The sequence below is a fragment of the Mesoplodon bidens genome, assembly GCF_964165515.1.
Source record: "Mesoplodon bidens genome assembly, chromosome: 6".
NCBI classification, from domain to species: domain Eukaryota; kingdom Metazoa; phylum Chordata; class Mammalia; order Artiodactyla; family Ziphiidae; genus Mesoplodon; species Mesoplodon bidens.
In genome coordinates this window covers 1061356-1194677 of record NC_138162.1, presented here as the reverse complement: position 1 = coordinate 1194677, position 133322 = coordinate 1061356, and the positions used below count along the sequence as shown (strand labels likewise).

At 61.6% G+C, this 133322-nt stretch overlaps 11 protein-coding genes across 17 annotated transcripts; 8 read left to right on the top strand and 3 right to left on the bottom strand.

The window, feature by feature from the left end:
• Positions 1–1386: 1386 nt before the first annotated feature.
• On the bottom strand, positions 1387–8998 carry LOC308618803 (epididymal-specific lipocalin-6-like; the record flags this gene model as incomplete). Its single annotated transcript, XM_081237071.1, has 8 exons — positions 1387–1448; positions 2071–2200; positions 2705–2730; positions 3038–3139; positions 3469–3579; positions 4094–4164; positions 8590–8729; positions 8909–8998. The coding sequence occupies 8 exons, from the start codon at positions 8996–8998 to the stop codon at positions 1387–1389; spliced, it is 732 nt and encodes a 243-aa protein (XP_081093197.1).
• Positions 8999–19391: 10393 nt separating this feature from the next.
• TMEM141 (transmembrane protein 141) lies at positions 19392–23165 on the top strand. 2 transcript variants are annotated; one of them, XM_081237647.1, is made up of 5 exons: positions 19392–19501; positions 19781–19847; positions 20054–20137; positions 20405–20512; positions 23010–23165. In XM_081237647.1, the coding sequence occupies exons 1-5, from the start codon at positions 19448–19450 to the stop codon at positions 23015–23017; spliced, it is 321 nt and encodes a 106-aa protein (XP_081093773.1). In that variant the 5' UTR covers positions 19392–19447; the 3' UTR covers positions 23018–23165. The 2 variants fall into 2 exon arrangements, with proteins under 2 accessions (XP_081093773.1, XP_081093772.1); XM_081237646.1 differs by lacking the exon at positions 23010–23165 and adding an exon at positions 20891–21337.
• A 309-nt stretch (positions 23166–23474) lies between these two features.
• On the top strand, positions 23475–32524 carry CCDC183 (coiled-coil domain containing 183; the record flags this gene model as incomplete). The annotated part of the gene is made up of 15 exons (XM_081237070.1): positions 23475–23735; positions 23804–23867; positions 24406–24527; positions 24991–25068; positions 25273–25440; positions 25638–25742; positions 27822–27944; positions 29096–29221; positions 29299–29353; positions 29863–29963; positions 30524–30684; positions 30878–31046; positions 31132–31242; positions 31313–31409; positions 32066–32524. The coding sequence occupies 15 exons, from the start codon at positions 23475–23477 to the stop codon at positions 32179–32181; spliced, it is 1857 nt and encodes a 618-aa protein (XP_081093196.1). The 3' UTR covers positions 32182–32524.
• Positions 32525–32601: 77 nt separating this feature from the next.
• RABL6 (RAB, member RAS oncogene family like 6) lies at positions 32602–52433 on the top strand. The gene is made up of 15 exons (XM_081237645.1): positions 32602–32973; positions 38665–38799; positions 40092–40139; positions 42407–42459; positions 43419–43510; positions 43615–43755; positions 44291–44396; positions 45932–46035; positions 48169–48488; positions 48716–48866; positions 49733–49948; positions 50030–50252; positions 50584–50755; positions 51591–51646; positions 51753–52433. The coding sequence occupies exons 1-15, from the start codon at positions 32844–32846 to the stop codon at positions 51948–51950; spliced, it is 2145 nt and encodes a 714-aa protein (XP_081093771.1). The 5' UTR covers positions 32602–32843; the 3' UTR covers positions 51951–52433.
• A 1362-nt stretch (positions 52434–53795) lies between these two features.
• Positions 53796–60819, top strand: AJM1 (apical junction component 1 homolog). Of its 2 annotated transcripts, XM_081236114.1 has the most exons (3): positions 53796–53892; positions 55379–55536; positions 55612–60819. In XM_081236114.1, exon 3 carries the CDS (start codon positions 55664–55666, stop codon positions 58589–58591), a length of 2928 nt encoding a protein of 975 aa, XP_081092240.1. In that variant the 5' UTR covers positions 53796–53892; positions 55379–55536; positions 55612–55663; the 3' UTR covers positions 58592–60819. The 2 variants fall into 2 exon arrangements, with proteins under 2 accessions (XP_081092240.1, XP_081092239.1); XM_081236113.1 differs by having other exon boundaries at positions 55379–60819.
• Positions 60820–60889: 70 nt separating this feature from the next.
• On the top strand, positions 60890–62429 carry PHPT1 (phosphohistidine phosphatase 1). Its single transcript, XM_081236115.1, has 3 exons — positions 60890–61105; positions 61497–61621; positions 62162–62429. Exons 1-3 carry the CDS (start codon positions 60946–60948, stop codon positions 62252–62254), a joined length of 378 nt encoding a protein of 125 aa, XP_081092241.1. The 5' UTR covers positions 60890–60945; the 3' UTR covers positions 62255–62429.
• A 2261-nt stretch (positions 62430–64690) lies between these two features.
• MAMDC4 (MAM domain containing 4) lies at positions 64691–72674 on the top strand (the record flags this gene model as incomplete). The annotated part of the gene is given in 27 exon segments (XM_081237100.1): positions 64691–64847; positions 64921–65094; positions 65174–65328; positions 65330–65623; positions 65708–65792; positions 65943–66068; positions 66241–66378; positions 66469–66557; positions 66643–66816; positions 67093–67177; positions 67269–67676; positions 67836–67967; positions 68052–68176; positions 68266–68380; positions 68527–68643; positions 68810–68944; positions 69082–69218; positions 69289–69508; positions 69611–69748; positions 69857–69975; positions 70061–70151; positions 70305–70451; positions 70630–70764; positions 70866–70993; positions 71099–71207; positions 71730–71908; positions 72037–72674. Coding segments are annotated over 27 exon segments (3954 nt in total). The 3' UTR covers positions 72079–72674.
• A 704-nt stretch (positions 72675–73378) lies between these two features.
• Positions 73379–76829, bottom strand: EDF1 (endothelial differentiation related factor 1). Its single transcript, XM_081237080.1, is given in 7 exon segments — positions 73379–73614; positions 74176–74269; positions 74557–74717; positions 75071–75122; positions 76609–76713; positions 76715–76762; positions 76764–76829. Coding segments are annotated over 7 exon segments (573 nt in total). The 5' UTR covers positions 76815–76829; the 3' UTR covers positions 73379–73552.
• A 9446-nt stretch (positions 76830–86275) lies between these two features.
• TRAF2 (TNF receptor associated factor 2) lies at positions 86276–106682 on the top strand. 2 transcript variants are annotated; one of them, XM_081236111.1, is made up of 11 exons: positions 86276–86327; positions 93275–93491; positions 93940–94018; positions 94183–94281; positions 98401–98562; positions 99279–99353; positions 100896–100970; positions 102409–102735; positions 103215–103392; positions 103939–104087; positions 104734–106682. In XM_081236111.1, exons 2-11 carry the CDS (start codon positions 93304–93306, stop codon positions 104950–104952), a joined length of 1551 nt encoding a protein of 516 aa, XP_081092237.1. In that variant the 5' UTR covers positions 86276–86327; positions 93275–93303; the 3' UTR covers positions 104953–106682. The 2 variants fall into 2 exon arrangements, with proteins under 2 accessions (XP_081092237.1, XP_081092238.1); XM_081236112.1 differs by lacking the exon at positions 86276–86327 and adding an exon at positions 91292–91562.
• A 6688-nt stretch (positions 106683–113370) lies between these two features.
• On the bottom strand, positions 113371–117767 carry FBXW5 (F-box and WD repeat domain containing 5). 4 transcript variants are annotated; one of them, XM_081236571.1, is made up of 9 exons: positions 117586–117767; positions 116534–116749; positions 116192–116349; positions 115675–115849; positions 115338–115486; positions 114858–115263; positions 114507–114654; positions 114227–114421; positions 113371–114143 (listed from the first exon to the last, which is right to left on the bottom strand). In XM_081236571.1, exons 2-9 carry the CDS (start codon positions 116724–116726, stop codon positions 113900–113902), a joined length of 1668 nt encoding a protein of 555 aa, XP_081092697.1. In that variant the 5' UTR covers positions 116727–116749; positions 117586–117767; the 3' UTR covers positions 113371–113899. The 4 variants fall into 4 exon arrangements, with proteins under 4 accessions (XP_081092697.1, XP_081092695.1, XP_081092696.1 ...); XM_081236569.1 differs by having other exon boundaries at positions 114227–114439; positions 117586–117766; XM_081236570.1 differs by lacking the exon at positions 117586–117767 and adding an exon at positions 117256–117389 and having other exon boundaries at positions 114227–114439.
• Positions 117286–119910, top strand: C8G (complement C8 gamma chain; the record flags this gene model as incomplete). The annotated part of the gene is made up of 8 exons (XM_081236573.1): positions 117286–117446; positions 118329–118491; positions 118572–118708; positions 118876–118946; positions 119019–119126; positions 119380–119481; positions 119568–119606; positions 119692–119910. 8 exons carry the CDS (start codon positions 117286–117288, stop codon positions 119703–119705), a joined length of 795 nt encoding a protein of 264 aa, XP_081092699.1. The 3' UTR covers positions 119706–119910.
• Between the last annotated feature and the right edge of the window lie 13412 nt (positions 119911–133322).

Here is a 133322-nt window from a genome sequence, read left to right as displayed (position 1 = left end):
ACCTGGGGGGAGGTGGGCTGTGAGCTCGGGGCCAGGGAGCCCCTTCTGGGCTCTGCTGCCCTGGGACTTTCCAGCGTGGACCCGGGCCGGTCCCACAGCTCAGGGGAAATACTCCAAACACCCTCTGCCCGCTGAGCCCCTGGGGGACTGTGGCAGCCTCTCCCAAAAGCAGCCGTTTGAGTTTTAGGGGCAGAGTGATGGGTATTGGGGTTTCGGGGACAGTCCTTGTGGGATTTCCAGACCCACGGGCCTGGTCCCCGCCCCCACCCCCCGGCTCCCTTTCCCCTCCCTGGGCTCAGGGGTTTGCAAAGGATGTGCTGGGACCCGTGCGCTGGTCCACTCACCGGTTAAAGACGAGGACCAGCTTCAGCTGGTCCCTTTTGTGAACCTTCACTATGGACGCCCCCAGCTTCCTCTTGTCTCCGCCCGGCAGCAGCCCCGGGGTGTCAGAGGCAATGGCTAGGATGTACCAGAACCCTGAAAACTGAGGAGGGGGTGCTGGGAGCACGGGGTCTGGGCTGCCGCACGGGCTTGGCCCCCAGCCCAGGTCCCAGAGAACCCACAGGACAGGTGGCCCGAGCCTGAGGCCCAGGGCACGTCCAGCACCCACAGGCTGGCACGGCCCCTGCCTCGGGGCCCCCGCTGCCACCCCAGGCTGAGGATGCGGATGCCCGGCTGCTCTAGGGCCCGAGGCGGCACCAGGCAGGGCCCTGGGCACTGGGTGTCAGAGCTTCCTGCCCACGTGGGCCTCGTGGGGGCCCCTTCCCCCCCAGCTGGCCCCCGCACCCCGTCCCACTGCTCTCCCTGCAGCAAAGCCCCTCCCAGACGCCCCCCGTCTGCTCAGCCTGTGCCCATGGCCGCCCCCACAGGAACCTTCCACCCGGCCAGCGGCCTCACTATTCCAGGACGTGTCCTGCTCGTGCTGCCTCCCCTCTGCCCACCTGGCACCTCCGGGCCACCTCAGGCTGCGCCTGTCTGGGGGCCTCTGCTACGGCCCCTCCTCGGGGCTCCTGGCATGTGGCCCACGGCCATCAGCTGAGTTTTGAAGCCCCAGCCTGCCCCCAAAAGAGGCCGTCGGCTGCCCCACGGGGCCAAGAGAAGCCTGTGCCGGAGCCCCCTGAAAGCCCGTCCAGCGGATTCTGGCGGCTCTGCCAAGATGTCCAGGGACCCCTCTTCCTGCGGCCCCTGCCCACCCTGGCCCTGGCGCCCGGCCGGTGGGCTAGGGGCACGAGACTCACCTTGCCCCAGTTGAGGTTGTGGGACTCCCTGGGGAGCTGCTCCTGCGCCGGGGACCCCCCAGGCAGCCCTGGCACCAGGACCAGCACGGGCAACAGCCAGCCTGGCCCCATCCTGGCCCTCCTCCCAGCTGCCCGCTGGACGCCACGCTTAAATGTCCCAGCCCACCAGCCCTGAGTGGGTGTCCAGCCAGCCTGCAGCTGCGAGCCAGCCTGGTGGGCCAATGGGGGATAGGGAGCTTGGGGCCCTCCCTCCCCGCATGGAGGGCCAGCCCTACCCTTGGCCCTCGGAGCGCCACAGCTGCTGTCCCGGGATGCCCCAAAGATGGAGACCATGATGTTCCCCAGGTCAGCTTCTGGGCCTCCGGTCACCACATGTCCCCTAGAGCCATTGCACCTGGCAGGAAGGCTCCTGGGCCTCCTGTCCTAGCCCCCCAGGGAGAGAGGCAAAGGTCGGAACGTGTCATTGAGTCACTTCACAGGGACGAAAAGTGAAGGACGTGAAGACGGAGCTCAGATGGTGCCGGCGCTGACGCGGGGGCTGCCGTCTCGATGCCCTTAGAAGGTACCGACGTGTTTGCATATGTGCTCATGTGTGTGTTTGAAGAGCGTGGCAGCCTGTGTGCACCTGACCTCACCTCAAGTGAGAGGCAGTCCCCACCCTGCTCCCAGCCCACCTCCCCTGACGGCTTGTGCTCTGCCAGGACTTCAGGACACAGGAGGGCCGACAGGCTCGAGCCCTCTGGGGTCCCTGACCCACCCCCCATCCAAGAGCTCCAGCCAGGAAAAGCCAGTCTTTCACACCCTGGGCATCCCAGCCCAGCGCCCTGCCCACACTTCATCCAGATCACATGGTCTTCCTCCAAATTGAGCGGACCAGCCTCCTGCCTGCCCAGGGCCACCGTGAGCCCGGTGGGAGGAGCAGCTGCCTCCAGCCCAGCTCCCACCTCCAGGCCAGAGGGACGCTGGGGAGAGACAGGGCTGCAGGCCCGCACTCTCGTCCCCAGGCTGGCTCTGTGCTCAGCCCTTGACAAGCCCACCCCGCCCATCCTCCTCTCCCTGCAGCCACCCGGCCCGAGGAGGCAGCTCCCTGTCGGCTCTTCTGTCTGCTCTCAGCCCAGGGCCCTGCTTGGACACAGGCGAGAGGCATGGCACAGGTTTGTGGAACCGCTTTATTTGAATCTGCGTCGAGAGCCCCTGGGAGCAGCCGGCCCAAAGCCCAGCACCCGGGAGGCTGAGCAGGGAGGGTAGCGTCTGGCCAGCCTCCTCCGGTCCCCTGGGGGCTGCAGCATTCACTGAAAACCAAGAGGAACATTGGGGGACCCCGGGCTCGCCCAGAGAAGCATTGGCTCCCCCAAGCCCCCAGCCCTGCACGGCGGTGGTAGAGCCACTGGGATGGAGGGGCCCCCAGGGCCCCCAGACTCCTCCCACCACACAGGAGTTCAGGGACGCTGGGGAAGGCCGCTTACCTGGAAGACCTTGCGTGCACAGGTGACTGGGGGAGGAAAGCGAGACGGCGGTGAGGACGGGGCGGGTCTCCCTGCCCAGCCAGGCGCCTGAGACAGACTGTGGCCGCTAGCACCCGGGGCCCTGCCAGCCCCTGCACACAGCCCCCCACCCCCAAGACGGGGGCCATCCCCACAGGTCTGACTTTGGGCGGGGACTAGGTGACTCCTTGAAGACCCCGAGCCCTGCCTGACTCCCTGAGGCCTGGAGGGTCCCCAAGCGCAGTGGAAGCCAGCAAATGGCCCCACGGTCCGTGCCCCTCAGCACACGGTGGCGTCAGGTACGGTGACACTCACGGTCCTTCTGCAGCTTGGCCTGCTGTTGGGACAAGAAGCCCAGGCCCTCGCTCCACTTGGTGAAGAGGTCCATGGCCTCCTGGCTGGCCAGCTCCGTCCGGCCTGCAGGGGAGGTGCCCCCTGAGAGCCGGGCTGGGGGACGGGGGCGGGCAGGGGGTCCGCAGCAGGAACCAGACAGACGCCTGGGACCCTGCGCTCTTCTGAACCGAAGGCCCTTTACCACGTGCAGCTCCCACCTCGTCCCTCCCTCCAGGCAGGGTCACATCTCCCACAGAGGACAAGTGCAGGGAGGGGGCGACAGGGAAGGAAGGCTCGGGGCCCCGGTGGGATGAATTTCACGCAGGGATGAGTGATGGAGCAGAGCGGCCGCCAGCCCGCTGGGCTCTTTCAAGGCCTGGACCAGCACGGCAGGGACCCGCAGCCGCACTCACTGTACAGCTCCACGGTGCTGAAGGCCTCGTCCTGGAGCTCCAGCTGTGTGAGCACTATGGCATAGTCCCTGAAGTTGGTGCCCAGCACCCGGTACTCCAGCACACCCAGGGCTAGGAGACAGGTGCCGCCGGGGTGGGGTCAGACTTCGTAGAGGGCCCCCCAGCAGGCCGAGAGCTGCCCAGCTCCGTCCCTCTGGTCCCTGACCCCCACCCGGCTCCGGCACACAGAGGCTTGCAGTGGCTGATGGACAGCAGGTGAGTCCCAGCTCATCTTGGGGCGCCCTCCCGCGATCCTGTCCCCGCGGGGTAAGAATGCCAGCCGCCCCCCGCCCCCGCACACCACAGAGGGAGGCCTGGGGTCCCAGCCGAGCCTGCCCGACGCCGTCGGGTCCTCTGTCCTCAGGACTGGCGCCAAGCCTCTGACAAAGTGAGGACCTTTCACTTCCCGGGGGAGAACGCCACTGAAGCCTGGGGTGGAGTCGCCCCCTCCCCATCCCTTCCTGCGTGCTGACCCTGCCTGCAGGGGCAGGGGGCCCAGGGCTGCCAGGGGCAGACCCCGGCCCCGATGACGGTCAGGGAAATGGAGCCTGCCCGGAATCCGGACCACCGTGGCCGGCATCCTTACAGGGATTCCCGAAAACCCATCTGGAATTTTGTTTCACCAGTTCCACAGCATGCAGGTGGCATCTCTCCAGCCTGGAAAAGAAAAGGATCTGTCATCACCCAGGGTCCGTATGCAGGACAAGAGAAGACAGGTTTGGCCACCCAGACCCGGCCAGGGGCCAGCGTGGCTGCAGAGGGGATTCCGCCCCCCCACTCGGTGGCCCAAGTTACCCAGAAACCCTGCTCTTGACCGAAACGAACCCGTCAGGGAAACGGGCCGGCTCGGCACCTGCAGAATGCGAATCTGCCCCATCACCTCCCCAGAGACCCACTCTGCCAGAACCGCACGGAGAAAACTTAGAAGTTTTGTATCGCTGCTGAGGGCACAAAGGGAGCGTGAGACAAACAGGGGGTCTGCAGTTTTGTGTTGTTTTGTTTTTGTTGTTGTTAATTAATTAATGTATTTATTTTTTAAATTTCTGGCTGCGTTGGGTCTTCGTTGCTGCATGCAGGCTTTCTCTAGTTGCGTCAAGTGGGGGCTACTCTTTGTTGCGGCGCGCAGGCTTCTCACTGCGGTGGCTTCTCTTGTTGCCGAGCAGGGGCTCTAGGCGTGCGGGCTTCAGTAGTTGTGGCATACAGGCTCAGTAGTTGTGGCTTGTGGGCTCTAGAGCGCAGGCTCAGTAGTTGTGGCGCACGGGCTTAGTTGCTCTGTGGCATGTGGGCTCTTCCCGGACCAGGACTCGATCCGTGTCTCCTGCATTGGCAGGTGGATTCTTAACCACTGCACCACCAGGGAAGCCCCAGGTCTGCAGTTTTGGATAAAGAGACTCAACACCAAAAGGGGCCAAATTCCCTAAGCCGCCAGTCCGCAAAATGAGCAGACCCACTTCTGTAAATGCAGCAAGACCAGCTCACGGCCCAGTTCCGTGCAAGACACAGGAATAGCAAGGAAAAACCTAAAAGGAAGTGTAACCAGAAAAAACAAGCCAGTAAACTGACAAGGCGTATTGTGGGGCCCCAAGAGGGAAAACAATGGGACTTGGCACAGAAATAGACAAATCAAAGGAACAGAATAGAAAGCCCGAAAATAAAGCAAAAAGCAGAGGAGGTTAGCGTGAGACAAAGTGCATCTCAGTCAGTGGAGGAAGAGGGACCCCTGGGTGAGTGGAGCTGGGCAACTGGGCCCTTCAGCGACGGTCACAGCTCGCGCATCCCCAGGCTCAGCTCCGAGCAGGTCAGAGATCAGAGGCCCTCTTAGCTCCAGGGAGACAGAAAGGCTTCTGAACATGAAACCCAGAAGCCCTGAAAGAAGTCAGGTGTTTACACCTGCACAAAAACGAAAAGAGCCCTTCCTATCAACAGCTCCTCGGTGGTATAAGAAAAATGACAAAATGGGAAATATATTTGCATCTAACTCTATCGCAGACAGTGGCTAAAATCCCTAATACTTAAGGGTTCTTGCAGGTCAATAAAAACCCACCGGAGGGAAAAATATGCAAAAGATATGAACAGATGTTGGGCTGGGAAGGAAACACAGAAGGAACAGGTACCGAGACGTCTCACTCCCTCGTGATCAGAGAAAGAATCAAAAACTAACGTGGGGCAGTTTGTCGCCTATCAGAGTACAGAGGGAGCAAACGCCCAGCTGGCACCAGCTCGGGGGACCCGCCTCGTGTGACATGAAGCAACCTCGCCAGAAGGACAGACGTACTTCGGCTCCTAGGGATTTATCCCTCTGAGGCTAGTTCACCAGGGTCCACACCCCAAAGTGTGTTTCCAGTTGCAAAAGACTGGAGACCACTTTCTGCCCATCAGCAGAGCCCTGGAAGACAGCCCGGTAGAGTATTACCCAGCTATAAAAAATAGTTCTTCAAAAAATGTCACATAGAGTTACCATATGACCCAACAATCCCACACCTGGGTGTGTCCCCAAAAGAGTTGAAAGCAGGATCTCAAAGAGATATTTGCACACCCGTGTTCACAGCAGTGTTATTCACAGTAGCCAAAAGCTGGAAGCAACCCAAGTGTCCACTGACAGATGAATGGGAACAAGATGTGGTCCATCCATACGACGGAATATTACTCAGCCTTAAAAAAGAAGAAAATCCCGACACGGGCTGCAAACTGGATGAACCTGGAGTCCGTTATGTTTCATGAAATAAGTCAGATGCAGGACAAATGTAGGACTCCCCCCAGATGAGGCCCTAGAGAAGTCAAATCCACAGGAAGTAGGTGGTAGGGCCTGGGGCTGGGGGAGGGGAGGAGGAGTGAGTATTTAGTGGGGACAGAGCTTCAGTTTAGGAAGATGAGAAAGTCTTGGAGGGACTTCCCTGGTGGCCCAGTGGTTAAGAATCTACCTCCCAATGCAGGGTACACGGGTTCGATCCCTGGTCGGAGAACTAAGATCCCACATGCTACCGTGCAACTAAGCCCACAGGCCTCAATGAAAAGTCCCGCGTGCCGCAACAAAGACCTGACGCAGCCAAAAATAAATTAATTAATTAAAAAAAAAAAAGAAAGTCCTGGTGATGGTTGCACAACGATGTGAATGGACTTAATGCCCCTGAACTCTACACTTAAAATGGTAAATTTTATGTTATGTTTATTTTACCACAGTCTTTTAAAACTTTAATAAAGACAAAAGAGAATAAAATTTTAAATGTTTCAAAAGAGGGCAGATTCCCCGGTGGCGCAGTGGTTAAGAATCCACCTGCCAATGCAGGGGACACGGGTTTGAGCCCTGATCCGGGAAGATCCCACATGCCACGGAGCAACTAAGCCCGTGCGCCACAACTACTGAGCCTGCGCTCTAGAGCCCGAGAGCCACAACTACGGAGCCTGCGAACCACAAGTACTGAAGCCCGCGCACCTAGAGCCCATGCTCTGCCACAAGAGAAGCCACCACAATGAGAAGCCTGTGCACTGCAACGAAGACCCAACACAGCCAAAAATAAAATAAATGAAATAAATAAATTTATTTAAAAAAAAAAAGAGGGCAGAGACCCCGGGGACTGACGCGGAACGGTATTTGGCCCTCGTGTTTAAATGACACGTGTGTGCTTGCGTGTGCCTGAAGGCCCTTGAGGAGCTGCAGCAGATCAAAACCGTGGGCCACCTGTGGGGAGGGGGCCACTGGCTGAGGTGGGGGAGGAAAGACCCCTGTTTTCCACCCCTGGGGATTCTGATTTTTCTTTTGGCTGTGCCACGTGGCTTACAAAATCTTAGTTCCCCAACCAGGGATCGAACCCATGCCCTCGGCAGTGAAAGCGCCGAGTGCCAACCACTGGACCGCCAGGGAATTCCCAGGGCACTCTGATTTTTTGAAACACGCAAATGTGTTTCCTGTTCAAAATCCGGCAAATGAAGTTCACATTAAATAACAAAATGAAATGGCTGCTTGCCTGTCCTGTAAGCCCTGGTCTGAGTGTGAGTCCTGCAGACGGGCTGGCCGAGGTCCTCAGACAGAGGCACCTTGACAGGGCTCAGAGCAAGGCCACTCACCAACCACAACCGCAAGCAGGTGCCAGAAAGAGCGTCAGAGACCCCCCTCCCCTGCGATTGCCGTGGTCCTCTCCCCGTCCACGGCTGTTCCACAGGGCCCAGCTCTCTCCAGAGGCCAGGTTTCCATATTCAGATGTTTTCCCACCAGCCTCATCAGGACTCACGGAGCCATGTGGCTCTGGGGCTGCCACCCACGCCACGTGTGACCCCGTGTTCACCCAACACAGAGGGGCCCCCACCCCAGCACAGACCTCCTCTGTCCTTGCTCGTCCTCGGCCAGGCTGGCCCAGGTGGACGGCAGCCCTGCCATCTCCTGAAGGGAGTGAGGGTGCCTCGGGGAGCAGGGGAGAAAGTTTTCCTCTAAGGCCGGGGTCTGCGTGGCTGTTCAGGCCGTGTGACAGTCCAGATTCAGGGTGGGAATGCCCGTGGTGCACCACCAGCTGGTGACTGCCTGGCCTTCCCCACGTGAAAGGTGGGGACGCTAGAACGACACCTCCCCCAGCACGCCATGCCCCCCGCCCCCAGGCGTCCAGGCAGCAAGGTCCCCCAGCAGCACAACCCCTCCTTCCAGCATCCCTTGCCCCAAGGTGTGCGTGGGTCTGCTCCACTGGCCAAAATCAGCCAAGGCTCAGCCTGACACCACAAGTCCTGTCTGATAAATGACCTCAGTGACCACATCTTCTGGAGGATTCATTTTCCGAGAGAACCAGGGGCTCGAAGCCACAGATGCACGGACCCACCTTAAGTAGCAGCTCAGGAGGACCTTAAGCAAAGAAGGGGCCTCTCCCGCTGACCAGAGACCCTGCCAAGCTAACCAAGGTCCTGGAACAGCAGGCGGGGAGGTCAGAAGCTGTGCCCGGCCCCGGTGGAGAAGGCGTGAGTCCCACCCAGGGGCGCCCCAGCCAGGAGTCCAGGGATGCAGACCCCAGACGCCAGGAGAGGGTGGCGCTCAGAGCAGAGCCCAGCACGGAGGGAGGTGAGGGCGGGGCCCGCCGTCCAGACCCCAGCCCCACGCACCGGTGCCGGGAGGACAGCATCTTCAGGGTGTTCTCTGGCGTGAGGGTCACCACGACCCCCTCGATGTTCTTTGTGTCCTTCTCCACCACAAAGTCCTTCTCCCCCGAGGCCACAGCGAGAATGTACCAGGACCCCAGGAGCTGATGGAGGAGGACTGGGTGAGGGGGCCTGTCCCTCCAGCCCTGGCCCATCCTCTTGATCTGGGGGCCCTGACGCAGGCTAGCCCATCCACCCACAGCCCCCGTGGTCTGGGCTGGCACTGGGGGAGCCCAGAGGCCGTGCGGCCCCAAGGCATGTGCTGGCACAAGAGGGCTGTCACCTGCCGAGGATCCAGCCTCCCCAGCCACGTGGCCCGGGCCCCAGGCACCAAGACCAAAGCCAGAAGGGCGGCCAGCAGCACACCCCTCATCCTCGCAGAGGTCTGCACACCAGCACACCTGCGCGGGGACCCAGGGGTGAGCGAGCCCTCCAGCCCCCGGAAGCCTGTTTATATGGCTCTGAATGTACTGCTGTGGGCGGCCGCTAACCGCCGGGGCACCATCCTGGCCTCCCTTCTCACAAGGTGGCAAAAGTACCGGGGCGGGGGTTGGGGTGGGGGAATTAATCCTCCAGACATGCCGGAGAGTGGGCCGTGGGCCCTGGGGAGCGTGTGCGAAGCCCCTCCTACGTAGACACATTCGTGCCATCCCCGCTTCTCTCACTTGGAAGGTTCCAGAACGAGCATCCAGCCCTCAGCTGCACCATCCCCTCCCCTCCCCTCCCCTCCTCTCCGGGGAGCCAACAGTCTCCGGCTCAGTCTGGGCAGGCCAGGGACCCTGCCCTTGAACCCAGGCCAAGGTCATGTCTGAGGAGAGGGGCAAGAACAAGCAGCCCCTCCAGAAGCTGCAGCTGTGCCTATCTTTTGTTTTCATCCTTACAAGTACAGGAAGTCCCCGCGCAGCTTTTTGGAAAGCTCCCACCTCCTCCCGGCCCAGCAGCCCTCCGGCCCCATCGCGGCAACACCCAGCGGAACACCCTGTTCCTTCCGCCCGCCGCTCCCCTGTCTGGACCTGCCCACTCTCTGGCAGCCTCACCCTGCTGCCTCCTACGCCTGCTCACCGTGACCCTGGCCAGGCCCCCAAGGCCTCATGGGAGCTCTCCCTGGGCCTGGGCTGCTGCCCTGGGTCATCGGAGACCCTGCCTGGGAGTGCAGGGCAGGGGGCTCGGCAGGATCTGTCTGAGGCCCCGAAACCCGGGCGGAAGTAACTGGGAAGATGCCTCGCCGGGGTGGGGGACCCCACACGCCACAGCTCCCAGACCCCTCTGCTGGTTGGCTCCCAGGGGTGCTGTGGACACAGAACAGGCAGGGTTTGGAAGGTGAGGACAGATGAAGCCATCTGTCCTGCTGGGCCTTCCCAGGAGGGACCTCGGCCAAGCCAGCACCCCAGCCCTGCTTGGGAGATGAGCCCTGCAGGAAAGGGAATGAAAGTAAGCCCGCCCCACACAGACTTGCAGCTAAGCCTTGCCCTGCTTCGGGGCCCAGAGAGCCTCAAGCCTGAGCTTGGATGGGGGTGGTCCCTGACCACCGGCCTCCCAGATGCCTGACGGAAGAAAATGACAATAAAAGACAAAAACATCATCCTGACCTTCACATTAACCCTGTTCGTTATCTTTTCAAGTTCAATTTCCTAAAAAAAACACTTGGGAGGCGAAGACAATGTGAGTGAGAAACAGCAGGAAAAACAGACGCCAGAAGCAGACCCATGGGTGACGCTTCCTATGCTGGAATTAAAGGCAGACTGTTTAGTCCGCTGGGGCTGAAATAACAGAAAACTATAGGCCAGTGGCTTGTAAAAAACAGACATTTATTTCTCATAGTTCTAGAGGCTGGACATCCAAGATGAGGGTGCCAGCCTGGTCGTGTGCGGATCTTCTAGGTGGGGACTTGCTGCTGTGTCCTCACATGGGGAGGGGCGAGGGGGCTCGTGGGGCACTGGTCCCACTGTGAGGCCCCGCCCTCACAACCTAATCATCTCCCAATCCCACCACGTCAGGGTTAGGATGTCAGCTATGACTTTGTATTTCATTTTTTCATTCTAATTTTTTATTGAAGTATAGTTGATTTACAATGTTGTGTTAATTACTGCTGTACAGTTATACAGAAATATACATATATATTCTTTTTTAATATTCTTTTCCATTATGCTTTTTTAAAAAAATAAATTTATTTATGGCTGCATTGGGTCCTTGTTGCTGCATGCAGGCTTTCTCTAGTTGCAGTGAGTGGGGCTACTCTTTGTTGTAGTGCGCAGGCTTCTCACTGCAGTGGCTTCTCTTGTTGCAGAACACGGGCTCTAGAGCTCAGGCTCAGTAGTTGTGGCGCACGGGCTTAGTTGCTCCACGGCATGTGGGATCTTTCCGGACCAGGGCTCGAACCTGTGTCCCCTGAATTGGCAGGCAGATTCTTAACCACTGTGCCGCCAGGGAAGCCCCTCCATTATGGTTTATCATAGGATATTGAATATAGTTCTCTGTGCTCTGCAGTAGGACCTTGTTGTTTATCCTCAACCTGTGACTTTAATTGGGGGGAACTCAAACATTCAGACCACAGCATAGGCTGTAAAAAAGCTATGGTTACTCTGCTTAGCAAGGTGAGAACTATATTTGAAATTGTACTGTTTTTCTATAATACATTATAAATTATAAACATGAAACTATAAAAAGTGTTATAGGTAAAGTACATCTGTGTAACCCACGATTATGACCATTATCAAAACTGAATCTCGGGCTTCCCTGGTGGCGCAGTGGTTGAGAGTCCGCCTGCCGATGCAGGGGACACGGGTTCGTGCCCCAGTCCGGGAAGATCCCACATGCCACGGAGCGGCTGGGCCCGTGAGCCATGGCTGCTGAGCCTGCGCGTCCGGAGCCTGTGCTTCGCAACGGGAGAGACCACAACAATGAGAGGCCCACATACCGCAAAAAAAAAAAAAAAAAAAAAAAAAAAAAACTGAATCTCTGCACAATTCTCCAAAAAAAAAAACAACAAAATGCAACCACACAAATCATGAAAAATAGAAACTTCACATTTTCCAAAGTCCACCAGAGGTCGCTATTGAGCCGCTGTCTCGAGACTTCATGGAGAACTAGGAAGGGCTACGGAGGAAAGAGGAGGTGGACAAGGGCCCGAAGATTGAGCTAAAATAGCCCCCAGGAGAGGAAAGCCACTCTGACTGCAAAACTCCGATGGACACGGAGCAGCCTCCAGGACGGGACCATAGGGCAGCACTGGGCTCAGGAGGAAGCTTCAGGAAAGCTTCACTTCTGGGAGGGAGGAGTGTTAGAAAGGGCAAGGGTGCCTTTCCTCACTGGTATCAAGAGTTTAAAAAAAACTCCTGTAAACATAAGACCCTTCAAGGACTTCCCTGGTGGCACAGTGGTTAAGAATCCGCCTGCCAATGCGGGGGACATGGGCTTGAGCCCTGGTCCGGGAAGATCTCACATGCCGTGGAGCAACTAAGCCCGTGCGCCACAACTACTGAGCCCTCGTGCCACAACTACTGAAACCCACACACCTAGAACCCGTGCTCCGCAACAAGAGAAGCCACTGCAATGAGAAGCCTGTGCACCACGACGAAGAGTAGCACCCTGCTCGCCACAACTAGAGAAAGCCTGCGTGCAGCAACAAAGACCCAATGCAGCCATAAATAAATAAATAAATAAATAAAATTAAAAAAAAAAAAACATAAGACCCTTCAAGACAAAAGAGAACCAAACTTCACACACACACACACACACACACACACACACAACCCGGTACCCAAAATGCCATCCATTAAAGATAATTTTCTGCACTCACATTAGCAGATGCATTTGAATTAGGAATCTTGTTAGTCACCCAAACTGCCAACCCCACGCAGGAAATGAATAGACTTCAGTAGTCTTTATACTTTGCTCCTAGAAGAAGAAATCGAAATAAGAATGAAAACATTTCATCTAATGGAAATCCCACCGAGGGGAAAGGGGGGTGTGTGGAAAGCAGAATAAAACTGTAACATAACATTCCAAACTGAGTTAAATATGCTGAAGCTTTGAAGGGCATTAAAAGAACATCTTGAATGAAGAATTTTTTTAATTAACTAAGCAGAAATGAGCGAAAACAGGAAAGAATTAAATAAGAGCTGATTGTGCTCAGGAAACAAATTGACTCTTGGACTTTACTGATAAAGAAAAATTCTTCAGGGTCTCCAGGCAAAATGATCAAATTACTTTCAAGGGTGAGAGACATAAGCTGGCATCAAACTTCCAAGAGCAAACTACCAGGCAAGGCAAACAGACTTACACTCATAGCAGGAGATGTGCACACATCACTTCAACAGGGGTAGGGCTAATGGACCCACTGCAGGTGAGGATAAAGAAGCCCTAAAAAATCTAAGACAGGCCTTGAGGGTTTAATATATAATTGTACTCTTGATAACACGCACAAAATTGATTGTTTGATCACAGAGAAAGCATCGATGAGTTCCACAAAGTAGAAATATTACAAACAACATTCTCTGACCAAAATACAATAAAACTGGGACTTCCCTGGCAGTCCCGGGGTTAAGACTTTGTGCTTCCAATGCAGGGCATGTGGGTTTGATCCCTGGTCGGGGAACTAAGATCCCACATGCCGTGCAGCACGGCCAAAAAAAAAACAAAAAACAAAACAAAATACAATAAAACTAGATTTTTTTAACTTTCTATTTTAAAAAATACTATTGGATGAAAGGAAAAATACAAACAGAAATTACAGAATTTATTTAAAATAAATATCATAAAAATACCATGTAATTCAGGGTCAGAGGAAACATCATAACCTTAAACACACCATTAAAAATAAAAGAATGAAACTAAATGCATTAAATTCCCAACTCTAAGAGCTAGACAAAGAACAAGATAAACCATAGGATGTCACGAGGAAGGAAATAATAACGATAAAAGCAGGAAATAATAGAGTATAGAGAACAGCAGATGTAATTAATGAACCAAAGTCCTCATCCTTGGAAAAATGAACAGAATTTTTCTGTTAATTTGCAGAATTATTAACAAAATCATTAGTATTCTTTTAAAAAATAACAGAATTAACTAACATGAATAAGAAAAAATGGAGGGACCATAAATACATGAAGTAAGAAGTGACAAAAGGGTGGGAAATGACCTCTGGGACAGAAGAAAAAAAGGTTTCATCAACAGAAAGTACTTTGCTGACCTCTGAGCAAATCACTTTGAAGTCCTCAATGAGATGGATAATTTTACAGGAAAATTCAGTTCGCCAAAATTTACCCTATTAGACAAAGAGATAGATCTATAGATAGATAGTAGATAGATGATAGATAGATAGATATAGATAAAAGAGAAGCTGTGAGCAAGGGCTAGACTAATGGACGGCAAAATGGTACCCAAGCATGAATAGACGGGAGAGTGGAGCACAATAAAAGTTCAGAATGTAAAGGCTGCTTCAGACCTTCACCTTCCAAGTCCAACTCTGGCTCTTCTCAGGATCACTTTTTGTGTGTGTGTGTGTGGTACGCGGGTCTCTCACTGTTGTGGCCTCTCCCGTTGCGGAGCACAGGCTCCGGACGTGCAGGCTCAGCGCCCATGGCTCACGGGCCCAGTCGCTCCGCGGCATGTGGGATCTTCCCGGACCAGGGCACGAACCCGTGTCCCCTGCATCGGCAGGCGGACTCCCAACCACTGCGCCACCAGGGAAGCCCAGAATTTCTTTTTTAATAACAAAAAAGATGAAAAACATAAAAGACCGATTACAACAGTGGAAATAAATGAAGACCACCCAAATGAGAACAAGCAAGCATCCCCTGTGGTTGTTTAGGGGGCATATTTGTCTTTCTCCAGTTGGTCCTGAGTTGAAGATGGGGGCAGAACTTATTCTTCGTTATCGTTCAAGTCCTGGCCATTTGGGCCAATTGTCACAGGGCACGTGTCCAGCTGCCCGTGATTCTCGGAAGCACCTTGGGTGGGGTCGGGCGAGGTGCCTGCCCTCCTGTTGGAGAAGGGTCTCGGGGCCCAGATGAGTGAAGCCAGCCAAGGTCAGGGAAGTGGTGTGCTTGCACGTGACCTGGGTCCCATTTCTGTGGAGAAGAGCTGAGCTGTGAGGACTGGGAGGCCCAGCCAGGCAGGGGAGGGGTCATCCCTGCACCTCGTTAGTGAGCAGGGTCCCTTGGTGGGGGTGGGAGGTCCAGGTCTGGAGCCAGGAGCTGCAGCATTCTCGGAGGCATGGGGTGGTTTCCCTCTGGACCCTCAGGCCTCTCCTTTATGTGAAAAGTAATAAAGGGAACCCTCACTAAACTGCAGTCAGGAGGCCAGAAGGGGGGAGCTCTCACACCCTACCGTGCAGCCTCAATTGCAGACCCGACAGGAAGGTTACTACTTACTACCCAGCAGGAGGAAGGAAGATTTTCTCCCCGCCCAGCAACAGCCCAGCCAATGAGAGACCACGACAGTTCAGCCAATGAAAAGCCACCACACTGCAAACACCCAGTTTCCTCCAATGGACACTTTGTTTAGAACAGCCCCCCCAACGCCCCCTTCTCCTCTATAAAAGAGTTTCCTCTGCTCTGTTCTCTGCACTCGCTTGTGGTTTGCCCTAGATTGTTTGTCCTGAATTGCAGTTCTTTACTGTTCCCGAATAAACCAATGTTGCTGTTTTATTAAGGCCAAGGGAGATTATTTTGAAATGTTGAGCCAGTATCACTTTATTGGCTACATTGTTTTTTTTTTATTTTTTTTGACATGAACCATTTTTAAAGTCTTTATTGAATTTGTTACAATATTACTTCTGTTTTATGTTTTGGTTTTTTGGCCCTGAGACATGTGGGATCTTAGCTCCCTGACCAGGGATCGAACCCACACCCCCTGCATTAGAAGGTGAAGTCTTAACCACTGGACCGCCAGGGAAGTCCCAGGAAACATCATTTTTACAAAAGTTTGACAGGCAACAGAATGCAGAATTTAAAATATTCATACAAAACAGAATTAAGAGTAACATGACAACTCTAAAGTGTGTGATGGTTCCAAACATGGACCTTATGCCTGAAGGTGGCCAACTGAACAAATCAAAGGACCACAGAGAGGCGGGTGAGACTTGCAACTATGCCTGATTCTATACAGTTGAGTTTCCACTTTTTTTTTTTTCTGGCCGTGCCACGTGCCTTGTGGGATCTTATTTCCCTGACTAGGGATTGAACCTGGGCTCCCTGGCAGTGAAAGCACTGAATCCTAACCACTGGACCACCAGAGAATTCCCGAGTTTCCACTTTTCTGGTCATTTTTCATTGGTACTTACTCTGACTCAAGGGAACAAGGCTCTCCCCATGGAGGGAAATCTGGAGTCAAATATGCCTCGTAGAAGTACCCACTCAGGCAGCCATGAAGGTTTAGTAAAGTGGATCAATGGGAGGCTTCCGTTTTGTTATGAGGAGAAAATAGAACAGTAAATACAGAAGGAGCACACTCAAACTGAAAGAATTACCTGAGTACGTTGGGAAGAAACAGCACAGAAATAAACATGAAGCAATAGCTGATGAGCTCTGCAAAACTTCAAAGATCTATTAAAAATAGTATTGTTATCTCAAAAGAACTGTTTGGAACCAATTATATTATGAAAAATACAGCCTGTAAGTTTGTAAATTCAGAGAGTGTAGATAAGAACCCAGAGTCAGTTAATAGTTCAGATGAAATAAAGACTCTGAATCCTGAACCGTCTAACGCTTCCCAAAAGGCAAGTAAAAGATTAATTTGTCACGGAATCATGATAAGGCTGTTTCCAAAGGGCCATAATCAAAAGAATAGGTTTCCCCCTTTCACAAGGGTTTGGGAAATGTGGACAAGGGTGTTGTCTTCCCATGAAAGAGAGAGAGAAGCAGCAACAGTGAGAAAAGGGGGTACAAGCCTGGTCCAGACATCTTGGGAAAGCTGTCAGTCAGATGTCACCTGCTGTAATTCCTGGAAATCTTTACTTTCAGGTCACCAGATGGTATGCAGCTCCAGTCAGGGGTTGGTGCTTTTTCAGATGTGACGCATGAATCCAAGTGTCTGTTCCTTGGAGCTTGGTGGCACATGGATAGGTTAGCGATACCTGGGCGGGGCTTCTTCCTGAAGACGAAGCATCTGGCAGGAACGCTTCTGCAAGGTTCAGCCTGAAACGTATCGGTTGTGCCCTTTCCCTGAGAAGTGCAGAGGCCCAGGCCCCAGCCCGCTGACCTATTTGTAAGTCAAAAGAGCTGTTTGAAGAAAACAGTAAACTTCAACAATTCAGTCCACCTTCAGATTATGAAGCCAAGAAGAAATGAACGGTACAAAAAGGGAATTTGGGAAAGGCAATCGTTTTTTTGTGTGTTTTTTGGTTTTTGGTTTCTTTGGCTGCGTCAAGTCTTAGTTGCGGCACGCGGGATCTTTGTTGAGGCATGCAGGATCTTTTTTGTTGCAGCGCGTGGGCACTTCGTTGGGGCGCATGGGCTTCTCTCTAGCTGTGGTGTGCAGGTTTTCTCTCTCTAGTTGTGGCCCATGGGCTCTGCAGTTTGTGGCATGCGAGCTCTGTAGTTATGGCACGGGGGCTTAGTTGTCCTGCGGCATGTGGGATCTTAGTTCCCTGACCAGGGCTCGAACCCACTTCCCCTGCATTGGCAGGCGGATTCCTTACCACTGCCCATCAGGGAAGTCCCAAGGCAATAGATTTTGAAGCAAAAGAATATTTCATATGTCAGTAGAATTTCCACACTGTCTCTTCAACACAAGAGAAGATGAAACGGCTTTCTGAGTTCATGTATTCTAAGACTTCCAAAGCTGATCTATAGGAGTCTGTAGGTGGCTTGCCTGAGAAACTAAACACTAAGATTATCAAAGCATCAGCCAAGGCTGGGAAATAGCTGCCAGTCAGTCCTAATGACTGTACTAAAATAGCATTGCACCCTCTGCTTAGGCTTGAAAGCCAATTTCCTCAAGTGACTTCAAAAGTAAGTTGTTGACCCACTTCGTGGTGATACTTCCAAAGACACCCACTAACAAGTAGCAACTTTGGGTTTAACTGGAGTAGAAGTGAACCAGCCACACCTTGTCACAGAGGCAGTGGTGACTTCGGATCACACTGCACCTGGTGAAATCGCCCTGTCCCCTCCAGCCCACCCTGAGGGCGCCCTGGGCACTTCTCTCCAGAGCCCTGGGAAGGAGCAGGCGCTGGGAACGGCTGCACTCTATGTCCCTTCATCACCCCACGCCCCCCCCTTCCCCCATTCCCCCATCCCCCACTTGCACAGGGAATGTCCCGGCCAGCGCCCACATTGGTGGTGGGGGACGTGCATTTTACTTTAGGAGCATCTGCACAGCTTTATTTTTTATATGGAATATACACTATTTTCATTAACAAGCAATAATAAATTTTTCTTTAGAGAAAGCTTTTTTTTTTTTTTCCGGTACACGGGTCTCTCACTGTTGTGGCCTCTCCCGTTGCGGAGCACAGGCTCCGGACGCGCAGGCTCATCGGCCATGGCTCACGGGCCCAGCCACTCCACGGCATGTGGGATCTTCCCGGACCGGGACACGAACCTGTGTCCCCTGCATTGGCAGGCAGACTCTCAACCACTGCGCCACCAGGGAAGCCCTAGAGGAAGCATTTTAAACTACAACCTTGACCTCCCCACTGGGTTCCAAATTCACACATCCCACTCTCCTGTCTCCAGACATCTCAGACCCGACAGAGCCCAAACCACCTCCCAGTGTGCCCCACACCATCAGCTCCCCTCAGCCCCCCACTGCTGTGCCCACCTGTGCTCAGGGCAAGCACTGGAGGCCAGCCTGGGTCCCCTTCCTTCCTCACTGGCACCTCCAACCCAATGCCAAGGCCTGTTAGTGCAGCCTCCAAACACACCCCAAGGGCACCCTGACAGCACTCTTGCACCCCACTAGCCCCCTATATCCTGACAGCATGCTGCACCATGACAGCACCCCTGCCTGCTCCATGGCTGAAACACTCTCTAAACCTTAGCAGATGCACTCCTGGAAGGCTGGCCCCCCACCGTGCAGGGACAGCAAGATGTCCACTGAGCTGACATCCCTGGCTGCGCCTGGCTGTGCGCAATCAGAGGAACTGAAGTTCCCACCAGGCTTCAAGGCACAGCCCAACCCTTGCCTCTCGCCCTCACATCCAGCCACGTGGGCCTCCTGAAGCTGATGCAAATAGGCCACGCTTAGTCCCACACAGCAGCTCAAGGTTGAAGGTCCTCTGCCTGACCCTCCCATGCAGGTCTCTCCTTGAGGGCGGGCGCGCACACACACGTCCACACAGGCCCTGGCCTCTCTCCATACCCTTACCCATTTTGTTTTCCTGACCTCCTCCCAGGTCTGTTTACCTGTCTGCTCTATGAGGGCTAGGAGCTCTGACTCCTCCGTGGGACCCCCAACTCCTAGCACAGAACTGGCACCAAGTTCGCGCTTACGGTATTTTTGGAATTAACTCGCTATATCATCTTTGGATACACTATTCCGTGGTCGTTTTCAGTAGATGTAATCCCGTTAGCAAAGCCCCACCCTCACAAATAATACTAACTAATCATTATGTCTATGAGAGCTTGGAAATGAGGCGGACGACCCAGGCCGGGCCCGCGGGGAGGAGCGCTAGCCGGCGCCCGCGTTCGCGCCGCCGCCTCGCCACCCAATGTCACGGAGCTGGGCCTGGGGAGCGCGCGGCCGGCTCCGCTCCCTGCCCTCCGCCCGGCCCTGCGCAGGCCCGCCCGCCAGGCCCCGCCCCGCCCCGCCCCATCCGGCCCCGCCCCTCCGCCCGGTCCGGCGCCGCTCTGCCCCGCCGGCTCCCCGCGCCCCGCCTTCCATGGTGAACCTAGGCCTGTCCAAGGTGGACGACGCCGTGGCCAAAAAGCACCCGGTGAGAAGGCTGGCCTGGGACGCGGGCCCCTGACCTCAGAAGCTGACCTGAGCGGGGCGGGGGCCTCGGTGGGAGTGTGCCCTTATCAGGGAAGAGAAGAGGGACAGAGGTGGGGGACCCTCTTGCTGTGGAGATCGAGGCATCCTGGGTGGGCATGGGGGCAGGTGGGATGGTCCAGGCCCCCAGGGCCTCACGATGAGTGGTCCCCTCCCCCAGGGGCCGGAGTGTGCCCAAAGGAGGGACGGGGAACTGAGCCTTAAACCCCCTTCCCCATCCCAGGGCCTTGGGGAGTATGCCGCGTGCCAGTCGAACGCCTTCATGAAGGGCATTTTCACCTTTGTCACAGGTAGGCTGGGTCCAGGTGTCTGTCCTGGGGTGTGAAGAGACTTCACCCTCCTGTCTCACCCTGACTCCCCAGCAGGTGGCGCCAGGTCGCCAGCCCGCAGTGCTCGGAGCCTGGCAGCTGTCGCGAGCACTTAGGCCGAGAGCCCCGGTGGTCCCCTGGCCAGCCCCGTGGACGGGCTGGCTGATGCGGACCATGGCTCTTGGCAGGCACCGGTGCGACCGTCGGCCTGCAGATGTTCGTTCAGAGGAAGTTTCCGTACCCCTTTCAGTGGAAGGTGCTGGTGGCCGTGGGTGGGTACTCCAGGGCTGGTGCCTGGCTCCCCTGAAATGCACCCCCGTTGCCGCTGGCTCCTCAGCAGAAGTGGATCCCACTAGGGGTGGGGGGCTGTGGTTCCGGGCTTCCCTGCCTCCGGGGATGGGGCTCCAGTTCTCAGTGGGAGCCCTGCTGGACCCCACCGCCCCCATCTGCTGGGAAGAAACCTGCACCCTGCTCCCTTCCCCTGACAAGTTCAGAGGCCCCGCCCCCCTGCCCACTGGCCCCTGCCCCCCTCTCCCCAGTCGCAGGCTCAGTGGCCAGCTACTGGGTGACCCGAGTGGAGTCGCAGAAATGCAGCAACCTCTGGCTCTTCCTGGAGACAGGGCAGCTCCCCAAAGACATGGCCACAGGTGAGGGTCCCGGGGGCAGCAGGATGCGGAACCAAAGCTCCATTCCCCGGGCGCAGGCTGGACAGGCCTGTCCCCCGGACACGCACATGGGGGTGGGGGCGGGACAGAACTTCCAGGCCCTTGTGCAGGAGGAAGACCCAGGAGGGGCTGGGTGGCCCTGGGAGGGGCGAGTGCAGAATGAGGAGGATGGGCACCCCAAGAAGAGCGGCCGGGTTGAGAGGCCCCGCATTGGACATCAAGCTGATTGATCTCAATCCTGGCCTCCACTGCCTGCATCCCTCCTGTTACAGGCCTCAGTTTTTGCCCCGGTAAAATGGGCACAGGGACCGGGTGCAGCTTTGGGGTGTGGTTCTAGCTGTCTCCCTTTGCCTCTTACAGATCGGCACAGCTAGGAGAGCTCCAGCCAGGGCACAGAGGACCTGGGGCCAGAGAGTTCTAGAACACAGCCCTCAGCACCTCTGCACCCCAGGCTGACCTCCCCACACCCATGTCCCCTGCACACATGCATAGCTAGCTCTGTCAGACCTGTGCAAACTGCTCCTGCCCAGCCTGGATGCCCAGAAGGTCAGACCAGGAGGTGCTCCCCCTGGGGTGGGTGGCCTCCTGCAGGGCAGTGAGAAACGTGGTGGACACAGAGCTGGAGAAGACCAGGCCTGTCTCATGCATATTTGGGGGCAGCAGCTCTGGGGTAGGGGGTTGGGCCTTCCGCACTTCCTGCTGCTGATACACCCTTTCTGACCCCTGCATCCCCCCGCCCACCCCAGTCAGAGCTGACAGCTGCTGCTGGGGGTTGTGGGACTAATAAATGCCTTTTCCTGTTTCCCATTTCCCGCCTGAGTTCTAAAGCAGTTGGGAAACAAGTCAGAGCAGTAAGAAGATGAGAGAGGGCTTCCCTGGTGGCGCAGTGGTTGAGAGTCCGCCTGCCGATGCAGGGGACACGGGTTCGTGCCCCGGTCCGGGAAGATCCCACATGCCGCGGAGCGGCTGGGCCCGTGAGCTATGGCCGCTGAGCCTGCGCGTCCGGAGACTGTGCTCCACGACGGGAGAGGCCACAACAGGGAGAGGCCACAACAGCGAGAGGCCTGCGTACAGCGCAAAAAAAAAAAAAAAAAAGATGAGAGAAATGTCACCTCGGTACCATACAGCTGATTGGAGGAGGTGCCAGGGCAGTTCCTAACACTGAACCCCAGAATTAGACACTCTGGGCAGCCCCATGGGCCCTCCGTGCGGGGGTGTGCTTCTGTACCACCTGGCACAGATAAACAGAGCAGACGGTGTGCAGCCAGGCAGCACCTGGCTTCCAGGAGACAAGGGACAGGAAGTGGCCGTGCCTACCTGCCTATCATTCCAAACCCACCTATCGATTAAGTCACGTCTCCCCTGGGGAGGAGGAAGTGAGTGGTTCAGGAGGCCAGAGTCAGCTTACTGGAGCTCTGTCCACATGGAGGAGTGTTCCTGGGTGGGCAAGACTGCCCACCGCACCCACCCCCAGCAGAGGGAGAGGCAGAGATTATATAAAACCTGGGCAAATCATCGTCCTTTATAGCAGGCTTCCCGGGAACACTGAAGGCACACAGGGCCGTGCTGCTCCAGCCCCAGCTCCGCCCCTGCGCCTGCTGACCTAGCCAGTCACGCAAAAGAACATCTACTGCACACTCACTATGCACCAGGGAATCTGTTCGTGGGAAGGCAAAATGACAGGAAGCCCAAGATAACCATGGCATAAGCAAGCTAGAGTTTTCATTTTCTTTCATGGAAAAGCTCAAGTGGGTGGTCTGGGGCTGTATGGAGTCAGGGATCCAGGCTTCTTTTAGCGTGTTGCGTGCTGTAACGGCCCTCATTCCAAATCCACCTCATGGTCCCAGACAGCTGTGCTGACTCCAGCCATCAGGTCTTCATCCCTGTCAACAGGAAAGAGAAAGGGGGAGGAGGAGGGCAGTTCACTCACTTCTCTGAACACTGCATTGGCTAGAAATAAGTCATGTGGGACGCCTAGTGCAAAGGCACCTAGGAGGGCAGCTTGCTCTGGGCAGCCTCGTGCCCACTAAAATTCAGGGGTTCTCCATCTGAGGAAAGGAGAACCAGTATTGGGGGACAGGCTGCCTCACACCCTGGGAGAACACGGGCATCAAGGAATAGACCCTGCCCACGGCAGGCCCTCCCAAGCCCCCGAGGGAAAGACCTGGGCTCAGGGGGAGGGCAGAGGGTGAACTCTGAGTTTCAGAGGGGACTGGACTCACTTTTTAAAAACTGAGAGTAACCAGAAAAGTAAAGGATCTGTTTGAGAGGTCACAGAGAAAGATGGGTGCTGTAACAGCACGTGGGTGAAGACGATTGTTATGGCTGAACTGTGTCTCCCACAAACTCACAGTTTGCAGCCCTAGCCCCCAGGACCTCAGAATATGACTGCATTTGGAGACAGGACCTTTGAAGGGGTGATTAAGTTAAAATGGGGATGGGTCCTCATCCAGTCTGACTGGTGTGCTTATACGAGAAGGCGATTAGGACACAGATGAGTACAGAGAAAGACCCCACGAGGACACGGCCGTCTACAAGCCTGGGAGAGACACCTCAGGAGAAACCAGCCCTGCCGACACCTTGATCTCAGACTTCAAGCCTCCAGGATGCGAGACAATAAATTTCTGTTGTTTAAGCTGCTCGCTCTGTGGTGCTTTGTTAGCAAAGTCATGCAGGTTGGAAGAAGTAACCCATCTGATGTGCACCCCTGGAATCCCAGGCTTGGGCCACATGGCTGTAAGGGAAGCTCGTGCTGGGGGCGCAGAGGGAGGGAACTGACTCCTCCTGGAGTAAGTGACAGCTAAAGCTGGACCCAGGACTTCCCCAGGGAAGTGGGGGTGGAGCAGGGAAGGTCAGGGAGAGATGGGGTAGTCAGGGCCGAGGCTGGGGGTCTCACGAGCCAGGTCACCAGGGTTGGAGTTTGAACTTGGGGTGGGGTAAGGGAATGGGGGTGTGGGGGGATGGGGAGGGTGCAGTGGGGCCACCGTGGGGTGCAGTGACACCGCCAGTCACCCCCCTGTGGAAGAAAGCTGCCTTGACGAAGGCATCACACCTGGGCGGAGAGCAACCCCGAGGCTGGCTGGGGGCAGAGGGTGGGGTCATCGGGGTGGGCCAGGAATTCCCGGGTTCCCTGGGCGTTGAGAACCTCAGCCCCCGTCACAATGGGCCGAGATTCCAGGGACAATCTGAACTGTGGTTCTGCGGGGTAGGCTCAGCACAGAGAGGGTGGGAGGTGCGGACGGGCCCTGGAGGACCCCGTGGGCCACCGTGAAGATTCGTAGTGAGGCAGAGATGGGGGAGCAGATCCAGGAGCTGAAGACCATCACTCGGCTCCAGGGTGCGGCCGCTGCTGGGGTGACCCAGGGGCTCCGCGGCTCCTGGGGAGAGGACTTACGATCTTAACACGGGGACGGTCCAGGGCATATGGACTGGGGGCCGCTCTCCTGCTCACCCCCAAACAGAGCTGGGGGGAAGGGATCGGAGGGGTCTGCCATGCAGGAGCCAGGGGGAGGAGGAGCTGGGGGCTTCAAGGAGATTTGTGGGCACAGTGGCCTCAAAGCCAGAGGGGACGGGAGGGGATCCACCCACTTCTGTGGCTAGAGGGTCTGGAAGAAATCACGGGCCTGCCCGTCCCTGGCTTGCACCCCGCCCTCCCCACCTCCCAGCACTGCCGTCCACTGAGAGCCGTCCAGATGAGCACTGCTGAGCAGCAAGGCTGCCCCCATGCAGGCTGGGAGGAAGGAGCGCGGCCTTGGAGACAGCAAACTCATGCCCCCACCTCTGTCCTCCCCGGCGTGGAGCCTACCCCACCCGGGAATCCCGGCCAGGCCCTTGGCCCTTGGCCTACATCCTGGCTGCCCTGCCCCTCCACACAGAGCAATGTCGGGCGCTGCAGATCCAGGCGGTGAAGGAGACCACGGTCAAGAACAAGGCCACGCTGGCTGTCCTGCGCAGCAACATTCGCCGCGGGTCCCACGAGTGGGCTTTGGCCAAGAAGGTGGACAGCGGGACCCTCCCTGCTACCTGCTGGCTGGGGGTGGGGGTGGGGCGGGGCACGTGCTGAAACAGCCCTTCCCCCAACACAGGTGCACAGCTGGCACCTCCTCTCCTTTCCCCACTCTAACCCCAACCATTCTGAAGCGGGGTGGGGGGTGCAGTTTCCCCACCACCCACCTCAGAGGGCAGGGCCAGGGGCCCGACAGAGGTCCCTTTCCTGGGCTACTCCCTGCAGCAGCCATATAGGGGAGCCAGGGCCCCGCCTCTCTGGACCCCCATCACATTGGAGCAGGGATGGCCCGGATGCAGTCCTTCAGCGCTCTGCCCCCTGTGGCCCCAGGAGCTGGGGTCTTGCTGCTGGGCTAGAACAGGGCAGAGGAAACCCGGGGAGAATCCCTGCAGGGGCCGGCGGCGGGGGGGACGCAGAGGGGCCGAGCCCCCAGCTCAGCCGCCGCGCCCCACAGTACGACCAGCGGACCATCTCCAAGGCCTGCGGGAAGGACGTGCCCATGAGGCTGGCGCACAGCCGCTGCACCGTGGAGGTAAGGCAGCAGGGGGGACCCGTCAGCCCCGCCCAGCCAGTGCACCCCAACTAAACTACGATGTGGAGCCGGTGGGGAGCAGAGCGAGTTCCCAGCCCCAGCGTCTGTGTGGCGTTGCCACGGGTCCCTCCCCGCCCGCCCAGCTGCAGGCGCGCTCCGTGGCCCCTGAGCACCCACGCGCGGGCCGTGCCCTCCCCGACCCAGGTGGCGCGGGAGAAGCTGCGCAAGTACGTCTTCGACCGCGTGAATATGCACAACATGCTGATCCACTTGGTGCGGCGGCGCGAGCAGAAGCTGGAGAGCATGCAGCTGGAGCTGGCCAGCCTTAAGAACCAGCCCGAGGCCACCAAGGAGGAGCTGCGCATGCTGCAGGTGGCGGCGGGGAGCGGGGGCGGGGCCTCCAGGGTGATGGAGGCGGGGCCACAGGAGAGGGGCGGGGCTCTGTGGAAGGGCGGGGCTAGATGAATGAGGCCCCCTTGGAAGAAAGCCCAGCCCCGGCCCCGCCGCCCTCTGCACTCCCAGGTGGCCTGTCCCCACGCACTCTCAATGTGCCCTTCCTCCCTGCCCAGGTCATCCGTCAGCTGGAGAACAGCATAGAAAAGACGATGGTCAAGATCACCATAAGCCAGAATATCCACCTGCTCTACGTGGACCTGCTGGACCACCTGAAAAAAGTGAGCCCCCTCACCCCGCACCCGGAGACCGAGACCGCATCCCGGTCCCAGGGAGCCCATTTTGGGGGTTTTGGTTTTTTATAAATTTAGTGATTTATTGACTTATTTTTGGCTGCTTGGGTCTTCGTCGCTGCGTGCAGGCTTTCTCTAGTTGTGGCGAGCAGGGCTACTCTTCGTTGCGGTGTGCAGGCTTCTCATTGCAGTGGCTTCTCTTGTTGTAGAGCACAGGCTCTAGGTGCGCGGGCCTCAGTAGTTGTGGCTTGTGAGCTTCAGTAGTCGTGGCTCATGGGCTCAGTAGTTGTGGCTCGCAGGCTCCAGAGTGCAGGCTCAGGAGCTGTGGTGCATGGGCTGAGTTGCTTCGCAGCATGTGGGATCTTCCTAGACCAGGGCTCAAACCCGTGTCCCCTGCATGGGCAGGTGGATTCTTAACCACTGCGCCACCAGGGAAGCCCTGGGTTCTTATTTGCTGGTTTAGTGTTGTTTTTACTTTGCCCCATCGTTTCTCATCCCCTGGCTTCTGAGGCCAAGAGATGGGTCCTGCACCCTCAGAAGTCCCCTAACATCATCCAGGGCAAGCTGCCTCTGAGCAGGTCAGTAACCTCCGCTTGCTGCCCACCTCTTCCAAGCCAGCCACCCTGCTCCCTGCCGAGAAGGCCAGGGGGAAGCCCCCAGGGGCCGTGAGCCCTGCTATGAGGCAACCCCCCTTCACTGGAGGCCCCCCTTGGCCCCCACACAGAAGAGCACAGGCACCTGCCACAGGCCAGGTGATGGAAGATGGGGAGGACAAGGACAGTTGGAGAGGAGGGCTGGAGGGTGGGTGCCAGGGTGCAAAGAGGAGCAGCTTGGCAGGTGGGGCCGGGAGAGAGAGGGAAGACCCCACCTTCATCCTGGGGCTGGGGGAGGGGAAGCCCTGGAGGGCAGTGTGGCCGGGAGGGTGACAGGTAGAAATGCGTTTGGAGGAGGGTGTGGGATGGGTGGGCATTGCAGCTCTTCGCAGCTGGGGTCATGCCCCCCAAATCCTGCCCACAGTGCCCAGAGCCCAGCAGCACTCAGCTTTGTCCTCCAGCCTGTCCCTCTTGCCTCAGGCCCCGGGTCCTGGAGGCTCACCTTGTGGCCCTGCCCACATCTCCTTCCTGGGCCCACTCCTCCTCCCCACACCCCTTCCCACTCCGACTGCACTCTGGGGTCCAGCCCCTCCTTCACCTGTATGCATTATGTTCTCCCAGTGGTACTTGCTTATCTTTTCAGAACATATGCCCTAAAAAAAATTAACTCCTGTGGTCATCTGCATTTTTTTTTTTTTGGCTGCATGGCACGGCATGCGAGTTCTTAGTTCCCTGACCAGGGATCGAACCCGTGCCCCCTGCAGTGGAAGCGCCGAGTCTTAACCACTGGAACACCAGGGAAGTCCCCCTTGCATTAAAAAAAAAAAAAAAAAAAGTGAAGATTCTACGTTGTAGTTATCAACAACAAAATACTAAGAGCTAAGATATATTGGACATTTATGAACCTGACCCTGTGCTAAATATATATCATTATACCTCCTCAGTCCATCCTGACAGCGACCTCCTGAAAGAGCCATTATTACCTTTACACATGGCAAAACCCAGGTTAAGTGGCTTTCCTAAGGTCCCACGCTAGCTGGTCAGGTCACAGCCTTGGCCTTGAGTCCTGAGTCTCTGACCTCACACCAGTGTTTTGAGGCCCTCTGCTTCACTTCAGACAGCAGCCAGCCTCCCGGGCTTTCACAGTCACCTCTCACGTGGTGAGACATCCCATCACAACTTCTTTGGAAGTGTCTCTGGACTCTGGCCCTGGGCAGTGAGAGAATCCACCAGGAAGATGCTGTTTTCCCTCCCAAAACATGTCCTTTCACCTGCTTTGGGCCCGGCTGGGGCCACATGCCAGGCTATACTTGTCCTCTGGGCTCGCACAGTCCGGGGTGAGGGGTGGGGAGTAGGCGTGGTCCACTTTGGGGGCCAGAAGAGAACGAGGGAGGAGCCAGGGGAGCCTGTGGTTGGCCCGCAGTCCCTGGACTGTCAGGCTCTGTGCCCACCTGCCCTTGCCCTTCTGCTGCAGAAGCTGGCAGGATACCCCACAGAGCTGGACAAGCTGCAGAATCTCGTGGGTGACTACTGCTCGGAACTGTCGGACATGACAGTCATGTCCCAAGATGCCATGATGGTTACGGAGAAGGTCAAGGTGAGAGCAGGTCCCAGGCTGGGGGCCCTGCAGGGCCATCTCTTGAACCTGTCTGGCCCAGGGTCCGTCGGGACACCCCCATGCCCACGCCCCCTGTCATCACTGGAGGAGTCCAGTGGCTGCCCTGCCGCCCTGCTTGCCTTACCACCTGTGAGGCTGGGCAGAGGGGGCCCCACCAGGCACCGAAGCCATGAGGCAGACGGAGAAGGCAGAGAAGTGACCTGGACGGGGCAGGTGCCACCCCTTCACCCACTCTGTGCCGAGGCCCCTGCCAGGCCAGCCTGCCCCCTCCTCATGAAGTGGGGCCACCCTGGGGTTCGGACCTTCTCAGGAAGGCAGTGAATGGCGGATTCTGGGGGTTGGAGGTTGGGCAACACAGTCTTGGGGTGTAACAGGGCCAAAAGGAGGCATGGGGGCTGGAGCCTGTGTGGGCAGCAGGTGGCAGGGCTGCAGTGGCGGCCCTCCTAACCTGGAGCCCTGGGAGGAGGTGGGGGGAGGTGGGATCAGATTCGTGTCTCCAAACGGGTGTGCTCTGGCTGCAGAGACTGGAGGGGACCAGGGACAAGACACTGGTCACTTGGGCCAGACCAGTGGTGGAGGTGGGTGGCCAAACTCGGACGGAGCCGAGAAGCCTTTAAGACGTCACCCCGATGAGGGGCGGGGCGAGTGAGACGTGCAGGCAAGGGCACAGCGTGACACGCAGTATGCGTGAGCAGGCACAGACAGACAGTGGATTCAGCCACCAAAGCAGGATGTGCTGGGAGACAGGAGGTCTGGGGGAAGATGATGAGTTTGTGTTTAGACATGTGGAGTCCACTCTAGTGAGTTCTAAGGGGAGTTGGTAGAGGCAGCGGAGGACCGGGGCTGGAGAAAGAAATCTGTGAGGCACGTCCCAGGCGGTCCCTGAGCCTATGGCTGCAGCCGGAGTGACCCCAGCTGGAGGAGTGTAACTCAAGGGAAGGCTCAGAGGCCAGGCGGCGGGGGGGTGGGGTGGGGGGTGGCATCCCAGAGGAAGGCAGAACACAAGGGGGAGGGTGATGGTCGCAGGCAGAGCGTCCCAAATCAGGAGGACGGGGACTGACACTGAACTGGATCGGCACCCTGGGTGGCCTTGGTGGGACAGACCCCCGTCCCCCTTCCTGTGTCCCCAGATGAACATGAGGCAAGGGGAGGCCACCTTCATCAAGGAACGCCAGGCACGGGAGAACCGGCTGAACCAGCAGAAGAAGCTCATTGACAAGATCCACACCAAGGAGACCAACGAGAAATACCTCTGGGTGAGTCCGGGCCACGTCAGGCACAGCAGCCCCTGCGCCACAGAGGACACCCCTCACCTCCTCCTCCCCCTCCTCAGGGCCTGCGGGACTTGCACTTCCCCTCCAACCTGATGGGCCCCGAAACTCTGAAAGGTAAGCGCTCAGCTCCCGCCACCCCAGCCAGGGTCCCGAGAGGGGGGTCACCGTGAGGTGGGGGTAACCTGCAGGGGCCGGGGTGAGGGAGACCGACGAGCCCCGGCCCCTCCCTGGCTAGACCTGCACCGGTGCACACCAACAGTCACAGCGCATGCTTCAAGGTGCTGCTGACGGCTCTGGGCTCTTGGCCAGGGGTGGCTGAGCCCCTGGCTTCTCAGCTGTAAAATGCACTCGGCGATGCTCCTGGCACCCCTGAGCCGCCTCTGAGAAGCCCCACTAAGCCCCACTGTGCCAGGCTGCTTTTGGTCCTCCTCTGGATGGAGCTGCCTTGGGGCATCCCTCGAGGGCTGGCCAAGGAGGGAGCCAGTTAAGGTGAAGGCGACTCTGACGGGTAACCAGCTCTTGGGTGGCCTCCCCTGACGACGTATGGGGGCATCCGACGGCCTCGTGCAGAGCTCCCACAGCATTCCTGCATGCCGGCTGACCTTCCCCTCTGCTGTGCCCAGTGAGGAGAAGGGAGACCTCCAAGGCTGATATCGAATACCAGACGGACGTGACGGCTTTGCTGGAGAAAGTCAAGACTGCTGTGCGGTGTTCTCACCTCTGGGTACTGCTCCCTGGCACTCCTGGGGTGTGGGCAGAAGGACGGGTGGGGACCCTGCCCCAGCCCAAGGGCCAGCTGAGCTGGGCCAGGCTTTGCAGACACTTTCGGCATGAATGGACACACAAAGCAGCGGCCCCACAGCTCAGAGTGGCGGGCAGTCCGGGGACGCAGCTGGCAAATCCAAGCCGTGTTCCAGGGGCTGCACAGAGCCTGCTGGAATTTGAGGATCAAACCCCGAGGAGGTGGCCTTCACCTCTTAACTCCTTCCCCTTCCCAAACCAACAGCATCATGACAACCAGCTGCCTCTCCGCCCCACCCCCTTTACTTTAATCCGCCCTGGATTTATTATTAGGAAGCCTTGAGCTCCTGTCCCTGGTCCTGACGTAAGCTTGTCACCCTTGGACGAGGGACTCAAAGCCGTGCAGTCTCTTGGCGGTGGTCTCTCTGGCTCTCCCTTGGGGTCATCTGGCCCCGCTGCCTGTCACGAGGGTGACACACACAGAGGGCCTCAGGTCCTCAACGCCCAGCCACGGTCAATGTTACTGACCACTGGCCCCGCCAGGACATCGGCGGCCGCTTCCTGGCTCAGAGGAGCACGGAGGAGAACCTGGCACTGCAGGTGGCGGATGGTGAGGGGAGGCGGGCGCAGCTGGAGGCCGTGATGAAGGAGCTGGCGACGGAGGAGGTGATGCTCAAGTTCCACCCGACGCCCAGCTCCAGCAGGTACCCGGGAGCCCCTGACTTCCTCCTCACTGACAGCCCCGCGGCTGGCACCAGGCTCGGAGCTGAGCGCACCCGCTGCCGAGGGGCCCCAAGTGCCCGCATGTGAGCTCCTGAGCCCGAATTAGCACAGCACCCGCTCGGGACTCTGCTACCTTGCCCTCGGTCCGCTACCCACCTCCCTCATCCTCAACAGCTTGAAGTCTGTTGAGAAGAAAATGAAGGACATGCTGAAGGAGGAGGAAGACCGGCTGCAGCGGGCCCACGCCAAGACGGCCAAGAGCCAGAAGCTGCTGTTGACCATCCAAACTGGCATCGACAACCTCCACATCCGCCTGATCGGCGTCCCCCTGCCCACGGCCCAGGTACCAGGGAAGCGTGGAGGAGCCCCCAGTACAGAGGGTCCCCTGGAGGGGCCAGAGGGGGACGACTTGTTCCTCCTGGCCACAGAAAGAAGCACTGCCCTCCGACACCCTGGATGTGTACAGCAAGCTGGCATCCTGCGAGGGGAAGCTGCTGTACCTGGCTGACCGAGTGCAGATGCTGCCCAGGACAGAGGAGGTAGCCCTGGCCCGGGGGGTGCCCACACGCCTCGTGTGCCCTCGGAGCTGACAGTCCCCATGCCCTGCAGGTCCACACGAAGGTGAGGGATGCCCTGGAGTCCTCGACCCTGAAGGGGAAGCAGAACACCAGGATCAGCTTTGAGGACATGGAGGAGGATGTCGCAGGCACAGGCCGCCCAGCAGCTGGTGGTGGGCCTGAGCTGTGCAGAGGCAGAGGTTGGGGACGGCGCTTGCTGCATCTGACTAGGGCAGCCTGGAGGGACAGTGGGGGCTAAAGGGATAGAAAGGGTGTGTCAGTTGCACCCACAGGATTTTTAATTTATGGAGGTGACTTGGCGAAGTTAATGCCATTGAAAGAACTTACCACCTTTTGTGACACAGGGAGGCACCAGTGCCAGTAGGCAGGCAGGGTGGAAGGCCTTGGCCAGGGCCCTTATTGGGGTTTCTGTGGGAAGGGCAAGGCAGGGCAGGGCACACAGCTTAAGATACGCCCGTTCGAATGATTCCAGCAGGTTTGGGGCACAGGAGCTGTCCCCAGTTGCCTGGCACCTGGCCCTGGGTGATTCAGGCTTGGGGTGTGCGTTAGACAGAGGTGGTTGGGTGTGGGCTCTGGAAGGGCTGGGTGAACCCTGGTCTGTCTCTCCCCCCGGCTGTGCGAGACCTCAAATGCCAGAGCATCAGGGACACAGAAAGTAAGAAATATACGTCGTTGGTACAATTGGCCCTGCGGTGAACGGACGCCAGGGGACAATCCAGCATCTGGGGACCCTCGCGGGGCAGACGGGCTGCGGGCGCAGCTGCCCTCCCCCCCTCCTTTGCAGATACCTTCCAGTTCGCCGACGTGGACCACAGTTACGTGCCCTCGCGGGCCGAGATCAAGAGACAGGGCCAGCGGCTGATAGAGGGGAAGCTCAAGGTGGCCAAGAAGAAGAAGTGACCGGAAGAGGAAGAACCCGCCTCGCCAGCACTCCCCGCCCCCATGCTGTCACTGGTTACACAAATAAACATTTTTCCAGGACTGCGGGGCACCTGAGGGGACGCAGATGTGGGGGACAGCGTTGGGAAGTCTGCGGGGAAGTGGGGTGTTCGGTGTGGATCTGGGTGCAGGGGTAAGAGTGAGTAGGGGGTCCGGGCGGGGATGCGGACGGGGGTCTGAGCTGAGCTGAAACCCTGGGGGCAGTTCGTAAGGCTGGACTGCGGAGTCCAAAGCCCCGCACCTGCACCGCCCGGCGCAGGAGCGCACCTCCGCGCGCCACCCGCCCGTGGCCCTAGCAGCGACCCGTAGCCGCACGCCCCGCGACCGCAGCGCTCTGCGCACGCGCACCTCTCCGCGCGCCGCACTCCAGTGGCCCTCGCGGAGCCCCGTACCCGCGCGCCCCACCGAGCCGGCGCCAAGATGGCGGCGCTGACGAGCGCAGAGCGGCCGCGCCGGGGTCCGCGGGGGCCGAAGCTGATCCTCCGCGGCTGAGCCCCTGAGCCGCCCTCGAGGCAGGCGCCCGGTCGCCGGGGCCCGGGACATGGTGCGATCCGCGCCGCGCCGCCGCCGCCGCTGCCGCTGAACTCGGGAGCCACGCCGGGCTCGGACGTGGGAGCGGGAAGATGTTTTCCGCGCTCAAGAAGCTGGTGGGGTCGGAGCAGGCTCCGGGCCGCGACAAGAACATCCCGGCTGGGCTGCAGTCCATGAACCAGGCGCTGCAGAGGCGCTTCGCCAAGGGGGTGCAGTACAACAGTGAGTGTGGCCCGACGTGGGGTTCCTGCGGGGGCACGTGGAAAGTGGGGGCACGGGTGCAGCGGGCGCCGTCCCGCGGGGTCCGCAGGCCCCGGCCGCGCCGTCCAGGACTTGTGGTAACCGAGGCGGGCCTCGCCCGGGAAGCGCTGGGGGGCCCGTCGCGCTCCGAGGGCCTCGCCGTCTGTGTGCAGGTGAGCTGAGCCCTTACCTGTGCCGGGCACGTTGCGGGTGCCCCAGGGGCGTTCCCTTGGAGTTGGGAGGTGATGCGGGCCGGAGAGGAGGTCCTAGAGGACCCCAGGGCCAGAAGGTGGGCTCCTCGGCCCGCGGCGCTCCCCTCTGACCTGTGGGTCATTCCCGAGGAATGCTGGCACGATGGGACATTCGAGTGAAATTGGTCTAGGCGGTTCCTGGTGCGTCTCCGGTACCCTCATTGGCCCAGGTGACCTCGTCTAAGAGGAATTCTTACATAACGTGGGGAGAGTCTGTGGTGTATGACGCTTTTTAAAGGGCGGGGTGGAGCTCTCCATCCATGAACCGTGGGGTCACCCGCAAGAGAAGAGAGCGGAGGACTCCGCTGGCTTTGGTAGTTGGAGCTATGGGATTTTTCTTTGTAGACTTCGAACCCCGTTTGAAGACGGAGTGTCAGCTACGCCGCACGTTCTTGCCTCCCCCCCCCACCTTTTTTTTTTAAGAAGCATTTGTAAGGGATATATTTAGAAAAGCTCCAGAAGGCACAGGCTCTTACTTGTTATTGTAGAGATTTCTTTTCTCCTACGGGAAAGAGGAGTTATTTACCAGATACCCTGAAAGCCCAGGTCGTTTCCAGTCCTCAGTTATAAATTATGTAAATTGTGTAGCTCCTAGAGGCTGACCGTCCTCTTGACCTCTTTAAAGTTTTTCCATCTTGCTCGCTTTTTGCTAGCAGTATTTAAAGATTTTTTAATGTTGTTCTCTGCTTTTAAATTGTTTCCCTCTTTAAGTATTTCCATATATTGCTACAAGATACTGGACATTCCTCCCTTTGCTACTTTCAGTCTCTGTGATGACCCATATTTCAGTAACAATGTACCATATTAAGAAACTGATTGGAAAGACTTTGGGTTTAAAAGAGGGATCGTTTTGCATGTATTTTACCCAATTTTGTGTGTGTTTCTCTCACATTCCAAGAAGAGAATAGTAAGTCAAAATACTCATTTACACAAGTCTTTACAATCCACCTTTGGTTCCCTTATTTAATTTTATTATTTATGGTATTATTTTTTAAAACTTAATCTTAGTCCTTTGGAAACTGGACCTGAAAAATGTTCACCTTTGGAAAAGCACTCCCTGGTGGGCACACCCCCTGGTCCTGGGTGGGCGGGAGTAAAAAGTAGAAAGGACATTGGAGTCCTTCCAGAGAAGAGACCCGCCTCAGGAACTGGTGGGGGGGGGATGCAGATTCTGATCCGGAACAAGATGCATGAAAGGCGGTGCAGTTGAGAGAAACGGGGTGCTGTGCCCACAGGACATTTCGGGGTGATGCTGCCCCTGTAGTTGGCTAATACTGCAATTTTGAAACTTTAAAATTTTTTTATTACTCAGTAGAATAGAACATTTCTAATATTTATTTCCCAAAACATCTTACTTAGGGGAGCAAACCAGCAATATGATAGTTCTAGACTCAGGACTTTTATGGGTAAGAATTGATGGCTGTCTCTTACAGAACCTCGTCCTCCTGGGGCAGATAAGTCATTTTCTTTTAAATTGCTGTGACGATGAGAAGTGACACCCATGCAGAGTCCCAACATACACATCCCGTTTAGAATCAAAACCCAAATGAGACATTGGACATTGTCCATGGTTTGGAAGTCATTCGCGTGTAAAGTGGAAGGATGCTACCTGTGTTGGGTCCAGTGAGGAAGCACCGGTCTTGTGCATTTCGTCCAGACTGCCCTTGCTCCAGGCTGCATTCCTTACTGAGAAAGCCTCCAGACGTTGGGACAGCCAGAGTCCTGGCCAGTCGGATTTCAGTGCTAGAACTTAAAATGGAGTTAAACACTTCCTTGCCAGGAAACCTTTGAAAGGTTGGTTTCTGGGTAAGAGAGCTTTTTCTTTCAGAAATAAACAGCTGTGTTTGGCAAACTATTTGTACCTGCCCCAGCAGGGCCGATTTGCAAATTCCCGAGCCTTTGGTGCCTGTGATCTGCCACGTTTTCATTTATAGGTTTTCCTTCCCTAGCGTTCATTTACTTAGCAAATATTTACTAAGCGTAGATCAGTGAAAACCCAGACGGCAGTCTCTGCCTTGTGGAGCTTCCATTCTAGTGGGGGTAGAAAGGCAGACTGTGGGCACTAAACACGACGAGGAGGTAACCATATAACCCATCTGAAGGGTGGAGGAATGGAGCAGGGTGGGGGCTGGGGTTGGGACTTTAAGTAGAAGGTCAGAGCGGGCTTCGTGGAGAAGGGCCAAGGGGGTCACAGCGGAGCGAGATCAGGAGAGAAGCACGGGGGGGCCAAGCCGCGGAAGTGCGGCCCTCACACCATCCTGGGCACTCTGTGAACGGGACACCTTAGAGGGCTCTGAGCAGAGGAGCCACTGCTGCGGTGGGGGTGAGGGGCTGCCCAGGAGGAGGTGGCCAGCTGGGCGTCTGTCTAGTGATCCCTGCTGGTGGTGCGGAGAAAGGGCATCGTTGGATTTCAGTTGTGCCTCCTGCAGAGTGATTGATTGCATCATTTGCATCCAAGATAAACCATACTTTTTTTTGTTGTATGAAAATACAAAAAAAAAGATTCCCTATCTTGCAGGAAATGTGTGGCAGTGAGTGAATCACTGTTGAACCAGGGAGTAGGAGAGATTCTTGGGTCCTGGAGTAGATCCCTGTGTCTTCTGCGTTGTATCTTTACTTAGAATAAAAGGAAGACGTAGAATAGAACAGAGAGTTATTCTGTTAAGTAAAACGTCTGGCATGCCACATGCTTCTTAAGTAAAGGGCTCCGCATCACTTCTTGGGTCAATCTTAATTAAAGGTTTTTCAGTGAATCACTTATTTAGCTTATCTGAGCCGGTGTCTAAGGTTCTGAGATTGATTTGACTTTTTAATTTAAAAGTAGAGGCCAATTCCTTTTTTTAATGGATGAAAGCAGATCATTTTATTTATTTCTGACGTTATACGGTTTCTTCTAATTAACTTTTTTGAAGAGTAAATTTCAAATTTTAAAAGGATTTCAGTTGAAGAGAGAGAAAATTAAGACTTTTCATTCTCAAAACAGAATAGAAAACAAATATCAATATATATGTTAAAATTGGTAAAGATGTAAAAGAAGGAAACAGTTCTAAGATTATATCAAGACTCTGGACAGACAAGCCGTGTTTGAAAAAAGAACCAAAGAGACCCTCCAGAAATGAAGGAGCAGGTCACGAAAACAAAGAGCCGGCAGGCAGGCGAAGCAGCACAATAGCTGAAGGTGGAGGTGGCACCTGGCAGGGAGGTGCGGGCCCAGAACTGAGCGATGCCCATACACATGTGATCTGAGTCTCAGAAGGAAAGAATAGCAGGGATGGAGAAGAGGCAGTTACTGCAGAAGTGCAGGCTAGGGCTTTCTGGAGTTCCCAGAGTACATGAAACTCCAAGAAACCCAGGGCCAGGGCTTTCAAACTCCCAGAGTTGGACACATCATGGGAATTTCAGGACAGCAAAATCAAAGAGGAAAATTGTAGAAGCGACCAGGGCAAGCAGAGGGACAGCCGAGAGCCTGACAACACGCTGACGGTGATGGTGGTGGAGATGTTCCTGTGGAGAAATCCTGGTTGGCCTAGAAATCTGCACCAAGTAAGTGAGTGCGATTAAACCCCTCTCCAGTGTAATTGGACAGTTTCTGTGCGAAGGTTCCTGCTGAAATAAATCCCGGAGGACGTCCTCCAGACAGATGGAGGGGGAGCTCGGGAGATGGAGGAGGTGTGCAAGGCACAGGTCAGCACGGAAATGGGTGAACGAGCATCGTGACTACCGTGGGTAGCGCAGAAGGGGAAGCCAGAACACTAGCAATCAGCGTGTAACCCACGATGGCGCTGACCAGAGCTGTGTTTACGTGGGAGCCGAGGACATGTATTAACTTCAGACTTTACTGCAGCAAAGGTGTGTGTTAAAAATTTAAGAATAGAAATAGATCTCAAATCTTCCAAATAAATACCAGGCAAAAGAGGAATAAAAAAAAAAACAAAAACCTCGCCCAACAGGAAAGAAGGCAGAAAAGAGGGGAGGGAACCCCGGCAGTGACTGGAAATGATCGCACGTGGCGGAGGGGGTTACCCGCCTCTGTTGGCAGGCAGACGCACCAGTGAAAGAAAGACTGTGACTTGATTTCTTTCTGGCTGTGTGATGTGTAAGAGACACGTCCAACACATGATGGCATAGAAAGGCTGAAAGCAGGTTTGTGGAACCAAGCAGTGGGTCAGTATCAGCCACAAGGAAGCTGCACCCGTGGGGTCCTCGTGCTGGAGCTGTGGGGACTCACACTGGGTGCAGGTCAGACACCCGGCCGGGCGAGAGGAAGACTCAGCAAAGAGCAGGCGTCTGCACGCAGCCCCGCTCAAACCAAGGAGCGTTCCTAAAACCGGCAGTCCGAACAGCCATCCAAGAATATGTACCATAAAAACCACATTCTGGGGCCGCAGTGAGTAAAACTGGATAGGAATAACAAAAAAGTACAACTTTGGGGGGGAAACTTAAAAATATTTCTAAGTAATTTATGGGTCAAAGAAGTATTTGTAATCCAGTGATAATGAACAGCCCACACACTTGTGGTGGTCATGGACCTGAGAATACAATGTGAAAACCCAGGAAAAGAACAGGATAAACCTCAAGAAAGTAAGAAGAAGTAAATGACAAAGAAAAAAGCAGAAGCAAGTGGGTTTTAAGAAGGATCACTGGAGGCGTCCAACAAAACACACACGGTGTGTGTACGTGACTGGTCAAGTAGACGAGCCCCTGGGAAGATTAATTAAAAAGACAAAACAAATATCCGGGAGGATGAAGAGTACACAGCAGCAACCATGAAGTCTAGAACATAAAATGTCATGGATGACTTTGTGCCGGTACATTGAAAACTTAGAAGACGGCGCCCTAGAGGATGACGGGGTGAGAAACACGGAGTCCACGCCGGCCCTGCCAGGTGCCCGGTGCCGGTGGGGGAGACGCTGCCCCCAGGCCTCCACATCCACACTCCTAAACACTGGCTGAGCAAGCAGAGTAGAATCCAGACTTCCTGTTGTCATCCCAAATGTGGTCTTGAGGAGCCCTGCGTCCTGCAGAATCCTGCACCGAAGATGCCAGGGCTCTGGGAAAGTAGGGTAAGAGCAGACGTGGGAATCGTGGGGCCTGCAGAGGTGAGCACAGCCTGCCCCAACCTGCCCCACGGGCACCCGGCTCTGGACCACTGCGTTCCCAAGTGCAGAGTCCCGAGGTCGACCACCTGCCCCGGAGGAAGTCCGTCGGGGGCCTGGGGGAGAGCAGGGCTGCCGGTGCCCCAAGTGAGCGAACGTGTGCCCATGGCCTCGTCCCTCCGGGGGCTCCCGGCCAGCCCACCTCACTCAGCTCTCCTGGCTCGCCAGCCACACGTGCACAAGAAGCCGTGCATGGACTCTCTCGGTGGAGTGAAAGTTTGCCTTTGCCTTGACCGTTTGCCTGATCTGTGCTTTCTCCCCCGCAGTGAAGATCGTGATCCGAGGGGACAGGAACACGGGCAAGACAGCCTTGTGGCACCGGCTGCAGGGCAAGAAGTTCGTGGAGGAGTACATCCCCACACAGGAGATCCAGGTCACCAGCATCCACTGGAGCTACAAAAGTGAGGGCAGCGGGGGTGGGGGTGGGGGGCTTCCAGGGGTCTGGGCGGGCACCGGCCTGCTGGGTAGGGGTTTTCCTCCCATCGCCCTCCCCCAGCCTGGGGTCGTCACAGGAACACCGCACACGCATGAACTTGGGGGCTCATCAAAGCCTCTTTGGGGTTGCCCTGAAGTCCCCTGTCCCGCAGGAGACTCGGTCCACTTGGGGAGCGGGGCCAGAGGCCTGGACCTTCGGACGTCCCAGGGGCAGAGCCTCTGGGCAGGGACCATCCCGGCCACAGCGCGTGCTGGGCCCCAGCAGACAGAGGCCCCTTGGGCCTTGGAGCTCAGCTCTTGGCGGCAGTTGTGAAGTGCCAGTCCCCACAGGGTCCTGGGAGGGGGTTTGTTGGCAAGACTGCCTGATGGGCAGGACACACCTGGCGGCCACCAGGCCGTAGCCAGAATGGCAGGCACCTCCACTCCGCTCCTGGGGGACAGCGACCACGGGGCGCCCTGCTGGGAGGGAGAGAATCCACTCTGCCTGCTCAGGAGCCAGAAAGCAAAAGACCTTTGAGCCATTTTAAACATTCCTTTTCGTTGAAAAGAACATCCAGCGGGCCAACAGCAGGACACACTGGCCTTTGTAGAAGTTCTGACTCCCTCCTAGGGACGGCCAGGCCATGACGTAGGACAGCTGTGTGGACTCAGTGTTGCCCTGCCCGCCAGCTGCACAGGAAAGCCTCACCCCCTAGGGCACCCCTTCCCGGTTTGGGGTGAAGTTGGCAGGGACAGCGCACTTCTTGTGCCCTGCAGCTTGGTGGCAGGTGCCCGGCAATTCCCCACCTCTCCCCTTTCCCCACGGAATCCCTGGGGTGGTGGGTGGACCCGCTGATGGCCCGGGCATGTGCACAGGCCCTGACGCCAGACTGGCCAATCCCAGAGCCTGCTCCCCTGGCCCCCCGCACGCAGCAGAGCAGAGACCTCTGCCAAGGAGCAGGGGCAGAATCCCTGGAACTGGCCCTTCCCGCAGAAGCCGGGGGGCCTGCGGGGCCCTGAGTTCTGGCTGGGCACGAACCCGCCCCAGGGACCCTTCGGGACACGGGGTCATGTCAGCTGAGGAGGTATCCAGATTGTTCCCTGCCTTCCAGGGAGGGGGTGTCCTGGGCACAGCACCCGCCAGCCTGGGCGGGAGCAGGGGCCCTTGGGCAGGCGCCGAGTGGGGACAGTGACATCTGCACGGCCCCTGAAAGCGGCCCATCTTTGAAACCGGAAGTTCACACTGGCTGCTGATCTTACTGTTTGCCCCCTATTTTAGCCACTGATGATATCGTGAAAGTTGAAGTCTGGGATGTAGTTGACAAAGGTAAGTCAGCTCCTTCTATGAGCGTGCTTTTCTCTTTCAAGCTCTGCTTGTGCTGTGGAGGAGAACAGCTGTCCTCTCTCCCTCGCTGGCGGCCCCTCCTCTGCTGCCTCCTGGCGCCTCGGTCCCTTGACTCTGGCTCCTGGGCACAGGGGCCATCGGAGGCCTGGCTCTGTGCTGACCGTGCCATCGGGCTCCGGGTGTGTGGTCCACGATGGAGCGCCCGGTGCTGACCAGTCGGGGCACCGTGGTCTTTGCTCTTGAAACACCTGTTCCACCCACTTGAACTGAGCACGTGGCCATGGAGGGCAGACACGGACCACACCCAGAGGCTCTGTGGGACTGTTCAGGGAGCCCTTCCTGCAGCACCGTGGGTGTGGCAGCCCACTTGTTCCTGCCCCTGTGCCCAGAGCCAAGGGTCCTTGGCTTCTGAAGTGGCTTGAGCTTTCAGGGACATCAGCACGCACACAGACCCCAAATGGCTGTGCCTGTGTGCACCAGGCGGGCCGGGGTGGGGGGCGTGGGCATGTTCGCCCCCAGTGTTTCATCTCATTCATTTCCTCCTTGCACCCAGGCCATAGGCCCCTCCTCTGTGATGCTCGTGTTCCTCCCTGGGGCCGGTGCCCTGTGCACACCATGGTCTGACCTCGCAGGTTTGACCTCCGACCCCCAGGCCTGGCCTCGGACCCCGCAGGCCTGCTATAGCTCCTCCCGTCCTTCAGGGACAAAGGGACGTTGTCTTCTACGAGCTTGTGATTTCTGGTGCAGGACACGCGCTCTCTCCTACACCACGTTCTTTGGAGGTGGGTTTGGGTTCCGAGGACCCATCGAGCCGGGTGAGGATGCTGCTGCCCTGAGCCCGAGCGCTACGCTGGGGCTACTGCCCCCAGGATGCTTTAAACCCCACGGGGCCTGGAGGGGCCTCGTGCTCCAAACCGTGCTTACACTGCGTCCTGTGTGCGTGTGGCCGGGTAGCACTACGAAGCAGCCCCTTGCAGCCCAGCCGCCATCCGGATGTGAGGGGGAGCCGTCGCTCGGGCCAGGCTGCCCTCCGTGCCCCAGCACATCCCGCACCCCTGCCCCCTCGTGCCTGGCTCCGACTCCCTGGGTCTGCACTCATTCGGGACGGGATGCCCATGTCCAGAATGGGCTCTGTCTTTGGCGACGGGACCCCTTCCATGCAGCAGCGTGTCGTGTCTTCAGTGGGGGGAACGGCCTCATGGTACAGAGGCAGGCACTGCCCTGTTCTGGGAACCTTCGAGGACCCCACTTCCCGCCCGTGGAAAGGCAGTGATGGGCTGGCCACAGTTCCCTGGGTGGCTGTTCACCACCGAGCTCCTTGCAGTGTGGAGAGGAGGCTTGCTCATGTGCTGGCAGCCAGGGGCAGGGGCAGCATTCCGTATGAGCGCTCCGTCATCTGGTCCCCCTCGGGTGGGAATCTTCAGAGTGGGAAGGGAAAGTGCCTTCTCTACCACCCTAACTGGTCCCCTGTTGGACACGGTCCGAGGCTCGTCCACAGCAGCAAAGGGCCTCGAGTTGGAGGGGGGTGGCAGCGGCTGAGAGATGGTGCCCCTCATGGTGGGAGCGGGCGCGGCGTAACTCTGGCTGCCCGGCCCTCCTCCCAGGATCACTGGCCCAGGTTCCGCTCTGCTCGCAGCTGGGCGGTGGTGGCACATCCTGGGCTTCGGCCACACCTGTCGGCAGTCGTGGCGCTCGGGCCTCGACCCTGTGGCCCCAGGCATCCACTGGGAGGGCGCGAGGTGGCCAGCGTCTTGAGCTGGGGGCACCTCCAGAGACGGGATCAGAGGGTGGTGAGAGGTTCTGGGAGCGGCTGTGGAAGAGGCAGGGGGCGGCCTTCTAATGAACAAACCCCGGTTGGTTGGCTTCGCCCAGCCCGCTGCTCTGAGACTGAGGGCCCCGGGACCCTAGGGTGACGAGTGGTCCTTCCTCCCCTGTCAGAAATGTCTGAGGTGGAGGGAAGGGAGGTTGGGCATGGGAGCTCTTACTGCTCAGGTGGTTCCACAGCTTCCTGGCCCCAAGCCCAGCTCGTCCACCCTCAGCACCAGCTCAGGGAGCCTCCGTGGCCTCCCTGGGGTCCTGGCCGTGTCCTACCCTAGGGTCCCGGGGGCTCCAACCCCAGCCCGTAAGGCACCTACTGGAGGTGGGGGCCGGGGCATGGGGGGCAGTGGGACGCAAGGAGGGGCTGCTACCCACTCAGGCCATCCTTGGGCCCAGCATTTCCACCCCGTGGCTTTGTGTCTTTTCTTAAGGAAAATGCAAGAAGCGAGGTGATGCCTTGAAGATGGAGAATGACCCCCAGGAGGTGAGCTGCGTCTGTTCCCACGTGGCCCACTGTTTCGGGTGGGGGGTTGTGAGCAGGCATCTGTTCTTCAGGCCCCTCTGCCTCCTGCCTGGCCTGGCCCTCCTGAGGACTCCATCTGTGCTGGTGGACTCAGGTGGACTCAGTGGCCACTCCCGTGCTGCCCTTGGTCACGTAGGGGTGGTTGGGGTCACCTGAGCTGCTGCTCTGTGTCAGGGATGCCCGCCAGACCCTACTCGGAGTTGGGGTGACCTGAGAGGAATTTAGGTGAAGTGGCCAAATTTTATATCCGTGTTACAAAGGCCTCGGCCATTAAAAGCATAGGCATACCTTCAGGTGTGGCCCCGGGCACACGTGGGCATGATTGTGGCTCCGAGAGGGCTCTCACCACGGCCGCCACCTCGACACAAAGAAGTCAGGGGCCAGCTAGCACTCCTTCCGGTCTGCAGAGCTTTCTGATGGCTTCCAAGAGCCCTTCTCTCCGGGTCCTCCTGTCCGTAGACGGCCTCCTGACAGCGGGCAGCCTTTAGGATTCCCTTTTAGGATAGGAAGATTCAGTGACCGCCTGGCCCAGGTCTGTGTGGTCTTTGTGGGCATGTTGCTACCGCCCCCAGCACTGCAGCCTCCCTGGTGTGTGTGCTCTGGAAGGTTCTCTGGCACATGCATCCTCAGGTCTGCGACGCATTTCTTCAGCTCAGTTGTCCCAGCGGTGGAGCGTCCGTGAGCCCCAAGGTCAGGACGCTGCCGACAGCCGATGCGGGAGACCCTCAGTTGAGGGCAGGCACGATGTGGCCTCCACTCCAGATAACCTTGCGTCTACGTTTTTTTTTCCCAAAATGAAAATAGCCATTGTCTTTTCAGTTGTAAAAGTCCTGTTCAGCCTTTCCCAGGAGATGGTGGGTGCTCATCTGTGGGACCTGGCCTGGGGCACCGTCTCTGAGGCCCGATTCCCCCATCCCTAGGCGGAGTCCGAGATGGCCCTGGATGCTGAGTTCCTGGACGTGTACAAGAACTGCAACGGGGTGGTCATGATGTTCGACATCACCAAGCAGTGGTAAGGGCACTGGCCCGTGAGCAGTGTGCACGCTGGCCATTCAGCCACGCTTTTCCCGGGGGGCGGAAGCTAAGGCGGATCTCTCCCCACATGCGCCTCCCAAGGACCTTCAACTACATTCTCCGGGAGCTTCCCAAAGTGCCGACGCACGTGCCTGTGTGCGTGCTGGGGAACTACCGCGACATGGGCGAGCACCGCGTCATCCTGCCCGACGACGTGCGAGACTTCATCGACAACCTGGACAGGTGGGTGCCAGCTCGCAGGCGCGGCTGCTGCGGGTCGGCCTGTCCGCCTGGGACGCTCCTGCTTGCGCCCTCCCCTGCCTCGAGCCCTGGCCGCCCACCCAGCTGCACGGCCCCGGGTCCCCAGGTGCTCCAGCTCCCCCGGCTTGCCTGGCCTGCACCCTGCCCCTCCAGGATGGGGACGCACACCTGGAGGGTGGGGTGTGGGTGGGCAGGACCGAGGGTGGGCACCTGGCTTCCTGGCACCGAGCAGTCCCAGGTGCCAGGTGGGGGCGGCCTCCCTCTATCGCTGAGGCCGGGGCCAGGCGCTGGGGATGGTGCATCGAGGTCCTGCCGGGGCAGGCAGGCAGCACCTTCCTGGTCCAGGCATCCCCTGGTGGGCGCCCGGCTAAGCAGAGCCCTCTGAACCTCAGGTCTCCGCCTGGGGACTATGAGCCCGTCACCCACAGGAGGCGACTCAGCCCTGCAAGGGGGTGCTGGCGCCAAGGGTGGCCCGCTGCCCCCGCCGTCTCCCACGTCTCCGTGCTTTTCCTGACAGGCCCCCGGGGTCATCTTACTTCCGCTACGCCGAGTCCTCCATGAAGAACAGCTTCGGTCTCAAGTACCTGCACAGGTTCTTCAATATCCCATTCCTGCAGCTTCAGGTGAGCCCTGCCGGCAGGGTGCAGGGGGCGGGGCTTGGATCTGCCAGGGCCGCTGTGGCGCAGGGATGGGGCCCGAGCGGGCGGGCAGCTTGATGGCTTGGTTGGAGCGAGGCCATCAGGATGCCGTGTGCGGGTGCTGGCGGCCCCGTGATGGCCCACCCTGTCCCCTCCCCTTGCCTGGTGGTCTGGGACCTCGGCCTTTCTGGAACCACGGACCCAGCTGCGGGAGAACATGGGTGTCCCTTACACGTTCTCCCCGGGAGCTGCGACCCTCTGCGCTGACCCCTGCTGGGGCCCTTGTGTGTCCGTCCTCCCCGTGGAGGTGCACTCGGCCCCGGCACCCAGATCAGGACGCCTCGGATCCTCCCTGTGGCCGTGCCACTGCGTCCCCGCTGTGGACCTGGGCCCTCTCTGGCGACAGGTGCCGGGATGGGCCCTAGAAGCCCCTGCCCTCCTCCCCCCACTGTGCCCTCCTCCCCCTCCTGTGCCCTCCTCCCCCCACTGTGCCCTCCTCGCCCTTTGCTGTTGGCGTTATCGACCCTCGTATTTGGGAACAGTTGTAGGTTTGCAGAGAGCGCAGAGCGTTCCCGTGCCCCGGTTCACCTTCCCGATTGCAGCCTCATGTTTCCACGGTGTTCCCATCAAGACCACAGAAACAGGCTTCGTCGGCACCTCCCGCCGGCCCCCTGTCCTGGGCCCCACCCAGCCCACCCCATACGTAGTGGTCACTCTTCCGCGGCTGCGCTGGGCTGTGACGGTTCTTCAGACGGGCCCGGCTCAGGGTCTGTCTGACTTCAGATGGGTGATGGGCTTTCGTGCGCGGGACCCCAGAGGTGACGGCCCTGCTCATCACAGAGCGGGGACGCGTGTCACCCACACGGCTTGTCACTGGGGCATTGACCCGTGGCCCTTGGAGCCACAGTGGCTTCTGTTCTTTCTCCAAAAGGATGTAGAACTTACTTGGGCGAGCGGCTGTCTTCCCTTTCCTCTCGCCTTCTTTTGAAGAGACGAGGCCTCTGCAGGCCAGGGCAGCGGGCATTTTCAGGGTGTCCAGACCTCGCAGACGTGCCGGTTGCCCTTTCCTGGGTGTTGATCCACGTCGCCTGTAGGAGTCCCTTTAACTTTCTGTCCAAGTAAAACGTGTACACAAATCGCAGAAAAACACCCCCAGTGTGGGTTGGGGGGTGGCATCGGGCAGGATGGAAGCTGGAAGCTGCTGCTGATGCTGAGCCTGGGGCTGGCAGGAAGCGTGTGTTTTTCAGCAAGTGTTGGGGCTTCTTATACTTAGGGGTACCTTGTGTGAACAGGGCGCTGTCTCTCTGGGCGGTTCACTTGCATCACGACCTCTGCCCCTGGAGCCCTGCAGAGCAGCCAGGCATCATGCCCCCCTGGGCGAGGCCGTGCGGGCTCCCGGCTCCAGACACTCAGCTTGAGGTGGTTTTGCCCATCAAGGGCCAGCCGAGAGGGGCGCCAGGCTGAAGGGGTGGCTCATCGCAGCGACGGTCCCGGCTCAGGTGTCTGCTTCCTTTCCGTAGAGAGAGACGCTGCTGCGGCAGCTGGAGACGAACCAGCTGGACATCGATGCCACGCTGGAGGAGCTGTCCGTGCAGCAGGAGACCGAGGACCAGAACTACGACATGTATGTCGGCCGCGGCTGCCCTCAGCGTTTAGACCCTGCAGGCAGGGCTCTGCGGGCAGGTGACACGTGTGCCCTGTGGGCCAGGCCTCCCTCTGAGCTCGGGTGTGCGCTTAGCGGGGCCGCAGCATGAGTGCCACCCAGGGTAGATCTGTCCACGTGGAGTTGTGTTCCTCAAAGAAATCGAGTCATTTCAGCTTTGACTGTGGTCCAGGCCCCACGGGAAGGGGGCGACGGTGGCTCTCTCCGCGCTGTCAGGCCTCGGCTCCTCCTTGGGAAGCAGATACCGGGCTCCTCCCGGCCCTGAGGATGTGAGGTTGGACACCCCAGGGCCCTGCCGCCCCCTGCCCACTGAGCACTTGGGGCCCGGCCTGCTTTCACCGGGTGTGACGGGCACACAGTGTGGCCGTCAGTTCACGGAGGTTCTTCTGCAGCTGCTGCCCCCAGACAGCTGCCTGCCTTGCGGGGGTGGAGGGAACACGGCGTGCAGGCCTGGTGCGGCTGTAGGCGCTCTAGCTGCCCGGCCCCCGCCTGCCTCTGTCCAGACCGGCCCACCTGTCGGCCACCTGGCATGCAAAAGGGGGAGCCGCTGACCCGGCCACGTGTCCACCCCAGGCCCCAGCAAGACCGGCCACCCTGACGTTTTCCAGCCGAGGCCCCGTCCCTGTTTTGATGTATGTTTCCGAGATTGATGCCAGTGGAGAGAGCTCCTTGACCTTGGGAAGGCGTGTGGGGTGGGAACCAAATCTCCTGGTCCTTGATAGTCGAGGAAGGGGCGTTGTCCTGGCACTTCCAGCAGGACGGCCGAGCGGGTGGGGAGCAGCCCCCGGGCAGGCCCTCCTCTGCCCTCACAGGGTCTTGGGGCACCCAGAGCAGGTAGCAGGCCCGTCTGCCTTCCACAGCTCGTGGGGAAGGCTAACCCTGAACCACCCCTAAAAACAGGTGCTTCCTTTGTTTTGTTGAATTATCCAAATGTCGGGGCTGGGGGGTGGGGAGCAGGCTGCTTCCCCACCCGTGCTCACGGCCTGGAGCACGGGCTCTGGCTGCGGCCCAGGCAGGACCCTCACACCTCCCAGCTTCCCCAGAGGGACTCGAGGAAGGGCCTTTGGGTCTCCCAGAGAGAGATCCAGCTGCTGGTCCTGGAACAGCAAGAGCGGGGGCAGCAGGAGTTATTCTGGGGGGCGGATTTCTCCTGCTCCGGCTGCCGGGCTGGCCTCGCCGTGGACGCCACCCTCTGGCTGACCAGCTCGTGCAAGGTGTCCCCTGACTGAGAGCTTGGGTGCCCGGCGTCACCGAGCATAGGGTCCCTGGGGAGGTAGCAGCTGGAGCCTCCCCCCAGCGCCCGTCCCCAGCCAGCCCCCGGGACCAGGGCACTGGAAGAAGGCGGCGCCATGGGGGGGCTCGGCTGTGGGACGTGGTGTCCCTGCGACCTCCCCTGAGCAGCTGGGGGGACCAGACGAGGTCTGGGATGGATCCCGCTCCCAGCCTGCGCCGGGACCCAGTGCCTTGCCCGTCCTTCTTCCCACCGCCCACCCCCTCACCCAAATACCAACCTAGAGGTGAGGGCGGCCGCCCCAGACGCCCCAGCCCCCCGGGACCCCGGCCCCCAGGCACAGGCCGGCTCTCCATTCCACACCTTCTGTTTGAAAGCCCACCCCACGGGAGGAGGGCCCTGCTACAGGCCTAGGTGACACCAGGGTCCTCAGCCAGTGTGGGACGGTCAGGCCCAGGCCGCCCGGGTCTAGGCCCCTCCCTGTCTGGGAGGGTTGCAGCCTGTCCCTGTAGGTGGGTCCGAGAAACAGGGTCAGGGGGCATAGGGCGGGGGCACAGCAAAGCCTGCCTGTCGGCACACACGCACCGGCACACGCGCACCCGCACTCGCGCACCCCTCTCCTCGCGGGAGGAGACTCCCAGCCAGTGTTTGTGTTCGCACCTGTCACCCCCCGCCTTGGGGGTGCTTTCAGTGTTTGCCACCAGCCTGCGCTGGGAAACCTCCTGGAAAGGCAGGTAAGGGCTCTGAGCCTGAGAGCGAGGACACCCCGTCACCACCAGCACAGCAGCAGCAGCCTCTGAGGGGCCTCAGAGGAAGAGACGCGGGGAGGCGGCTTTCTCACTCCTTGCCCTGTTTGCCTGCAGCTTCCTCGAGATGATGGAGGCCCGCAGCCGTGGCCACGCGTCCCCGCTGGCCACCAACGGGCAGAGTCCGTCCTCGGGCTCCCCGTCTCCTGTGGTGCCTCTGAGTGCAGTGTCCACAGGGAGCTCCAGCCCCAGCACACCCCAGCCGGCTCCGCAGCCGCCCCTCCAGGCCCCCTCGGCTTGCCCGGGGCCCCCCTGCCCCTCGGAGGCGCCGCCAGCCCCTGCACACCCCCTGGTCCCAGCCGCACCCCCGCGGCGCGGCATCATCTCAAGGCTGTTCGGGACTTCGCAGGCGGCTGAGGTGGCCCCTTCACCCCCAGGTAGGCCCCAAGAGCAGCCCTCGGGAGGTGGGCACAGGCATCCCAAGTGGGGCGCGGCCCTGGCTCCCTGGCCCCGGGAGCCCTTGCCGGCCAGGATGGGGTCCCCCTTCTTCCTGCTGGGCAGGCAGCCCCACAGCCTGGCCGCACAGCATCCTGCTCGTGGCCCAGCCTGGGGTGGACGCGGCTGGGCTGGGCGCTGGGCCAGAGTTGGTGCCTGTTGTCCACAGAGCCGGCCCCAGCTTCAGAGGCCCCGGCAAGAGTCCAGAATGTGGAGGACTTTGTTCCCGACGACAGTCTTGACCGCAGCTTCCTGGAGGACGTAGCCCCCCCAAAGGATGAAAAGAAAGTCGGAGCCAAGGTCCCACAGGACAGTGACAGGTAAGGGCAGGGCCTGGGAGGCAGGCGGTAGCTGCTGCCGTCCTCAGCCTCGGCCCTCGGCCCGTCAGGTGTGGACTCTGCGGCCTCCCCGGCACTGGGCGGGCGGAGGGGACAGGCACCCCATCTGGGCGCTGGAGACGAAAGCAGAGCTGGGCCTGAGGAGCTGAGGCGAGGGCAGCCTCACACCTGCCGGTGACCCGCCTGTCAGCAGCGGCATCTTCCTGTCAGTGATCTCCCTGGGCTGATGCCACCTGAGAGCACAGGCCGGTGGAAGGAGGAACCCCGGGGCCAAAGAGCCGCTGTCAGCCTCTCCCCCGGGGGGTGGCCGGTCAGGGCCGCACGGGAGAGGCTCGAGGCCCAGCGCACAGTCCCTTCCCGGTGCTGAGCCCGAGTGAGGCCTGCCGCTCCGCCTTCACCGTCACTGCGTGTCCCAAAGTGCAAAATACCAGACCGAAGCCAGCACTGTGCCCCTGCCAAGGGAGGGCCCCGGCATCACTGAGCCCCTCATCACCCTGGGCCCCACACCCCTCAGCCCACCACCCCACGGGAGGGCACCCGCTTCAGGTGTCCCCCTGCAGGCCCCACCGTGGCTTCCCGCCGCACGGGGGCATCCCTGTCCTCTCCTCAGCCCACCTCACGCCTGCTCTCCTGTCGACCTCTGCCCCAGCTCTGCTGCAATGTGGTGGGTCCCCTACACAGAACAGGCCCCAAGGCCACCCTCGAAGTGGGTCCCCCTTTGCTGCGTTCACGCAAGGGTGGACAACCCCGCCGTCAGGGCCCTTGCCCGGCACAGAGGGGCCTGGAGATCAGGGCGGGCGCTCCGTACCCCACTCGTGACCTCTGACTGCCCTGCCTGTCCTTTGCAGTGATGGGGAGGCCCCAGGAGGGAACCCAATGGTGGCGGGTTTCCAGGACGACGTGGACCTCGAAGATAAGCCGCCCAGTAGGCCCCTGCCACCCACGGGCCCCATCCCCAAGGAGCACAGCACTCTGTCCAGCGAGGAGGAAGACGAGGTGGCGGCGGGGCGCCTCGAGGCCACCGTCCCAGCCCCCCAGAAGTGCTCTGAGCCAGGGACCAAACGGTGTGTTGGGGGTGGGAGGGAAGGGGTGTCCTGCGGGGGAGGGCAGCCTCAGGCTCCCTGACCCTCCTGTGTGTCCTGCAGTTCCTCCACGAAGGCCTCGAGGCTAGACCAGGACGCAGCTCCCAGGGCCACAGAGCCCCACTGGCCAAGCGGCACCGAGGGCTCCTCTCCGGGGCTGGAGGAGGGGGAGGACAAGCAGGTGTCATCAGAGAGTGACCCCGAGGGGCCTATTGCCGCCCAGATGCTGTCCTTCGTCATGGACGACCCTGACTTTGAGAGTGACTCAGATGCTCAGCGGAGAGCGGTGAGGACCGACCTTGGCACCCACGCTGCCTCCGAGTCCAGGGCGAGTGGTGGGTGGGGAATGACGGAAAGGCACGGAAGGCACGAGAACGCGGCGGAGGTCTTGCGGGGCGTGAGTCAGGGCAGCCTGGGTGAGCTGGGAGGGCTTCCCCGCAGGGGGATGCGTGTGCCAGGCCCAGGCTGCCCCCGTTCTGGGGAGGATGTGGCGGGGGACCTCAGCGTCACTCTGGGTGAGCCCATGGGGCGGGGCCAGCGCAGGAGCCGCCTTACGGAGTCACGTGACAGGGAACTGGGGTGGGGCTCAGCGGCCCACCTGCCCGCTCTTTCTCCAGGGTGAGTTCCCGGTGCGAGAGGACCTCTCGGACGGGACGGATGAGGAAGCCGGCCCTGTCCAGCCGCCCCCGCCCCCCAAACCCCCTGCCCCCTCCTTCAGACTGAAGAACGACTCGGATCTCTTCGGGTTGGGGCTGGAGAACACAGGCCGCAAGGAGAGCAGCGAGGAAGGTAGCTGCGGGCGACGCGCCTGCCCTCCCTCCCCATCCAGCTGCATCGGCACTGGTGACCTGTACTGTGTCCCAGCCAGGGGCCATGTTTCTGACCCCCTTACCTGTGCCCTTGAACCTGGGGGCCCCAGAGCACAGGAGCAAGGTCAGGAGCTCAGGGGTGCAAGCAGCGAGGCCATCCCGCGGGGCCGGAAGCCCAGTCCCTTCTTTCTCTGTCCTGCTTGGGGTCCAGTTGTGTTCTGACGACATCCCAGGCTTTCAGGCCAGGACCAGGCTGGAAGGATGGGCAGCTGAGGCATCTGACCGAGTGGCCACACAGGAGGCATTTGGCGGTGTGGGGAGCACTGCTGCGAGCTCTTCTGGACCCTCAGTCCGTCCGGCCCTGCATTGGTGGCCCTCCGTGGAAAAAGCTGGCATGGTCTCCTGGCTGCTGAGCCCCCGTGCTCCATGACGACCCTGGCCAGCTCCACGGTTCCCTGCCCCATCCCCAGCCTCCACCCTGGGCAGCTCGAGCTCAGCAGCATCACCTGGGCCAGTCCTGGAACTACCTCGTCCCCAAAGTGGAGAGGAAAGGACCTTCCCGGGCCTGTCCTGGTGCTGAAGTGTCGGCCCGTCCACAGGAGTGGCTCCTGTTGCCTTTGTAGCCAGGACCCCACCCAGACCCAGGGCAGAGGCTTGAGGTGCTGGGTGTTCACTCTGGGCTGTGCTCACACTGGGACCCCGGCTCAGGGCCTCTGCTAGACCCGTCCACTCCCAGGCTCACACCAGTCCAGGAGGCCCGGGGAGGGCCTGGCCTCTGGTCCACGGGGAGCTGACGCTGCATCTTATCCGTGCAGATAAAGAGGGCAAGCCTCCCTCGAAGGAGAAGAAAAAGAAGAAGAAGGGCCGAGAGGTACACACACTCCCTGAGCCCTCCCGGGTGCCCCTGGGCAGCGTGGGCCCCAGGGCGGTCTCTGCTCTCCCAGACCCCGGGTGACGCTGCACCGCCCCCCCCGCAGGAGGAAGAGAAGGCCGCGAAGAAGAAGAGCAGGCGCAAGAAGAGCAGGGACCAGGCGGAGGACAAGGGCAGGGAGGAGCGGCGGCGGCGGCGGGGGCGGGGCACAGAGAGGACCGCGGTCGACGAGCTGGAGGCCTTCCTGGGGGGCGGGGCCCCGGGCGGCCACCTCCGCGGGGGCGGCGATTACGAGGAGCTCTAGGCCTGGCCGCCGCAGACCGCAGGGCGCTTCGCGTGTGCTGGGGGCGCTGGGCCTGCCCTGCGGGGAGGCGCAGCAGGCTCTGTGGGCAGCCGGCCCCCAGCGCTTCTCAGGGATGGGACTGAGGCCGAGGAAGCCCGTGAGGCTGTTTGCAGGGGTGGGGCGCTATTCCCGTCGCCTGCCCGGCCCCTGCTTGCCCTCGGCCCGCCGCACGCACTCACCCAGGCCCGCTGCATGCAGCGGCCTCCGCTTCGGCTGCGCCGGCGCTGCAGACCTCCGGTCCCCAGACCCTCGGGGCACCTATGCGCAGAGGGCAGGCGGCGCTCGTGCCTCTCTGGGGGCAGCTCTTTCCAGGCACAGCGACCGGCTTTGCATCTGCACCTGAGCTCGGGCGTGCGCAGGCCAAGCGGGGAGGCCCTCAACACTCATGTCCTTTTGTTGTCCTTCCACACCACTCGGACCATAAAACTCTCCTGTTTTACTGCGCATCTGTGTATGCTGCTCCTGCTGCGGAGCCCCTGCCCAACTGGGACGGGTGTCCACCCGCCCCCCCCAGCCCCCGGTCGGCGTGGGTGGGCAGGCAGGTCCTGAGCTCCCTTCTTTTAGGCCACAGAGCCCTTTTTCCCTGAGACATGACTACTCTTGGGGGTAGGAAGTCTCAAACAGGCCCAGCCCTACACGTGCCATGCCCTATCCAGGTGGGACCAGCACGGCCATCATCCAGTGTGCCTGGTCCAGCCCTCTTGAGGGCAGCTGTGTGTCCCTGCTCCCACCTGACACCCAACCCTAACCCCTCAGGCCGCTCCCCGCCAGCTGTCAGCAGGGCCCTGCCCTTCCCCAGCCCCACAGGTGCCCAGAGAACTGCTCCCTCCGAGGGCGTGGAGACTACGCCTGCAAAGGCGGAAGCGGGGCCTGGTGGGCGGGCCTCCCCCTCCCCAGTTCCTGTGCCTAGAGAGCTTCGCACCCAGGAGGCAGCGGGCCATCGGTCACTGGGCAGGTGTTGGGGGCTGGGCCCCAGATACCTTAGGGGCTCCCTTTAGCCCGGAGTTTGTGAGGTCGACTGTCCCTGTAGTACCCGCTAACGTGGGGGGCCACACTGACCTGAAGCTTGCCCAGGGCCCCTCATCTAACGGACCCACAGTGTGGCAGGTCCCGGCCTTCGGAGTCAAGGGCATCGGTGACCTGCTCCTCTGCCAAGCTAGAATATGTCCTGCTCAGCATCTTGTGTGGGAGGGGCCTGGAGGGAGAAGGTCACCATGCAGTTCATGGGTGTGCAGAGCTGCCCAGGGCAGCGGCAGCCTCTGGACATGGGAGGTAGGGAGCGCAAGAGCGTGCCCTTGCAGGGGGAAGCTGGACATCCTGGGGACAGGAGGCTGCAGGCACTCAGGTGGTGCCCATCTGGCCCCAGGTACCTGGGGAGGGCTTGGCACCTCCAGCACTGCAGCACAGAGGCCAGCAGGGCGGGGAGCCGCCCATCTGCTCCTGCCCGGGCTGAACCGAGGCGTGAATTCCGGGAGCTGTCTGCTGTGCGGGCCAGGGCTTAGGCTTCCTCCAGGCTTCCGCTCCAAGGCCTGCCAGGCCACCAGATGCCCTTGGGCAGGTGTCCTGGAGATGGGGGCTGGCAGGACCGGCCAGGTGCTCCCTGGACCCGGGTCCCCTCGTTAGACCCCAGGCCTGCCCTTGAGGCTGCAGAGAGCCCGTCACCCCACGCCCAGCCACAGCCCCACCCTGGAGCCAGCGGGGCATACGCGTCCGAGGCCCATGGCGCGGCCCCTTTAAGTGCAGTCCTGCCAGTCGCCATTGGGGGCAGCACTGAGCGGCCCGGCGGCCTCGCGCCGTGCCTGGAAGCTTCTGCTGGTGCCGGGGACGCGGCGGCAGCGCGGGGGACGGCAGAGCTCGCCGGGCCTGCGCAGCCCACCGGGCGAGGTGGGGGAGCACCGCCCAGGTAAGGGGTCAAGGCCGCTGCCCCGCGGGTCTTTCGCAGGTGCGGCACCTGCAAGGGTGGGGGTGCCGCCCCTGGAGGACGCCGGTCCCCCCCCGGGCGCCCGGGGCAGCGGCCGGGCTCATTAGGCCTGGGACCCCGGCGTGGGTGGGCCGTCCCACCGCCACCGGCAGGGGTGTCGCCCCTCATCACAGCGGCCGCAAGGCCGGGCTGTCACCTACCTGGGGCGGAGCCTCACGCCCCGTCATCCAGCCCCCAAGCCGGCCTAGCTTTGAGATGGAAGGCAGTGGGAGGCGGTGGTCCTGCAAAGCAGGGGCAGTTGGGGTGCGCCTGAGGCTGAGATGGGGGCAGGCCTGCCGGCAGGAAGCCCCTGGCACACCCGTGACACAGAGGGTCAACCAGACCAGAGGTCCTACCAGGAGAGGACCCAGCTCACCCTGGAGCACGCTCCCCCGGACTGTGTGAGGAAGTGGGGACCTGCACCACTGTCTGAGCTCCTCCCAGCCTGTCCAGGCTCTGGGTACCCAGTGAAGCCGGTGGCTCAGGTCTGAACGTGAGCCTGGTACAGAGGGCTGGACCCCAGCTCAGCCTGCATGCGGGGGCATGGAACCTCAGGTTTCCATGGAGCCTTCCCGAACTGCTGTGGGGAGGGCCTGCCTGAGAACCGGGGGCGGCGGGGGCTTTACCCACCCACTGCCCTGCTTCCCCGGCTGGCGGCCTCCTGGCCTGGTGCTTTGCTCAGGGACCCAGGGGCAGCCTTGAGCTCCTGGCTCACAAGCCCCCACGTGGTCCTGCAACCAGGGCCCGGTTTCCGGCTGCAGTGCACTCACTGCAAAGATGGGAGGTCGCTCTGCCGGGCTTTTCACGACAGCCCCAGAGATCTTAGTGGGTTTCGCCACCCCAAGATGAGGGCGAGTCAGAGGATGTTTCTGCAAAGGAAAGGGAGCTTTAGGGTCCACTGTGATCTTTGGAAGCATTACTCTGGCCTGGGCCACACGGAGAGTTGAGGGTGGGGCCGGCAAGTCCACGAGCCAAGACGCCATGCCTGGACCCGATGGGGCCACTTCAGGACCTGGGGCCTGACACAGCGCTGGGGGAGGACCGCGTGTCCAGCCTAGCCAGCAGGTGGGGCGGGAGGCTCAGGTGACTGTGAGTGGAGCTGCTGAAGGCCGGGGCCGGCACCTCACACTGCAGCAGTGGGGGGCTCGCTCTGCACTGGGTCTTAAGGAGGGCGCTTCAGCCACCTGCTCTGTGGAGCCAACGTCTATAAAGAAGTCTGTGAAGGCCCCAAAGGAGTACACAGTTGCTCCAGCAGTGGGCACCACGGTGGTGGTCCTGGGATCACACCCCCACTCTTCCTACCCCGCTGCTGGCCTGTCCCAGGAAAGGGGGTCTACCCAAGCCTGCCCAGTGGTCACTAGTGGGCGCAGAAGTTCGGGAACCACTGCAATGACATCCCTGTTCTGGCTGACCCGCCTCATCCCAACAGAAAGTGGCCCAGAAAGGATGGTGTGGCTGAGGGGGCAGGACCTGAGCGGCTGGACAGCCGGGGTCCTCCTGCAGGTGCTTCTGACGCCAGCATGGAGCGAGTGCCTGCGGCCTCGGCCGAGGCCCGCGGCCAGGGCCGCCCCGCCCACTGTGCCCCAGGTAAGCCGGGCCAGCGCTGGGGGTTAGCGGGGCCTGGGCTACAGAGGGGCTGCCCTGACCCGCGTCTCCCCTCAGGGCGAAAGCCCCGAAAGGCCGAGTGAGCTGCAGCCTGGAGACCTCTTTTAAGATGACCCGCACGGACCCGCCGGACCTGCTGGTGTCGACCGTGTACCAGGACATCAAGGTGGCGGCCCCGGGGCCCGTGTCGAGGCCCCCGCCATGTGAGCGCCCAATGGCCCGGCCTGCTGCGCCCGCGCCTTTCAACAAGCGCCACTGCCGCAGTTTCGATTTCCTGGAGGCACTGGACCGGGAGGCCATGGAGGCTCGTCCGGAGTCGCCGCCTCCGGAGCCCGCCGCGCCGCGCGCCCGATCCCGCGACGGCGAGACCCGGCGCCGCGCCCGCTCCAAGAGCGCACCCCGTGCGGCCCCGGGCCTGGCCCCCGCACCCGCCTCGCCGCCTGTGCCGCCGCGCCGAGGCCGGGAGGTCCAGCGGGCGGCGCCGGCCGACGCATCGCCCCGCCGGGAGCCCGCGTACCCCGCGCTGCGCGCGCTCGCCAACGAGCTGCACCCCATCAAGCTGCAGCCTCAGCGGGGCGGTCCGGGCCGCATGGCGCCCCTGTGCGCCGCCGCCAGCCGCTGTGCGCCGGCCGAGCCACCCGCGGGGCCGGCCCCCCACGTCCGCTGCCGCCTGGACGTCAAGCCCGACGACGCGGTGCTGCAGCATGCCGCCCGGAGCTCGAGGCCCTGCGGGTCCACCGAGACCGCGCTCTGGCCCCGCGCCACCCCGCAGCTCCACGGCCTCACGGTGCCCGGACCTCGTCACGTGGGGCTTTCGCTCACCCCCACCCCTAGTGACTCATACTGCGCCGACCCCCGGGCTCTATACTGCGATGGGCCCCTTCCCGGGTCCCGGGACTACGCGGAGCGCCGCAGTCTGCCCTTCACCACCCCGCCGGGCCCCACCCAATTCTTCTACACCGAGGAACCCGAGGGCCACCCCGGTGGCTTCATGGCCAGCCCTGGACCGCCCTTCGACAGCTACTACCCCAGGCCCTTTCTGTCCGAAGAGCCACCCGGGCCCAGTCCAAGACGCGGGGGCGTCTACTATGCGGGGGAAGTTCGCACCTTCCCCGTCCAAGAACCACCCTCCCGTTCCTACTACGGGGAGGCCCCCCGAGCCTACGGCCCGCCCTGCGGCCCCCGCTACGCCCCCGAGGAGCCCCGGGCTCACCCCGCCGCCCGCCCCTTTTACACTGAGGACTTCGGGCGGTACCGCAATCGAGACGCCCTGACGCGGACTTACCCACACCCGCGCGGCAGCCCGGCATGGGGCGACTGGGGCCCGAGGCCTTACCGCACCCTGCAGGTGGCGCCTCCCCCGGACCCCGGCCCGCTGCTCGCCTCGTGGCACGGCGGCACCGGCACCAGCCCACCCCGGCTAGCGACCGACAGCCGCCACTACTCGCGCTCCTGGGACAACATCCTGGCGCCCGCGCCGCGCCGCGAAGACCCACTGGGCCGCGGCCGTAGCTACGAGAACCTGCTGGGGCGCGAGGCACAGGAGCCGCGGGGCACATCCCCCGAAGGCCGGCGCCCGCCCGTCATCGTGAACCTGTCCACCTCGCCCAGACGCTACGCGGCGCTGTCGCTGTCCGAGACGTCGCTGTCGGAGAAGGGCCGTATGGGCGAAGGCCTGGCCCGAAACTGGTACGTCACGCCGGAGATCACCATCACCGACAACGACCTGCGCGCGGCTGAGCGCCCGAGCGCCAGGAGCTGGGAGCTGCTGCGGAGCCGCCCGCGGCCGCCTCCGCCCGCCGCCCCCGATGGCCCCGCCTCTGGCCGCCAGCGCAGCCTCGAACAGCTGGACGAGCTCATCACTGACCTGGTCATCGACTCGCGGCCTCCAGCCGGCCAAGCGCCCGAGCCCGCGTCCGAAGGCCTGGGCCGCCAGCTGCGGCGCCTGCTAGACTCGCGGCCCTCGGGCGCCAGGGTCCCGACGCGGGCGCCACGCTCGCCACCCTTGTCTGCCGGCAGCGCTGAGGAGCCCGCGGGCCCGGGGCAGGCGGCCGACGCGTCCCCGGAGCCCAGCGCCGACGAGGACGACCTGATGACGTGCTCCAACGCGCGCTGCGGGCGCACCGAGACCATGTTCAACGCCTGCCTCTACTTCAAGTCCTGCCACAGCTGCTACACCTACTACTGCTCGCGCCTCTGCCGCCGCGAGGACTGGGACGCGCACAAGGCGCGCTGCGTGTACGGCCGCGTGGGCAGCGTGTGCCGCCACGTGTTGCAATTCTGCCGCGACAGCGGCCCAGTGCACCGCGCCTTTTCGCGCATCGCGCGTGTCGGCTTCTTGTCGCGCGGCCGCGGCGTGCTCTTCCTGGGCTTCCCGAGTCCCGGCTCCGCAGACAACTTCCTGCGCTTCGGCCTCGAGGGGCTGCTGCTGTCGCCCACCTACCTGTCGCTGCGCGAGCTGGCCACGCACGCGGCGCCACTGGGCAGCTATGCTCGGGAGCTGGCAGCCGCCGGGCGCCTCTACGAGCCGGCGGAGTGCTTCCTGCTCAGCGTGTCCGTGGCCGTGGGCCCCGGCGCTGCGCCACCCGGCGCCCCTGCCCGGCCAGCTCCCGCGCCGCGCAGCGCCGGACCCACGGTGCGCAAGTTCGCCAAAGTGGCGCTGGCGGCCGGCAGCCCAGCACGGCCGCCCCCGGCGCGGGGCCGCGAACCCGACATGGAGACCTTGATCCTGACGCCGCCGCCCGGCACTGCGGGCCTGGACCAGGACGGCGAGGCGGGCCGGCGAGCACGCGAGGTGGCCTTCATCCACATCCAGCGAGAGCTGCGGCTCCGCGGCGTCTTCCTACGCCACGAGTTCCCGCGCGTCTACGAGCAGCTCTGCGAGTTCGTCGAAGCCAACCGACGCTTCACACCCACCACCATCTACCCCACGGACCGGCGCACAGGCCGCCCCTTCATGTGCATGATCATGGCCGCCTCCGAGCCACGCGCGCTAGACTGGGTGGCCAGTGCCAACCTGTTGGATGACATTATGTGAGCCGCGGGGGCGCGCCCGGGGCCCGCCCAGTCCACCCAGGGCCCACCCTGAACCCCATCCAGTCTACCCGAGCCCTGCCCAGTCCACTCAGGCCCCGCCCCGAGTTCACCAGTCCCCGCCCAGCTCGCCAAAAGCCCCGCCCCATTGCGTTCTCCACAGGCTCCGCCTTCCCCCCACCCCCAGACCGGTCCCGCCCGGCTCCCTCTCCTCCCCCAGCTCGCCCTCGGACCTCCCCAGGGACCGGTCCTCGGCCGCTTGGTGCTCCCCGCTGGGAGGCGGGGTGGGTCTGAGGACAAGCCCGCCCTGCCTTTACGCGGAGGGGTCACCGCTGCAGATCCCACCGCGCATATCCGGTTCGTCCGACCCCTGTCCGTCTGCGGGGCCTCCCTGGAACCTCTCCAACCCCGGCTCGCCCTCGTCCAGGAGCCCGAGTCGACCAAAACCTAGTCCCGTCTCTTTAAACACACTCCCCACCCGCCTCCTGTGGTCTGGGATGCGTCCTGCTCAGACGCCTTTCCCCTCTAGAGGACACCCTGATTGGCCTCGGTGTCTCCGCATCCCAAGCACGTCCTGGCCTCATGGGCAGGGCCAGCGGGGACCTGCGCGTGGCGGCTCCGCTGACCCCCACCCCTGTTGTGCCAGACCATGGCAAACTGACGGCGCTGCCCGCCCTGCTGCAGGGGTTGGGCAAGCAGCAGTGAAGGGGTACTCGGGGGTCCTCAGCCAAGACACCCAGCCACAGGGAAAGGAGTCCTGGGCAGGGGCAGCAGAGGGGACTATGGGTAGGGGCGCTGGCCAGACCTGAGACCTGGCTGGGCGTGAGTCAGGCTGCCTGCCGTCACCCGACAGGATGGCCCTAGGCGTGTGCCAGGGCAGACCCGGGGTGCAAACGGCAGCGCAGGCCCTAACCACACAGGGAGGCAGGAAGCAGGTATACAGGGAGGCAGAGAGGCAGGAAGCAGGTGCACAGGATGGATTTCAGGGAGGGGCCGAGGAGGCCGTCCAGCAGGGACCCTATCCCTTGGCGCAGGGAGGACCAAAGAAGAGGGGCGTTCCCAGTTTGGAGCAGGGCGGGGAAAGCGTGGATGGGAGCAGGTTCGCCGGGGCGGTGGTCCACCGAGGGGTGGGGGCGCGATTAAACAAACGCCCCCGAGCGCTCGCTCTAGCCGTGCCCTGTGGTGCGGCCAGGGGGCCCGGCTCCGGCCCTCGGGAGCGCACGCTCAAGTGTCCGTCGTTCCCCGCCCTCCCCCGGGGTGCCCGCTGGCCCTGGCCCGGGCTCCAAGGATGGCGAGTGACCTGGAGAAGGGGCGAGCCCGGGAGCCCGGGAGGGCCCTCCTATAGCCCCAGTCCCCCATTGGTGCTAGGTGGGGCATCGATTGAGTTAAATTGTGGACCTCCCCCCCCAACCCCCGCCTCTGTTCCCAGCCCTCGCCCCTGACCGTGCACCCGCGCCCATCTCCCCTCATTCCTCCCTCCCCTAAATGCCTGTGCGCCTGCCTCGGCTCCGCGCATTTGCACCGGCCACGCGCCCCGCTTGCCCCACCCGCCTTCGCAGCCTCCCAAACTGGCCGCCGCGCCCCCCGCCTGGGTGCCTCCGCCTTCTGCCCCACGCCTGAGGGCCGGCCCTCCAGGAAGGACCCTGGACCGGGATTATTTCCAGAGGGCGAGCGCTTTCGAACCAAGGAAAATAAAACTCGAATGTAGCCATTGCTGCCTCATTCTTTGTGCGGGGGAGTGGGTGGCACGCGGGACGGAGACTTTCGGAGGCGTGGGGGGGAGCTTCGGAAGCCGAGGAGGGACACCATGGAGCAACGCGGAGTGGGAAGCAGGAGAGAGAGGCCCTCGGACTCGGTGGGGGACGGGGGAGGGAGGCCCTCGGGCACGGGGTGGGGGGAACCCGGAGGGAAGCCAAGGGACAGCGGGAGCGGACAGCGGGAGCGGTGTGGGGGAAGGAGGCCTTCGGTCACTTGGGGGAGGGGGTCAGGGCCGGCGCGTGTCCCTTGGGCCTCGTGGGCCTCCTAACCCCCACCAAAGGGGCCTGTCATCCCCCCTCCCCCCAAGCTCCCTGGAAAGGAACTTTTCCGTGGGCTGGACTGAATCACCACCTGCTCCCGATTCCAAGTTCCTCTTTAAGTGGAGCCGGCGTGGTGTCCGGGCTGCAAGGAGCTGGATCGCGATTGGCCAGTCTGTGCCGCGGGTTGGCCGCATGGTTGGCTGAGGCACTGGGCTCGGGCAGCATGACCCCGCGGGATTGGTCATTGGCTCCCAGGCCCCGCCTCCCGCACTGTCTGCGCAGCCCCGGGTCGCGTGGGGGAAGGGCCGCGGGCCGCAGGGGGTGAGCGCGCTCCGGGAACATGACGGCGGCGGACCTCCCCCAGATCCCCGACGTGGACATCGACTCCGACGGCGTCTTCAAGTATGTGCTGATTCGAGTCCGCGCGGTGCCGCCCTCCGGGGCCCCGGCCGGGGAGAGCAAAGAGATCGTGCGTGGCTACAAGTGGGCCGAGTACCACGGTGAGGGCGGGGCGGAGGACCAGGGGGCGGGGTCTCCGGCGTCTGTGGGCGGAACTAGCCACGGCTGTGGACGGAGCCGAGGGGCGTAGTGGGAGGTGATCCTGTACCCGGTTTCATCCCCGGCTGGCCCAGAGGAGCGTGGAGTGCCCAGAGGAGCGTGGAGTACCCAGAGTCTGAAGTACCCAGATGGTCCTGGAGACAAGGGGCTGCCATGGCCCGACTCCTCCCTCCTAGTCCCAGCGCCCCTGCCCGGGTGCACCCCCTCCTCCCTTTCATCCCGTCCCAGAGGGTCTCCTCTCCTGGGGAGGGAGCTGCTCAGAGCGGGGCTTCAGACCCCTTCAGCCTCCAAAGGCAGCCAGGGCTCGTGCTGAGCCCCCCCTTCCTATCCCAGCGGACATCTACGACAAGGTATCAGGCGAGATGCAGAAGAAAGGCTATGACTGCGAGTGCCTGGGGGGCGGGCGCATCTCCCATCAGAGCCAGGACAAGAAGATCCACGTGTACGGCTACTCCATGGTGAGCCCACAGCCTCGGGCCTGGGTGGGCCGAGGGCCCCAGTCCTGGCTTGGGGAGACCTGGCCCTCCAAGCTGCCTGAACTGGGGTGCTCAGTTTTCCGGCCCTTCTCAGCGGCAGAACCCTCCATCCAGGGCCTGTAGGCTCCCCATTTCTCACGTGGCACGACACAGGAAACACACAGGGTGGGAGGGAGCCACCCCCTGCCCCTCTGCTTTGGCGGGCTGCGTGCTGTTCCTGGTCCAAAAGGCCTGACTGGCTGTCATCCTTTAGTGCTTTGAGCTGGGGTGAAACTAAGAGGCCCCTGTCCCTCCCTTCACCAAGCTACCAGCAGATACACGGGGGCACCTAGAGGGGTCTGGGCCTCCAGCTCAAGGAACCTCCCTCAAGATCTGCTCACCCTGGTGGCCACGCTTCCATAGGAGAGCGTCCTGGGGTGGTCGGAGGGGATGACAGCCCCCTCCCGAGCTGGCCCCTGGTGTCCCTGCTCACCGGGCGCCCAGAGCCAGGACCTGGCAGTGAGAACTGCCTTCTCCCTTCAGGGTTACGGTCGCGCCCAGCACTCCATCTCCACTGAGAAGATCAAAGCCAGGTACCCTGACTACGAGGTCACCTGGGCCGACGACGGCTACTGAGGCCCACCAGAGGCCAGCCACCTCCAGCAGCCCACTCGGAACTCTGCTCTCAAGGCCACCTCCCAAGAGTCTGGGCTGCACCCCCTGGTGCTTTGCCACCCTGGCCAGGCCTCGGTGCCCGGGGTTACCTCTCTGGGGAGAATTAAAAGCATCGTCACCTCCGCTGGTCCCTGAATGCTGTCTTGGCTTCTCTGGTCCTAGGTCACCTCTCTGTACCCCGGACCAGAGTGGGGGCAGTGGGTCACTCCTGGCTGCCCCTCACCCCGCTCCACCCCTGGGGGCCCAGGGAGTGGCAGTGCACACTCAGCCCTTTGGGGCCTGATAAGGGGGCCCCTGGGCTGCTGCCCCCGTTTATGGCCTGATCGCTTCTCCACGCACCTGCTATCCCCAAGGACATCTGGGAGGAGGCCTGACGAGTCCTTACGCAAGGAGCTAGGGCTGAGTCCCTCGGGCCTGCCAAGGCGGGGACCCATCCCAGTGTGCAGCGAGGGCAGGCGCCAGCAACCACCCTCCTGGCCGGCCGCCAACTGAGGTCACCGAGTCAGGCAGTCTACGACCCCTCGACTCCAAGGTCAGGTCCCATGGCCCTGCGCCGCAGCCACAGGCTCTGCTCCAAGTAAACAGGCAGGGCTTCAGACTTGGAGCTGGGAGCCCCTCTCCCAAGACCCTTCTCTTGGCGCAGGGCTGTGGGGAGCGGAGGTGCCCCTTGCTGAGGCTGTGATCCTGCCGTGCCAGCCTCCTGTGAGCCTCCAGGGCCCTCACGGGAGCCTCTCCAGGCAGGCGCCATTGTGACCGCGTTTGAAAACAAGGAAAGACTTCCCTGGTGGTCCAGTGGTTAAGAAACCGTCTTGCAATGCAGGGAAGGCGGGTTCGACCCCTGGTCGGGGAACTAAGATCCCACGTGCCACAGGGCAGCTAAGCCCACGCACCGCAACTACTGAGCCCGCGCACCACAACAAAAGATACCACGTGCTGCAACTAAGACCTGACGCTGCCAATAAATAAATTTTAAAATAAAGATGAGGAAACTGAGGCTCAGGTGAGACAAGCTCCCCAGGCCGCACGGTAGTAGACTGTGGGTAGAGCCTGGCTCCAAACCCTCTACGGGGGTCGGTGCCACAAGCCCCAGCGTCTCTAGGCTCCTCTGGACCCTGTGCCTGGCAGCGTCCAGCCCACAGTGTTCAGGACACTTGTTGACGAATAGTCTGGTCCTGGTTTGTAAGTGAGCAAGCCAAGAGGAACCCGCAGGCTGAGTTATGGAGGAGGCCAACATCCCGGGTTGCTAGGGCTGCCCCCTCCCCATGCAGGGAACTCAGGGGCTGGGTGTGGGGTTTGCACAAGCTGGTTTCCTACTGGCAACCTGGTCCAGGCTGAGTTGAATTCCCAGCAGGTGTGGGAACAGAGACCCCAGGAGAAGCGGCCGAGGCCGGTGTCACTCGGTGCTGTCTCCAGTGGGGCCTCCACCCGGCAGGGCTGGGCAGCAGTGGGCATGATGGTCAGAGCCTGACCTTTGGCCTGAAGGAACCAGGCAGGTGGGAGCCCACCTAGGCCAGGGGCCCCTCTCCTGGATGCTTTTACAGCCGGGTGCCCGTCCTTGTCAGCACAGGGCGGGGCCAGGCGAGGGGCCGCAGGTACAGGTGGGGCTGAGCCCCGCTCTCCAATTAGAGCAGAGTCAGCCTGTGGGGCCTCGGGCTGATAACCAGGCAAAGTCCCCACCAGGCTGGCCAGTGTACACACTGCCCCGTGGTCTCCCTCCCTCTGGCCTGACCATGTCTCTGCCCGGCCACCTCCTGCCCGCCTTGGTCCTGCTCCTGGGTGAGTCATCGGGCCTGGCTCCCGAAGCAGGAATGTCTGGGGGCTCGGGTGCTGGGCCTACAGAGAAGGAGGGGTGCAGGCCCTGGATGGCCTGTAGTGGGGGACGCAGGCGAGCCCTTGGGCTCCTGGGGACAGCCCCGCTGGGGAAGGCTGCTACTCTCCCTGGCCTCTATCTCCACCTGGGCTCCAAGGTGAGAGGGCCCTGAGAGCAGATTGTAGTCAGCCACTCTTGACCTGGACAGAGCTTTGGGGGGCGGGCCTGGGCCACCTGTTGATGCATCCCCTTGAGGGGGCTCCCTGCTGGCAGCCCCTCCGGTTTCTTGCTGGGTTCCTGTTCTCTTCCCCAGGGAGTGTCCCACATCAGGGGTCCTTGGTCCCTCGCTCGCCCACGCACCCCCCATCCTAACACGCAGCCAGCGTCTCCAGGTTCAGTCCTTCTCTGTTTGGTCCTGACAGGGACCCCCCAGGTGGCAGTTCTCTGGGTTCCAGGCCCCCAGACACAGACCCAGCCCCATCCCTGCATGACTTCCTGGCCTGGACCCCAAAGCAGGGTGACCTATGTCCTGGGATGCCCAAGTCTGAGCAGTTTCTGGGCCGTGGAACAGTCCCAGGCAAACTGGGATGTGGGGTCTCCCTATCCCAGGCCACCTGGCTGTCTCTCTGCTGGCAGTAAGGTCCCCAGGCCGGGCCCGGGTCCCCAGCCGCTGCAGACCCCCCCGCGAGGCCGTGTGCAACTTCGTGTGTGACTGCAGGGGCTGCCCTGACGAGGCCCAGTGCGGTGAGCCGGAGCCGGGCAGGGAGCGGGCAGGGCCGGCGCTTGCAGGCACCCCACCTGACCACCTGCCCTCCAGGTTACCACGGGGCCTCACCCACCCTGGGTGCCCCCTTCGCCTGCGACTTCGAGCAGGACTCCTGTGGCTGGCGGGACATCAGCACCTCGGGCTACAGCTGGCTCCGAGACCGGGCAGGGGCCGCGCCGGAGGGTCCAGGGCCGCACTCGGACCACACTCTGGGCACTGACCTCGGTGAGGCCTGGGCGGGTCTCCACACCAACCCTCCCCTCTGTGCTTCCCGCCCGGTCTCCTGACCTCTTGACCCGGCCAGGCTGGTATGCGGCTGCTGGCACACACCGTGGGAGAGAGGCGGCCACCGCAGCCCTGCGCTCCCCAACCCTGCGTGAGGCAGCCCCCTCCTGTGAGCTGAGCCTCTGGTACCACGTGGCCTTTGGAGGTGCGGGCCCAGGACCGTGCGCCCTGCGTGCGAGTCCCGAAGGGAGGGACCGGGAAAGGAAGGAGAGCTGCCGCAGAGACGGGAGGGTGCCCCCAGGACAGGATGGGCAGGGGTCCTGGGGCAGGGTGCAGCAGCCACCAGGCTTGGGGGGGGGGGTCCCGGGGCCTGAGATGCCTGGGACACCCCACTGCAGGTGTGGCTGAGCTACGGCTGGAGCTGACCCACCGTGTGGAGACACTGACCCTGTGGCGGAGCTCGGGGCCCTGGGTCCCAGGCTGGCAGGAGCTGGTGGTGTCCACCGGCCGCATCCAGGGTGACTTCAGGGTGAGACGGGGACAGTCCTGATGGTGGGGGCAGCGAGGAGGGTCTGAGCTCTGCCTGAGATCCCAGGGACCTCGCTCTCTTCAGGTGACCTTCTCTGCCACCCGAAACGCCACCCACAGGGGTGCTGTGGCCTTGGATGACGTGGCCTTCTGGAGCTGTGGGCTGCCCAGTAAGGTCCCCAGGCCGTGAACGCACACCTGGGTTGGGGAGGGGTTAGCAGGAGCCCGTGGTCCCCTCATTCCGGCCTTGAGCCTCTCCCCAAGCTGCCCTGCCCCAGAGCCTTGGGGTGGGGTGATGGGTTACCCCTCCCCCACCCTAGCCCCGCAGGCGCACTGCCCCCTGGGGCATCACCATTGCCAGAACAAGGCCTGCGTGGAGCCCCACCAGCTGTGCGACGGGGAGGACAACTGCGGGGACCGTTCAGATGAGGACACGCCCACCTGCAGTGAGCCAGGGCTGGCGGGGCCACAGGCGGGGGTTGTCCCTTGGCACGGTCCTTCTGGGGGTGAGGCAGCTCGTGTCCACCTGGACCTGGGGCCATCAGCGCAGGCCCGGGGAAGCGGGGGGCCCAGGGAGGAGGCCCCGCGTGGTAGCTGGAGCCCCACTTCCCGCCCTAGACCACCACACGGCCACCGATTTTGAGAGGGGCCTGGGCCTGTGGAACCACTCAGAGGGCTGGGCCCGGAACCACAGTGTGGGCGGCCCGCAGCACCCCGCCTGGCCGCACCGTGACCACAGCCGGAACAGCGCGCAGGGTGAGGCCCCCCCGGGACCCCGGCTGCCACCCGGGCCACGCTCAGCCAAAGCACCCCAGCCACCCCGGCTCACACCTGCTGTCTCCCCAGGCTCCTTCCTCATGTCCGTGGCTGAGCCCAGCGCCCCAGCCATCCTCTCCAGCCCCGAGTTCCAGGCCTCGGCCCCCCAGAAGTGCTCGGTGAGGCGGGTGGAGGACACAGGGTGGCCACTCTGATCACCTGGGCCCCGGAGAGCCTCCCCTGACAAGCTCGCTCCCCTTCCAGCTCACCTTCTACCACTACCTGCACGGGTCCGAGACCGGCTGCCTCCAGGTGTTCCTGCAGACGCGGAGCCCTGGCGCCCCCCAGGCCGCTGTCCTGCTGCGCAGGCGCCACGGGGAACTGGGGACCGCCTGGGTCCGAGACCGTGTTGACATCCAGAGCGAGCACCCCTTTCGGGTGAGGCTGGCGAGGGCAGCATCATGCAGGGACGTGGGGAGGTCCAGGGGCCCCTCAGGGAGTCCAGTCTGGGCCCCTCCACTGTCTCAGCAGGAAGGCAAGCCAGAGGGAAGGAGGGGCTGCCTGCCGAGGCCCCTCTTGCAGGGCTGGGGTGGTGATGGGAGGGGGCGTCCAGCGATAGACAAGTACGAGGTGTGGGTCGTGGGGAGAGGGCTCTCGTGGGGAGAGGGCTCGAGGGAGCAGACCCAGGGATGACAGAGCCGCCTCTGCCCTCAGATCCTCCTGGCCGGGCAGACGGGCCCGGGGGGCGTCGTGGGCCTGGATGACCTCATCCTGTCTGACCACTGCAAACCAGTCCCAGGTGAGCCTGCTGGGCGCCCCCCTGGCCCCCCGCCCTCCGTGAGGAGAAGCACAGCCCCCGCCCGCCTGCCTGATCCCTGCTCTGCCCACAGAGGTGGCTGGCCCACCTCCTGGGCTCTGGGCTCCAGGTCCCCGGTCCCAGCTGTCCAGCCTGCAGCCCTGGAATTTCTGCGAGCCCGGACACCTCTTTTGTGGGGACCTGTGTGTCCCCCCCGAGCAGCTGTGTGACTTCCAGCAGCAGTGCCCTGGGGGCGAGGACGAGCAGGAATGCGGTAAGCGGCGGAGCTGGGTTGGGGGAGCCCTCACGTCCCTTCCCCCAGACCCGCCCCGTTCGCAGTGGTGGGCGGGGCCGTTCACACCGGCTGCCATTGCAGGCACCACGGACTTCGAGTCCCCCTCGGCCGGGGGCTGGGAAGACGCCAGCGTGGGGCGGCTGCAGTGGGTGCGTCTCCCGGCCCAGGACAGCGGGAGCCCTGGCACGGACGCCAGTGGGGCCGCTGGTGAGGCCCGAGCGCCCCGCCCAGGGCAGCCTGCAGCCTGCCTTCCAACTGCACCCGCACAAGGGTCCCCCTCTGCCTCTTCTCACCAGCGAGGGTCTCTGAATTGGGGGGTGTCCCCGATGCTCAGGAATCAGCTCTGAGAGGCCTGTTCTTCCCCAGGGCACTTCCTGTCCGTGCAGAGGGCCTGGGGGCAGTTGGCAGAGCAGGCCCGCGTCCTCACACCTACCCTGGGCCCCTCTGGCCCCCGCTGTGAACTCCACATGGCTTACTATTTTCAGAGTCACCCCCAAGGTACCGCTGTCCCTCCAGGCCCTCTGCCCAGCCCTGGGGCGGGGGTGGGGCGGGGCGGGCCAGCCCACAGTGACCCCTTACCAGGCTTCCTGGAGCTGGTCGTGGTGGAGGGCAGCAGCCGTGAGCTGGTGTGGCAGGCCGCAGGCAGCAGCTCCGGGGGCTGGAAGGTGGACACGATCCTTCTCGGGGCTCGCTACCGGCCCTTCCAGGTGAGGAGGGCAGCCTGGGGCGGGGGGAGGGGGTGGGGCACACGGAGCCAGCCCTGACTTACGGGCCCGTCCCCCACGCCCCCGTGAAGCTGGAGTTCGTTGGGCTACTGGACCTGGACGGCCCTGGCCAGCAGGGCGCCGCGGTGGACGGCGTGACCCTGAAGGACTGCAGCCCCGCGGCGGTCACCGAGAAAGGTGACCACCGTGGCCCAGTCCTCACCCAGGGGCCTCCCACCCAGGCCTCCTCAAGGGATCCCCGGGAGTCCCCAGTCCAGGAGCAAGTTTCTCCCGCCCTCTCGGGGCTCAAGAGGGGTGCGGGGGCTGCTGACCCCCCAGTGCCTCACCCCCAGAGATCTCCTGTAACTTTGAGCGGGGCACCTGCGGCTGGCACACCGGCCACCTCACAGATGCCCACTGGCACCGAGTCTACAGCCGTGGCCCTGGGTACGACCACACCACGGGCCAAGGTGAGGCGGGGCACCCTGACCTGGGGGCAGCTCTCAGACTCGGAGCGGCCTCCCGTACCCACCCCGGGGGGCTCCCAGACCGGACTCCCAGGGGGCAGAGGGGAGCGCTGGGCTGAGTGTCCCCAGCCTGGCATCTCTGCGGCTCAGCCCCACGGCCTGCCTGCAGGCCACTTCATGCTCCTAGACCCCACGGAACCCCCAGCCCAAGGCCCCGGTGCCCACCTGCTCACCTGGCCCCAGACACCCGCGGCCGCTCAGGAGTGCCTCTCCTTCTGGTACCACCTCTACGGGCCCCAGACCGGTGAGACCCCGTGCTGGGCGGGGCCGCAGTGGAGGCCCACGGGGGGCCCGAGTTCTGTCTCTGGCCCCTTGGGGCTCTAGAGGGGGTGAGAGGCAGGAGTTGGGGTCTTGTCCCCTCCAAACCCCGCCTCCCCCTAGGGACTCTGCGCCTGGCGATGAGGCGAGAAGGGGAGAGAGAAAGACACCTGTGGTCGCGGTCTGGCACCCACGGCAACCGCTGGCATGAGGCCCGGGCCACCCTCCACCACCCGCAGGACTCCAGCGCCAAGTACCAAGTGAGGCCCGGTGCCCGGCAGCGGTGGGCAGGGCAAGGCCCCAGCCAGCTGACCCCCCGCTGCCCCCCAGCTGCTGTTCGAGGGCCTCCGGGACGGGTACCATGGCACCATGGCACTGGACGACGTGGCTGTGCGGCCTGGGCCCTGCTGGGCCCCCAAGCGCTGTTCCTTCGAGGACTCGGCCTGCGGCTTCTCCACGGGGGGCCGGGGCCTCTGGACACGCCAGGCCAACGCCACGGGCCAGGCGGCCTGGGGCCCCCCTGCAGACCACACCACAGAGACGGCTCAGGGTGCCGGCAGGGGGTGGGGCGGAGGCATGGGGTGGGGGTGGGGAGCTGGGGGGCAGGGGCGGGGCGAGGAGGGGCCAGCAGGCTGACGCTGGCACCCCCCAGGGCACTACATGGTGGTGGACATGAGCCCGCAGGCCCTGCCCCGTGGCCACGTGGCTTCCCTGATTTCAGAGGAGCACAGGCCCCTGGCCCAGGCCGCCTGCCTGACCTTCTGGTACCACCTGAGCCTCCGCAACCCAGGTGAGGGGCTGCCGGGAGCAGGGCCCGTGGGTCACCTCAGGCCCCTGCGTGGAGGCCATTTGGGAGCCGCCCCGCAGCTGCTGACCGGGCTGGCTGCTCGGGCGGCAGGCACCCTGAGGATCCACGTGCAGGAGGCTGAGAGGAGGCAGGTGCTCAGCATCAGCGCCCGTGGAGGGTTTGCCTGGCGCCTGGGCAGCGTGGACGTGCAGGCCGAGCAGGCCTGGAGGGTGAGAGGGGTGGAAGGCCTTCCTCACCCCCAAGGGCCGTCCAGTGCCGACCAGACACGAGCCCCCCCGCCCTGTGCCCACCCAGGTGGTGTTTGAGGCCGTGGCCGCCGGCGTGGAGCACTCCTACGTCGCGCTGGATGACCTGCTCCTCCAGGACGGGCCCTGCCCTCGGCCAGGTGGGAGCCCGTGGCCCGGCCCTGGGACCGGCTTGACTCCTGGTGGTACCGGCTCCGTGCCTCCCCCAGGATGCCTGGCCTGACCTCTACCCCCCTGCAGCGGTGGTCCCCGGGGATGGGGGCAGCACCGCTTATTGCCCAAGTCCCTTGCAGCTTCCTGTGACTTTGAGGCTGGTCTGTGTGGCTGGAACCACCTGCCCTGGCCTGGCCTGGGCGGGTACAGCTGGGACTGGAGCAGTGGAGCCACGCCCTCCCGCTACCCCCAGCCGCCTGTGGACCACACCCTGGGCACAGAGGCAGGTGGGTCTGAGTCGGGAAGGGACCCCGGCGCCATACACATCCCCGGGCACACACCTCACTCACCCCAGCCCAGGCCAACCGGCCCAGCCCAGCCAGGCTCCCGCCAGGGTCAGAGGCCAAAGGTCAGGGGGGGCCGGCTCCATACGGTCCACGGGGCACCGCGCCCTCTCGTTGCCAGGCCACTTTGCTCTCTTCGAAACGGGCGTGCTGGGCCTGGGGGGCCGAGCGGCCTGGCTGCGCAGCCAGCCACTGCCCGCCACCGAGGCCTCCTGCCTCCGCTTCTGGTACCACATGGGCTTTCCTGAGCATTTCTGTGAGTCGGGCCGGCAGCACGGGTGGTGTGGGAACCGGGCAGGGGGCAGCCCCGCCTCCCGCCGGGTCGGGGGCCTGACACCCCTGGCCCCCTGCTCTCAGACAAGGGCGAGCTGAGGGTACTCCTGAGCAGCGCCCGGGGTCAGCTGGCCGTGTGGGGCGCGGGCGGACGCCTGCGGCACCAGTGGCTGGAAGGCCAGGTGGAAGTGGCCAGCGCCGAGGAGTTCCAGGTGAGGCCAGGCCGCCCAGAGCCGGGAGACCTCAGGGGGCTCAGGAGCTCAGGAAGGGCCATCCTCCTCTTCAGGTCCACCCAGCCTCTTCTCCCTCCCGGTCAGATTGTGTTTGAAGCCACCCTGGGCGGCCAGCCGGCCCTGGGGCCCATTGCCCTGGATGATGTTGAGTATCTGGCCGGGCAACGTTGCCAGCTGCCTATACCCAGCCAGGGTAAGCCCTGCCCCGGGTCTGGGCCTCCACCAGCTTCGGTGGTTCACGGCCCACGTGGCTGCCAGCGGCCTGCTCCTGGCCCAAGAGACCAGGAGAGCCACCGGGCTGGGCCCTGCACCATCCCGTCCCTCACCCGCTGTGCCCCACCCCGGGCTGGGCCGCCCCTGGTCCCTGTTCCCTCGGGACTGGGGTGCCCCACCCCGGCCTCTGCACTCCGTGCAGCCGCTTCCAGTCAGGCCAGAGACCACAGCCAGCCTCTTGCTGGAGCACTTGCGGTTGCTGCTGCTTCGGGACCAAGGCGGGGTGGGGCCCTAGCCTGGGGCCACGACTCCCCCAGCTCTGTAGCCGGCAGCCGCCTGCCCGCCAAGGCCCGGCCTCAGCTGGGAGCCTTGTGTGGGCACGACCGGCGCCCCTCCTTTAGCAGGGGGCCCAGAAGTCCTCAGGGCTGTGGGGACGGCCGTGCCCAGGCGTGGGGCTGACAGGGAGGGCTCGGATCCCGGGTCACGTGCCCTGCGCCCACAGGAGACACAGCAGTGGCCACGTCGGTGCCAGCTGTGGTTGGCGGTACCCTCCTCCTCCTCATGCTGCTGGTGCTGCTTGGACTTGCGGGACGGCGCTGGTTGCAGAACAAGGGGGGCTGCCCCTCCTGGCACGAGACGGACGCCGTGGCCCCCAGCTTTGACAACATTCTCTTCAACGCGGTAGGAGCCCTGGCGGGGGCGGCGGGCAGAAGCCCCTGAGCCCTGCACTCGGCTGGACGGTGAACAAGACCCTCCCACACGCGGGGCCACCGCCGCCCAGCGGCCACAGAGCTCCTCCTTCCTCCTAGGGCCATGTCACCCTGCCAGCATCGGTCACCAATGACCAGTAGATGATGCAGAGAAGACCCCGGCTCCTCACCTGAGCTCCCCGCCTTGCCCAGCAACCTGGCCCAGGGACCAACACCTTCCCCACCCCGCCAGGACACGTCGAGTCCCTGCATCCCTCACCCTCACAGGGGCCGCACCTACATACCCCAGCAATGTGCCCCGGCCCACAAGGGACCACCCGCTGGCCAGCCAAGGTTGAGGTCAGCAGGAAGCGGGGGCTCCCAGGCTCCCCAGACCCAATCCGACCTGCCCAAGAGGATGTGCTTGGGGGCCCCTCCCACGTGCCTCAGTGGCTCAGGAGACCGGCAACAGGCAGGCCCTGGAGACGGCGCCAGGGGCTAGAGGCACCGGGAGGGAGGCGCAGCGGGACCTGAGAAGCCCCTGCCCCAGGCCGAGCGAGCCTCCGGCCAGCCTAGTGGGACTCCGACCCGGGCCCATCAGGGGCCCCACCTCACCGCGCGATTCTGCATCTGATTTAAGACAGAGAGAAACCCCCAGAGGTGCTGGTGACAGACTTAGCAGCAGACACTTAACTGGGTCCAAGGTGGCATGGAGCTGGACTTGTAGGTGGAATGCCCTGATGTGTCCCCTGTCCCAAATAAAGGTCACCGTGTCCACCCTCCCATAGTCAAGGTCCCCGCCCACATGCCACCCTCATCTAATAAAATGGAGCTGAGTCTTTCTGACCTAGGGACAGTCCCAGGCTCTGGTCTTCCACGAGGGAGATTCAGACACCACCCGCCAGGTCTGGAAGGCCCCCGGGCAGGGCTGTCCTGGGGGAGGGGGTGACGGCCACACCTGCATGGCCAGGTGCTCCCTGGACTCCAGCCCAGGTGGCTCCACCTTGCCACCCCGGCCCACTGGGCTCTGCACGGAATGATGTGACCAGGGACTCAGTGCCAGGGGAGGGCCAGGGTCTTGTGCCAAGAAGCTGATGGACACCCACTAACTGTCCCAGCAGAGGTGACAAGGAACAGCCTGCAGAGCGACCCTCCTGGCCCTCAGACCCCCCTCACAGTGCTTCATGCAGACAGCCCTTCGCCACACTGGGGGCCAGAGGGCGGGGGAGCTGCAGGCACGAGAGGCGAGACCGGGCAGCAGGATTCACCGCCAGCAGGAAGGGCGACACATGTTTATTAGCTTCTCTACGAGCCGGGCTGGACACACAGCTCGAGGCGGTCCCCCCTCCGAGCTCCCTGGAGCCACAGCCGTGACAGGGCAGACCCCGGGGGAGAGGAAGGCAGCGTTCTGCACCCCACGTGAGGGACGGGGACAGGGAGGAAAATGACCAGGAGAAGCAAACACTCTGCAAGGTTTTGTTAGTTTGACAGCAGGTACGGGGAGAGGGGGTTCCCAGGCAGGGTTACTGCCCTGTGTTCCGCACGGCCGCGTGAGGGGACCCACGCTGGCGCTGGTGGTCAGGGGGAACCAGCCAGACGAGATCAGCCGGGACGCACTGATTTCGAGGCTTTGTGTTCATTTTGCCCTCGGCCCCTTCTCGATCGGCTTCCCAATGTCTTTCCCCCGGAGCTTGAGGCCTGAAAGAGCCACCGGCCCATGACCACTGCAGCTCGCCCCCTGGATCTTCAAGGCACAGGGCAGCTCCACAGCATCCCTACCCACTGCCCCGGAGGGGGCAGCGGCACCCGCACCGACCCTTGCGCGCGGGCTCCCGGGCTGCGCTGGAGGTGGGGAGCCGTGGGCGCGTGTGGAGGGGCGGGGATCCGACGAACACCATGACCGCCACACCACTCGCTCTCACGCCTGACCCTGAAGAACACGTGCCCGCCCCCCTTCGCGGGGACAGAGGACACCCCTTCCCAGAACTAGGCCCCCTCGCTCTGGGGCCCACGCTGCCGCCAGTGCTGGGGGCAGGGCAGGGAGAGCGAGGCCCACAGCACGGGCTCGGGGAGAGGCCAGAGGGGGAGGCGCCCGGACACTACTCGCGCGTGGGAATTTTCTTCAGGCTCCGGAGAATTCCGGGGCCCCAGGGGCCTTCCTGCGCCCCTCCTCACCAACCCCACCCAGGAGGGGCGGCCGTACTGCGCCCGGTCAGGCAGCGGCAGCCGAGACCCGCTGGAGGACGGCAGGACACTCACCGATGGCTCTCTCGATCTTGCCCAGAACCTGGTTGTTAGGAATGGCCCGGCCACTCTCATAGTCCGCGATGACCTGTGGCTTTTCGTTGATTTTCTAAAGAGAACGTGTATTTGCACACATCAGTTCCAGAAGCAGATGCTGGGAGACTAGAACACAGCCGGGTGAGGTGCCTCAGGCGCCGACCCCCGGGGCTGTGTGCAGGCCGAGGGCCTGAGCGGATAGGAGCTCAGGAAGTTACAGCTGACTCGTGCGGCACCCCCAGAGGCCTCAGGGTTCCCGGGGCAAGAGCGAACCAAAGCCCTCAAGTCATCAGGCGAGCGGAGCCCACGCCTCCCGCCTGCCCGACCACGGCCTGGGAGGAGGGGACCCGCCGCGCTCACCGTCGCCAGGTCCTTCTGCGTCAGCCCTTTGCCCTGCCGGCCCTGCTGGATCACCTTGCCCACCTCCAGGGTCACCCGGTCGTGGTGCAGCTCCTCGGTCTCCCGGTCCAGCTTGGCTGTGTTCTTGGTGATCGAATGCTGTTTGTTCTGGCCGGCGGCCCCTGGACCGGCGCGAGGCAACAGCAGAGGAGGGGGTTTGCAACAAGGCCAAAGGGGACCCAGGCCCGAGAGGCGCCCTGTGCCCAGGGCGACGCACTCAGCCAGGCCACCCAAAGTGGGGACCAGAGCACGAAGAGGACAAAGTCCAGAATCTGGGGACTAAGGAGGGAGAACAGTCCCTCCTGACCTATGCCAACCACAGCTGCTCTGACAAGATCCCTGACACCTCCCAGCTCTGCAGCGGCTTCAGCTGCCAGCAGCCACCCTGACAGCCCAGGGGGCGGCACTCACGCATGTGCAGGTACGAACCCCAAGAGCACCCCCTGGTTTTGCGAGTGGACACATGAGTACCTACATTTCTTGGAAGTCTCCACATCTTCTCCTCGTCTCTGAGCTGCTAAGATGGCCTAGAAAATTAGCAAGTGTTTTTTGGTCAAAATTAGCTTTGCAGTATTTGGCAAACACCAGTTTAGGCTGCTGTCAGCCAGTCAGCGCACTGCTAACGCCTGGTGCTTTTTGAGCCCGTGAGCTCCAAGCTCATGCCCCTAAGCGCCGTGCTACGTGCCTAGTACCTGATGCTTTGTCAAGGACTGACAAGCAAATGCTGGGTTTAAACCAAAGCTTGTTATACAAATCCCTCTACAACCAAATATCCAGGCAACTCTCAATAAACTCCTGCTAAGGAAAACAGAAAGAGCTCGCATCTTTAATGCTGAAAAAAATGTGCTAACGGATTTCTTTCAGAAACCCACACTTGAAATAGATTTACCTCTCTACTACACTCTCCTGCAAAAGCAGGAAAGAACGTCAAGTGAGGACCTGGTCTGGCCTTCCTCAGCCAATCCGGCTCCTAATAAAAGACAGTACGTCGCACAAAGCCTGCAGCCCCCGTCCCAAACACCAGCAAAGACAGCGACACCTCTTGATCTACTGTCACCGAATATTAATGTATTTCTTGAAGCTTCTGACACCTCAGAAACGTGACTGTGCGACCTTCTCAGTGTGACACGTGCACAGATGCTGTCTAGAGCTGTTCACATGATTCCTAGCTTGTGGCTATTAAGTTTCCTTTGGGAAAAAAAAAGAGTGAGTTTAGTTTTGACTAACTGAGAAGTCCTGGGCAGGTCAATGAATGCTGGTCACCAGGGCCAAAGCTAGTCCTGGCCCAGACCTGGCACTGCGTGTCTAAGGCTGGCCCAAGGAGGCCTGAGAGTAGAAACAAGCAGGGGTGGGGGCTGAACTGCCCTTCCCCTCTTCCCTCACATCGACTCACAGATGAACCCCGGATGGACCAGCCAGGGAACCTTCTGCCCCAAGTACCCCTCAGGGCATGCCGGCTACCCTTGCAAGCTGGGGACGCAGGGTCCACCTGCACGCTGGGTCCTAGGCCACCTCAGCCTGGGGCCAGGGATCCCCTATGACCGGCAATGTGCTTCAGTGGGCTCCACAGGCGGCAGCGGACTGGCCAGGCACCCGGCAGCCTGCAGAAGCGGGAAGAAGACCCTGGGGCGGGGGTGCTAGGCAACCGTGCCCCTGTCCCATCCCTTTCCTGGGCCCACCACCTATCTGCGCTCCATCCCCCATCTCCGCCCCGAGGTCCACCCCGCTAACCTCGCCCCGCTCCCCTCCAGTCCCTATGTACCTGTCCCCACCAAGAGGTCCAGCGCCTCGCCCGTAGGCCTGTGTCACTGCCCTAAGACCATCCGGACCCTTCCACCCCCACCCCACCCCTTTCTCCCACTCCTGCCCCTGGCCCCCGCCCCGTCGCCGCCCCTTCTCCCCGCTCCGTTCCCACCCGGTCCCCGCTCCAGTCCCCACTCCCTGCCCCCAGCCCCGCGTCCGCCCCGCCCGCCCGGCCGCTCCTGGGCCCCGAGGCCCGCGCTGCGCCCGCACCTGCTTGGACTTGGCCTGGGCGGCCGTGGGGCCCTTTTTGCGCAGCACCGTCACCGTGTCCCAGTCACTCTCAGCCATGGCGGGGCAAACGGGGCTGGCGGTCCGTCCGGCGGCTCCGCGGCAGCTGCTGGAGACCCGGCGACGCGACGTCCCCTAGTCGCTCGGCCGCTTCCGGCGCCCGCCTCGGGCCCGCCCCCTCCTCCCATTGGCCGGCGGCTCGGAGGGCGGGCACTTCCCGCGGCTCGGGGCCAATCCGTGCCCGGCTCATCTGTGGAAACGCCGGAGGTGCGTGACGTGGGGCGGGAGAAGTCGCGACCGGGGCGCGTGGCCGCTGGGGGGCGTTGTGTGTGGGGGGTGGGGGGGCCAGGGGCAGCTGGAGGGGCGCTTGGGAGCGCTGGGGGGTGATGAGGGGCATGTGGGGCAATGAGAGGTACAGGGGCCGTGGGCGGGGAGGCGAGAGGATGAGGAGGTGGGAGGAAGGGGAACCCGGCTTGGGGAGGCGGCGCAGGACGTGAAGAGCAGTACTGGGAAGGGAAGGGGAAATGCAAGCAGCTGGTGCTGAGCGCCCGGGCGAGAAGAGGAGAAGAGGGGACTCGGGGGAGGAGCAGAGGGGGAGGGAGACTGGGGTCCACACCTGGCTTCCTGGTCCCACCTTTGGGGATGGGGATCGACCAGCCCCGTCCTGGCCTGGCCCCTCGCGGGCAAGGTGGGCGCGCAAACTGGATGCAAGGGAAAGGTAGCCTCATCGATTTTCCTGTAGCTGAGGTTAGTTTCTGTTTCATGCCTTTTTTGGTCACCTTGCACGCAAATGGAAGTTCTTCTATTTCTCTGGAGTTCTGCTCACGTGATGCAAAGATGATGGGGGCCAGGGTGCAGGTTAGGTGGGGCCTGAAGCAAATATATTTTGTGGGAGGACTCCAAGGAAATATATAAAATTATAAAAAACAAAATTAGTTACAAAAGAGAATGTTTTTGTATAACATGTATATTCTGAATAATATAATGTATACATAACTTTACAGTATGTAATATAATGTATACATAATATAACAAGTAAGTTATTTGACAATAACTTTGTAATATTTTATAGTTATTTTATGATAATCTTGTATAATGAGAAAATAAGTCAGTAGATTATAAATTTAAAAAAACTGACAAATGCCACACATCACAAAATTCAGAAAAATAACGTTTGTATGAATTAATGAATGCACCTCTAATGCTTTTGCTTACATTTTTGGCTGTATTCTCATTGAATGCCACATCATGACTTTGCAGAATTGTTTTATGGAAAGAGCAGGAAGACAATTCAGACATTTTTCTAACCTGTGTGATCAAATTTGTCTCTGATTGTTAGCGTTGACCTTGGTTTGGGTAATACTTGTGCTTCGCATAGATGTGCTCACTCTTTGTAGCATTCTTATAGGTTTATGCTCCACAACACAGGAATTCTGATAAATGTGTACACTTTAATAATATAATATCCAGTTATCTTACCAGCAAAAGCAAGTATATTTAGGAATTACAGTTCAGAATATTAAAACTGTGGCAGACCATAGGCAAATCGGGAGAACAGGAAGAACTTGCTTTTATAGGGAGAAGGGGAGTTGGGACGGGCTGTGATAACCAGAGTTTGGGGAGCTGGGGGTCCAATGGAGGCTTCCTGTTGGCTGGACTGCTGCAGTCTCTGATTGGCTGGGCTGTTGGGGTGTTGGGGGGTGGAGGGAAGTTTCCTTCCTCCTGCCTGACGGTAAGTAGAGGCACCTTCCTGCCCAAGATGTAGGCAGAGATCTCTTCCTGTTTGGGGTAATTGACATGCATGGCAGGCATGAGGGCGCTCCATACAGGCCAGTCCCGAGTCGACTCCAACTTTGGCTGAGTTTTCTGTAATTAAATCCACACATTCTATCCAGGAGTCAGGACAGCCGAGTCCTCTGCTAACAATTTTGCACAGACTCCCTTTTGGTTCATACGACAAACCTTGTTTCTCCTTTGCTCCGCATACTTCCAGTTCCGGGCGCTGTGCGGGTAGGTAGTTGGCAGCTGTAGAAGATATACCTGCCCCAGGACAGGCCAGCAAGACTGTGAACAGCATAAAAATATCCCATAGACACCAACTAAGTGCATCCCAACTCAAGCTCCTCTTAGTGGGGTCCCCAAAACGCCCGTGGTCACTACAGCGGGCCCAGGAAGAGTGTGAAGAGAGAGGAGGCTGCTTGGAAAGAGACAGCGGTCTTAACCTATTTCAGTCAAGATATCCTACTCCTGGAACTTAAGCAACACCCGGCCATGTGAACTCTCGAGTGAGGCCCTCTTGAGGGCTGTGATCCCCAAAGGAGAAGTTGCATCAGCTCCGTGCTGTTGCATCTGCCCTGGTTGGCTCAGCCCAGAGAGGGGGCATCCTAGACCTTGGTGTCTTCTGTCCATGCAGGGTCTGTCAGGATAGCCATCATCACATCTGGCACTTGGTCAGGAGTCCAGGTCTGATGCCACAGAGACCTCTGCAGTCCCTGTCCTTGTGGCATGAGCTACCACCTGGGCACAGGTGGTACAGGTGTCTGTGCCCCTCCCCCCGACCCATTCCCTGTCGGATCACCCATGCTCACCCCCTCCTGGCTCTGGGTGCTCCTGATTTACTCAGGGTCAACGGGGGAGTAGCTTTGGGGGCGAAGCTGCAGCAGGTGGCATGGAGAATCAGCTTCAAGAGGCCTGGTGAGCAGCTCACATCTCCCCTGAGGTGCCACACCACTGCTGTTTAATGAATCCCCTGCCTGCCTTCTTTAAAGTAACCAGTGTCACACATCTTCATTCATGGAGAAGAAAGAAGAGAATTCTGTAGCCTTCTGGAAAACAAAGATAAAACACGGCTATTTCTATATTTCCAAAATAAAGATATTAACTTGAATATTGTATCCCTGATGAAAATTAGATTTTTTTTTGATGTGGACCATTTTTAAAGTCTTTATTGAATTTGTTACAATATTGCTTCTGTTTTATGTTTTGGTTTTTGGACACGAGGCATGTGGGATCTTAGCTCCCTGAGCAGGGCTTGAACCCACACCCCCTGCATTGGAAGGCGAAGTCTTAACCACTGGACTGCCAGGGAAGTCCCTCCCTGAAGAAAATTAGCATTAAAAGTTATCAACTAAATACTACCCAGTAAAATCTAGTAAATGTGAAGGTCTGTACACCTCATGAAGGAGGCGTTACTCACACATTTAAAGGCAGTTCATGATTACCATGGCCAACGGCCCTTGAGGTGGCCCCATGATCCCACTTCCTGGCAGCCCAGCTTTTGTGTAATCCCTTTCCCCTCTGTAAAAAAACATTTTTTATTGTGATAAAATACACAACATAAAAATTACCATCTTAACCATTTTTAAAGTGTAGGGTTCAGTGGCATTAAATACATTTATGATACTGTGAAACCATCACCCATAATCCATCTCCAGAACGCTTTATTTTGTAAAACTGAAACTCTGTCCCCGTGAAACACTGTTCATGGGAATACTCCTCCTCTCCCCCAGCCCTCGGCACCCACCACTCTACTTTCGGACTTTCTGACTTTAACAATTCTAGGAACCTCGTATAAATGGAATCCTACAATATTTGTCCTTCTGTGACTGGCTTATTTCACTCAGCTAACGTCCTCAAGGTTCATCCATGTTGTAGCCTGTGTCAGAACTTCTTTCTTTTCAAGGCTGAATAGTAGTCCATCGCAGGTACATACCACATTTTGCTTATCCATTCAGCCATTGATGAGCACAGGTTGCTTCCATATTTAGCTATTGTGAGTAGTGCTACCGTGAACATGGATGTACACATATCTTTTCGAGACCCTGATTTCAGTTATTTGGATATGTACCCAGAAATGGAATTGCTGATCATATGGTGACTCTATTTTTAATTTTTTGAGGAATTGCCGTGTTTATTTTTGAAGGATATATTTTATAAATATTGTCCCATTGTGTTCTGACCTCCATTGTTTCCAATGATAAATCATCTGTCATTCATATCTATTTTGATCATTGTGCCCTGCATGTAATGTGACATGTTCTCTGGCTGCTTCAAGATTTTCTCTTTTTTGGGGGGGAGGGTGTTCCTATTATGCGCCCAATTATACAGTTCTTCCTATTTATCCTGCTTGGGTTTGCTGAGCTTCTTGGATCTATATATTAATGTTTTTCATCAAATTGGGAAAAATTTCACTAGTAGTCAGCAGCTAGCCTCACTCTGGGACCCAAAGGGTAGATGGTATATGATGCAATTAGCTAAAGGTTCATTTAGTAATCCTAAATAATGTCAGTGATAAAATACAAATACAAATACTCCTCCTCAAAATGTCTCCTGTCGGCTGTTGGCACCGGCAAACTCCAGCACACTTTGTATCCTACGTGGAAATCAGCTACACCCTGTGTTTCGGGGGGACGTCCTAACATTTGGGTGTCATGTGTACTTCCAGCCCTGGCAGAACTCTGCGCTCCTACATTTAAACAATAAAGCAGGTGACACTAGCACCGCCATTACGCCCGACTTACTTCAACCCTGTCATTCTATACAGCCACTCAGAGTTTTCATTGAAATTTACAATTTTTCAACTGCAGAGATGTCTGAAAGGCACCAGGATCGGCTTTGACCAAAGATACTGACAGAATCACAATTTGCAGAACGTACATACGGTTCTTCCTAACTTGGTACATCTGTGGTTTCAAGTGAAAGAAAATTACCACAAGTTTATTAAGGTCAATAAAAAGTATTCTTTGATCAACTACGAGTGAAAATAGATGGACAAATATGGCTGGACTGTATTGAACATGACAAGAAGCAAAAAGACTGATTGTGACAAGCACTGTGAAATTTGCAGATATTAAGACTCAAAAACAGAAACTGGTCTATAATGTTATTCATTAATGTGAAAAAAATGGATATGTTGGTGTAAGTATTCCCCTTTTTTTTTTTTTTTTTTTTTTTTGCGGCCTCTCACTGTTGTGGCCTCTCCCGTTGCGGAGCACAGGCTCCGGACGCGCAGGCTCAGCGGCCATGGCTCATGGGCCCAGCTGCTCCGCGGCACATGGGATCTTCCCAGACGATGGGGGCACGAACCCGTGTCCCCTGCATCGGCAGGCGGACTCCCAACCACTGCGCCACCAGGGAAGCCCTCCCCTTGTTTTTGAGAAAATACATAATGTAAAGAAAGCTTTGATCCATCACTTCCCCCTTTTTTGTACTGTTTATTGAATGTATTTACTTTTTATTCACATGATGGTGCACATGAAGTTCAGGAAGGAAACATTTTCACAACTTGCTTTTCTTTTCAGCCATTGTCGTTGTCACCGAATACACTCGGCCCCATGGAGAAGGGGACTTAAAAGATCCACTGGGCGTCCCCAGCGAGCACTGGAAAGGCCAGGTGTGCAGGAGCAGAGGATGGGCTGTGGTCCAGGGAGGTGAGTGGCTGGACTGGGCAGTGGAGGAGGCTGCCAGCTTCTCCTGCGCACTGGTGGCCACTTCCTTCAGCTGAAGAAGGCAGGACCACTTAGGCTGAGCCGGGTGCAGGGCCTCTACAGATGGCCAGGGGAGGGGAGGGGGCCAGCTGGAGAGTGTGGGCTGCCAAGGATGGGCCTGGGGTCTGGGGAAGCAAGGAGGTACGGTTGACAGCTGGCAGAACCAGGGTCAGAGGTCCCAGCTGGGCTGAAGAATGCTGGGTCCTGGACAGGTGGGAGCCCCATGGAAGAGGTGGCAGTGGTGGGGTGGGGAATGCCTGCTGCGGTGGGGTGCTGGGAGACCCCTGAAGGCCACCCCGAGCCTCTCCGACACAGAGCTGCGGACCTTGGCCGGGTGATCACTTACTTACTGGGTCCGAGTGTGAGCAGAGCCATCTTACGGTTTGCGGGTCCGAAGTGAGGCGGTGGAGCAAGGTCCCCACAGGGAGCAGGTGCGCGGTGCCTGGGCGGGAGGTCCGGCCGGAGTCAAGGGGCCAGAGCGGCAGTTCCGGATGCGGCCGGCAGAGGGCGCGCGCGGACCCGCCGCCGCTCCCCAATGAGGCCGAAGAGGCCGCTCCCCTCCGGGGACCCAGCTGGCGGAGGACACGGGCACACAAACCGAGTCTAGTCCCACGGGGTGTGGGGGAGGGGACCCACTTAACACAGGGCCACCAGGAGGGAGACCTTCTCTATCTGAGACCCTAGGACCTGCAGAGGGCCCAGGCTGAGCCCCTCGCCTGGGGAGGGAGGGAGCTCGTCCCAGCAAGGCACTGGCCGGTGTAAAGACCCTGGGGCCAGGTCGGCCTGGCATCGGAGGCCGGGGCTGGCCAGGGCAGCCCGGGCACCTGTGATTCTGCATGCGAGGTTGTCCCCCAGGCCTTCGGTTCTGGGTGTGGGGTGGCGTCCGTTTTCTGAGATCAGCTGAAGGGAGGTGGGTGTTGAGTGGGGAATCCGGGCAGGGTTGGGAATTTGGGGTGATCTTTGCCTCCTTCTTGGTACTTTTCTGTGTTTTCCAGAGCTTCCGAAATGACCTTCTGTTGCTTAAGACCAAATGCTTTTGAATCGGTGGTACCACCAGGTGGTTTAAAAACTGTGGGATGGTGTACAGTGACCACAGCCCGCTCCTTGGCCCCCATCGCGTTGATTACTTTCTCCTGCCCCCTTCCCGAGTCTACAGAGAGTACAAACAGACACGAAAGCCATTCTTTTCCACCTTTGCTTACAGAAGACGCAGCGCTATGTGCACGCTGTCACCACCGTGCTCTCTGCACCTCATTAGGACCTGGGCTTGGGCGGTCCTGGTCCCGAGCGCTGGCTGCTGCCATGAAGTCAGCTGCGGGGCCTCACCAGCCTCGTCTTTCTCCTTTTCTTGGGGAGGGACAGTGCTGGCTGTGCACTTCCAGGAGCGGGAGTGGGGAAGCCCCTTGTGGCTGACTCCCAGGCAGGGGAATTCTGGGCAGAGCTGGAGGCTGGCCTTTCTGGAAACCCGTCCATCAGGTGATTACACAGTGAGAGTGAAACCAGCTCCTTTCAGAAGCTGCAGCCCCCAGTTGACCTTCAAATGTCTGAAAAACGAGAAAAGAAGCGGGGCCGAGCTCTCAGGATGGGAAGTGGGCTGTACTGGGAGGCTGGCTCCGCTCAGTGCCGGCCTCTGCTCTGGGGACAGCACCGGGCACAGGAGGGGCAGCCCATGTCCAGGGCCCTAAATGGGGGCCCACGTCGGCCTTCCTGCCTCCTGGCCCTGAGTGCTGTCTCCCAGAGACCTGGGTGAGTAAAGGATGGGAGGTGAGATGTCCAAGGGGACTGGCCACGCCAGTGGGGAGCGGAGGTGCCACCAGCATTCAGAAATGTCCTGGGCGCAGACCAGGACCCGAGGGAGGAAAGCCAAGGGGGCGGGGCAGGCGCCAGGGGCCTGGGAGAGGGGGCCTTGGGGCAGAGTGGGTGGCTGCGGCAGCACCCTCCCCCGGGGTCTGCAGGCCCAGTGGGCAGCTGATGGGGCCTCTCCTGCCTGGCCGGCGAGCTGTGAAAAGCCAGCGTCCACCGCAGCATCGACACGGATCTTTAGCCAGGCCCACGCCTCTCTCTGGGGGGCACTGAGGCACAGGACAGAGGCCCTAGACCCCAGCCCTCAGGGAGCAGGTGGACGACACAGGCCCCCTCTAGGGTCTGCTGGGGGCTGTCCCAGCCACCTCCCCGCATGGCTGCCTCAGAGGCTGAGTTTTGCTTCCTTTTTGGCAGGAAGGAACCCGCGTGGGAATCCCCTGAGTTGCCAGACGACCAGAGTGAGTCATCCCTTTTCCAGCCCGCCTGGATCGAGGTGTCACCCTTCTGAGCTGGCAGGCGGGGGTGGGCTGGCCGCTTCTCAGTCAGCAGCCCCTCCCTGCTGAGGTTCCGTCTACCCAATCTGAATTCAGGGGCCTGTTGTCAGAATCTCTCTCTCTCTCTCTCTCTCTCACACACACACACACACACACAATGTATTCAGGAAAATCCTCTGAAACTGGCAGTCTGAGAGATATGAAATCATTTTCATGCTGGAAGCATCGCCAGGTCCTTCGAGACGGGCTCAGCCCTGTCAGTGCCTAGGGCTGCAGGCAGCCTCCTTCCTGGGAAACAAGACCTTCGTCCAGGAAATCTCTTCGGGATGCAGGGTGGGCTGAGGGGGCCCTGAGCCCAGCGCTTCTGTGCTGTCCCCGATGCTGGAAGGGTGAGTGAGGTCTGACCCTCCCCAGGGAGTCACTGCAGAAGGCAGGCGAACAACTTCCATTTTACCCTGAAGAAAGAGGGGTGCCGCTGAGGGGGGACCTCCTCTCTGCAGCAAGAGCCATTTCCTCTGTGCTGCCAGTGGGTTCACAGGACGGCCTCGGCCCCCCAGACCCTGGGAGGAGAAACCTCCTTACATCTGAGAGCTTGCTTAGTTATGGGCCTTGAGGGAAACCTCATGGAACGCGTAGGTGGGGACTGAGGAGGTTTCCACGGCTGCTGGTGGCAAACTCAGCCTTGAAGTTCACAGAACTTGTAATGCAGGCGTAGTGGCCTTGCTGCTGTATCCCGGGGATGTGGCGTTTGGGATCGGGGAATTCCGACTCCAAACCAAGTAATGATTTATGCAGTGCGATGCGAGTACTTCTGGACATAGCGTGGACCGTTTACATCATGTGGCTTCACAGCCTGCCTGTGTCGTTTACTCTGTCCTTGAACAGTCTGCGTGGCTTCAGATGCTCCCCCTGGAGCTGGGGTGCCCAGTGTGCTGTGTGACCTGGGTAAGGAATCTTGCCTCTCGTAATCTTTCCTTTTCTGCAAAATGGGGAGAGCCGTCCCCATTTCCGGGTGCTGGTATCAGATGAGACGCTGTTCTCAGGTATTTAGAAAGCTGTATTCCCCAGGAGAGAATCCAAATTGTCCCCACTCTCCTTTAGCAGATGAGAAACGGCTTGTCCTCAGGTCACACACTTAGCGGCAGTGTGCTGCCCCTTTTTTCTGGTGAAGACCACCGCTTCCTTTCTAAATATTTCCACTCGTGTGTGTCCATGTGCCATAGGCTGTGCATATTGTTTTGTTTGGTGGTGAAATTCACATAAGATAAAATTCACCGTTTAAACCTAACAATTCAGTGTAATTGTACTTTGTAATGTCGGGCAACCGTCGCCAGTACCTAGATCTAGAACATTTCACTACTCCGAAAGGAGACTTCGCAAGCCTTCCTACCCTTTAGGTGAGCGGCGTCTAAACGCAACCCACACTGGGGCCCAGCCCTGCGCCTGGAGCTAACCCTCTGCGGGAAGCGCGGAGCACGCCCTCCGAACAAAGAGCCGAGCCCGCGCAGGCGGACTCTGCCTAGAAAGAGTCCGCGGGCGACTTAAGTACCCTAGCCGCGTCAGCTCCGCCCAATCGGCGCCCGCTGCGGCTCCCTGCGCGCTTCTGGTAGGCTGTTGTGTCAGTCAGTTAGTAGTGAGGGCCCGAGGCGGGAGGGGCGGGGGAGAAAGCTGGCCAATCGGCGCCCGCTGTGGCTCTCTGCGGGAGCTTGGTAGGCTTTTGTGTCAGTCCGTCAGGAGGGAGGGCCCGAAGCAGGGGGCGGGGGAGAAAGCTGGTCAATCGGTGCCCTGTGTGGCTTCCTGCGCGCTCCTGGTAGGTCCCCACATCAATCCATCAGGCGGGCTCGTGGGCGGGGCGGCGGTGGCGGCGGCGGCGGCGGCGGCAGGCGGGCAGGCAATTCCGGGCGCGCGGCGGCGGTTGGTGAGTCGCGCTGCGGGGGTTGGGGTTGGGGGTCGGGGGTCGGGGTCGGGGTCGAGGTCGAGGGGCGGGGGCGGGGGGGCACGCGGTGCCCGGAGGCCCGGCGGGAGGCACGGCCGCCGCCGCGCGCGGGCGTGAGGGGATTTCTCGGAGCCGGAAACTGAAAGTCGGAGCGGGCCCCTCACAGGAAAGTTCGCGAACGGCGGGGCGTCCACGGCGGCCGGCCCGGGTCCGCGCGGGGTCCACGCCCCCCCGGGCCGCCCCCGAGCCTCGGCTGCGGCCCCGCGGCGCCCCACCCCTTCTTGCCCCCGAGGGGCTTCCTGCCCCGCTCGGGGTCCGGACGGGCTCCGCGGGTGGCCTGGACCTCGGGGTCGCCGCTTGTCGCTTGCTGCCCTGGGCCCTCTCCCCGTGCCTCCGACCCCCCTGAGCTTGGGCCTCGTCCGACGGTGACACCGAGCCCCGAGGTGGATGGGGAGGATGCAGGGGTCTAGGGAGCTGCCGGGGCGGACGGAGCCTGGCGTGGGGACTCAGAAAACTGCTGTGTGTGCGGGGCCAGACGCTCCCTGGAGACAGAGCGGGCTCCTCGTGGACCGGACGGTGGGGACGGGGGAGAGCTGGGGACAGCTGCGCCTGTGACAGCAGCCGCTCTGCCCGGCCTTGAATCGAGCAGAGCAGGGGGCGTGCCAGGCCTGACGCCGGGCCCTGCGTGACTCAGGGAGCACATGTCCCCGGCAGCGTTTAGCAACGCAGTTACTGGCTTTAGGTGGAGGTCCCAAGCAGCCCAGAACTGTTGTTTGAGTTTTTTTTAACAGCTTTATTGCAGTGTAATTCACACACCGCAAAACTCACCGTTGCTTGAATTTCAGACAGAATCCTAAGCAGTGCTTTTCTGAAAGCCTTTTCTTTCAGTGCTTTCAGCAGTAGCATCTTCACACATTCGAGCAGCCAGCCGCTCTCTCTGATTCCAGGCCCCAGCCTGGCCGGTCCCCCGCCTCGGCCCCACGCCTGGGCACACAGCCCAGCCCCCCTGAGGCTACAGCTCCCAAAGGCCGGAGCTGTGATTTGGGCCTCTGTGCTCTCTGGTCCTTCGGCCTGGGACAGCCCTGAGCGCGCCTCCTGACACACCCAGGCCGTGCCATGGGCCCTTCCGGGGTCCCCCCTGCGTCGCAGACCTCTGCCACCGGAGGCTGCATGGTGCCCTGTGGCCCTCGCCTGTTGGCTGCATCGGTCGTGGTGCTGCCCAGTCTCCCCAGCTCCACGCGTGATGCACAGCGGGAGCCTGGAAACATCCATGCGGAGCGACAGAGTGAAGGTCACGTATTACATCACTGGCTCGCTCATGGGGAGACAAACACGTATGTCCTTCCTCTGGGGACCTGAAGAAATGGGTTGTTTCAGCAGTGGTCATAAACTGCGGACTAGAGCACAGAATTTACAGCCATCACTTGGTGCTGGAGAAAATGTTTTCTCCGGGAAGAAAAGGCCTTCTGACTTAGTTCTGAGCCAGGTGTGGGCCCCCCTCTGGCAGTGAGAGATGCCAGCCTGCCTGCCCGCCCGCCCGGTCAGCACACCAGCGCGGACTGGGCACGGTCCAGCAGGCGGGTTTCCACCGCAGGGCAGCGCACACATGGGTCAGGGGAGGAAGGTCCAGAGAAGAAAACCCAGAAAAAAATGACCCACAGGTTCCACAGATCATGCCAAGAATGGGGTGCACCCCTTCCGTCTGTTCCTGAGTCCACACCTGGGCGTGTTGCCCCATGCTCCCTGTGTCCTGGGCCTGCTCCTTCACGGAGATGGATGAGGACCGCTCCCCAAAGGCCTGGGCTGTGTTATCAGAGGGAGGACATGTCCTTGTTCCACAGTGCGGCTGACCCTTGGGTGAGGGGGGCAGGCTCCACGGAAGCTGTCCCCTGGCCCTGAGCAGGAACAGAGTGGCCACCGTGTTCCCTGCAGGGCCAGCAGGCGGTGGAGATGGCGTTTGGGGCAGGTGTTCTTGGGGACTGGCTGTGATTTAGGGAGGCGAGTACACAGCAGCAGTGTGGGTAGGAGGTGAGTAGTGGAGGTGACTACAGTGTGGGCTCCAGGATTGGGGTGCCCTGCTCTGTGGCGGGGTGGCGCCCAGCTGGGCCAGTGGTGCAGCACGGAGGAAGGGTCAGACACAGGGGTATAGGAGCCAGTGACCGGCGGGAGCCTTGGGAGCACGGAGGGCACCCCCGCACCTCCCATGGGCCCGGGTCCCTCATCCCTGCGTCCAGGCCCGCGATGCTGCCCGGGCCGAGGAACGGTGCGGGGAGGCGATGGTTTTTCAGGAAGCCGAGCAGCAGAGGCCCTGGAAGCCTGGGGGTCTGAGGGAGGAGCCCAAATCCCCAGCTCGTATTTAAGGGCCTCGGGAGGCTCCTGCAGTGAGTCAGGTCACAGTAGATGGTGGCCGGGCCCAGTGGTAGCAGTGTGGTCAGGTCCTGGATGTTTGTAGCGGGTAGAGCCAGTGGATTTCCTGGCCCGTTTGAGGTGGGCGTGAGGCGGGGCTGGGGCCTCAAAGGGGCAGAATCGCTGCGTCGTCATTGATCAGCGTCTCCCTGTTGATGGCCCCAGTTTTTCATAAGAATCTGGGTGTGTTGATGGCACGAGTAGCTGCGAGTGGGTGCGGGCGGGAAGGGACGGCGCAGCGTTTGCTGTGTGCTTTAGTGTAAACGGTTGCTGGGCGCTAAGTTGGTACCAGACCACTTGGCATCACGTTGAGCTCGAACGAAGATGAAAGTAGTGCCAGCGATGACGTTCGCGTGGATCTGAGGCCCTGAGAGTTGCTTCAGGAGTCTTGCACCTGGGGGCCCAGCGTGGCACGCAGCTGTCAGTGGAGCGTGGATTTGGGGGAGTTTGGTCCTTGCGTTGGGGCATCCCAGAGGGAAGCTCCTGGGTTGAACCCGTGTGTCTGCTGGCAACAGGTGGCTCCCGGCAGCCAAGTGCTCCGACACCTGATGTGATGTTGGTTTGGGCAGCAACGTACCCTTCTTAGAATTAGTCCCTGACCCCCACACACCAGGCTGAGGACGGTGGAGCCCAGCTGCCCAGCGGCCTCCGGCTCAGTCGGGGTCTCGGTGATTTCTCACAGGGACGGCTCTTTCCCTGGGTCCTCCTGCTGTGTACCCAGGTGGGACCTGGGCCTGGGAAGGGGGCCTGCATCACAGGAAATGGCAGAACAGCGGTGGGGTGCCAGATGCCCCCCACTCTCCTGGGGGTGGGGAGGCAGGAGGGAGATGCAGCCCCACCTGGGGGGGCTTCTTTTGTGTTAAAACCGGTTTTTGAGGTTATTCTGCCATTGTTAATAGTATGAAGCAGGGTTACTCTGGATAAATGTGCGTGGTGTACCGTGACTAGGGATCTCGCCATCTTTCTTTCGACGCTCCGGGAATAGAAACTCCATCTCTTTCTTTTTAAAATGAGGTATACATGCAGCAAAAAGCACAAATCCTAAATGTACAGCCAGATGCACCTGTGTCCACATATACAGTCACTCCTCGCCTTCCAGAAGCCCTCGCGTCCCTCAGGCAACGCTGACCCTCCTGCATGGAAAGCTTCTCTGTTTCGCTTCTCACAGGATTTCTGACTCCAAATGTGTGGGTTTCCCCGCACCAAGCAGTTCTGCCTTTCTTGATAGATGCCGACTGGGCATCCTGCAGTTTAATTCAGTTCTGACACTGGCCGCCTGGAGTTAGCACAGACCCCTTGTGTTAAGAGTTTGGTCACACAAGGCTGCCCCCACCCCACTTCAGATGCCAGTGGGGAGGCGGGGCCTCCCATACTTCTGACTGACCGACTGTAAATTGAGGGTCCCCATGACCCCCTCCTTGGGGTCAGTAATTTGCTAGAAGGGCTCAGAGAAACGTGTGTAACAGCCCGCTGGGAGAGACACACAGGGCCAGCCAGGTACAGGGAGGGACGCGGAGCCTCCACGCCCTCTCCAGCCCCCACTTCCCAGCACCTCCACATGTTCAACCCAGAAGCTCTCCAAACCCGGTCGTTTAGGGTTTTCACCGGGGCTCCCTTCTGAAGGCAGGATTGATTGAATCACTGGTGATGCAGTCAATGGCCAGTGTCGCCGCCCCGCCCCCCGCCCCCCGCCGTGGAGGTGGGGGTGGTGGTGAAGGGGCTTCTGAATAAACAGAGGTGCCCCTCTGTCCCCATGGCTCAGGAAGCCCCAGGGGTTCTGGGTACTTTGTGCCAAGAACCGGACGAAGACCCAACGTCTGTTGTATCGCGGTTCCCAACCCCAAGGGTAACTGCTGCTCTAACTTCTATCGTCATAGGTTAGTTTCGCCTATCCTCAAGCTTCATGTAACTGGAATTATCCTGGAAATGATGTTGTGTACGTAGTAGAAATGCCGTTTCAACAAAATGCAAGTTTGTCGTATAAAGTTAGTGCATTCACGTCTGGAGCATATTTGGGGAGTGAATCAAGTGTGAGACCAGGGCCGGGCCGTGTGGGAATACTTGTTCACAGTCCCAGGCGAGTCGTGTGAATGGACGTAGTTCTTGTTTTTTACCACCTTGCCTGAGAGTCAAGATTTGGAAAATAAACTGGAAGCTTGGAAGGACCAGTAGGGGGTTTTGGTTCCATACTGGAGGCTTGTAACATCTGACCCCTAAGTACAAAGGCTGCCGGTCGCCCAGCCCCCAGCCCTGTGTGACTGCAGGTGGGTGGAGTGTGCGCGCCAGGAGGGTCCGAAAGGGCCCGAAACTCGGGGGGTTTCTTCTCATGCTTGGGCGGGTGGCACAGCAGCAGCGGGTGGCTTTCAGCGCTGAGTTTGGGCACGGCGCTTTAGAGTCTGTGTGATGTTTTCCATTACAGTTCTTGAGGGTTCAAGTGTATAACTGTGACTTGAATAAGACATTTAAGGCCTTAAGCACTGAGACATCCTAGGGCGTGGCGGGGGTGCCCTCTGACCACGTGGCCGCCCACCCTCCTGCCACGCCAAGTAGCCGTGACCACTGAGTGGGGAAGGCGAGGCCCACTGTGTGTTGGGGCCTTTTCCATCTTTATTGCTCAAAAAAGAGACCGTTTGTGGTTCTTTTATGTCCAACAGGAGTAAAGGTCCATGGATTAATAAAATGGGCTCGATCTGCCACAGAAGGTGTGGTCAGTCGGCCAAAAAGTGTTTCCCCCAGGCCGGCCACATTCGGGCGGAAAGTCATCGCAAAAGAAGGTCTCTCCTGACAGGTCCCCTGGAGACTGTGTTTGAGGTGGGCAACGAAAAAAGCGTCACCCTCATCCTCGCGCCTTGCACGAGCTTCATTTTTTATTTTGCTTTCTGGCCCTGCCTGTGTAAAACATGGCTGCAGTCACAGAGACCTTTGCGTTTCATCTTGTTTATTTTGTTTGTCTATTTATTTATTTATGCCTGCGCCGCGGCTCGTGGGATCTTAGTTTTCCCAACCAGGGATTGAACCCGCGCCCTCGGCAGTGAAGGTGTGGCGCCCTAACGACCGGACCGCCAGGGAATTCCCACATTTCGTTTATTTAACACCTTATAACGAATACAGAGTTTCGACCTAAAGAAGGTGGCTTTTTTTTTCTAGTTATATTCAAAAATAAAAACTCCTCTTTCTCACGTAGTCTGGAGCCATGATGTTTTAAACCATCGAGGTTACGAAATCAGTTTAGTAGCGTGACCAGAAAAAGAGGGAAGCTAGGAACGTGATGCTTCTCACGCGGGAGGGAGTGCACCTTCACGGGCCTGTGTTCCAGACGCACACACGCGTGTGGCCACCACAGCCTGACCTTGAGCTGCCCTGAACCACACGGGGGGCGCGTCCTTGAGCTCTCGGGACTTTTTTTCCACATCGTCCGCCTAAAGGTTTTACCAATAAAGGCACCTCTCATGCTTGTACATCTGTGTTGTGAGGGCTTGAAGGAATGAGATCCCCCAGCTGTCAAATGGACAGATGGACCCTCCAGGGGCCAGGCCTGCCAGTGTGAGGAGAGCACGAGAGAGGCAGAGGTGCCCTCCTGAGGTGCCTGGGCACAGCGTCCCTTCTGTCGGTGGCTGGAGGCAAGAATGTGGGTTGGGAAACGTCCTGGGGGCTGCGGGGGCCCCCGAGTAAGGCCGCCTGCGTTACAGACCCCATGGCTGGTTGAGAGTGGCTTTGCCCAGCAGCTAGGGGACGACGCCGTCTGTGCTGTACCCTCGGTGTCAGGCCAGCTTAGGACAGTGCACGTGGCCTCCTGTGCACAGTCGCTGCCCAAGCAGACCCCCCCAGCCGCCCCGGAAAGGGGCAGAGTTTCATAGCATCCTGACTTGACCATGCCCAGACCCCAGGGCAGACGTGGGTGTGTGTGCTGGGGGCGTGCGGGGGCAGGGAGAGCTCTTTGGGGATTTGCACAAAGGGCTGCGGTGGCCTGCCAGGGTAGTGGACGATGAGCAGGTCTCTGAGTGCTGTGGGGGACCCTCCCCCCGCTCGCCCATCCTGGTTACCTTACCTTGGCGGCCTTACCAAGGCCTGGTGGACGGCAGAGGGCAGCTCTGAAGTGAGAGGGACCCTGGCTGTGGGGACGGAAGCGGAGCAGCAGCTGCACGCAGGCCACACCCCTGTCTTGGGGCTGAGGGTTGGTATGGCCGTCTCCTGGGCCTGCCCGGGGACGTCGCCTGCCAAGCTGTCCAGTGTTCTAAGGACACATTCACACCTGGAGCCTTGGGGAGACGGCAGGGCGCGAGGATCGGGGTCCGCGGTCACGGTCACACGCGAGCCCGGCCAGCTGGCCCGGGAGCAGAGGCCCGGGCCGGGACAGCCCGCTGGGCCCAGGGCTGCAGCGGGCATGCGGGTACCCGCCGTCTCAGCCTTAGCCTGGCCTGCGCGGCGCTCCCCGGAGCGCTGACGTCCTGCCTCTCAGAGGCCCAATGGCCCAGGCCTTGCACGTCCCCGGACCCGCCGTGACACGCTGTGCTCTCCCTTAGGGCTTGGCCTTGGTGGGGCTGCGGTGCTCATGGCTGCGGCCAGTGCGACCCCTCCCGGCTCCCTGGACCTGCTGCAGCCTGGCTTCTCCAAGACCCTCCTGGGGACCAAGCTAGAGGACAAGTACCTGTGCTCAGCCTGCAGGAACGTCCTGCGCAGGCCCTTCCAGGCTCAGTGTGGCCACCGCTACTGTTCCTTCTGCCTGAGCAGCATCCTGAGGTAGGGGCGCTGGGAGCAGCCAGGAGCGGATGCTGATGCCGCGTGGCCCAGGGCTGCTTTGGTGTGGGGTGAAGTCAAGCATCTCCATAGGGTCTGTTTTCCTGCTTCTCCTTGTCTCTGGTGGGAACCGGACAGTTTAAAATTGCCTGGAGGCTCCCGCTCCCTTCGCGCTGGGCGCCCGAGTCCCTGCGGGGTCGGGAGGTGGGGCCTCCGGCCCGTCAGCAGGAGGACAGCAGCCCCTGGTCCTGGCATCCGTCTGCGCGGGTCGCGTTCAGACGGGCCGGGGTTTGGGGCTGGGCCCCGAGCGTCTCGCACGGTGCGCCGTGTCCGCGCGCGCCGACAGAAGCTCCAGAGCCCGAGCCATGGCGTGGGCCTGTGTTGGCGAGGCCGCGGGCCTCCCACCCTCCATGGCGGGTTTCACAGCGCGGGCTCCCCCTCTCCCCACCAGCTCCGGGCCCCAGAACTGTGCCGCCTGCGTGAACGAGGGCATTTACGAGGAAGGCGTCTCTATCCTGGAGAGCAGCTCGGTGAGTGAGCCGTCCACGCTGATGGTGTCGAGGGGAGAGGGAGCCTGGGAACGGCTGCGGGAGAGGCGCCCCGGTCCCGAGCCTCCCCCGAAGGCTCGTGGTGTGGGGCGCCAGGCGGGTGGGCGGCTGGGAGGGGGCTTACCCGAGGGACGCTCTCTCCCCAGGCTTTCCCGGACAATGCTGCCCGCAGGGAGGTAGAGAGCCTGCCGGCCGTCTGTCCCAGTGAGGGCTGCACCTGGAAGGGGACCCTGAAGGAGTACGAGGTAGGGGCTGCCCTGCGCTGGCTGAAGCCCCTCCCGCAGAGCAGCTTCAAGCCCGCCTGACTCCCGCGGAAGGGGGTGCAGCTGCTGCTCCGGACGTGCCCACCTGGACTCTGGAGCCGGGGGAGCCAGGCGTGTGGCCGGGGGTGCCGGGCGTGTGGCCGGGGGTGGGGTGCTCACCCTGTGTGGGCTGTTTGCTGGTGTGTCCGTGGACGCGGTCCTCCGGCCGCAGTGCGGTGGCGGGGAGCAGCGGTGTGTGCGGGGACCCTGGTCCGGCCCTGAGAGTGCCGCGCAGGCAGGAAATTAGCTTTCTCGCCGACGGGACTTTGTTGTCTTTCCTCACTTGGATAGTGCTGACACTGGAAGACTCAGGAGTAGCCTGCATGTCCATTCTGGGGTCACAGGAAGGCATCTGGCCAGTGACAAGGGCAGTGGCCGGGTGCATATCTTGCAGGCCTGTCTCTGCCGTGGGAGGCTGGCGTGTCGGGGTCCCTGTGTGCTGGGCCTCTGGCAGCTGAACCTGCGGCTGTGAGCCCAGCTGGATGCTCTTCCTGGTGATCAAACGCTCTTAAAAACTTACGTCTGCAAGGTGCCTGCGCATGAGTGTTCCCGGCAGCCAAGTGTCCCTGGCAGAGGGCAGGACACACAAGATGTGGGCTGGTCATGCCATGGAATAGTGTCCAGTCATGAGAGGAAGGGAACCCTGCCCCAGGCTACAGTGGGGACGGACCTTGGGGACATCATGCTGAGGCCACTCTCAATCAGCTTTGGGGTCTCAGTGAGATGAGCCCAGCAGAGAAGGACAGAACCTGCGGGAACCAGCCCTGTGAGACAGGAGGTGGAGTGGAGGCTGCCCGGGCCGGGAGGTCGTGTGCAGTGGTGCAGAGTAATGGGCTGGGTCCTCAAGGTGGGGAGGCCTTGGTGCTGTCCCATGCGGCCGAGGCTGGCGAGGCTGGAGGGGCTGTTTGCAAGGGACCCGGCTTGCCTACACGCATGGCTGCCCAGGCCACGGAGCAGCCTCCCTGCCATGGGGTAGGCGCCGGGCTGCGACTGAGTCACGACACAGGGGAGAGCCCGTCGGCTCTGAAACTGGGGTCCTGAGTTCCTGGGGCTCCTCCCTCCTGCTCCCGTCCGGAGTGCTGCGCAGCGACGTCCTCTGGTCCTCTTGACCAACTCGACTTCGTGGGCTTCAGGCTCTCGGTTGCGTTTTGCCAGAGGAACAGCTTGGCCGTGTCTGGGGCTGGAGCCGGTGGTCGGGTGGGCAGAAGCTGGGCTTTCCTCTGACGGGCGCCTGGGCCTGGAAGCGGAGGCCTCTCTGTGCCCTTCCGGGGAGCAGGACTGCAGGCCGTGGACAGAGGCCTCCGATGCCCAGGGGCCACTGTGGGGCAGGGGCGCAGGCAGGGGGTGCTGCCGCCGAGGCCCTGCTCAGCAGATGGGCCTGAGCTGTTGTTGCCCAGCACTGTCCAGAGAGCCGGCCTCGGGGCAGGGTCTCTCCTGGGGGGGTGGGGAGCCCCAGCAGGGAGTGCAGTGGGTACTCCGTGTCGCCTTTTGAGGGGACCAAAGACCCCTGGGGACAGGCGGAATAACCCCAGCTCCCGAGTCCTCTGGGGTTTCTGCCGCCTCCAGGCCGCTGGTATGGGTGGCGGCTTTGCAGGCCCCTGGCCAAGGGCTTGGGACCGTAGCCAGCCCGTGGGCCCTGCGCCGGTCCTGCAGGCATGCAGGCTGGAAAGTCCCTGGCTGCACCCGGGGAACTCAGGAAAGTCCCTGGGGGTTGGTCACGTGGGAGACGGGCACTGCTCTGGGTCTCTCAGTGCAGCCTTTGACGTAGGGTAAACCTATCTCTAGCTGGGGTGAGACCCCACCTCAGGGCGTGGGGCGGCCACCTTGCTGCAGCGGTGGCCCCGCTTCCAGCCTGGAGCCAACACGTTTGCCCTTTGGGTTGCTCAAAATTGGGGCGGTGCTGGGAAATGCTGAGGCTGCGGCTGAGCTCCTGAGAGTGTGGAGAGATGGGGTAAATCCTGGTCAGCCTTTGAATAAGTTTTTCCTTTGCAACGATGTCTAGTATTTTCTTAAAAACTCAGTGAATTAAGACTCCAGTTCAGTTAGAAGGTGTCAGGAGTGGCTGCCAAGTACACAGCAGCCCTGGGGACTGCTCTTCTGGAAGCGAGAAGCAGGGGCTGCGTGGAAGGAACGGCAGGGAGAAGGGGCCTCGGGCTTCAGAGGAGGGGTCCGGGCGGACCTGCGGGAGGACCAGGTTATGGGGACATTTTGCAGCTGAAAGGTGAGCAGAGTTGGATGTGCTCACGTGTCAGGGAATCCAAAGTTGAAATGCCTAAGCATTTAGCTTGAGTTCTGGTTGAATGCATATTGACTTCCCTGAGCGACCTGGTGGGAGTGGGAGCCCACGGAGCCCGTGCCAGCCTGTGAGGGTGCTGGTGCTCCTGCGCCAGGAATGGGCTTCGGGGGCGCTGAATCCCAGGGGCACCTGCTGAGTGGCGAGCGGTGTGGGGCCGGGTGGTCAGCGCTGGCTGCGGGCGTCCCTCTCCAGTTGTCCAGTGGCCCCAGGGCTCACCCTTGAGCATTTTCTTTTGCTTTGATCAGATCCAAGTGCCCTCTGGGTGCTGTCGTTTTTGTTTCACGAGCGTGGTTGTTTCCGAGGCTCCCCTGTGGCTCGGTGTGATGGTTTGGGCTGTGCTCAGTGTGGCCAGACCAGGGCCCTGTCTGGGGAAGCTGGGGGTGCCCTGGCGGTCGAGGGAAGCTCTTCCCGGGCATGGCCGCCGTGGAACATTTGAGGAGCTGTCGCCGGAGCAGGAGCCCTCAGGGAAGGTGTCGCCTCTGCTTTGCTCCCTATACCTCATGGCGTCCTGCCCACCCGCACGGCCGGTCTGTGTCCTGGGGCCGGGCCTCTGCGGCAGCATCCACGGAGCCCTGTCGGGTTGAGTGGGGTTACCGGGGAGGCTTGCTGAGAAGGCCGAGTTCCATCTGACGTGTGTCCCTGCGGGAGACGTGGAGCCCTGGGTCCTGTGAGGAGGCGGGAGTGCCACGGGCACCACACCTGAAGTCTCCGCATCCCGGCTGCTGGGAGAGCGCCACACGTGCCGTGTCTCTGGGGTTCACCTGGCACCACTTCTCACTCCCCGAATGGTGAGCTTTGGCCCCGGCAGCCGAGCCTGCTGCATGGGGTGGAGACTCGGCTGGCCTGTTCGCTCGGCCCCGGACTGTGGGCCACGTGGAGACAGAGCCCGCGGGAGGCTCCTCCTTCCTCAAGGTCACTGCGGCGGAGCTCTGTGAGCTCTGCGGGGGCCCTGAGCTGTCCCAGCTTGTCAGGCGCCCAGCCTGAATCTTGGTGGAGGTGCTGACCCCACGGCGTGGATGTGCTCGGTGCCCAGGCTGCGTACTTACCAGGGGTCGATTTTGTGTGATGTGTATTTGACCACAGTTTTTAAAAAACAACAGCAAACAAACCGTCATCTCCCGTTCTCTGCTTACTGGCCCGCCCTCTGTGCCCCTTCCCGGCCAGCGTTTCCTGAGAGCTGCGCACAGCTTCTGTCTGTCCCGTAGGCTCGCGGCCCCGTTTCCAGGTCCCACCCTTTCTCACCTCTTCAGCCGCTGCCGCAGCCCCCCCAGTGCTGTGCTGCTCAGGGCCACGCCTGTCCGGGTCGGGCCCTTCCCGCGCTGCTGGCTTTGCTGGGCCCCGCCTGGGCCCCACCTGACCCTTCGGAAGCCCATGCTGGGCCCCTGCCTCCCTGGCCACGTCACCCTGCACGTCCTCAGCTCCAGGAGGGCAGGGATGGGGGCTCTCAGCCTGGGCGTCGGGACGAGTGGGCGTCTGCGTTTCCGTCCGCTTCTCGCTCTGGTCCCCACGGCATCACTTCTCTGCCCTCCGTCCACTTAGAACCTGTTCCCGCAGCCCCTCTCACTGTCCCCTCTGTGTCCCGAGGGTGGGGCGCCGCCGGCTGGATCTGGGTCCTGATCTCTGCGCTGGAGCAGGGTTAGAGGAGTGAATGCAGCGGCCCCCGTGGCCCAGCGCCGAGAACGGATCCAGACTGGGCTGCGGCCGGCGGGGCAGTGGCCCAGAACCCCACGGGCGCTCCGCCGATGCCTCACTCCCTTCATTGCCAGAGCTGCCACGAAGGACGCTGCCCGTTCGTGCTGACCGAGTGCCCGGCGTGTAAAGGCCTGGTGCGCCTGGGCGAGAAGGAGCACCACCTGGAACACGAGTGCCCGGAGCGAAGCCTCAGCTGCCGGCACTGCAGGGCACCCTGCTGCCCGGCCGACATGAAGGTGAGCGCATGCCGGCGGGTCGAAGGCCCTGGCGGCCCCGGGTCGGGGGTGAGCTCACACAGGGGGACGGCAGCGTGCGGCCACGCCACCCTTGCTTGGCCAGCAGCCTCCCTGGGTTCACCCCGAACGCCGTGTGGCTTTATCTGAAAGTTGTCGCTTGTTTGTGAAGGGCGGGCCACCTTCTCGTGGGTTACATCATGTCTGGAGCTTCACAGGGTTCCTGAGGTCACGAGCGAGCTCGGTGCCCACGTGTCCGGGGTCTGTCCGTGTGGGTCACGTGGATCTGCTGGGTCAGGACCCAGACGCCCCCCTGCTGGGTCTGCAGGTCTCTTCACCTGCAGCCTTTCCCTGTGGGCGTCTTTTTCTCTCTGCCGTTTGTTGAAGAAGCCGCTGTTAGTCTGCATTTGGCTGGTCGGGTCCCTGAGGTGTTTTTCACACCCGGGAAGCTCAGCTCTAGAGGCAGCCCAGGGGTCAGGGGTCTCGGAGGTGCTCTGGCCGCTTGGGTCCCCCGCCAGCAGGAAGTCCGCCAGCCTGGCACCCGGTGGCAGTACTCTCGGGGCGCTGGGGCGCTCCTCCTCCTGGTGTTGCCCCAGCGGCTGCCGGTCGAAGGCAGGTCCTGAATCTGCAGACCCCCGTGTCGCCCGCCGTCTCAGCCTCGGGGCTCAGGAGCGTTGCTGGCCCGGCCCCAGCTCTGATGGCTGCCACGTCTCTTCCAGGCGCACCACCAGGTCTGCCCCAAGTTCCCCTTGACCTGCGAGGGCTGCGGCAAGAAGAAGATCGCACGCGAGAAGGTAAAGCTCCCCTGGGGCCCCGCGCCGACCCGCTGGGTGTTCAGAGGACAGGCCACGCCTCGGCTCTGGGGGCGGGCTTGGGGGGGGGGTGTCGCAGGCTCCTCCTCTTCCCGCCACCCCCTCCCACCCCCCTCCCACTGCACAGCCTTGCATCTGAGCCACTTGGCCCCAGGGAGCGGGGATCTGGGCAGGTGGACTGTTTACCTGGCTTCTCACTGTGGGAGGTCTCTGTCCCTGAGGATGGGGCAGTGGCTTGTCTGTGCTCCTGCTGTGGCGCTGGTTCCACAGGCAGGCCCCCAGGCCCACCCTGGCTGTGCTGGGAGCTGAGTCGGTGGTGGCCAGGTGGCCTCCATGCTCTGGGAGGGAGGGCATATGCTCACATGCCTGTGGGAAGCCCACGCCTGACCCCGGGGAGGCAGCTGCAGTTTGTTCCATGAGGGCCCTTCGTCTCCTTTCTTCTGAACTTCTGAGGTTGGTCTCTCGTGCATTTGTCCAGCGGTTATAGTGCTCCAGGGCAAGAGCTGGGAAGAGGGTGATTCCGGAAGCTGGTGGGGCTCGGATCCCTCCCAAGCTGTCCTCGGTCGCGCACGCCTCTCCCACATGATGGGTGAAGACAGCATCCAGGCTAGTTTAGGTGGCATTTCTCAAGTTGTGAGCGTGACCCAGAGCTTTCTGCCTGAATTTGACCTGCGTTTCTCTTCCTGGGGAGCATTTGTGACTCCTGCGCATTTCTTGACGGGCATTTGTCCTCTTTTTTCTGTTTTTGGAGCTCTTTGTAAATCAGGGCTGTAAGTTGCAGTTATTTGTCCTTTTAGTTAATGGTATTTTTGGTTTGTTTTTGGTTTGGGGGGCACTTTTCAAGGTTTTTCTCATTGTTTCTGGATTTTGATCCAGAGTTGGGATTGTTTTCCGCTCCTAGGTACAGAGGAAATTCTCTGTCTCCTGCAGGTGTAAGTCTGATTCCTCACATTTTGGGTCCCTGGCAGGTGGAGGCCAGTGGCTGCCCCTTCCCCTCCCCCCACTTCGGGCAATGTCGGTCTGGCTGTGTCTCCCTCGGCCCAGGCACTTCCCGGGTCAGCTGGCCACCCTCTGGGTCTTGGGTTCTGCTCTGCTCTGAGTGTGGCCATGGGCCAGCGCCCCGCCGGGTCAGCGTGGGGGTCTGATCCCCGGTCAGGCTGCTTCTCCTCACTCCTGGCTCCGTTTGGAAGCCAGGCTGTCGGCCCCCAGGCCCTAGGGCCTCAGACCGGCCTGTGAGGGAGGAGGTGGGCAGGGCTGCTCTCTGGGACGCAGAGGCCCACGCACGGGATGGGCTCTGCGGGTGATCCCAGACGGCCCATGTGCCTCAAACACACACGTGCACGTGTTTGCGTGTGTGCTCGAGTGTACACTGCAGCTTTGGGGGCAGGTTGTTGGGTTTCGTCCGGCCCGAGCGTGCAGAGGCCATTGGGGCGGGTGCGAGGGTCCTTTGGTGGGACGCTGGCCCAGTTGGTGCAGGAGCGGCTGGAGCGGAGGAGGACTGGGCTCTGATGTCAGGCCCGTCAGTTTCAGGACCACGTCAGGACATGTGGCAGATGCCGAGTCCCCTGCAGGTTCCACGCTGTCGGCTGCCCCGAGATGGTGAGTCCAGGTCTGCGGCGGGACCGCCGGGAGCTCCTGGTTCCCACGCAGAGGCCGGCGGACGTGACCGCGCCCTGCGGACACGGCCTCCACTCCACCTCCAATCCGGCCCTCAGGTGTCCCGGCTCTGTCCGCTCGTCCTCCAGGTGATCCCTGGTGCCCAGCCTTGACCGCCCAGCTGCTGGGAACCCCCAGCGTGTCGCAGCCCCCTGAGGTCTAGCGATGCCCCCTCTGCCCGTCCTCTCACCTCCCCCAGAAAGCACACCTTGCTCCACCCGGCTCTTCTGGCCAAAAGCCCAGTGGTCGTTCTGGACCCGCCTCCTGTCTCTCCCAACACATCCAGTCTCCCAGAAAGCCTCCATTCTGCCTGCAGACGGGTCCTGGAGCCTCTCTGCCTCCCCGCCTCCCCTCTGTGGCCTGTGTGGCCCTCCTGCTTGATCGCACCCCGGTCACTGGCTTGGCTTTCCTCCAGCACGCTGACATTCCCCAGGTCCTGACCCACCTCCTCTCTGCCCGCCTCACCTGCCAGCTTCTGTGCGGCTCCCTCGGGCCCGGGCAGCTCCCTGCTCATGTGGCCCTCGCCCTCCTTTCCTACCTGTTCTGTGCCCCCGAGGGCTGGGCGTGTGCAGGCTCTGCAAGCGGAGGCTGGCTCCACAGATGGGGCGCACCAGCCCTCTGCTCTCGGCGACGCCCCAGCAGCCGTGGCGGTGTTGTCACCTGGTGACGTCACGACACTTGGTCCCGGCGTCCGGCTTTGTTTTTTCTAACGAGAGCGAACAAGGGCAACGCCCCTTCTGTCCCCTTGGTTTGTGTCTGACGTCCTGCTTCTGGGCAACGCGGTGCTGGTCGTTTCCCGCTCAGGCCCGGGGATCCCTGGCGTGGGGGCCGTTAGAGGCCAGAGGAGGGGCCTAGGGCACACGCTGCCACGGCCTCTTCACGTCCCACTGAGGACAAGTGTCCTATTGACCCTGTGGATCCAGCCGGCCTTGGCCCAGCTTCTGGAAGCCTCAGGTCCCCGGCCATCCCAGGGCGCTCCCGGGCGCTGGGCCTCACGTGGAGGTTCGTCCCTTTCTATCCACTTTCGGCTTTTTGAGGCTGTCTGACCCTCCAAACTCGTTGTGGAGCTTTGGACGGGATGTGGCTGCAAAGCCAGATCCGTAGGGACTATTTAAGATGAGTTCTATTCCTCTCCCCGCCGCCCAGCCGCGGCCACTTCTTTCGCGGTGTCTCTCCCATCACCTGAAACACGAGTGAGTCACGTAGGGAGGTCTGTGTTTCGCAGATGTGGTTGAGTTCAGACAGTGACAGACGCAGCGCTGGCAGGTGAGCGAGAGGGCAGGTCACCCTCGTGTCGCCGCCGCGCGCCGGGCACCGGTGCTCTGTCGAGGTGTAAGGCCGCGGGCCCCCAGGGCTGAGTGCGGGTGTCATGCCTCGGCAGGTGGAGGGCGAGAGGCTGCAGGAGCACGAGGCGCAGCGGCTCCGGGAGCACCTGGCCCTGCTTCTGGGCGCCCTGCTGCAGGCTGGGCCCCCGCTCCTCGGCCAGGGCGAGCAGGGCTGGGGGGCCAGCACGCCGGGCCCGGGGGCAGCGCCCTCCCAGGTGGCGGAGCTGCTACAGAGGTGCGAGGCCCTGGAGCGGAAGACGGCCACCTTCGAGAACATCGTCTGCGTGCTGAACCGGGAGGTGGAGCGGGTGGCTGTGACTGCCGAGGCCTGTGGCCGGCAGCACCGGCTGGACCAAGACAGGATCGAAGCCCTGAGTAATAAGGTTTGTGCCCGCTCGCCCGCAGTGCCCAGGCCTCGTTGGGCGGGTGCCAGGGGCTCAGGGGGCTGCAGAGCCAGGAGTTTGAGGGCAGTGCCTGCATTTCCAGCGGGCACTCGGCTCTCCGCGCTGGGCCTGAACGGAGCTCCTCTCTGAGCCCCTTCCCCGCAGGGCCCGACGCGGGGCTCAGAGAGGCCGAGGGTGGAGCCTCTTCTCCGACTGGGGGGCAGAGGTGGCCGTGGGGACCATGCCTGGCGCTTCATGCGGGTCCCACGAGCGCGTTTCCTCCTGGGGTCGGGGGTCTCGTGGGCTTGGAGCCCATCCGAGAGCAGCTGACCCAGCAAAAGGCTGAGGCGCTGGGCACGGGGGTCACTTCATAGCGCGTTCCTGCCAGAGGGCAGCTGGTCTCTGTGGAGGCGGGTGAGCCCCAGGCCCCTCTGGCCCGGCGCCCCAGGGGCGCATCCTGACAGGCCCCGTGCCCCCAGGTGCAGCAGCTGGAGAGGAGCATCGGCCTGAAGGACCTTGCCATGGCCGACCTGGAGCAGAAGGTCCACGAGATGGAGGCGTCCACCTTCGACGGGGTGTTCATCTGGAAGATCGCGGACTTCGCCAGGAAGCGCCAGGAAGCCGTGGCTGGCCGCACGCCCGCCATCTTCTCCCCAGGTGTTCTTCCGGAACTTGCCCTCCCCCTGAGCTGCTGCTACCCTGGGCCCCCGCATGCCCGGGCTGGGGTCTGCCCCCTGCTGCGGCCGGGAGCAGCAGGGTGCCCCGGCAGAGCCAGCTCCCGAGCCCACACTCACCAGCCTCACGTCAGGGTCACGTCTCGTTCCTTAAACGGCAGGCGCACCACGTCCGTGGTCACCCCGCTGCTCCCCGTTGGACATGAGGCTCGTCCAGGTCGGGCTCAGTCCAACCGCAGCCCCTCTGCCCAGAGCCCCTGCCTGGTGCTCGAGTCTCAGTCCAGCCCCTGAGGTGCCTTCCCGGTTGGTAGCAGGGCCAGTGCGGGGTCGCATTTAGGGTTTCCTAAAAGTGCCGTGTCTGATTACTACTTCCGTTTTTAAGAGAAGTCTGTCTGCACGAGCAGCTGGCTGCGTGCCTGGAGGAGAACGTTCGCTCCTTGTGCCCTCCACCCTGAGTGGCGTGTGTGTGTTTCCTGGGGAGGTGGCCGCATGGGCTGAGCCCTGGGTGCTCACCAGCACCTCCCCACAGCCTTCTACACCAGCAGGTACGGCTACAAGATGTGTCTGCGCGCCTACCTGAACGGAGATGGCACCGGGCGCGGGACGCACCTGTCCCTCTTCTTCGTTCTGATGAAGGGCCCCCACGACGCCCTCCTGCGCTGGCCCTTCAACCAGAAGGTGCGCGAGACCCTGCCCCGGCTGTGCGGGCACGCGGGAGCCCCTGGGTGACAGGTGTCGGCGTCACCACACCTCAGTGCTCGGGCAGTGTCGTTGTCTCCTGGGCCGCGCCGCCAGTCAGCCACTCGGGACCAGCAGTTAGTGGTGGGGCTGCCTCGGAGAGTTTGTCCCAAGGAAGGGGGGCCGCCAGGGGGCCTTGATCTGAGGGCATGGCCCAACCCTTGGGAAGCCAGAGCCCACGCAGGGGAGGAATTGGAGACCCGGGCACTAGTCAGGACAGACGCCATGATGACACTGGGCAGCCCTGTGGCCCTCGTGGAGGAGGTGGCGTCAGTGAGCACGGGGCCAACTTGTGCTTCTCCCTGAGGGGTGCTGTTCCTGGGGGTGGGGACAGCCGCGTGGGCTCTTTGGTGAGAAAACGTCCCTTAGACAAGCGTTGTCAGAAACACAAATGGACGTGGCGCGGGGTGCTGGGCTTCAGCCTCGGATCCTGGTGTCAGTGGACAGAAAACGCCGGGATGGGCACAAATGGACAGACCGGGCCAACCCGTGGCGGCCGTGCTCCCGGCACTCGACTGCAGACCGGGCTCCTGGCGGCTGGGCAGGCTGTGACTCACGTGCTGTCCCCTGGGCGCTCTCCTCCCAGGTGACCCTGATGTTGCTGGACCAGAACAACCGGGAGCACGTGATTGACGCCTTCAGGCCCGACGTGACCTCGTCCTCTTTCCAGAGGCCGGTCAGCGACATGAACATCGCGAGCGGCTGCCCGCTTTTCTGCCCCGTCTCCAAGATGGAGGCCAAGAATTCCTACGTGCGTGACGACGCCATCTTCATCAAGGCCATAGTGGACCTGACAGGGCTCTAGCTGCTGCCCATGGGAGCGGGGCCACCGCGCTGGGCGGGCACCTGCGAGCTCACGTCCCACAGGCAGGGGCTGCCTCCCGGGAAGGGGTTCAGCCCAAGGCCATCGGGGTGGGCTGTAGGCCCGCGTGTCCCCAGCGAGTGGGCCGTGCAGGTGTGGAGCCCTCAGCCTGCAGCGGGGTGGCCGGGGCCACAGTGAGGAGCTGCTGGAGAGGAGGGACGGTCTCGGGCCCGGCTGCTGCTCCAGGGAGAGCCCTGCTGGGCCATTCTGACCAGGCCAGCAGGCGGGGAGGGCATCCCGTGTCCCCTGCCCCGTGGCGCGTGCAGGGCGCACGTCCGGCGCCCCCCTGCCCAGCCCCCGCAAGACACGTTGGCTTCCCTGTTGGGTGTGGAGGAGTTGCTGTTAAACCTCTGAATCTCTTCGGTGAGTGGTGTCCATCTGGCTCTCGTCCTGGCCATCAGTGACTCTGGCCGGGGCCTCCTGGCCTACTGGCCTCCATGCCCTGTGTGTCGCCAGCTCCTTGAGCGGTTCCGTGGGCTCCCTGACACTGCAGGCTGGCTCGTGCGGGCCTCGGTGAAGCCAGCCGTTCTCTCTTCTGGGATGTTACTAGCTGGGCAACTCCTCGTCCCTCAGGCCTCCCCAGGGGCTGCCCTGGAGAGCAGGGCCACGTGCGTGCCCCCGATTCTGGGCCTGCCCCGCCCCTCCGTGCAGGGCCCCCGGGCCTGGAAGAATGACCAATGGCTTCGTCTGCGTTTGGGACCTGACAGGTGGCGTCTCCCCAGGACCAGGACTTGCCCGGCCTCCAGGTGTTCCTTCGACAGTGGCAGAGCCCGGGCAGCCTGAGCACAGGCTTGCACCTCAGCTGGACCTGGTCAGGGCCTCAGCCCGGGGCTGCAGGATGGGCACGGCGTCCTGGCCGGGAGCTGGCCATACCCAGGTGCACTAGTGACCAGGACTGGGTGCTCAAGAGCCGGAGTCCTTACAGAGGACCTGTGACAACATTGTCACTTCTCTATTTTGAGAAGTTAAAGAATTGAAAGGCACAGAGAATAATAAGCTCTGTGTGTCCAAAATTAACAGATGTACACGTTTTGAATTATGTATTTTAATTAAAAAGAAACATTGCAGAAAAGTTGAAGTCCTGCTTCCTTTCCCTCTCACCACCTCCGTCACTGGCCAAGGCACCGCCCTTGTGGCACCGCCCTCGTGGATTTGGATCCTTTTGTTTTAATTCTTGTCTCTGTGTGTGGTCACCCACAAGTACGCCTCATGTACCGAGTCCTCTGCAGACCCCTCTTCCCCTCCCCCAGGGGAACGCCTGGCGTGCTGAGCACTGCACGGTGGGCCAGACGCAGACGCAGACGGTATCCCTCCTCCACGTTCCCACGGGCACGTGCCTCCCCGCTCTGCCCTTCTAACCTGGACAGAGCATCCCCGCTGCTGCCCGTCCCATCCCATCCAGCCCTTGCTGCTTGTGCATGCAGGCTTGTTGCTCCTCCAGGGTCCCTGCCTGCCGCCCGCCTGCCTACTGGGGTGTTGGTCCTGTTTTCCTCCTGGTCGGAGGGAGCTCCCAATATTCCCGGAAACTGGCCCTGGAGCACGTGCGGGCTGTGTGTGCAAGTGTGTACAGAAAAGGAGCGCTTGGACACACGCGGGTCATGGACAGTGCCGCTGGCCACTTAGTCAAGAAGTCCCAACCCCCCGCCCCCACCGGCCTGACAAATACTGTTTTCTTCTGATGGTTTTTTTTTTAACAAATAAAATTTATTTATTTATTTATTTATTTATGGCTGTGTTGGGTCTTCATTGCTGCATGCCAGCTTTCCCTAGTTGTGGCGAGCGGGGGCTACTCTTCGTTGCAGTGCGTGGGTTTCTCATTGTGGTGGCTTCTCTTGTTGCAGAGCACAGGCTCTAGGCGCCTGGGCTTTAGTAACTGTGGCACACGGGCTCAGTAGTTGTGGCTTGCAGGCTCTAGAGCGCAGGCTCAGTAGTTACGGTGCACAGGCTTAGTTGCTCAGTGGCACATGGGATCTTCCCGGACCAGGGCTTGGACCCGTGTCCCCTGCATTGGCAGGCGGGTTCTTAACCACTGCGCCAACAGGGAAGTCCTCTTCTGATAGTTTTAAAGTTTTGTTTTTAACATACTGGGTTTTTATATTTGAAGTTTTGTTTATATATGGTGTTTGTGTATGTGTTTCCATCAGGTCAGTTCAGGTTAAGCCAAGTAGATTAGTGAGTTTGTTTCCTTACCCTTAAAATGAAACAGAACAGTAAAATGAGAGGCATAGAAAGGTACTCTCCACCCACAAGGACAAAGAGCGGGAAGAAGGTGACAGCAGAAGGAAGACTTGAGCCCATTCGTTGGGAGGTGGGACGTGGGCACGGGGGCGGCTGCCCCAAGGTGCCCAGGGTCCGGAGAAGGCAGCGCTGGAAGGGCGTGGGCTCAGAGACTGCAGCGGCAGAGGTCTCCATCTGGGGGACTTGCCAGAGGAGCTCGGGACAGGTGCCCGCCCTGCGATGGAGCGAGGAGTGGACGTCTGCAGTCAGGACTGCAGGTGCCGGCCCTGCCCTCGAGGAGTGTGAGCTGCTGTGGGGTCACTTCTGCCAGGAAACCAGAGTTCCAGGGGGAAACTGAGCTCCAGAGGAGGAACCCGGGGGCGGGCCGCTGCCTTGTAACCTGGTTTAGGACGTTCCCGTCACCCACCCCCTGCCCCTGGCAACCACTGACCCACCAGTCTCCACCAATTTGCCTGTTCTGGACATTCGTATAAGCAGAGTCGCACAACCTGGCCTTTGACGTCTGCTTCTTGGAGCATAAGGTTTTCAAGGTTCCGCAGCCTCAAGCTGAGTGACCCTCCCGGTGTGGATGGACACACAGTAATGGACTTGTGGGTGGGTCCGCCTTTGGCTGCTGTGAGCATTGTGTACGAGTCTTAGCATGGACGTGTGTGTCCCTCTCTCCTGGAAGATGCCTCCGAGGGGAGCTGTGGGGCGAGTGTTTAACTATTGGTGGATCTGTCAAGTTACCTTCCAAAGTGGCTGCACCATCTGGCATTCCCACTGGGATATGAGTTTTAATTTATGCCTTTATTTTATGCCTTTAATTTATGCCTACTCCCTTGTCTTCCATGTTACCTAGAATTTTAGTTCCATCTCATTTTTTCAACGCACAAAATAATCATTTAGAAACATCGAGTAGGGACTTCCCTGGTGGTCCAATGGTTAAGACTCTGCACTTCCACTGAAGGGGGCATGACGAGTTCGATTCCTGGTTGGGGAACTAAGATCCCGCATGCCATGCAGTGCGGCCAAAAAAAAAAAAAGCTTCAAGTAGAGGGACAGCATCCTGTGTGTGTCTGCTTACAGCTGACTTGTGCCCCCTTGTCTTCCTGTGTCTGAAGCTCGTTTTGTGATGCAGGCTGTGGTCCACGTTGGTGGCTGTTTCATGTGCGCTTGAAAAGAACATGTCAGGGCTTCCCTGGTGGTGCGGTGGTTAAGAATCCGCCTGCCAGTGCAGGGGACATGGATTCGAGCCCTGGTCCGGGAAGATCTCACATGCTGCGGAGCAACTAAGCCCGTGAGCCACAACTACTGAACCCGCGTGCCGCAACTAATGAAGCCCACGCGCCTGGAGCCCGTGCTCCACAACAAGAGAAGCCACCGCAAGGAGAAGCCCGCGCACCGCAACGAAGAGTAGCCCCCGCTTGCAGCAACTAGAGAAAGCCCGCACGCAGCAACGAAGACCCAACGCAGCCAATAAATAATAAATAAATAAATAAAATAAAATAAAAAGAGAAAAGAACATGTCTTCTGCTGTCGGTGAGGGGACTGTTCCATACATATCGATTAGATTCAGTTGGCTGACAGTTGTCACATGTTGAATTGTGACTCCCCGAAAGACATGAAGTCCTAACCCTCAGTAACTCAGACCGTCACCTTATCTGGAAATACGGTCTTCACAGAGATACGTTAAAGTGAGGTCATTAGGGTGGGCTCGATCCAACATGACTGGTGTCCTTCTGAAAAGGCAAAATGTGGACACAGACATGCACAGAGGGAAGAGCACGTGAACAGGCCCAGGGAGGAGGATGCCACGTGAAGACAGAAGGTTGCAGTGATGCATCTACAGGTCAGGAGCACCTGATGTCTGGCAAACGCCAGAACCTAGGAAGAGGCCAGGCAGGGCTTCCCCCAGAGCGAGTGGCCCTGCCAGCACCTTGACCTTGGACTTTGGACCTCCAGAACAAATTTCTGTTGTTTTAAACTTCCCAGTTTGTGGTACTTTGTTACAGCCACCCAGGAAGCTAACACAGGGGAGGGCTTAGTTCTCCTGCATGTTGCTGCCTCTGTGACTAGTTTGACTTTCACTGAGGAGCACCGAGTCTCCAACTGTAACTTCAGATGCATCTGTTTCTCCTCTCATTCTGTCACTCCTTGTTTTGTGTATTCTGAGGCTCTGTTGTCAGGTGCACACACATGTAGGATGGTTATATCTTCTTGGTGAATTTACTCTTGTATCTGTGTAATGTCCCTCTTTTTTCTTGGTAACAGACTTTTTCTGAAATGTGCTTTACTTTGTCTGATATTAAACATCCTGGTTCTTTTCATTGGTATTTTTGTGGTATACATTTTTCCATCCTTTTACTTTTAACTAACCTATACTATATTTGAGTTTCTTAGAGATGGCATAATTGGGTTGTAGGTTTTTTTGTTTTTAAGTTTCACGTTGACAATAATGTAATTATTGATATGCTAGATATAAGTTGACCATTTTGTGTTTGTTTTCTGTTGGTTCTCTCTGTGTTTTTTGTTTGCTTGGTTTTTTTTTTTTTTGACCGTGCCATGCAGCATGCAGGATCTTAGTTCCCCAACCAGGGATCGAACCCGTGCCCCCTGCGTTGGGAATGCGGAGTCCTAACCACTGGACCGCCAGGGAAGTCCCAGTATTCAATTTTGGTTTATCTGTTGTGATACTCTCTCTCTTTATGGTTTTAGTGGTTGTTCCAGTCTACTTGGAATCAGTAGTTTGCTCTTTAACTGGGATGGAGAAACCTTACCACCCTGGAGGCCCCTTTGTGGTTCCCGTTACCTCTGTGTGTGCTGGACATGTCACCAGACGACATCATAACAAACTTCTTTTCAGCAGCCAAATGTGTTTGAAGAGCTCAAGAGGAGAGTGTTCACCGTTTCTGTCGCCGTCCCCTCCCTGCTGACCGTCCAGGTTTCCTGACACCATCTCCTTCCTGTCAGAAGAGCTCCCATCGGCATTTCTGTTAGAGCAGATCATTTTCACTGGATATAGAACTCCGGGCTGAGTCTTTCCTTTTCACCAGCACTTTAAAAATGTGCTACTTCTGGGAGTTCCCTGGTGACCTAGTGGGTAGGACGCCAGGCTTTCACTGCCGGGGCCCAGGTTCAATCCCTGGTCAGGGAACCAAGATCCCTCAGCGCACCCAAAGGAAAAAAAAAAAAAAAGTGCTACTTCCTGTGGCCTCTGTGGTTTCTAGTGAGGAATCTGTAGTCACCACAGGCTGTTCCCCTGGGGCCGAGGTGCATCTTCTAACTGCTTTCAGGTTTCTTTTGTCTTCAGTTTTCAGCACCGATTTAGATGTGTCCGGGTGTGGATGTCCTTGAGTTTGTCCTTTTGCTCAACCTCTTGGATCTGTAGGTTTATATCTGTAGGTTTACATCCAAATTTGGGGACGTTTTCAGCCATCATTTCTTCAAGTCGCTTCCTCTTCTCCTTTTGCGCTTAGACCTTTGCTTGCCGTCCCACAGGTCCTGAGGCTCTGATTTTCCTTTACCTGATCTTTTTCTCTCTGCTCACACTGGACAGTCTCTGTCGTCCTGTCTTCAGTCAAGTTCGCTGACTCTTTCCTCTGACTTCTCCATCCTGCTATTGAGTTTGTCTAGAGTCTTAAATTTTTGGTTATTTCCCTTTTTTGTTTCTTTGCTGAGCGTTTTTATCTTAATACCCACTGCAGAATGTGTTTGACTGCTCACTCAGGCATTTTATAACAGCCACTCTGTCTCTGTCAGGTAACTTCACCATCCTTGGCTTCCCTTGAGCTGAACGTTTCCCAGCTCTTCGTGTGCCGGGCAACTGTACATTAGATTCTGGATGTTGACCTTGTCAGGTGTGGGTCTGGTGAGGCTCAGGCTCACATCCCCACTGCCGCCCGTGGGCTGGACCCCACGTCAGCCCAGCCCCGAAAGCCATGCTCTTCCGGCCGGTCCTGCGTGCTGCTCTGCAAGCTCACCAAGCCTTGGGCCTGATCCTTAGGAGCACAGCAGCAGCTCACGGGTGGTCCTGGGCGTCACAACCACTTCACGGGCTGTTTCTCAAGCTGCTCCCTCTGGTCTGGTTGCTGGCACCCCGTCTGGCCTCCAGCCTGAAACCTGGCACTCCTGTTAACCCTGCTCTGTCGTGCCCCTCCTTAGTCTGGCTGTGCCTGGGGCCACACCTGGGGCCACACAGCCCCCGGGGATCACCCGGCCTCTCCGCACTCACTCAGCTTCACGAGTCCCCTTTCCCGACCCCATGGCAGGCTGGCGGCTGTGCCACGTGCAGGCCCAGGAACTGAGGGTGGGCACTGGTGACAGGTGCCGGTACTGGGGGCCCCAGTGCCACTGCCGCCCCTGCCCCGCCTGCCATGGCACCCTTTTCGGAGCCCTCGGCTGCCCCGTGCCTCTGCTCAGGTTTCTGGCCACACCTCCGGAGGGGCAGGGCCTCGAGCCAGCTCCCCACCTGCACCCCCCTCCCCACCCGCACCCACCTCCCATGGAGCTTGGAGGCTCGAGCGTACTTGCTGCCCTCGGTCAGACCTCAGCTTGCGTGCTCTGGGGATGGGTCTCCTCTTCCAACCCCCGTCTCCACCTGCTCTCCCCCCCGCCTCCCGGGCCTCCCCGTTCCTCTGGCACGTTTCTGTTTCTCTGCTTTTTGTCACCCGCTTCCCAGTTCTCACACCAGGTGGGCCTGGTCCAGCCTTCTATCCATGTGTTAAGCATTTAGTTCCGATCACCCTCTCTCTTCTCTGATGGCTCCCTTCTAATTTTTCAATTTCTGTTTTTTTTTTTTTTTTGTGGTACGTGGACCTCTCACTGTTGTAGCCTCTCCCGTTGCGAAGCACAGGCTCCGGACGTGCAGGCTCAGTGGCCATGGCTCACGGGCCCAGCCGCTCTGCGGCATGTGGGATCTTCCCGGACTGGGGCACGAACCCGTGTCCCCTGCATCGGCAGGCGGACTCTCAATCACTGCGCCACCAGGGAAGCCCTCTGCATGTTCTTGATTCCGATTCCGCTGCTTTTGTTTTATAGATTTTGTAGGTTTCCTTGATGGCTTTAAATTAAACGTATCTCCAGTCTTTTCCAGAAACCGCATCACCTTGCAGCTACCCCAGAGCAGTGGTGTCCGTGGGGTTTCCTGGCTCCTGTCTGAGGCCGAGCCTGGGCTCCGGCCTGCGGCTCCAGGCGGGTCCTGGGCAGAGCGCTCGGGCTCCGCTGCTGTTGGACTCCCTTCCCTGTTCTCACCCGCCCAGTGGTTCGGAGACAGACCCAGGGTCCCAGGCTTCCCCGCTGCAGCCGTGGGGCTGGGGCTCTGTCCTCGGGGCACAGCTGTGCCACTGGCTGGCTCCTCCGGGAACCTTGCCCTCCAGTCTGAACTCCTCCTGGGTCAGCTTCCCCAACCTCGTGTCTGTACCCAGCCCTGCCCAGCCCGTCTGCCTGCGGCCAGCTTGGCTCTGACCCCGCAGGCGACCGGGGCAGCCTCTGCTCACCGCTGCCTCTGGCCTGGAGGAACATGCTGTCCCCCAAGGCCCATCCACGTCTGTCTTCTCGACCGTCATGGCGCGTGCTGAGTGTGGAGCCGATGGCAGTTCAGCACCATTGCTCCACCCCGGGGTGTCCCGTGATGAACAAGCAGGCCAGGTGAGCCCCCAGGATGGGCCTGGGCCAGGACTGAGGGTACAGCTGGGGCCACCCCCGGCCCTCTGCTGCCACCTCTGCTCTGTGTCCACATTGTCACGTGCCAGGCCCCAGAGGTCTGCCCCTGGCCCAGCCAGGGCACCCCCTTGAAGACTCAAAGCCCTGAAACTGGCCCCCCCGCCGCCCACCCCGCCTGCCGTCCCTGGTGCCTGGCAGCACTTGCCAGGCCGTTTCCCTCTGTGCCCCCTGCTGGCGGGGAGCACACACGTGCCGGACGTGCTCCAGAGTCTCTGCGCTCAGGGACTTGTCCACAGAGGCAGCGGGGGCAGCGGCTGGGGACGCAGACTCGCGTCCCGCTGCCCAGTTCAAGACAGCTCCAGCGTGTGGCCTGGGGCACCCGCCCCGGCCAGCAGGCACGACGAGGGCCCGTATAGATGCCATGCCCTCCCTGCACACGCTGGATGCCACGCCCCTCCCCGCACAGACTGGTCGGCACTGTGCTGTTGCCAACTGTTTATTCAGACCCTGAACAGGTGACCAGTGACATGCAGGTCCCCTGGGCCCGGGCCCATGGCAGCCTGGCCCGTGGCAGCCTGACCCGCATCTCGACCCTGACGCTGGGAAGTTCCCAGAAGAGGGAGCCTGGGCTCCCTGGGCAAGGCTGGGCCCAGCAAACACCGCCAGGGCCCCACAGGGCTGGCTGAGGGGAACGTGTTGTGCAGACTGTCCCAGAGCCCAGGCCCAGGGGAAGGGGGTGGGTGAAGAGCGGGAGCCCAGTGTCCTGTGCAGCCCAAGCCAGCCAGAGACGGCCCCGGCTGCCCAGGGCTGAGCGGCACAGCTGTGGGAGGCGGTGTGCGTGCACGAGCGTGGTGGGGGCCAGGCCGTCCCCCGCCGTGGCCCTGCGGGGCCCACGTCCTAAGGCATTTCTACAGCAAGCTTCTCTGCCCCCGCGCGCTCTGGGCAGCAGCTCAACCCCCGGAAAAGGGCCATGGACCTCCGTGGCCTCCTCGGTGGGTCCCAGCGCCCCTCAGCGCCTCTGGCTGGCGAACCAGGAGAAAAAGGGGCGCGGGCGCGGGCGCGGGGCCTGGTGGACACGCACAGTGCGTGGTGAGCGCCAGGCTTTGATGGTGGCGTCGTCGCTGGCTGTCAGCAGGAGCTCCTGCTCCTGGGGGCTGAAGACCACTGAGTTGACCACGTCCTGGTGCCGCAGCTTGGCCAGGCAGATGTTGTAGTGGCGGTCCCAGACGTAGCCGTGCCGATCCTCGGCCCCACTGCGAGAGCGCCGGGGATGAGCCCCGGCCCGCCCGCCCACCTGCCCGCCGGGGCCCCTCCCCACCCGGCCCCGCCCCCAGACCTGGCCACGAAGTCCCTGCTGACATCCAGGAAGATGAAGAAGCACTCGTCGTTGGGCGTGTAGGCGCGGTGGGCGCGCAGGGCCCGCTTCACCTCCCGCATGGTCTTGAGGTCGAACACCAGCAGGTCAATCTCCTCCGCGATCGGTGGCGGCTGCATGGGGTCGGCCACCACCGAGCCGCTGGGCCAGGCGCGGCTGTTTACGTACAGGTACCTGCGTGGGCACGCTCCTCAGTAGGGGCCTGCGGACGCCCCCACCCAGGCTGCCAACAGAGGCCCACCTGTTGTCGGGGGACAGGCCCATGCCGATGATGTGTCCGTGCACGTCGATGACGTGGTCAAGCGCGTCGAAGAAGGCGTCGGAGCCCCGGCCCTCGCCCAGCACGGGCCCCGCCGTGGTCATCTGGTGCGGCAGGATCTGCTTGATGCCTGGGGGGGGGGGGCCGGGGGGGCGGCGCCTCGGTGCCTGGGAGCGCCCAGACGCCCGTGGCGCCACCGGCCCTGTGCCCCTGGATCTGAAGGTGCGCCCCGGGGGTCTGCACGAGCGCTCACCCCCAGGGCAAAGGGAGGAAGGGACTCTGCGCACAGACTGGCCCCGCCCCGCCCTGGGAAGCCTCGCCCGGGCCTCTCACCGATCTGGTGCGGCGAGTAGGTGAAGCAGCCCGTGGTGAAGATGAGGAGTTTGTTGCCGGCGGCGGCCGTGCTGCGCTCGGGGGGCTTGGTGTGGCCCTGGGCCAGCAGCTCGGCCGCCTTGGTCTCCAGCGCGCACTCTGACAGCTGGGGCTGGGCCCGGCCCTCCAGGAGGCGCCGCAAGCCCTTGGAGCGGGCCGGGCCCGGGTCGACCACCTGGTCCTCGCTGTCGCTGCTCAGGTCGAAGACACAGCCAGGGTCTGCGCCAGGGGCGCCGGCGTCCAGCAGGAGTTCCGGGCTGTCAAAGCGGCTGCAGTCGGCCACCATGACGGTGCGGATGGTGCTAGCGTTGAGGTTCTGGATCTTGAAAAGCCGCTTCACCACGTTCACATTCTCCGACTCCACGTCCTGGGGGCAGGAGCACGGGGGTGGGCACGGGCTGCTGGGGGCCGCCGCTGGCCGCAGGGCCCCCCCTCGCGCACCTGGAAGGCGTTGTTGAGCCAGAGCACAGAGCATGACGTGATGTCCCCGATGCGGTGCAGGTTTCCCGAGATCAGGCTGGTGTCCGTGAGCCAGCAACCGAACACGTCGTAGGGCTTGTTGCGCACGCGGGACAGCAGGGCGAAGGTGTCTGGGGGGAGCAGCAGGATGGGGCGAGGCGTGGGGGGGCGGGGCTGTAGGGATGGGGCGGGGCTGTCCAGGTGGGGGGCGGAGCCGGGCATTAGGGGCGGGGTTGTCGGGGCAGAGATGGAGATGGAGCAGGGGCCTGGGTGGGACGGCCCTGGTGGGAGGGGCCGCCCACCCTCGGCCCACTCTCACCTAGGCTGATGACGGCGATCTCGCCCGAGGAGGAGTTGTGGGGCCCCAGGAACACCCCGGACGCCAGCAGCAGAGAATCGTCCTGGTTGAACTGGGAGAACTGGGTGTAGCTCCAGTTGTAGGGCCGCATGTCTGCGCTGTGCAGCAGCGAGATGGTCAGGTCGTTGCTCCAGATCTGCATGGGGGGCCGAGCAGGCGCACCTCGTGATCCCGCCCTGCACGGGGCCCCTCTCCCGGTCGGCTCGGCTGAGCCGGTGCTTGGAAACCGCCATCCGGTGGGGGCCCCTTGTCTGTGGCTGTCAGACTGCCGGAGGGATGTGAGTGCGTGGGGCTTGGGGCCGGCTCTGGAGCAGCTGCGAGCGGGACCCTCTCTTCTCTGTAGGCAGTTAGGGCCGCCCAGCCCCAGCCTCCCAGCCCGGGTGATCCAGGTCCCAGGCCTCCCCATGCGGATGCAGCAAACGGGCCAGCTGTCACTCGTGGCCTGGCCCTCTCTCCCTACAGGGTTAGCCGCCCTCACCTTCACGGTGCAGTCCTTGGAGCAGGAAGCGAACTGGTAGCCTGAGTGGGAGAAGCTAAGGTGCAAGACCTGGTCGGTGTGTTCTCTGAGGGTCTGCACCTCCACGCAGGGCACGGTGTCATAGAGCCGCCGGAACTCCTCGTACCAGGATGTGGCCGCTGTGTGTGTGTATGGGCGTGTCACACTGGGGCCCCACGCCTCAGAGCCAGGGCCCTGACCGCCAGGGGCCAGCCCTGCCCACCCTTCAGCCTCCCTCCCAGGCCCTGCGCTTTGAGGCACAGCCTGGCTGTCCTCGACCAGCATGAGGCCCAGCGGGCTTCAGGGAGGAGCGCAGGCGCTGACCTGGGTGGCGGGGCACGTTGCGGGCCACCTGGTAGTAGCGGTAGAACTGCTCTCTCCACAGGAACTCATCCCGGGACACGGCCTGCCATTGGTGGCACACCAGCCCCGCGGCCAGCACGTCGGCCGGGCCCAAGTTCAGGAAGATCTGGTAAACGAGGCTGTCGGGGAGCAGGGGTATGCCCCCCTCGTCCATCGTGACATTCTGCCCAGGCGGCCCTGAAACCCATGCATGGTCCCCTTAGCCGCCAGGTGGACCAAGGAGGACACCAGCCCCCAGGCCCAAGGAGAGGCGCAGGGGCCTGCGGCTGAGCTGAGGCAGCCCACCAACTGCCCCGCTGGGAATTCCATTGGACTAAGCATGTGCGGAGAACCCCCCGGCCAAGGATCCAGGAGCTTCATCAAGCCTCCTGGACAGCCACGCTCCTCGGACCCCACACTCCTGAGGGTCCCCGGAAAGGCCAAGGGATCCCCGGAACAGGCAGCTTCCGGGCCTGGTCCAGCCTGAGGTGGAGCTGGCGGCGGGCCCTGAGACCCCAGACCCACCCTCACCCCAAAAGGCCCCCTCCTCAGGACAAGCCTTCTGTCCTGAGTGGGGCCCTGGGTGGGTCCCTCTGACCTCCCCCCACAGGATCCCAGGGAGTCATCTGGCTGGCAGGGCTGGTGACCGCTCTGAGGCCGAGAAACGAAGGGTCGGTGACCCCTGTGCACCCTGCCTCTCTGACCTTGCTGCCCCAGGCTTCGGAGCTGTCAACATGGGACAGAGATCCTCCTCAGGAGAGACTTGGGGCCGGCGGGACGAGGGCCAGCCCGCCTGCCCCAGACGCCGCCAGGGACACCAGCCGGCCCTGGCCTCTGCCCTCTGGTCTAGGGGAGCCCTGCCAGGTGGGCGACGGGCCAGTGCGGCCACTGCCGGGTGAGCTGGGGACGGGGGCCGGGGGGCCGGGCCGGGGATCGGGGCGGGGTGACGACGCTCCCCGGGGCCAGGGCGCTGGGGTCCGGGCCGGGGTTCGGACATGGCTGGTGTCGACGCTCCCGGGGCCGGGCGCACTCACCGCGGCCGCCTCCGCCCGGCTGCGCTGTCCCCGCCCCGGTGCCAGGCCTCTGCCCGCGGACCCGCTTCCGCCCTCCGTCGCCGCTCCGGCCGTCGCGTCTCTATGACCGAGCCCGCCAGGCCAACGCCACGAGCCCCGAGGCATCGATGGCCGTCAAGGGCCGAGCCCGGCAGCCCGCGTTGGCTGTTACTACGCCTGCGCGTCAGGCCCCGCGGCCCGGGCGGTGCTTCTTTGTGCGCCTGTGTTTGCTCGGTCTCTCCAGAAACAGCGCCCCTGGCGGCCTGGAGGGGCGGCGGCCGAGCGCCGTGGGTCGTGGGCGGGGCTGCGGGCAAGGCTCGAGATCTCCGGTTCGAGACTTGGCTCCGGCGCTTCCCAGTGTCGGGCACAAGTGTTCTTCGCTATGGGGATGAGACTAGTCCGTACCTCAAGGAGCTGCTGGCGGTTTAAGGGAGATGAATATGCAAAGGGATGAGCACCAGCCACACTGGAAGTCACGTGGGGGCTTGTGGGCAAGAAGCCAGAGGTCAACTCGGACTTTGTACACAGGACATGGTGACAGGGCCCTGCCGGGAAGTGCAGGGTCGAGGTCAGATGTCCAGGGCGAGGCTGAGTTCGTGAGGCCGGGCCAGGGTCCAGGGCCGGGGGGGAGGATGGACACAGACTTCCTGGGCCGGACGGCTGGGCAGCACTGGACAGTGGACTCCGACCCGGGACTTGACCATCCTGCCCTGCGCCGCCCCCAGGCCTGTCACTGTCGCTGCTGTCGCCATGCTGCCCCCCAGGACGGCATCCCTCTTGACTCTGCTCCTGGCCGTCGGCTGCTTGGGTCAGAGGGCTCAGAGACCCCCTCGGCCCCCGTCCCCCATCAGCACCATCCAGCCCAAGGCCAACTTCGATGCTCAGCAGGTAGGTTTGGAGGAGCTGGCGCGGCGTTCGCCCAGCTTTGCGGCCCCGTCCCCGCGCGCCCTCACGGGGCCTGTTCCCAGTTTTCAGGGACCTGGTTCCTTGTGGCCGTGGCCTCTTCGTGCCGCTCCCTGCAGGAGCAGGGCCACCGGGCTGAGGCCACCACACTGCATGTGACTCCTCAGGGTGCAGCCATGGCTGTCAGCACCTTCCGAAAGCTGTGAGTCCCGGCACGGAGCCCCGCCCCCACCCAGCCTCCCGACTCCCGCCCCAGCCCCCAACCCCACCCCTGCTGCGGCCTGAGGCCCTGCGACCAGTGTCCCGGGAGGCCCCACCCAGTTTGGGGTCCCCAAGCCTGCTGTGCCTCCTCCCGCCCCCAACCCCCAGGGATGGGATCTGCTGGCAGGTGCGGCAGCTCTACGGTGACACGGGGCTCCCAGGTCGCTTCCTGCTCCAAGGTGAGGCGCGGGCCACTGGGACAAGGGTGCAGGGCTGGGGGTGAGGCTGACCGCCGACCTGGCTCCGCCCAGCCCGAGGCGCCCGAGGGGCGGTGGACGTGGTTGTTGTGGAGACGGACTACCGGGGCTTCGCCGTCCTGTACCTGGAGCGGGCGCGGCAGCTGTCGGTGAAGCTGTACGGTACGTCCCCGCGGGACCGGGTCTGCACACCCGCAGGGCCGTCTGGGTGGGCCGGATGGGCACATGGACTCTCCCCTCCCTTTCCCCTGCCCTTGCCGTTAGGCCCAGTTGTGGGGACAGAAAGGAGACCGGGGGTGGGGGGCAGGGGTCAGATCGCAGCCCCCAGCACACAGCCCAGCTCCCAGAGCGCCCTGCCCACCCAGCCCGCACCCACCCAGCGGGCGCCCAGGAACCCCGTGTGTCCCGCACGCAGCCCGCTCGCTCCCCGTGAGCCAATCATTCCTGAGTGTGTTTGAGCAGCGGGTCCAGGGTGCCAACCTGACCGAGGACCACACCCTGTTCTTCCCCAAGTACGGTGAGTGTCCCCGCATCTCCCGCGGTCCACCTCGCCCTCCCTCGCGCCCCGGCCCTGCCACCCCTAACCCCGGCCCTGGCCCCCAGGTTTCTGTGAGGCCGCGGACCAGTTTCACGTCCTGGACGGTGAGCGGGCAGCGCCGGCTGGGTGGTGTGGCAGGGGGCTGGCAGCCCGCGGCTCCCTCCTGGTTGAGTCTCATCTGTGCTGCAGAAGTGAGGAGGTGAGGCCGGTGGCAGCCCTGCACCGAGAAGCAGCCAAGGCCCTGGAGGTGGCGGCACCCGCCGCCCCCCTTGCTGAGTGGGGCACTCTCTCCCGTCCTCCCCGAAGCTGCGCCTCAGCCCCAGGAGCTCCGGGCATGCCTTCATTAAACGCTGTCAGTCTCAGCCCCTGACTTCTTCCTTTCCAGGCTGGACCTGGCCGGGGTCTCTGCCCACCCGTCATCTCACGGACTCATGGGGCTGCTTCCCGGGTGGGCCAGGAGGGCATCGGCTTGTCTCCTGGTGAAGAGCCCTCCCCAGGGAGGTGGGGGTGGGGAGTGGCTCCTTCTCAAGGCCTAGAGTGCCCAGACCCCCCAACCCCAGCGTCCCCTCCTCTGGCCATCGCGCTGTGGTTGCCCTTGTCTTTCCTCCTCCCTGACTCTGCACGCCTGCCCTGCTGGCCTCGCTGGGCTGCCCCGGGTGGGCCCAGGACCTGAACTCGCCTTGTCCAGACACGTTGGCCTTTTCTAGAGGGATGCGGAACCCGCCCCTCAGGTCCTCTTTGTCGCCTGCTGACCACTGAGCGCCCTCCTGGGAGGCAGGGGCCCAGAGTCCCAGGGACCCTGTGGCCAAGGCAGGACAGGCCCTTGGGGAGGGTAGGCAGTTTCAAGGGGGCGGGCAGAGAGGCTCCATTCCAGTTCCTGGGTCGTGCCTGGGTCTGGGGTGAGCTGGCGTCTGTCTTAGGAGGATGGGAGGCTGAGCTGCCCCTCACAGCCACCCCAGGGGCTGGCAGGGTCAGACAGGGCACAAGACTGGCCCGCGATCGGGACTGACCACCCCGGCGCTGAGCCCACTCCTGGCATCGGGCATCGGGTGCCCCTGAGGGGAGATCATGTGGGTGAGCGGCCAGGAGACACAAAGAGAGGTGGGGGGTCTGTACCCCAATCTGGGGGATTGGGTTGAGCACGGGGGCCCTAGGTGCACAGGGAGGGACCCCTGGACAGACTGGGTTGCCCCCAGGAGCCCACACCCAGTGTCAGCCCAAGGTCACCAGCCGTGAGGGCCCACAAGATGACCTCTGACCTGTAGAGAAGACGTTTCTGGAACGTGGGAGCTCCGAGGCCCAGGGAGAGGCAGGCAGGGACTGGAAACGATGTCCTCGCCCCCACAACCGCCGCCTGGAGGGGCCCCTCCGAGTGACTGTGGACCGTTGGGAGGGGGTTGAGTGCTGGGACAGGGCCACACACGCCCCCACCCCCCACCCCGCAGACTGCGCGTCCCTTCCACACACCAATGTCCTGGCCAACCCGCCCATCCCTCGCCAAGGGTCCCCGACAGTGGAAGAAACGCCAAAGAGAAAATCCGTGGTTGCAAATATCTGATGCCCGAGAAACAGAGACCAAAGGGCACGAGTACAGAGCAAATCACTCTGGGATCCAGCTGTCCTTCCGTCCCTCCAGCCAGGGTCTGCCCGGGGCTCCCACCGGCAGGGACACCTGCCGGGGGGCGGTAGGGAGGGAAGTGCTCCCGCCCGCAGTGCCAGGGTCCACGTGGGCTCAGCTCCGGCCCCTGCCCACGAGAGCTCGCCTATCCAGACCCGTCCTGTTAAACAGCTGAGGACATCGGCCAATTCCCACAGCGCTGGGGACGTGGGAGGGTGCTGCCCCCCACGCATGCCCACCCGCCCAGTGCTCTGTTGGGTCCCAGGACGCCCACCCCACTCCCTCCCTCACCCTGCACCCGCCCCTGCTGGGCGAGAGCCACGGCCAGTCAGCGCTGTCCCCGGGACGTTGTGGACGCCTGTGCCTGGCACACACTGCCCGGCCAGACCATTGTGTGCATGCCTGTCCCCGCCCACTGTGCCCCTCCCCCAATCAGGAGGAGGGGCAGCCTCCCTCAAGAGAACCTGGGCAGCCCCCGGCTTGGGCAGGACCGGGGCTGGAGGGTCAGGGAGCTGGTCATCAGCTTGGCCAAAGCCGGGCCTGGGAAAAGGGCCCAAGTCACTCTGTTTGGGGAGCCTTAGGGTCTGTCTGATGAGCATTACAGAAATGCCCACTGCATGTCAGGCTCTGGGCACACAGGTGGCAGGTTCCTGCCCCTGGGAGCTTGAGGTCCAGTGCTCACCATTCCCTGACGATGGCGAGGCTGAGGGGGCACCTGGGAGCTGGACCCCCACCCCAGCCCTATTTCATGCCCCCCAGCAGCCTCTTTCCCTGGGCTGCGGGAGGACCAGGCCTCCGTGGGTGAGCTGTAGGCCACAGAACAGGAGGCACCACTGCCTGGTCCCTGGAGAGCAGGGTCAGAGGCCCCTGGTCCCACGTCTGCATGCCCACCTGCCCTCCTCACCCGCTGGCCCAGTCCAGACCAGGAGGCCTGGGGTGGCGGTTGCTGGCAGGAGCCTGCAGCCCTGGAGGGCTCGGTGTCCACAGCAGGCAGGGACTGTGCCCGACACCCCAGTCTGGGCCGTGCCCACCCAGTGTCCCTCGGCGCCGGCCTCCCAGAAGGGCAGACAGGGCTGGTGGGAAGAGGGGAAGACAAAGACCCCAGAGAGCAGAGCTGGAGGCCACACGGGCCCCTGTGTCACATGGGCCGCAGCTCAGAGCTGGCAGGGCCCCAGAGAGACCACTGCACGCCTGGCCCCGCGTCCCCCAGACAGAAAGGAGGGCCTCTGCTCTGGGGTGCGGGCAGGCCAGGCTCCTTGCCCCTCTCAGGGCTTCTGGGGAAGAAAGGGTCCTTCCAGAAGAGCTGAGCATCCCAGGGACCACACCAGGACCTCTCAAGGGATCAAAGGGCCGAGGCCACAGAGCAGGCCAGCCCCACCCGCGGCTGGCTCCTTACACGGGAGGGGGCGGTGGGGACCCGAGGGCTACCGGCCCGACGCGTTCTGCTTTTGCTAAAACGTTTAACAAGCTGTAATTAAATTTTCAAAAACTGGGTGAAACAATTGTAGCTCTAGATGAATTGTTTTTGTTTTAAATTTATTTATTTATTTGTTTTTATTTTTGGCTGCATTGGGTCTTCGTTGTCACGTGCGGGCTTCTCACTGCAGTGGCTTCTCTTGTTGCAGAGCAGGGACTCTAGGCTCACGGGCTTCAGTAGTTGTGGCACGTGGGCTCAGTAGTTGTGGCTCGTGGGCTCTAGAGCACAGGCTCAGTGGTTGTGGCGCACAGGCTTAGCTGCTCCGCGGCATGTGGGATCTTCCTGGACCAGGGGTCGAACCCGTGACCCCTGCATTGTCAGGCGGATTCTTAACCACTGCGCCACCAGAGAAGCCCCAGATGAATCGTTTTTATGTAAAGGCATTTATTAATTATAATTTGTTTGGGCCTTTTAATTATGAAAGGTGGTTTTTAATATCTTAGAAGAAAGAAAAACCTTGAAAAATCTATGGAAACTACCCTCTAACTGGTAGTCTTAGTCGGGGAACGTGGAGGGGCCACTCACGCCGAAGGAGCACTGACCTGGAGCGCACTGGCCTCGCCTGGACGTGAGGCTGCCATGTCTCAGGCCCCCGGCACCATGGTCCCACAGCAGGTACATCGCTGACCCTGTCACGGGACCACCAGGTGCTCTGTGCTTAGCCCTTCTCTCTCCCTCTCTTTTTTTTTCTTGCCACGTGGCTTGCGGGAGTTCCCAGTCCAGGAATTGAACCTGGGCCACGGCAGTGAAAGCACCGAATCCTAACCACTAGGCCACCAGGGAACTCCCTGTGCTTGGCCCTTTTTTTTTTTTTTTTTTTTGCGGTACGCGGGCCTCTCACTGCTGTGGCCTCTCCCATTGCGGAGCACAGGCTCCGGACCCGCAGGCTCAGGGGCCATGGCTCACGGGCCCAGCCGCTCTGCAGCATGTGGGATCTTCCCGGACCGGGGCATGAACCCGTGTCCCCTGCATCGGCAGGCGGACTCTCAACCACTGCGCCACCAGGGAAGCCCAGGAAAGGGGAAGAAAAAAGAAATTCTCTTCTAAACGGCTGATGAGCCGGAGAGGAAATCACAATGGAAATCAGAAAATATTTTGAACTAAACAAATTAAAAACACTTTACATCAAAGCTCGTGAAACATACCTGCAGCTGGAGAGGGGGGCCCATGGCCTTGTCTGCGTGTGTTCACGGCGGAGACCAAAGAAGGGTTAACCCTCTCGGTCAGGAAATGTAGAACGAGCAGCAGCGCGAACCCCAAAGGCGGCTCCGGAAGAAATCATGCAGAGCAGCCACGACTGAAACGGAAAAAGCGACAGAGCAGGTGAGCGTAGTCGCAGGTGGTTTCTGAAGAGGCTAATCACGTGGACAGATCGTGGGCAAGTCTGTGTCAGGGAAAGAAATGAGGAAACAAGGGGAGAAGGACAGAAAGGAGGAAGGAGAGAGACAGACAGACAGAAGGCACAAACAACCAGTGTTGCAAACAGAAGACACAGCGTCACAACACAGCCTGAGGCGATGTAAGTGGTCACAAGAGGATGTCACGGACACCGTTACACGCCCAAGTGGAATATTTCGATGAAACGGGAAAAGTCCAAAACAAAACAAAACACCTACTAAACTGTCACAAGAAAAAACAGAAAGTCAGGAGGGCAGAGAAGTTGGCTGCGGTGGCGCTGGGGACAGTAGACAGGACCCACCCGCGTCAGGACTGGGGCGCGTGACTCCCGCCGCGGGTTGAGCCCGCCAGGATCCGCAGGACGAGGGGGCGTGGGAGCCCGCGAGGGGACCCCTACACGAGCATCAGGCCAGCGGCAGAGAGCTGCTCTCAGCGTGAAGTTCTCAGAAACGAAGGGTAACGGAGGGCCGATTCGGGCTGAAAGGCACTGAATTGACGAATGGCCCCCCCTGCACGGCGGCCTTCTAACTCCCCTCCAGGCCCACGTGATCTTCCCGGCAACAGGGGGACAAGATGATTTCCCCCTAAGGAGACTGGGATCCCCCGTGCAGGTGAGGAGATGCCCGCCTTCTCCTAACCCGAGGGACTGCACCGCTCCTGCGGCTGTCGTCCGGAGGAAGCACCTACTTCCCACACTCGGCTGCAGCCCCACTGAAGGTTCCGCTTCCAAAAAACCACGATTATAAAGTTAACCTCCAACAACATGTATATAAAACAGTAATGGGAAGAAGGAAAAAACACGAAGGAATCACACACGTGCCCAAGCGGAGAGACGCGGGCCAGGCTGCTGGGCCACACTCTGGGCCTGGTCTGGGCTGCGGCCGACGCGCGGGCCCTCCTTTCTCCGCTGCCTGCTCCACCTTCCCCGCCCGCGGCCTGCCTGGCTTCGCACTTGATGGACGATCCCCCCTCTTAATCTCCCAGGCGGCTGAGTCTTTGGTGGCCGCGGTCCCACCAGCCTGTCCTGCAGACCTGGAAGTACTGGGCGGCCCCCAGGGAGCTCCGTGCTCCCACGCAGCCCTCCTAGCCCTCATTCTGTACAGAAACCCACTTTCCCCTCCTGACTGGGGTCAGTAGCCAGTAGGAGAATCCTTTCCTTTGCTGGGGGCAGTCACCTTCTCTAATTCTGTTATTGTGTCCCCTGGGGGGAGCAGGGGGTGTCCTGCCTGGACAGGAGGTAGGTCACAGAATGTGTTAGTGACCAAGCCCCCCTGCACCCCTGGTTCCTGCCCCCTTGGCACCATACGCATGTTGCCAGGTTGAAAACATTCCCTGTGTCCTTTGAGATAGAAGCCATCCTCCGGGCACTGCCCCCGCTGTCACTGTGATCAGTCCCCAGGAGCCAGCCCACAGTTCCAGGGACAGGGACTGCATGAGGATGGGGGTGTCCACAGCAGGAGCCCACCCTGCATGCTTTCCTCCTGTGCAGAATGTTAGGACCTGGGTAAGGCATCCTGTGGGCACGGACAGTGGATATGGACCCACCCGATGTGGCCTGACCATCAAACCCAAGCGGCATCAGGAAAGGGCAAGGAGGCAGGTGCCCGACCCCGCTCATCCTGTACATGGACGCCATGATCAGGCGTCGGGGAAGGGAGGGCCTGGGCGTGGGGACGGGATTGTGTGAACCCCCAGCGCCCACCTCCCCGCTCAGGTCCCATGGTGGGTGGCTGAGCTGGACGGGGGGAGGGCAGACCAGGCAGAGCTCATCCTGGAATGTTGGCCCCTGAGGGGCTCACGATGGGACCCGGGGGGCTGCTGGCTGGAGCCGTGCGGCCCCCGCTGTGGGCCCTGAACCGTGGCCTTAGGCCCTGTGGGCGGCTGGATCAAGTCTCTTCATCCTGGCCCCAGAGCCCCCATCACCATCTGGGCCTGCTGGGCCCAGGACCAGCCCCCTGGGCGCTTCCAGAGCTGACGCTGCCTGTTTCCTGGAAGTGGAATGTAGGGAGAAGGTAGGCCCGGGTGATGGGGTCCTGAGTGGTGGGCCCTGGGGAGCAGGATCTGTGGGTGCAGAGCTGAGCTGGAGCCCCTCCCACCCTGCTCTCTGCCCTCCCTTCTGGGTCCTGAGGCCTCACGCCCACTCTGGCCCCTGGGGAAGCACCTTTCCCGGTAGCCCCCGCTCAGAGGGTAACCTGGGCCTGGTTGTCTGGCTCCCGAAGAGTCACCCCGTGGACCCCCCGACACAGACAGTGAGGACACGGGGCCCCTGAGGAGGATGGTGCCACGTGGCTGGGGGTCCCACGTGCTGAGGGGCCACCCAGTCCAGGTGTGACAGGGTAACCTGGGGAGTCCTTCTGTTCGCCCTGGGGCCCGGGGAGGACCAGGAGATGCATCCTCCCAGTTCCCGAGGAGTCCAGACGCCTCTGCTGGGAAGAGAGAAGGGGAAGCGCGTGTGTGGAGGGGGCTCTGTGCACCTCCGGGGGGGTCCATGGGGCACGTTCCCAGGGGCCGGGGCTGGGTGAGGCCTCCAGGGCCAATCTCGGCCTGGAAAGGGGCCCCCACCAAGCTACCCACCTCTGCAGGCCCTCTGACCTGGCCAAGGAGCCAGGCCGGAGGGGCTTGGATCCCAGCACAGAGGGGAAGTGTGGGGGCTGACAGGCCAGGCTCCCCCACCACCCCGCCCCCCTGTCAGCAGACCGGTTCCCAGGAGTCGGAGGGAGAACAGGCCCACCACCAGCCCAGCAGGCAGGACCCTCCTGACCCCTGCCCTGGGGCACCCCAGAGCCATCACACCCCTTCTTTCCTCTCTGGTGACCTCGCTGGAGAAGGCTTGCGAGGCCAGGGTGCCCGGTGGCCAGAGCTCAGGCTGCACTGTCCCAGGCCTGGATGTCAGGGTGTCCAGTGTCACCCACCACCGGAGGCTGACAGCAAGACAAGGGGCACCCAGGGCTCCTCGCGGCAGCCATCCTGGGGACCACCTCTGGTGTCCTCCGGGCAGACTAGAAACGGGAGTGGGCTCGAGCGGAGGGGCTCCGGCCACCGTGGAACCAGCCTTGGGACCAAGAGGCTTGGGCGCCCGCAGGACCACGGGGAGGGTCTGACCGCCCACCTCCCTCCCCCGGCGAGGAAGCTATGGTTCCCCAGGCTGTTGCGGGGGCAGGAGTGGGCGCTGAAACGTCGTCTCTGCCGTGTTCACGCACACAGATGCACGTACACACGTACGTGCACACTGGCCTCCAACCTGAGACACGCAGTCTCTTGTGTCTCTTTGGAAGGATCTCCCCGCGGGGCGGCATGCTCAAGGCTCAGGGAGGAATGCCCTGGCGGGAGCTCTTTTGTTTTGAAGGAAGTTATTGGATTTCTTAGGTCTGTGCGGATTAGCTGGGAGTCAGGTTTTTTCCACTCCGTCAGTTACTGGGCCTCTGAGACCCTAGACGGCACGTGTTCCCCGGAGCAGCTGCACCTCAGCGGGCGGGGTCCCCTGGCTCTGTCCCCGGGGGAGGGCCAGGCTGAGTGGCACAGCGGCCCTGGCTCTGGGCTGGGGAGGGCAGCGGAAGGCCGGGGCTGTCCCAGAAGCAGACTCCACTCTGGCTTGCCCGACTGGCCCGATCTCGGGGTCCCCACACCGACCTTCCCCCGCGTCTCTGGGGCCTGTGTCAGGTCTCACCTCCCACAAGGCCCCTGGGGCTCGGGGACGCTGGTGCCCGTTGTGCCGCCGGGTCCCATGGCGCCATGGGGTAGGACCCTTGGGAGGCCACTGCAGCCTCCGTGCCTACCCTGCCCTGGCCTGGCTCTTCTCGGGGCGAGTGGGCAGGGTGGCTCCGGGGCAGGGAGCTGCCCCCGCCCAGAGCCGGCCATCTGGAGACGGTTGTGGCTGAGCCCTGGGGGGCCAGGACAGGGCGTGGGCGCGGCCCGTGTGTGGGGAGCGAGCGGCCCGTCTTCTCACCCTGCAGTGCTCGTTTTGCAGACCACGATGCTCAGAGCCCCAACCCCCAGACCTGTTTATTCCTGGGAAGGGGGAGGGGCACCCCACGCCCACCCCTCCCCTGCCTGGCTGGGGGAGGAGCCACATCATCCTTCAACAGGTGCCCCCCACCTGGTGGTGGAGGGGAAGAGGAGGAGGGGCGGGAGGGAGGGGGTCGGCCGCGCTCCAGGGGAAGGGGCCGGGGCAGGGATGGAGGGCCGTGAACCCCAGGGCTGCAGACGCGGGTAGCCCTGAGTGAAGAACAAGTGGCCGTGAGCACCTAGGTGTGTGTGTGCAGGTGTGTGTGTGTGCATGCTTGTGGGGATGTGCATGTGGGTGTGTCCCCGGGAAGGGGGCTCACGGGCCACACCTAGGTAGGGGACGGGGACTGACACGGACTCGGTTCCGAGCCCGGGAGGAAAGGAGAAAGGACCAGCCCCCATCTGGGCAGAGATGAGGGTCCCGCTCCGCCCGGAGAGGTGCTGTGGTCGCCCACATGGGGCGCTGTGATCTGGAAGCCGCGTCTGTGTGCAGCTCGTAGTGCTATAGGGGACATGGTGGCCTTCCCCGGCGCTTCCTGTGAGGGCTGCCAGCCGGGCCAAGGATGAGCCACAGGGGCTGCAGGCAGAGCCCCTAACGCCACCCCAGGGAGCCCAGGCCAGCAGCCCCTCCCCAGCAGCGGGGCCCCGGCTGGGCCTGCGCTGCCGAGCCTGGCAGGAGCCGTGGGCTGGGGAGGCCGCCCTGGGTCTGCTGACAGCGACCTTGTCCACGCCGGCCCCTCTGAGCTGTGCTCACTCTGAGGCTGTAGAGACAGTCAGTGCCGCCGCCGCCAGCCCTGCCGGGAGCCCGGTGCAGCCCCTCCCTAGGCCCCCGCCATACCCGTCCTTCTCCAAGTCTGGCTCTGGACGCTTGTTACAGGCCTGGATCTGGGTCTTCAGTGCCCTGGGCGAGGTCAGACCCACTGCAGGGCACGGGGAGCTCAGGCCCGGGCCTGTGAGGAGGTGCTGGAGGCCGCCGTGCAGACCCCGACTTCATCGTCTGCCAGACAGCAGGGCAGCCAGCCCCGCCCTCCACCACGGCCGCCTGCAGCCCCGCCACTTGGCTCCCTGCCCGGTGCCCATGCCACCTCTTCCCTAATCCTTCCAGCCGGGGACCCTGGTCCACGGCCCCACTGAGCTCAGGCCTGCCTGATGCCCAGAGGACCTCGGGGCTGAGGGGCCAGCTGTGGCCGAGCTGGACGGAGCCCTGAGCCCAGGTCTCGGCCATGGGAACCCAGCCTGGGCAGTGAGGCCCCTGCTTTGCCCACCTCTCGGCCCCTCCCCTCCTGACCTGTCCCGACCCCGTCTTCTAGTCCAGCCTCCATTAGGGCTGAGCAAGCTTCTCAGCCTCCCTCCCCCACGGCCAGGCAAAGTCCCACGCACAACTGTCCCCGTGGCTCTGGGACAGCGGGGGGCAGTGCCCAGGGTTCTCACACAGGAAAGGACGCGCCTCTCTCCAGGAGTGGGCAGAGCCTGGGTCCCGCCAGCCCACAAGCCCCATTCTGGGCCGTAACCTCCGTGGCCTCCCTTGACCTCTGATCCCAGTGTCCGGTCTCCTCCCCCAGGCCTCACCCCACGGCCCTCCTGCTTCCCCTCTGGCCTCGCCTCTCTGCAGCCTCTAACGAATCTGGTTCCTCTATGTCAGGGCCTCCAGGCACAGGCCTCCAGCCGCCCCTCCCTCCCCCTATTCTGTCACCACCTGTGACCACAGCCCTGTCCTGACTCCAGGCCTGAGTTTCCAACCACCCCTGGGACCCCACTGGCTCCTTCCCCACCTGTGGCAGGACTCCCTTCTGCTCCTGCCGCGGGTCAAGGGAGCCCCAGCACCCCACATCCCCCCTCCCCCTCCCCTCGAGATCTGCTGACTGTCCCTCTCTAATCCGGGGTCCCCCCAGGTATCTCATCTGTGAGCCACTGAAACAGGCCCTTGCTGACCCCCCCTCCACGGTGGCCTGCCTCCGCCTCCGCCCAGTGTGGGGACCCAGCTGGCCGCTGGACGGGGAGGGTCTGCCCGGATCTCTGGCACGGACTAGCCGGGGGTCAGGGTGTGCCCTGGAGAGCCTGGAACCTGGGGGCCGCAGAGCCGAGGCCCAGAGGACGCTGACCTCACGTGGAAGGAGAGGAGGGGCGTCCTAGCCTCTGGGCCTGTGCGGAGGCTGGACTGTGGGTGACTGGGGAGGTCGGCCACAGAAGACGGTGGCCAGGGAGCAACTTCCAGGCTCCAGCACCAGGGGCTACCGGGCCAGCCCCTTCCTTTCCCCCCAGAGAGCAGTCCTGGTCCCTTGTGCGCCAGGGCCTCCGTCAGCGCTGCCGCTTCCCAGTGAGGCTGCCTGGCCCCTGCTCCTCTTCCACACACGGAGGCTCCGGCCAGGACATCGGCAGCTGTCGGGAGGAGACACCTTGGCTTCAGGCTTCAGGTCTCAGCGCTGAGAAGCTCCTCGAGACCCAGGGGCCGGGACGCGGCTGGGGGCGGGTGTGGGCCTGGCGCGGGGCCTGTGGCTATCGTCCTTGGGGAGGGGTGCGAGCTGCCTCCCCTGCTTGTCTGTGGGGCTCAGCGTGAGCCAGTGACACGGCCACGCGGAATGCAGACTGCGGTTCCCGGCTTCCCAGGTAGCCGATCTCGGCCTTGCGGCTAAGTCTAGACAGCAGACGTGTGGTGACCTTCGCATCTTCCCGGAAGCCTTCTGAGAGAGGGGCACCCTCGCCCCTGTCCTTGGTGCTGGTGGAGCCAGCAACTGGGGCAGAGGCCATGCACGGTGGTGACACCGGCTGGAGGGCCAGCGAGCCTTGAGGCCCCACGTGGGCCCCAGCCACCACCTCTGGGCTTTTACATCAAAGAGAAACAGACTCCCGTCTCATCTAAGCCGCAGTCACGCCCGGCTTTTTTTGCCAAATCCCAGCAGAGGGGTGGTCTACAAAATCCCTGCCCAGGCCTCCAAACTGTCAAGGTCAGCAAAAGCCAGGGCCATCTGGGAAACTGTCTCAGCCCAGAGAGCCTGAGAAGTCGTGACGATCGACGGTCGTGCTCTTCCCGGATGGGGTCCTGGCACAGGAAAGGGCGTTTGGGGGAAACTGAGGAAATGGGATAAAGCACGGACTTCGGTTAATCACGTGTCAACACTGGTTCATTAACCGTGACAAATGTTCCGTGCTAATGTGACATGTTAACAACAGGGCAGCCGGGTGGGGGGTGTATGGGAACCTTCACAATTCTTCTGTAAATCTAAAACTAGTCTAAAGTTTCCAGTTTATGTAAAAAAATCTTACCATTCAAACACTTTGCACACGTGCAGGACACAGCGAGTCAGTGACCCCCCAGGAAAACGGATCGCATTGTGGTCCAGCGGTGGGAAGATTTGTCGACGGATCCTGCTTCGGCTCAGACCTTTTCTTCTTGAATCCACTTAGGTGGGCTTGCTGGGAAATCCCCCATTTCTTTGTGGAGGTTTCCTCTCGTTACCCTTTGGATGTCTGTAGACTTTTTTTTCATTCCTGCTGTGTTGATCTGTGTCTTGATTAATCATCCCAGGTTTCTACCTCTGTTACTAGTCTTTCCTGAACCTCAACGTTTGCCTGATATTCTATTATTTTACTAATTCTGGGTCTGCTGATAGGACGGCCCTTCAGAGCATCCAGGCTGCCCCCTCCCCGAGGCCCACGCCTCCCGGTAGCAGCCTCCTCCTCTCTGCCCCGCCCCCACTTTAGCCCCCAAGCCCCAGGGTCTGAAATCAGCCACCCCTCGGGGTTGTCTACAAGCCCCTGTGTGCTCTCCAGAGAAACGGGACCGATGGGATACGTGTATAGGTGCCTGTGAGGGAAATCTATTCTAGGAACGGGCTCACGCGGTTATGAGGCCGTGAAGCCCCACGGTCCGCCGTCTGCAAGCTGGGGCCCCAGGAGACCGGGGGGTGCGATTCAGTCCAAGTCCGAGGACCTGAGGAGGTGTAGACCCTGGTCTGGGTCCAAAAGCGCAAGAGCCAGGAGCGCCGATGTCCACAGGCAGGGGAAGAGGGTCACGGCTCAGCTCCAGCGGAGTGACTTTGCCCCCCACCTCTTTGTTCTATTTGGGCCCCCCGGGGGCTGGATGGGGCCCCCCAACCCCGCTTTCCTCTGGCCCCCAAATCACAGGCTAATCTCTCCCAGAGACACGCTCCCAGACACACCAGGAATGAGGGTCTACCAGCTCTCTGGGTGCCCTTAGCTCAGGCAACTGGCCTGCCTGGGGCACGGCTGAGCCCCTCAGCCCCTAGCCGGGGGGCTACAGCTCCGCACACAGGCCAGGATTCCCAGGGACCCAGCTCCCGAGAGGATCCCAGGCTCCCGGAGAGCAGGCCTGGGAGTGGGTGTCTGAGGGCGGGGGCCTTGGGTGTGTAAGCAAAGACCCAGGATCCGTGAGAAGCTCTGATTCTGCCAATGCAGGCTGAGCTCCGGGCGGGGTGCGGGGGACCCTTTGGACTGCTCAGCCCCGAGAGAGGAGAATACCCTCCCGAGGCCTTAGGGGGTCCAGAAGCCCCCTAGGCCCAGAGGGAGGTGCCCAGACCCTCCAGCCTGCACCCTCCCCACCTGCCTGCCACCTCTGTAGGCAGGTCCCATGCTGAGAGCCAGTTCTGCACATCACGGGCGGGGCTCTGTGGGTGAGGGGGGCTCTGCCCCCGACCAGGGTCCAGCCACCAAGCCCTGAACCCAGAAACTCCTGTATCCCCCCAGGCCCCCAAGCATTGCCCTGCCAAGGGTCAGTGGCCAGGCCAAGTTCTCTCTGGGTCACCCCCTGGCCGGGTCCACCTCACCCAGGGGCACCCGTTCAGGACTTGGGGAGTGGAAGGGTGGGGACCACCGTGGCCAGCCGGCAGCCACCATGGGGCAGCGGACCTTGCCGTGTCCGGGAAAGAAGAGGTTTGCCTGCTTCCCCGGGTCTGGGGTTGGGGGCTGCCGAACACGGCGGTGGCCTCAGGCGGCCCTGGCCCAGACCGGACCTGGGCGCAGAGTGGGGTCAGTGGCCGGCCAGCCTGGCACTGACACTTTCTGTCCCTCCCTGCCCTCCCTCTCCACCGCCCAGCCACCTGCCCCGGGACCAGAGAACGACTCAGCCATCTCCCAGACCGGGCAGGCGGGGATGGGTTCCACACTGTGGGCCCTCAGCTCGGGTGCCTGCGTGACCCCCCGGGCCTGGCTGCGCACTCCCAGCAGGTGTCCTGGCCCAGGATACCCTGATGTCCAGGGTGGGGTGGCGACTGCTCGGACAGTGGATACAGGGGGCCGGGGGGACGTGAGTGTAAGGAGGCCAGGCTGGGGCACGTCCCCATGAGCTGGCAGTCTCAGCAGGTG

Excerpts from the sequence above, each read along its gene's own strand:
- TMEM141 (XM_081237646.1), top strand. The coding sequence starts at position 19,448 with ATGGTGAACCTAGGCCTGTCCAAGGTGGACGACGCCGTGGCCAAAAAG. Across the intron at positions 19,848-20,053 it reads CATTTTCACCTTTGTCACAG|GCACCGGTGCGACCGTCGGC; the intron begins GTAGGCTGGGTC and ends GGCTCTTGGCAG. Across the intron at positions 20,138-20,404 it reads GAAGGTGCTGGTGGCCGTGG|TCGCAGGCTCAGTGGCCAGC; the intron begins GTGGGTACTCCA and ends CCCTCTCCCCAG.
- RABL6 (XM_081237645.1), top strand. The coding sequence starts at position 32,844 with ATGTTTTCCGCGCTCAAGAAGCTGGTGGGGTCGGAGCAGGCTCCGGGC. Across the intron at positions 48,867-49,732 it reads GTCCCACAGGACAGTGACAG|TGATGGGGAGGCCCCAGGAG; the intron begins GTAAGGGCAGGG and ends TGTCCTTTGCAG. Across the intron at positions 51,647-51,752 it reads AGAAGAAGAAGGGCCGAGAG|GAGGAAGAGAAGGCCGCGAA; the intron begins GTACACACACTC and ends CCCCCCCCGCAG.
- AJM1 (XM_081236114.1), top strand. The coding sequence starts at position 55,664 with ATGACCCGCACGGACCCGCCGGACCTGCTGGTGTCGACCGTGTACCAG.
- PHPT1 (XM_081236115.1), top strand. The coding sequence starts at position 60,946 with ATGACGGCGGCGGACCTCCCCCAGATCCCCGACGTGGACATCGACTCC. Across the intron at positions 61,106-61,496 it reads CAAGTGGGCCGAGTACCACG|CGGACATCTACGACAAGGTA; the intron begins GTGAGGGCGGGG and ends TTCCTATCCCAG. Across the intron at positions 61,622-62,161 it reads ACGTGTACGGCTACTCCATG|GGTTACGGTCGCGCCCAGCA; the intron begins GTGAGCCCACAG and ends TTCTCCCTTCAG.
- TRAF2 (XM_081236111.1), top strand. The coding sequence starts at position 93,304 with ATGGCTGCGGCCAGTGCGACCCCTCCCGGCTCCCTGGACCTGCTGCAG. Across the intron at positions 93,492-93,939 it reads TGCCTGAGCAGCATCCTGAG|CTCCGGGCCCCAGAACTGTG; the intron begins GTAGGGGCGCTG and ends TCTCCCCACCAG. Across the intron at positions 102,736-103,214 it reads TCGAAGCCCTGAGTAATAAG|GTGCAGCAGCTGGAGAGGAG; the intron begins GTTTGTGCCCGC and ends CCGTGCCCCCAG.
- FBXW5 (XM_081236569.1), bottom strand. The coding sequence starts at position 116,726 with ATGGACGAGGGGGGCATACCCCTGCTCCCCGACAGCCTCGTTTACCAG. Across the intron at positions 116,350-116,533 it reads CAACGTGCCCCGCCACCCAG|CGGCCACATCCTGGTACGAG; the intron begins GTCAGCGCCTGC and ends ACACACACACAG. Across the intron at positions 114,440-114,506 it reads GGCCTGTCCCCCGACAACAG|GTACCTGTACGTAAACAGCC; the intron begins GTGGGCCTCTGT and ends GTGCCCACGCAG.